Source organism: Dromaius novaehollandiae, chromosome 11 (genome assembly GCF_036370855.1).
Source record: "Dromaius novaehollandiae isolate bDroNov1 chromosome 11, bDroNov1.hap1, whole genome shotgun sequence".
In the NCBI taxonomy this organism is placed as follows: domain Eukaryota; kingdom Metazoa; phylum Chordata; class Aves; order Casuariiformes; family Dromaiidae; genus Dromaius; species Dromaius novaehollandiae.
In genome coordinates, this window is record NC_088108.1 from 7,204,318 (window position 1) to 7,348,496 (window position 144,179).

At 42.4% G+C, this 144,179-nt stretch overlaps 1 protein-coding gene across 2 annotated transcripts; it reads left to right on the forward strand.

Moving 5' to 3' along the window:
* The first annotated feature begins 3,244 nt into the window (after positions 1–3,244).
* SMARCA1 (SWI/SNF related, matrix associated, actin dependent regulator of chromatin, subfamily a, member 1) lies at positions 3,245–42,352 on the forward strand. 2 transcript variants are annotated; one of them, XM_064518174.1, is made up of 24 exons: positions 3,245–3,504; positions 7,307–7,393; positions 9,743–9,909; positions 10,871–10,971; positions 11,097–11,197; positions 11,966–12,145; positions 13,693–13,848; positions 14,125–14,256; positions 14,961–15,029; positions 15,807–15,916; positions 16,691–16,917; positions 17,477–17,598; positions 17,951–18,103; positions 19,598–19,730; positions 20,753–20,901; positions 21,589–21,708; positions 22,538–22,648; positions 22,845–22,958; positions 28,492–28,614; positions 30,144–30,276; positions 31,264–31,382; positions 31,639–31,851; positions 36,966–37,076; positions 37,766–42,352. In XM_064518174.1, the coding sequence occupies exons 1-24, from the start codon at positions 3,409–3,411 to the stop codon at positions 37,835–37,837; spliced, it is 3,099 nt and encodes a 1,032-aa protein (XP_064374244.1). In that variant the 5' UTR covers positions 3,245–3,408; the 3' UTR covers positions 37,838–42,352. The 2 variants fall into 2 exon arrangements, with proteins under 2 accessions (XP_064374244.1, XP_025965789.1); XM_026110004.2 differs by lacking the exon at positions 3,245–3,504 and adding an exon at positions 6,669–6,690.
* The last annotated feature ends 101,827 nt before the right edge of the window (positions 42,353–144,179 follow it).

Below are 144,179 nucleotides of genomic sequence, written 5' to 3' on the forward strand. Positions count from 1 at the left end.
GGGATCAAGTCAGGGAAGACACAGATCACACTGATATTGAGACATCTTTTATTTAAGCTGTTATTAATAGAATCAAGCTCTTATTCCTAACAGACAGTTATTCACACAGTGCATTCACTTATTTTCTCACATGGTTCAATTATACATATACACAATCACTAAATATGTACCTGAGTTTGAACAACAGTTAGGTGGCTGGCCCTAGATGTTTATTTGGAAGCAGAGGATCACACTGACCTGCCAGTAACTTCTAGGTAAGTGCTCGTAAAGTCCTTTAAGGCATCTTTTCTTCCATCAGATGTATTTATGATGCTGTAGGCCTTGTGCAGTTGTAGCAGCCATAGCCACCACTTTCTCAAGATGTGTGGCCTGAGTTATGCAACCTGTTGATGCTTGTGTGTGCTGGTGGCCTTCTACAGATTTGGCAAACTCTTGGTATACTGAGTGTATCACTTATTGTGGATTCAACAGGTCTACTGTTCTCCAGAGTTTCAGTTCTTGGGAGATTTTTCACACACTACCTCTCAGCATGTACTTTACCTCTCTGTCTGCTTTGTGGTAACATTTCTCCATCCATGCCCACAGGTACCTATAGAACTTATTTACACAAACTCATACAGAGAAGGCTCTAATGACAGCTTGGCTTATAATGTGATTTCACAGAATATTAAGACTTAAAAAAAAAAAAAAGTTACCCAAAGCTATCTGTGTCAGACAAACTAAAGCCACCGCAGTTATTCACTTGCTTGGGTGAGGCTGAGTATCCACAGTCTAAGATCTCAACAGAAAGGGCTTTATATAGATGAGTATGAAAATGTCTCTGGAGCCACATATCACCAACTCTTTCCATATTCCAGCAGTGTTTGAAATGTAAAAGTGGTAAAAGTTTAGGACACTATGAGCTTAAGTATATGCAATTTCTCTTCCTGTGTCTGACAAGAAAATATAATGCCCATAATACAGTATGTCAAGTGCCACCTTTTTGAGTTGGACAGAGGAGGCCTTGTTATGAAACCGAAATGTTTAGGGGGCTACATATTCAGTCCTGATAATTGTTTGGCAGGTTGTAAATGAAGGTAGGAAGAAAACTGGGAAACCAAAGAATAGCTAAATTCACAACTTTAACATGACAGCTAGTCCTGCCCCCCCCAAAAATCTTCAGAGAAATTCTGTGAAATTTTGCACATATTAGAAAAGATATAAACTATAAAAAAATATAAAGTATGTACAAAAAGCGTTACATTTTTATATTTAATTAGATTTGTGGAATATCACTTTATAATACTAGTTTATAACTAAGTGATTTTTCAACTCATGGTCTGTGGACCTGCAGGAGCACACAACATAGTCAATGGGATGTAACTAAGAACATCTATGCAAAATGCCAGATGCAAATGTTAAGCATACAAATAAAAAATATTCAAAGAGCACCTTTCATGAAAGCTTCAGCTTGATTGTTTTGTACAGCATGTAATGTTCCCATGCATTTCAAGTAAAAAGCAAGCTGTGACAAACACTTGAGTGCTTTGTACAGACAGAAGCCACAAGCAGTTGAAACTGCTGTAGGAAAGTCAAGTATTAAAAATGACTGGTGAGCTATTTTCTGTAAAGATGTAAGAACAAATGCCTCAGAGCATATTTTTCCCAACTTAGACTTTTGCATGGGTAATGCTCGTCTTTATGATAGCCTCCTTGGAAAAGCTATTTGGAGTACTCTTTTTAAAAAAAGTCATGTAACTCTTCACTTGTGCTAAGAAAAATGTACTTCCCAAAGGTTTTTAAAAATAAATTACCTGGAAGGGCTACTGAAGACTGCTGTGGGTCTTGCCTTGTTGCAAACTATGCAACAGACCCAGAAGGCAGTAGTGTGCTAAATAATTTGTAATAGCACTGCTACTATTTTACAGCTGTTTCACAAGAAAGGAAAGGGCAGTTTGGAGCTTAAAACCTTCTGTAGTAGACCATGATTTAGAAACTGAATTTCAGAACAATCAGGCAATCATGGAAACATTTCAGAAATACAGGGTTAACACTTCATAAAACAACATTTTATTGGACTATGTCTATATGGCAAAGAGGTCTTTGACGCATCTTTCTAAATGCAGTGTATGTGAACTGCATAACACATTTGCTCAGTTTAGCGGTTGATTCATGCCGAAAGATCTTGATAACAGGTACCGAACTTGTAACAATGAAAAAAAACTTTTATTGCTCATTCTGCCTACAAGGCTGGGGTTTGATCTGTTTCTCTGGACAAAGCATTGCCTTTGCAAGCAATCATCAGGTAAAATGGATGATTTGGAGCTTTTTTTTTTTTTTTTTTTTTTTTTTTTTTTTTTTAAAACTCTGCCACCTCAAGGATTGTTTTGGAATCCTTCAGCAGTACGAGCAAAGTTGTAGCTCAGCAGCTTAGCACCTGAACTCATTATAAGGGCAATCAGAAATACACGCATTGACAAAAAGCAAATTGAGTGGCTTCATTAGTGCAATCTTCAGTATGAAATATGTAAACACTGCTGAATTTGGAATGACTTAAAAATAGTTTTTCTAATGAATACCCCTTAAACTCTTGGCTTGGGAATGCCTTTGGTACTTCTTAGCCCTGCAGAAGTTAAGAAATTCTCTTCCTCCAAATACAGCTTGGGGCATCTAGGAAGACGTACTTGCAATTTGCAGCAGTGTTTGGAATCAAGGGAAATGAACTGCAAGTGCAACCATTTCCTGTCTCTTACCACCTTCTTTCACAGCCTGGCTCCCGCAGCGTCGCCTCATTTCTCAGCTCGCACCGCGCTCCTGTCAGCACGGACGCTTCCCTCTCCCACAGCAGCCTGGACGGGCCGTGTGCTCTGAGCACCGGCGCCGGGGCACGGGGTCGTGCCTGGGAGGGGGGTGCGCCCTGTCCCTCGGGGCTCTCTGGCGATTACAGACGCGGCGGGTGGGTGAGGAACCTCAGCAGTACTATAGTGGGTCACGCACCGCCGTGGCTACGGGCTCTGAGAGCACGGCGATGCCTGAGGGGACCCAAGGGCAGCGGGCGCAGCCGCCCTCCCTCCGCGCACCGCGCGTGCGGCGCTGCCGCAAGATGGCGGCAACCGCCTCGCAGCGCCGCGGCACGCGGCCCCAACGGCCGCTCCGCCCCGCCTCAGGCGCGGCCCCAACCGCCACCCCGCCCCCTTCCCCCCCACTGCGGGCGCCCCGCCCCGCCCCGCCCCGCCCCGCCCCTCGCGGTGGGGAGGGGGGAGCGCCCTTCGCGTGGCGCCGCCTCGCGGAGTCTCGCGATAGCAGCGGGCGCGGGAACGCGGGCGGGGCGGGGCCGCGCGCTGTTCGGGGGCGGTGGGGTCGCTCCCCTCCCCCCGCCCGGCGGCGCCGACACCGGCCCCGGCCCGGCCCGGCCCCGCGGCGCGCAGCATGGACGCCGGCCCCGGCAGCGTCGCCCGCTCGGATGGCGAAGTGCCGTCCACCTCCGCCGCGGCGGCCTCTGCGCAGGAGCCCGCCGCCGAGGAGGTACCGCTCCGGGGAGGGGGCTGAGCGGGCCGCAGGGCCTCGCGCCCCGCCCGGCGCGGCCCGGCCCGGCGCAGCCCGCGGCGGCCCCGGAGGGCCGGTGGCCTGTGCCGCCCGCCCCGGCCGGTGGCCGTCGCCGTGCGGCCGGGGCGGCGGGTGCGGGGCGGGGGGCGCTGGGCAGGGCGGCGGAGCGGCGGCCTTGCGCTGCGTGCGCGGCGCCGAGGCGCAGCCCCGGTCCTGGGTGGGAGCTGCGGGGCGGCGGCCTCCTCCCTTCGGGTGCGCTGGGAAGAGAGGTTGCGGCAGGGCGCTCGGGCCGAGGCGCCAGTGCTCGGGTATCCTTGGAGACGGGACGAGACTTAATCTGGAGAGTGGCTCCCGCGGGAGCGCTGATTAGTGGTGACCAGGTGCCGTGCTCCTGGGGCGCTGCGGGAACTAGCAGGAATACTGGCGTTGGTGCGGTCAGGGTTTTAACTCCAACTGACGAAAGCCTGTTTTTCCTTGAAAGTCCATTTCTCCCCGAAATGAATGCCAGTTTCTTTAGTTCATTACTCTTGTGTGAGAAAGGTGGTGGAATAGGTTAGAATATATCAACGTTGTGCTCCCGTGCCATACAGATTCCTACCTTTCTTAAGGGGGGGAAAAAAAAGAAGGTTGCTGCTGTTTGAGGTTTTCATTCAGGCTGTGGAATTTCACTTCAGGCTGAGCCACAGGTCTGTTTCATAGCTATGCAGGTAGGAATCTGCATAATAATAGGATATAATACAACCTGTTGCACTCCTTCCCCCTTTCACGGTTTTGCTTCAATATAAATAGTCTTTCTTGTTGTAGCAGCGTAATAGAGTCCTAAGTTAATGTTTGTTTGCAGTGTATTTCCACTTTGTACGTGTGAGTTCAACAGGAAAGGAAGTCCTTCTAATTAATGCGTCTATTTAAAAAAACTCAATAGGATGGCATCCAAGAGTAAAGTCAACTAAAGCAGCAGTTCTTATTCGCAGTCATTTATTTAAGCATTCATGTGGGTAATTCAATTTAGGACCAACTATTGCACTGACTAGATAGAAATCTCTCTCTCAGCCTGACCTCAGTAGCTTTTTCTGGGCTAGTTAATAGAGATTTTAAGGGAAAGTATTTTGGGTCCCTGGAATGCCTCAGGCTCTGTTGTTCTTGGACACAGTTTTTCAGTGGTCTGCGCTAGCTTTAGTTTAATCTTTAGTGGGAAACTTTTCTAGGGTAGAGGCAGCTTATAACCAGATAGTTCCCTGCACAAAGTGAGTTAAAAATGAAAGTACTTTTTTTGCTGGTATATTTGTTTGCACTGAGGCTTCTGCTGATCAGATTTCCTGTTAAATCAGTCCTCTGACTGCTGAAGATACATTGTGTATTGTTTCTAGGTACAACTCCCATAAACTCATGAATTGTTTTGTGCTTCTGTGTTGTATTAGGCATATGCTACAGTTGGTAGTAAAAGAGGAAAGTATTCTTATTCAATTCAAAATGCAATAATTGGCAAGCTCTAGATTTTTATAATGCAGAATATTACCCAGCAGCAAGTTCAGATGTGGTGCTCGTGCCTGCTTCCCCAGCACAGAGTAATGTTTTAGTGAAAACACAGCATACTCTTTCCAATGTAAGTGGTCAGGAAGAGAAAGGGTACTGGGATGTGTATGTCTTAAGTTGTTTATCTTTTACAGCAGTTTTTGATAGTCTCCTCCTGTTCATTACTTCTGATATTTTGGGACCATCAATGATCTATAGATCAGATGATGAAACACTGCAATGAGGAGCAGGGAAACAGATGTGTTTTGTTTTTGAAAGTTAGTGTAGGATGTGAATTTGCCATGCTGTAGCTGCGGTAAATTTACATACCAGTTCACTTGTTTAATTCAGAAAGTGTTATTCACAAATAAACTATTTCTGAATAAGCTTGATGGGTATGGCCAGTATGAAATTTCCTTCTGCTAGGGAAATGTGAGTAACAGGAGAGAGAGTCTGGTATTAGAGCCAACTGCCTTTGGACTTGGAAAGGTATTGTATTATGTTTTGCAAGGAAAACTCTTTTTGTAGTCAAATAGGTTTCCCATAATATTGAACCATTCTCCTCTGTCCAGGAGAAACTTCATACTCATCTGAGGTAGACAGATGATGACTTAATTTTTTGAGGCATTTTCATTTACATAATTTATTTCCAGGGGAACTGAAGGAGACGTCTGACATGGGCTACTGGCATTTTTGTTCCTCTTTAAGGAGGAGTACTTTGTCACTTGGTAACAGGGAGATTGTTTCCAGTGTTAGCACTGGCAGTCTTTCAAACAGAGGTTTATGCCATGTTACATAATAATATAATGGAGGTGTGAGTATACACATGTATGAACTGCTTTTTTGTATGTTGGAATAACAGCCCTCTTGTAGCGCTTTTTTCTGAATTGAGCTGTCAGAAGTTGTAAGTCATTTATCATAGAGAATTTCTAATGCTACTTACTTGCAACATAATTATTTGGCCTTGGAAGCTGAAGTCGGGCATTTATAAAATCATTAAATTGTCAAACAACTTTATTATATGCTTAGTACTGTTCATCTTTCCAGAGAGTTAGGTCTTTGGGCCAGAACTTAGAAAGGTGTTCTCCAGCTGCAGCTTATGTTCCTCTCATTTACATCCTTCCACGTAAAGACCAAGTTGCATGTATATTCATCAGCAACAATTCTGAAAGTAGAACAAGTGTAATGCTTCTTGAAAAACTGCTACATATTTAGGCCCATTTTGGTCTGGCTTTTCTACCTGACCCCAAATTGTTTAGATTATTATTTCATTTTAATGTATTTATGTTAGGGTAATGTTTAAATCACCTGTCAGATTAAGATCCTATTTTGTTACTTTTTATACAGACATGTACTTTGGCATTATTCAGTGTTTTTTCAAGAAGATTTTTATAATTTAATGTATCTCAAAGAATCAAGTATTTAATATTTTTTATTTGAAGGAGATACCTAGAGAAACATGCTTTGAAGATTGAATTAAAAAAAAATCTCCCATGCTTTGTCTTTTTAAAATAATATTTTGCAAGTATCATTTTTTGCCAGCTTGTCATTTTTTATACAGCAAAGTGGCAGCTGAAGTTGTGGAAACCTGCTTTGAGCTTCCCAACTGAAGACAAAAATGAACCATGTAAACTATGAAAACTAGCTGTTTTGGTTAGTCTCTTCAATTTCTTTCATTTATAGTAAATAAGGTAGTCCTTTGTTAACTAAGAGCATCCCCAGTGGTTGCTGCATGGATTGATTTGATTGTTTAATTTGTCTCACTTCCGAGGTATGTGGCCTAAGTATAGTTAAACCTGTATTTCCAAATGAACTCTGACCATTCATCTAGAAGAGCAAAAACAAGATGCAGGTGCTCAGAGTTTACAGTTAGTTTAAAAAATAGTCTGATTGCTAAATTTAAAATTCCTGTCTTTTCAAGATGTCAAGTTTAATTATTCATTTAAAGCAAGATCTTCTCTGTGGAAGAATAACTTTGCTCTCTTTAAGTACTTTCCTTCAATCCTTTCAACTTGGATCCTATTTGAAGAGATTAATCTGCAGTTTAAATTTTATCTGTTTGTATCTCCCTCTCTTTACATCATGGATTTCAAGTTCTGTTTTGGGTGGTGATGCAATTAGTGCAGTCATTTCAAACAATTCTGTTTGAAATAATTATTTTTGAGAAGAATCCAGCTATTCTTATAGCGTGCAGGTTTATTCAGTTTGATATTTTTGCTTCAATAGATAAAGATGCTGATGATTATAGTGTTTAAAATTTGAATTCCAGAAAAATGATCCTCCATTTCAACTCAAACTTCCGCCAAAGGCAGCCAGACCTGAAAAAGAAATCGACCCAGAATATGAAGAGAAGATGGTAAGTGTATTCACAGCAAAACAGATGGCGAGATTTTTATGAAAGTTTTTAGTTTTTGCTTGAATTAGATGGACACAGTTGCAGGTAGCAAGGAACTATTGCAGGCAGGATGCGTCAGAAAAGGAAAATGAATTGAGGATGATGTTATTGATAAATTATGTGTAGTCTAGTGTTGTGCAGTAGGTGTTCAGTGAAGATTATGAGAACAGAGCAAGCACATGGCCATAGTTCTGTTAAAGACTGTCCCATTCTCCAGGTATTTGTGGCTGCATGATTTCCAGAATTGGAGGCTGTGATTTTGTACACTATAATTGTCAGTGAATTTTTCTTCCATGAATTTGTCCACTTGCTTTTTTTTCCTCATGTAAATTTAGTATCCAGACCCTTCTGTGGTAAGGAGTTTCTATGCAATTGCATTTTACATTTAGAACTTTCCCCTCTCTGTTTTGGATCCGTATCTGTTGGTTTCATTTGATGATCTGAGGAGTCATGTCTGAGGCCTCCTTAAGTAACTGCTTAAATGAGAGAAATACAGAGGCTGCCAGTTTCTCATCCTATCTCTAAAATTACAAAGGTTTAAAATGTTGATATGCTCCATAGGATAATAGTGCAAAGTAGGATTTATCCATGACCCAGATTACGGGAACTTGTAGCGCTGCAGAAGAAAGTAGAGATAACAGGGTAACCTCTGTATTACAAAGAGGCAGAAAGAGGAGGAGGACATTATAAGCCTTGCTCTTGAATGTCATGTGTGGTCTGTTCTTAGTTGATGCTGGTATTCAGTTTCTTGCTGTGTTTTCTTAAAAGCTTTAACATTAAATAGATGTCTAATAATTGCAGTAGAATCTCAGAGGGTTGAATGCTGTGAAAGCCAGGAAAGAGTGTCACTGTTATGGAAATTGATGCCTACCTGAATGAATACTTAATTTTCATCCAAAAAGAAGACAAACAAGTAAATCTGTTTGCTGAGGATGAGTTGAATAAATAACTGATCTTGGTTTCAGAATAATATATGGTCAATAGTACGTCATTCGTGATCTAGAGGGTTAGAGGCCATTGTTTTAAGAGACAGTGGGAATGTGTTTCCAAAAAGCTACCTTTTATTAACTGTGCAGTTATGAATTAGAACTGTACTATTTTTCTGGGCACACAGCTTACTATTTGCTTGCAAACTTTTTGGCTGGGTGTATATTATGGCATTCAGTGTGTAACCTCACCAGCTGTGGTTAGCTTTGTTTACCAAGTCCAGTGTCTGTTTTCAGTTTTGTTTAAAATGCTCTGGATGAATTTGTTCTTGTCCTGCATGAGCATAAGCATAAATGTGTCTTAAGCCCCCCGGCCATCATTTCATATAAAAGTTTTACTTGAGATTGCCATCTTATCAAACTTTCAAAACACACAAAAAGTCCAATAATGATTTCCAGGAGAGTTTTCTAAGGACGCTTACATGCTGTTGGGATTTGCACTGTTAAAATAAATGTGTTGTAAATACATTGCCCCCATGTGGCAAGCCCATGCATTGCAGTGGTCAGTTTCATTTTGAATTGCCTTTTCCTTTAATAGACTGGTTCATGTTATTGCTGTTACTTGTGTATAAATTAGCTGATTTTTCTACAGAAAAGCTTTCTGTAGTTTATGTATTTCTTAGAAAGTTTATGGTATGGAATTACAATTTCACATTTGTAGCTTATGTATCAAGATATAAATGACATCACAGAAAAATTCTTTGTGATATAGTGTTACATGATGCTTAAATGCCGTAGAAAAACTGATAGCAATTGCGTTCTATTTTATTTTTTTCTTAAAAAATGATATGACATGTTTTTTAAATACGGTGAAGGACATACGTTTCACTGTATTTAGTGAAGTGCATATGCCTCATTATTACAGCACAACTTAAAAGATTGACATTTGTGATCTGAAAGCAAAATTCACTAGCTTCAATGAAAGGAGTATTAAGCTTGTGCATCTGTTATGTTACTCATACTTCTAAAAGCGGAACTAGCACAATATCTTCCTGGATGAAATCCTGATTACCTTCAAGCTGATAGAAGTTTTGACACTGACTTGAGCAAAACTAGTATTTCATCCCTTACTGTAAGTCAGAACCTCATCTTTTTGTTCATCTTTTGTACAGAATCCTTTAAAGTATCCTGTTACAATTACTGGTATGCCAGCTTTTGCATGATGTTTGTAGCCTCTCGTTGGCTAACAGTGGGCAGTGATCTTGTCAGTCTTCCCTCGTATAACTTGTCCTCGTGAGTCTGTTTCTTAAGAAAAATAAAATTGTCCATGAAGAGAAGTTACTGATCTTTCTTTTTTTAATTTTCTTCTCACTTTGGAAACTAGAAAGCAGATCGAGCAAAAAGATTTGAATTCCTCCTGAAACAGACAGAACTTTTCGCGCATTTTATTCAGCCTGCAGCACAAAAATCACCAACATCTCCACTGAAAGTCAAACTGGGACGGCCACGGATAAAGAAGGATGAAAAACAGAGTTTAATTTCAGCTGGGGAGTATGTTATGTTTCACTTTCTAACTTATGCTTTCAAATTAATTATGCCTTTTACTATATCTATTTAGTTAGTAATCTGAAGAGTCTGACTTAATTAAGTCCAGAGCTTTTGAAAGAAATTATGGTACACTATTAATAGGAAAATGTGTTGGCATGTGAATCGGTGTGTTCGTCCATCTGCATTCATCTGAGTTTAGATCAGGAGTGAACTTCTAAAGTAAATTCCCTCATCATTGCTACTTACCATGCTTTGGGTAATACGGTGGAGTGATTTTGGAGCACATGGATTGAATTTCTTTTGAATAACACTAAACTAGAAGATGGGCTCCAGAGATGCACGTGATGTGCTCCAACCGTTAGTGGACATGTCAGTGGGATCAGACTAGAGCTAGACTAGGTAAAACAATGCAGCATGGATGTAGTTGGATGCTGGATCCTCAGCATCAGTCGTTTCTCTGTACAATTCTGTCTGCGTTACTGGCTAACGTAGACATAGCCTGTAGGTGTTTGAAGAGTCTGTGATGTCTAACAACTGATTTCTGGTAAGTTTACAAAACAGTGTTTTCTGCTTTATCAATTAAAAAAAAAATTTTTGGAATAAAATACCTCATTCTTCTGAATGGCATAATTATCAAGTAATTGATTCTAAGGCCATCATTGATGTGTGTGTTTTAATATTGTGTTGCTCGTTACAGAGTCTCTTAGAGGACTCATGATACTTGTCGGAGTATAGTCATGGCTCTGGAGGAGAAGGCTGCATTTCAGCTATTGTAATTAAAGCTGGGGTAAACTGTGAAGGAATAACTTGTTAACAGGATATGATTTCTGCCAAAGATCAGGGTGCTAGAACATGCTCACTATAGATCAGCAATTGTTTTTATCCTAATTTGGCTTGTTTTGATTATATAGCTAGTGTTTTGAAGTTATTCCATATACACATCCATCTTGGATTTTTTCTATAGTTATCGTCACAGGCGCACAGAGCAAGAAGAAGATGAAGAATTGTTGTCTGAGAGTCGAAAAACATCTAATGTGTGTATTCGATTTGAGGAATCTCCTTCGTGTAAGTTTTCTATTGGCAGTTTTCTGTTTGTTTTGATTTAGTTAAAATCTGATGAGCAGATTGCAATTAAAATTTTCTACTTAGAAATAGTATTTTTTCCACTTAGAGGAATCTTACATTTACAGATGTGAAAGGAGGAACACTAAGAGATTATCAGGTTAGAGGGCTGAACTGGATGATCTCATTGTATGAAAATGGTGTTAACGGCATTCTGGCAGATGAAATGGTAAGCAGTAATCTTCTGGAATTTTTTGTGGAAAGTAACCATCCTTTTCTGACCTTTTTTCTTTATTTGTATATTCTCAGTTGGCCAATGCCTTTTTACATGAATATAAATTGTGTGATCTGTAGATAAATTAATCTTGTAATAGTAAACAGTACATGAAATGATTAACATTTTTCAAGCAGTTATTGCTTTGGTTAAGTAAATAGTACCTAACTGAGCATTCCCGTCTGTTTGTCATGTATAAAAATGTATAATCGTTGCGGTTTCTTTTTTGCTTGTGTGACATGTTCAAAAGTAAAAGGAAGTGTGCAAATTGTTTTCTTAAACACTGCCTGGAAGGAAGAGGGTGTGCAGCCTTGGTTAAGTCCAAGATTTTGGTGCTCTTGATAAGTATCAAAATATGTCCTCTAGAGTTCAAGTTGAATGATAGAATAATTTTGTATAATTAAACAAGATATGTATTATATGTCGCGGATAATAAAGTCTAGTGGTAGTTACTGAGAGCAAAGTTCAAACCTTAAAGTACCTATAGTATTTATTGTATATGCAGGAGTATGTATTGTTCTACAACAGTTACATTTTCACAACTGGAAGTGTAATATAATGAAAGAAACCATACTGAAAACTTTTGCTATGTGTATTTTTTGCTATAAATAAGTTAAGTGGCAGAATCTTATATGCTTGGAAAATTTTTTGAAACTACTTCTCTATGATATTTCATTTCAGAAGGTTTCTTCCCCCCCCCCCCCCCTTTCTTTGCCAATGCAGGGTCTTGGTAAGACTCTGCAAACGATAGCATTGTTAGGCTATCTGAAGCATTACAGAAACATTCCTGGGCCACACATGGTCCTGGTTCCAAAATCAACTTTGCACAATTGGATGAATGAATTTAAACGCTGGGTTCCATCGTTACGTGCCGTTTGCCTTATTGGAGATAAAGATGCCAGAGTAAGTGCTTTACTTTCAAAAGGTATTATACATTATTTGTCAGAAATGAGTGTTTTGGCAAAGAGAATTCTCTCTAAGCCACCTCCTTAATTATAGTCTTTTTTTCAGCAATCTTTAACTATACTTGCATTGCAAATGAAAAATGTAAACAGTATCTGAGTAAGGCTGTCTGTGGCTTTCCTCCTCCCCTGTTGTCTTCGTCTTTGACTTTTGCACCTATTTTTTTCATTTTGATCTCTTCTGTATTTGCATTGTGACAGTAATTATACATTTTCCTTTATTGCATTCAACTTGTTGCTTCTTTGCCCTTTTATTCTTTTCTTCCTTTTTTAGATGACTGCTGATGTTCTTTGCTTGCATCTCACATCCATTCGTGCCTTGGAACTAGGATTGTCTTGTAGTTCTTGAGGCTTTTCATCTTTCATACTGAAGGCTTTAAATTAGATATAGGGTATTTTGCGACAAGCTGGGTGTTCCTGTGAATCTTATGGTACCTGACGTGTTTTGCAAGGTTGCCTGTCACTGTGAGGAACTGTTCTGCCAGTGATTCAAATAGTTCCTTCCAGCGCTATATTCTTACATTTGATCAAAACACTCTTTCCAAATTGTTAATTATTTGAAGCTTGATAACATCTGTACCACAGTTGTTGAATCACATCTACTGTTCATGGCTAGTTACATGGGATGAAATTAAGATCGTGTTGAAGGGGGAGCATGTACCTTGTATTTTCTTTGCTTTCAGAATATTATATATGTATTGTCATAATTTTTCATTTTCTGATATTCTGCTTAATCTCTCTGTGTTCTGTAGTGGCTAAAACACCTCTGTGCTTACGTTTGTGTTAATAAATCAGTGCCTAGTGCAGTGTTGTAGAGAACCCTCCTTATTGGCTAGGTCTTTGAGGGGAAGGACTAGAACAGTTGTGTCTGTCCTTTTAGTTAGGGTGGGCCATGCAACCTACTAAGTAAGTTCTTGGAGACCTGTGTTTTATGACCTTTCCGTGGGGTGATGTTCTTTCATATGAATGGATTTGTGTATCCATAACAATAGAGATGAGACAGGAGAGAGGACTTTATGAAGGAGAGGAGGTGGGAATGGACTAGGTGAATTGTTCTGAAACACTTCTCTGGATTTTGTATCTCTGGACTGGATAGTTTAGAGGGGTTTTATATCTGTAATTTTGTACTGTATTCAGATGCTTTAAATGAGTACCTTAGATGTGTATAACTCAAGTAGCTGTTAGACAAATAGATGCAAGAAGATAAAGAACAACTCTTACTGAAAAATTATGCTGAAGAACAAATACTTGTTTTGATGAATAGGAAAAATTTGTGTTTTTTTTAACCGCAGCTGATGGTCTGCTTGTGCCTAAAGTGCAAAGGGTCGAAGACTTGTTGAATTAACTTATAGAAGAGAAGTCTGAAACATCTTTTATATGTACTGTCTTATTGCTTCAGTAATGTTTGCAGAGATCTGTTTCACAAAATTCCAAATAAATTGTTCTTTTCTGTAAATAGTCTTTAACTGATTCAGTTCTTTTCTTTAGGCAGCTTTTATCCGTGATGTTATGATGCCTGGAGAATGGGATGTTTGTGTAACATCATATGAAATGGTCATTAAGGAGAAATCTGTCTTCAAAAAATTTAACTGGAGATACCTGGTAATTGATGAAGCTCACAGAATAAAGAATGAGAAGTCCAAGGTAAACTCAAAATCTGCTAAAATCAGTTGGAATCCTTTGTGTCCAAGTATTTTCAAAATACCAAATAATTCCAAGTGTTAGTATTGTTTGTATTTCAGATAGGTCAAAATGTTCTTAAAAAAAAGCAGTAAGCTATTGAGTGGTAAGTATAGATGTCAGAGGTAGCTCACTGTCTTCAAGTTCAGCTGATCTGATTTCAGGCTTCAGAAACTGATAAAAGTTCATTATGTTTAAACTGTACCTGATGATGACGATAACTATTTATTGTATTTTTAGCTGTCAGAGATTGTGCGGGAGTTCAAGACAACGAATCGATTGCTGCTTACAGGAACTCCTTTACAGAATAACCTCCATGAGCTGTGGGCATTACTCAATTTTCTTTTACCTGATGTCTTCAATTCTGCAGATGTAAGTTGAGGTTTGAAAGTAAAATCTTGTCATTTTGATACCCAGGACACTTTCTGCAGAGGAGAAGAACGACCAGCTAGTAAGAGACGTATGATGTGGAAGACCTGGTTTCAGTAGAAGCTCTGTGGCTTACCTAACTAGACAATTTTATTGCTTTATCTAGTTAAAATAATACATTATGTTAGTGCAGATAAGGCCTTAGGCCAGTAATGACAACTGTAGTACTTTAAATAGTTCAAGAATTATGCAAAGTGGAGCAAAATTTGGGAAAACAATGAGAATGAAGAATATGCAGCATTGAAATAGGCAAAGCCTTTTTTCATTTAGAATTTCCTCCTCTTTTGAGTCATCATTCTCTTTCTGCTATTGTGTTCTCGCTGTCCTTGTATTACTCCCATTCTTTCTGCTCTGTTTTCCATCTCACTTCTTATGGATTCCGTTTTCTTTTTGTACCCTCTTGCTCCATCATCATGGGAGTGCTAAGATAAGAACTGAGATAATCCAGTGATGAACATGAAATATCATTGTAAACGGCACAGAGTAACAGTATATCTGTATTTTGTCAGTGGAGTTATTTAGTTGACTTAAATGTTCTTATGTGCTGTGCAGCTGACATAGTGAAAGAAAAATCAGGCCACAATTCTATGTCTGCTAGAAACAGAGATGATGAACTATTCATTCTAGTTGTGCTTTTTCCCCCACAGGATTTTGACTCTTGGTTTGACACTAAAAATTGTCTTGGTGATCAAAAACTTGTAGAAAGACTTCATGCTGTAAGTAATTAAAGCTATAATCATGCATCTTTGTTAGCATACCTGATGTAAAAAATAAAAACAGACTGTGTCCACCTTAATTCATGTCAGTAAGAATTGAGAAAATGAACGTGAATGTGTCGTTATAGAAATGCTTGGAAGAATTTGAGAAAAATACCAGAAATTACTCTGCAGATATGACTTTTTGTAACATTGCTGCTTGAAGTGGACAAAATCTATATATAAAATATAAAAATGAAGAATTTTGAGGGTTCTTCGAAATCATTTATTATCTTGAATAGTATATTGATATGTTAATGCTAGCCTGAATAAATAGAGACATATCTTTACCTTTGTTTTGCTGTGAGTAAAATGGAAGAGATATTTTTCATCACACAGTAATAAAACTGAAAACAGAAGGAAGTGCAACATACACTTTTAATCTTTGAAGTGTTGGTATATTTTGTATGCTCCACTAGTTGAAATGATATCAAGCTTTTATTAAAAGGGAATAAATTGATTTATAAGTTCGTGGCATTGGTCCTTGCTCAGAACTACAACTAGGAAGAATATGGCAAAAGTGTTACGCATTTCATGTGTTGACTTAGCAGCCTATTAGAAAGAATGGGAAACTTCATTTTTCAGACTGTAGCAGAATTGTTCTGAGGGGGTCACCATGAGAGCAATAGCAATTTCTTAGTTTTGCTAGAATAAGCATTGCAGAATTGAACCTGTGACTATTGTATTGAGACAATCCATATTCTAAATCTGCCTGTGGAATAACTCTAATTTGTGTAGGTTTTGAAGCCATTTCTATTGCGTCGCATAAAAGCTGAAGTAGAAAAGAGCTTGCCTCCTAAGAAGGAAGTAAAAATTTACCTTGGACTTAGCAAGATGCAGAGGGAATGGTGAGTTACTTACCTTAAAATAAGATTCTTTTCTGATAAAGAACAGAACAGTTCTTCATATTGAATTACTATTTTTTTTCTTGTTCTTGCATGTCAAGAAGACAGTCAGCTAGAAAAGCATGTTTAGAGTTGTCTTTGAGGCTGATGTTAGTTTTTCTTGTTTTTATTTTTTTTCCTTTTTTTTTCTCTTTAGATGCACTAGTTAAAGAGCTCAGGAACTGTAATGAAAAGGGTTGGGTGGAGGACGGAAAAAAGAATTTTTCTTCTTTCCCTTCCTTAAGTCTATTTGAAAGAATGTATACCTAATAAATTTCATTCCTTGGTACGAGTAGGTATGCACCAGTAGAAGTCTCAGAGTAAAAAGTAAAATAAAACCTTGAGCAGCCACGTACCCAGAAGAGAAGTGAGAAAAGAGCTTTTTCATCTATTTCTTTATGCAGATCCCAGAGTCAGGTCAGTGTAGCAGCTTTGGTAAAATCTGTGATAACTTTAATCCGCTCCATAACCCTAGAATAGAAGTGTAGGAAAACCTCGTAAATGGCAGATCAGTGTCGTTCATGGACAGATTGCCTTTCAATTTAGGTATGGATTTATAAATCCTTATTATCAGTCAATTATTTTTCCCAAGTTTTATGATAATATACCTCAGTATTCATGTAAACAAAACAATCTTCTGCTTCTAGAAGAAAGTAATTGAGACATTTCAGGGATTCTTTCATGCTTTAAATATGAAAAGAAACCTAGAGTTGTTCAAAATTTTCCATAAAACTCCAGGTATACAAGGATCCTGATGAAAGATATTGATATCCTAAATTCAGCTGGGAAAATGGATAAGATGCGTCTGCTGAATATTCTGATGCAGTTGCGAAAATGCTGTAACCATCCATACCTGTTTGATGGTGCTGAGCCTGGCCCTCCTTATACCACTGACACACATCTCATCACTAACAGTGGTAAAATGTTAGTTCTGGATAAACTGCTAGCAAAACTCAGAGAACAGGGTAAGTACCGTCTATGAACAGTAATGATCAAAATAGCCATCATAAGGAAAAATGCACTTTAAAACTTGCGTAGATTCATCCTTGTCTTTCCTCCAGTGTGTGCATTCGTTACTTTCAGTGAGGTTTTTGTTCAGAACCATTTTTCTGTAGAATCTTTTTAATGCATGGAGGAAAGGAAGTCTTACAGGAATGGTAAGGAAAACTAATCATATGGGGAAAGGAAGAGAAGAATCTCCCGGCTACCATCTTCAAGACCATTTTCGATAAGAGAAATAGTTTTCTTGTGCGCATCAGTCATCAGCTACTTGTCTCACCGTATTTTTAACTTTTCTCTTTCTTCAGTTTTGTAATTCTTCTGTAAAAATTACTGAATAACCCATCCTGAAGAGAAGTTAAATCAATGTCAGGAAAGTAGCTGCAAAAGAAAGACTTTTTTGAATAAGTTAGGCATAGTCACATAGTACAGTGTATTTCACATGAATTCTGTATTCATGCTCTCTAGTAAGATTAATGTAAAAGCATAAAAGAAGCAACAAAATATTCTGTATTGTTCTATCAGGTTCCAGAGTTCTGCTTTTTAGTCAGATGACTCGTTTATTGGATATTTTGGAAGATTATTGCATGTGGCGTGGATATGAGTACTGCCGACTGGATGGACAGACACCACATGAAGAGAGAGAGGTGAGAAGGCTGTATAAACAAATACATTTGTTTAATGTATCAGATGATTAAGAAGCTGTTGCTGTTTAGAGATATATATGAGTAGATATATAGCTTTTTAAAATAAAGCAAAAATGCTACAGTAAAAAGGACAGCAAAGGATATATATGTTTCCTAAACAAAAAGTCATAGTAAAGTAGGTTTCATTTGTTCCCTAACTGAACAACTTAATGTTTTGTCTACTTGGAATGGGTTTGTTTTGCATGTGCAAACCTACAGTTGTTTCTAGTATGAAAATTCCTTGAAAAGTCACCCATAAATTGGAAACTTGTTTGAAAACTCTGATACTTTAATGAGACTCTGTTTTTTTTAGGAAGCAATAGACACCTTTAATGCTCCCAACAGCAGTAAATTCATTTTCATGCTTAGTACCAGAGCTGGAGGCCTAGGAATTAATTTGGCAACCGCTGATGTAGTTATTCTCTACGATTCAGACTGGAACCCTCAAGTAGACCTGCAAGCCATGGTGAGCTAATACCCTTACATGTTCGTTAAAGTTACCACTACTCAATTTTGTTTGAGTATTCCCATCATTTTTGTTATTTTCCTTTACCTTTTGTATTTGATACCAACAAACCAAGGAATTGAATGAAAGAGCATAAACAAAATTATGGAAGCAACTCTATATTTCTTCCTGTAAATATTTTTTCTCTAATTTTTTTCAAAACTGAGTAAGAGTACTTCTGTCGAAATACTGTATCAATATTGCTTATCCGTAGAATTGTTCTTAATTCTGTCTTTCCAGTATATGACAGTAAATGAATGAGAGGGCTGTTCCCAAAATAATAGCAATGAATTAAAAGCATGCAGCATTATGTTCTGCTGCTTTCCTACCCTTTTGTAAAGCTTATGCTCGTGCAACCCGCATAGTTTCTACACAGTTTGTACTGGCTGGTAAAGCTAGGGAACAGAAATGCTTAACTTTGGGTTAGACTTCCTAAAGACTTCTCTTTTGGAGAACTGAATAATTTCTAAAATCAAAGTCTGTATTTGTTTCATGTGGAATAAAAATCCCATGATGCTTCTTGGATGATTGAGTTGAAGGGATTTGTTCTGTTCTTGCTGTGTGTGTTCCTGCCCCCTTCCTTCTAATGTCCTTAAATGCCTCAAGCTTTTATTGGGAATAAATCATCCTTCCTGAGATGCACACTGGCCACCAACAGTAGACTGAATTCCTGAGAACTGATGAGCTGTAAGGTCTAATAGACTTTTAAGGAAGAAAAGTGTTAAATGAATATTATGCAAGGGTAAAAGGGTTAACAACTCCTGTTCAAAGTCTAACCAGAAAATCCTGGTACCAACAGCTCAACAGCTTGCTGGCCAATTATTTTGTTTCTATTTTTGTTTGTTTCTCTTTTTTTAGAGGACAAAATATTTTTGTTCGTGTTTTCCAGAGTGAATAACCACAAGTTTTGGTACAAATAGGTATAGCATGTTAGTCATCAGACCTTACTTGCTCTGTGCTGCACCTGTAAGGTGTGAGCTGCATACTGATGTTTTAATGTAGCTATATATTGAAGCCATGGCCATGTGGACTTTCCCCATGAAATTAATATTCTGAAGTCAGAGCTGCCAAAGTTTCAATACTTTCGTCATGTGAGAGAATTAATTTGAATGCAGTGCAGGTGTGTGCGTGTATGCACGCACACACGCACTGTATGTATGTATGTTGTTACTCCACTTCCCAGTTGCAGTCTAGACAGGCCTTCAGTTATCTTCATTTGCAATACCGTAAATAAGTTTATTGCAATAATAAAATAACTCAAATTTAAAAGATGCATCTGTCCAGATATAAGTATATATTACTATACTGGTTTTACATTTATTGTGTACCGTTGAATAAGCAAGGAACCAAGAAATTTATGCTAGTTTCAGTCTGATGTTTCTGCTATATAGCAAGTTAACTGTCTATTGCCTGTGAGTTTTTATTACTGAATACTCATTAATTTATGTTTGTTAGGATCGTGCGCATCGTATTGGTCAAAAGAAACCAGTACGGGTGTTTCGACTAATCACTGATAATACTGTTGAAGAGAGGATTGTAGAAAGAGCTGAAATAAAACTGAGACTGGATTCTATAGTTATACAACAAGGTATCAACTGCTATATATGTTTGTCTGCAACAGAACTTGGTTCAGTCCCTTAGAGCATGGGTTAAATAATTACAGAAGTACAGTATGAGACAGAGCAGGCCCTATGTGTAACAGCAGTACACTAAATTTATCTAAAAAGTATCACATATAAATTATTCACTTGTTCAGATGGAATTTCATTTGAAAGAAGTGTGAGTTTTCCTAAATTAAGAATGTGGGCATAGGCTCATGTTAAGAATCTAAATGAGGAAGATAAATTTCTGTTAAATAGGTATCAACTGACTTTTTTGGTATGTTTAAAAAAAATAGTAGTATGTTCCAGGACAGTTAAAAACAATTATATAGATGTAGTTCGTATTGTATTGTAATTTAATGAACATTAAAACTGCAGCATTACTTTGTTTTGAAGCTCTTTGGAGGTAACTTATCAAAAGCCAGGATTATCAAGCTGAAGTGTGTGAAGACTGTGAGCCATATGACAGTTTGTGTTTCCAAGGGGGTGGGTTACTGAAAGGATGGTGGTCAAAATGATTCGTAAGGAGATGAGACAGGATGAGTGAAAAGTTGGGGGGGAATGACAATTTTGGGCAAAGTGAAAGTATTCAGAGATTTGGTTTGAAATCAGCACAGTAGGTGTTCATCGTCATAATGAGGAGCTTCTTACTTCTTCATGTTTATTCCAGAATACTTGGTCATTTCTCATGTCAAAACAGAATTTCTTGCTTAAAAATCAGCTAAGTTTACAAGAATAAGATCTTAAACATAAGATTTGAATTATCTGAAACAGAATCTTTTTTTGGCTTGATCCAAAGTTAATCCCCCCCCCCCCCCCGGCAAAGATCCCATATCTCCCCAATTTCTGTTTACGTTCAGCACAAGTGATATTCAGAATCTTTTCTTGTAAGGTTCTGTTTTGTTTTTTCCTTTCTTCCTCTGGCAGTGAACTGAAAAATATACACTATTTGCATGGGCCTACTGGAATTTTTATATTACAGATTTCAACATATTTCTTCTAATTTTAGGAAGGCTTATAGACCAACAATCTAACAAACTGGCGAAGGATGAAATGTTGCAAATGATCCGGCATGGAGCCACACATGTCTTTGCTTCAAAGGACAGTGAGCTGACAGAAGAAGATATAAGCACTATTTTGGAAAGAGGTGAAAAGAAGGTGAGAGAATAGTTTTGTATGGAATTTGAAATATCAGATACACGTATATATGAAATATATGTTAGAAAAGAAATAGAGGGTCAAGAATAATTAAATCTGATAATTTTGTAAATCTGTTTGCTTACCCCCAATTGTTATTTTACTGTTGGTAAATATTTTAAAGGCTATAAAAGCTTAAAGAGTAAAAGAAGTGAGTTATAATGACTTTCAGTAGTTCAGACTGTGGAAGAATGGGTGCGTTATCTTCAGCACTGTTTATTTCATGGGACAGGCTTTTAGAAAGATGTAAATTTTATGCCAGCAGTTCTACTAGACAAACAACCTTTATGGAACTTTAATAGGGAATAGGTAGCTCTGTGGAAAAATGAACTACCCTTTCAGCTCCAAAGAGCTGGACATAAATTTCAGTTAAATTTAAAAGTTAAATCATATAGGTGTACAGGGTGTATGTTAAATCATATAGGGCTACATCACAGCATAATAAACTTGGTCTAATGGAAAGTCTTAGAGTCAGGTTGTTCAGGGTTGAAAAGCACTATAGGCTTCTTTCCTGGTTAACGTGGAAAATGTATGTAGAATATTGAAGTAGAAGAAGGCAAGGAGAATGTTTTAATAATGATGAAAGCTGTTTTTGCAGGAAGTATCGAACATCTTGTGTGATTCTAAATGTAACTTTCTGTATTTTAGACAGCTGAAATGAATGAACGATTGCAAAAAATGGGGGAGAGCTCCTTAAGAAATTTCACTATGGACACAGAGATGAGCTTATATAACTTCGAAGGTGAAGATTATAGAGAAAAACAAAAGGTATTTTTTCTCATAAAGTCAAGTCTTAAAGACTTTGGTTTAGAGGCTCAAGCTCAAAGGCCATGGCAAAGATGTTACAGCTATAAAGGTTATGCTAAAGAAGTAGAAAGCCACTGGCTTTAGAAGCTCATTTGTTAACTGCAGTACATCCTCCAAAGCAATTACCTTTTATGATTAGATTGTTCTCTGTATGGCTGTCTGTTGGCCCATGTCTATTTTATCCAAGTTTCTTAGCAATTTTGAAGAAACATTTAAAGAAACAAAATATTCAATGAGAATAAAGTATGTGTGTATATATAATACCTATTTTTTTTCTCTTGCAAATAACTTATTAAAAACAAGCCAGCTAAATACAGCATGGACTTGAAAGGTGCTTTAGTAAGTTTAAGATTAATTCACTGATGTCTAATTGATTTCTTTTGTCAATGTAGTAGTGTCTGTATAAGCTATTCATTGCGATATTTGGAGAAGTAATTTTTTCACTATAGCAGCTTACAGAATTCAGAGACTGTCTCCTCTCCTTCAGTGGGATTTGGGTAGACAGAATCAACACCTCACTAAGATGTCTGAAGTCAACAGAATATGTAGGGGGGGACTACCTGTGCCACTGCAAGATCACAGCCCTCCTTTCCTGCTGTGTGATCTCTTTTATGTGTTTAAACGCATGTTATACTCTACCTTTCTAGCTTATTCTTAAGTTTTGTTGTACTGTTCATGTTGGTGAGTGGAGCAACAGGTTTGCAACAAAAATATACTTTTCTGTTCAAGTGTTGCATCAGTCAGTCGTGTGCCATTATTTTAATGTATTTTTCTTCCATTCTGTGTTTAGCTGAGCATGATGGAATGGATAGAGCCTCCAAAACGAGAACGCAAAGCTAATTATGCAGTAGATGCTTATTTTAGAGAAGCCCTGCGCGTTAGTGAACCAAAAGTTCCAAAGGTAAAAAGCTGGGGACTTTTTTTCCCCCATATTTTATTCTTTTGCTTTCTTCCTCTTCCTTGTTGCATCCTCTACTCTTACCTTACACTTATAATAAAATTAATGTGCTTTGCAGAGCAATATGTTGCCAGTACTGCTGAATTATGGCAGCTTAGCTGCACAGAAATAATTTTAATATGCCTGTGTATTTTTGAAGGCTCCACGACCTCCAAAACAACCAAATATTCAGGATTTCCAGTTTTTTCCACCACGATTATTTGAACTTCTGGAAAAAGAAATTCTGTATTATCGTAAGACTATAGGATATAAGGTAATACTATTTTTTTTTCAAATTAGTGACATATATTTGCATTCTATGTAGATTTACTTCTATCTCAACAGCAGCTAATTTAAAGAAGTAAATGGAACTATGCCTGCAAAAGATAAAACCAGAATGATATATTATTCAAAGTGTTTCCCATTTTGAAGAAAAAGACTTAAAACCTCATTCCACACTGAGGAACACAGTCATTTTGTATCTGTGTACCTTCATATGTGTTCTGTGGTGAGTATGTAACAATAAGAGTGGAAAAAGTGAAGATGGTTCCAATTCTTTGTATACTTTTCTTTCCTTTTCTTTTTTCTTCTTAAAAGTGATACGTGGGCTAAGGTGAGAAAATCAGTCTTGACTAATGTAAGATCACCTTCGAAAGTATGATCTTTTTCATGATAGCTTTCATGTTTCTTGCACAGAAATTATCTTAAGTTAATACTGAAGTTGACTTAGTGTTGGGGTGATGGTAAGCATAATAACTTCAATTTTCCTTGCATTTCTGGGGAGCGTAAAATGTTTAAAGGTGTGGAGAAGAGTCTGAATATATTATTATTAAGGAAAGAAAAACAAACAAATTTACATTTTTTTTCCCTACTATGCTTTAGCTGCCCTCCCCCTGTCCAGCATTACTGGGCAGGTGGTGAACAAATGTTTTGTTTGGATGTTGATTTTCATTACTGATGCCAGTGTTGGGACTCCTCAGATGGGACTCCTATTTCCAACATGTAACTTACTCCAAAAAAAATCCAACAGGTCTGGTGACAGATTGCAGCAAGAAGAAAATACTTTTATAAAGTAAGTTGGAGAACATGACCTGTCATGGGTGACAGATAGGAAACTGCCACTGCAAAAGAGTAGAATTAATATTAGGAGACTTCTTTTTTTTTTTCCCCCTAAGAATAAGCAGAAGGCACTTAAAATCTAGTTGGAAGCTGAAAGACTTTGAGAATGGCAGGATGGATAAGAATTGAAGTATAATTAGCTTAGGGAAAGAAATTCTTCAATTAATGCTTCAACAGTAGGGATGATGAAGGATTGCTAATCTTGGCCGTGTGTGTGTGAAATGGAAGGTGGAGGATGTGAAGTGGGGATATTAATTAAACTTAGGTAAAAGAGTATTTAGAGAATCTGAATGTATTTGAATAAAGAGGACTGAATGAAATTCATTTAAGCTCTAAACGAAGGAAAGTTACTGTCATTGCTGCTCATCATTTTTGAGAACGGAGGGAAGGTTGGGTAAGGTATTATAAAAAGACAAATGTAAAAATTCTGAACAAGTGTCTTCATTTGAGGAAAATATACAAAGTCTGCTATATGACAGAAAACAGAAGGCATAACAGAATTTAGTTAATGCAAAGTTTTTAAAGCTTGCAGTAGCTGGCCACCTAGAAGATAGTAATGTTCTTAGTGTATGATTTAGAAAGAAGAGAATAATAGAAGTTTGAAATTAAACAGAACTGAAAGAATATACATAGTTTAGATAACTAGTTTTCTGATCTTTGTGTTAGATTTTGTGGCTAACACTTGTCTGGGAATTGTAGAATAAGTAAAGATAAAAGAAATACTACTGACAAAAATGTAAACTGCAGAGTTTTAACTTAGGATGAGTTGTAACAAATTAGTGCTGTCTACTAACCTTTTCAGTATATAAGCAGCTTTCAATGTATTGTAAATAAAAATAAGTTTTATTTCTTTTCATTCTCTTTAGCTGAATGTAAGAGCATCACTAAAAGACAGGCATTGTTCCAGATTTCATAGCATTATGGTTGGGGGGGGAAAAAAAAGGCACCTTGGGTTAAATAATACAATAACTAATAAATAGCATTGTTTGCCTTGATAGAAGGAAGGTAAGTTGTCATAGTAACTTGTTATAATAGGGGATGGCCTACTGGAAGAAGACAATTAAATATCAATGAAAATAAGTAAGTTTAGGCCTTAATGCTGCTTTTGGCAGCAGGATGTGTTGAGCAGTTCCGAGAAAAAGAAAATTCCCAACGTGCAGTATGCTACTACAGCATGATATGAACTATCTTAACTGTTTTTTTCCTGTATTCATATTATTTAATCCAAAATTTTATGTTTATTAAATGAAAGATCATGGTTTCATATTGCTGACATATTTAGCACTGTACGAGGAAGTAAACTAACTAGCTAAATTTGTCTCAGTATGTGTGTCTGAAATTAAGATATCTGAAGTGCTCTTTTAGTTTCCTCTTTTTTGGATAATGAATTGATGCATGTAACTCATTGGTCATGGAGCATCAATCTCCATTTATCTTTCTGCTTGGAGTAACCACTGAAATCACACTTAAAATAAATGTACTTTGTCTTGTGTGAACATGCAGAAATTAGCAAAACAATTCCTAGGATAATTCCAGTTTCTACTTCCACACATTTTTAAGGAGATGATACAAAAGATGGGTAAATTTTGCTATACTTGCAGCCTAGCTATGGCTACAACTTGAGACATCTGAAACAGTGCATAAAAATAAAATCTCAACCTAGAACAATTTTTTGAAGCATGAGTACAAGTGGAGATGGCAATATTTCAGCTGTTTTGGTGAGAGTGGCCTTATATAGTGGTAAATGAGACCCAAATAAAAATGTATTTTGGGGATACTATATATTTGTTAAAATGGTGTGTGGTTACCCATCAAAATAGGGGGAAAAGGCTGGAGAAGGATTTAAGGAGTGAAAATTCTATGGTCAGGCCTAAAATATTGAAGATATCCCATTTTTAACTCTAAAAGAGGCATTGCTATTACCTGCCTACTAGGACATTCTCAGGTTTAGTACTGTGAAGGGCTAACATGGGAAAAAAACGCAGGTATACCAGAACAAAGAACTGTATCAGCAGAGGCCTTTTTTCAGATCTGTAAGGTAATTCCTTTAGTTTCTCTCTATAGCAGCTTTTTGGGGGATATTGGGTGTAGCTTTTTCATAGGCTTTAAAGTCTGAATTGACACAGTTTGAAGACGTTGTCTTCTCTTTGGGTTTTGAGCTGAATTGCTGTTAGATGGAAGGGAGACTTTAGAGCTACAAGACATCTTTTTAGAGCACAGGATGATTTACACTATTTTAATAATTTCAGACTTCAGAATGTATTTAGAGAAGTTGCTGACTACAAGAGTTTTTGATCACAAATACATTTGTAGACAGAAATTTCTAATCTAATAGATAAATGTTCCATAATTTAAATAAGACAAGTTTGAACCTTTAAAATGGATTGTTTTTTCTGTGAGATATAAATGTACTGTTTTGCTAAATTTCTCTGGTAGGCAGTTTGGAACCTTAAATGGCAAGTATCTGTTTTTAGCTGTGGAATATAGTGAAGAACTCCCTTTGCAATCGTTTATGGATATATTAAAAAGTAATAAAGACTTGAACTCATCTTTTTTGGCAGTGTAACATTGTAGGTGACTAATTTTGTGAGACCTGACATGGTTACTTCTTTCGTTTTGTGTGCTATCACATTTAATTTGGCACTCCATATTTCTTTGGAAAGGCTGCTAAAATTTCAACTGAATATATGGACTGAAAAGTGTTGTCTTTATACTGTGCAATAACTTTTGAAGTAATAGTATTTATAGAGGAGAAAATAGTTTCTCACATAGTTTCAGATTTTACTTTTTATTGTCTTGGAACAAAAGTTTAGAGAGTAATTTGAATAGCCTGCCTGAGTGTTGTGCTTCAGTCCTGTTAACTAAATCCATCAGATTAGATAAATCTAACATGATTCTTGTTATCTTACAAATCTAATAAGACTATTTACTGGTGGTGAACATGATAGATAAATGTGTGCTGCTTAGAAAAAGAAGTATAACTTTCCATTTGAAGAGAGTTTGTTTTTAAAACTGAGGGTCAACTTAAAAACAATATCAAAGGATTTAGAGACCAAACTGTGTATGTCATAGTATTAATGTAAACCACTGAAAACAAGAGCACTTCTTAGCTAGATCTTAATCTTAGTTCTTCCCTTCCTTGTGCCTTGTTGCTGCAGAAATATGTACTGTCTGCAGAATCTATAGCGAATGCTGTTTTTTGCGAGGGAAGTCCAGATGTGTTGCACAACTGGCACCACTTTCTCAGCCTAGGTATAGGTGAAGTAGCTGCTCGAGGGATGGGGTGCGCCTCTGCCTGAGAGACGGTGTTTGCCGCTGCTTGCAAATCTGCTTCCTGGAGTGTTGAAGAGGAGAATTTCTGTGGCCTTTTCGTCCGTTTTGAGTGTTGTCTTCAACCATGTTTGTGCGCCTTGGGGCTATTTCTGCTGGCTGCTGGGGTTCGGAGGCAGGCTCCTGTGGCTGCCAGGCGCACAGGCCTCTCGGACTTCTCCACATGTGCAGCTGTGCAGTGTGGGGGGCAATACCCCGTTAAAGGTCACAAATATTAAATTGGTGTCAGGACACACAAAATGTTGCTAGATCTGATTTCCTATATGTAATATCATAGTCTGGCCTTTAAATGGACAGTGTGCATAGCTTTATAGTAAATCTAGCAGACCTTAGTATTTCACCTCAGTTATGTACAACAGATTATAGTTTATTTTTTATAGGAGAGCAGATCCTTAGCTAGTGAAAAGTGTCACTGAAATCAGTGAGCTATGATGGCTTAAGCTAGGTGAGGATCTGCTTCTCTCACAATATCTTTGTCGTTTGGTGTAGAAGTGGGGAGTACAGGACATAAGAATGATAATGGACGTAATATTTGACAAAATCTAGCCCTGGTTTTTGGTGTGAGAATTTAAGGAATAAGATTCAGATCTCTGTAAAACATATTTGGTAATTGTTGGGAAAATTGCTCTGTTCACAGTAGAAAGAAGAAAATTGTAACGATCAGTGTTTGCTTTACTACTTAATAGTTCGAAGATGTATTTTACCAGATGTATTTTACCAGATGTATTTTACCAGATGTATTTTACCAGATGTATTTTACCAGATGTATTTTACCAGATGTATTTTACCAGATGTATTTTACCAGATGTATTTTACCAGATGTATTTTACCAGATGTATTTTACCAGATGTATTTTACCAGATGTATTTTACCAGATGTATTTTACCAGATGTATTTTACCAGATGTATTTTACCAGATGTATTTTACATATATTTCACTTAAGTTTCTTAAAGAAAAAGTGAATAGGACCCTTGTGTTACTTATGGGTGAAGCTAAATATTACACTTAGAAGTTTGTCAGACAAGAGCAAACATGCTCATCTGAATGACTTAGTATTTGATACATCGCGTTGTCTAAAAGAGTAGTTTATATTTTCAACAGTTCTGTAGATGCTGAAGAAAATGTTCTGTAATTATTTAAAATATCTTAATTAGGTTTTGTTTCTTCAGGGTAGTCAAAGGCGTGAGGTGTTTTTGTTTTGTTTTTGCTGTTTTGTAACATCACACACTTTGTGGGTGTGGACTCTGCCAGTCCTATCAGTTTTAACGTGTTTATAAATTGTAAAGCAAGATTTACGGGAGTGTGTCTCTAACGTTGTTGTGCTGCTGCTTATCCATACCCTTGCTGCTGATTTAAGGTTCCCAGGAATCCTGACCTCCCAAATGCAGCTCAGGTGCAAAAAGAAGAGCAAAAGAAGATTGATGAATCTATGCCTCTGACTCCTGAAGAAACTGAAGAGAAAGAAAAACTTCTAACACAGGTAAAATGATAAAAAGAGCTGAAGTATATCTGTGTATGTTCTTAGTAGTATGGAATATAAATCCACAGTATTAATGTTGATAACTACGTGCAGGAAATCTACACTGATGTTACAGAAGTAACAAAGCACACGCATGCAAGGTGAAATGACTTTGTCTTGTTTTTCCTTTGAGGGACCCGACCTGTCCTCAGATGAGTTTCCATTTCAGTCAGGTACCACTTCCTTGAATGTTTGCAACAATTCCAAAGCCAAGACTTGTTTAGTGGATGCACTATTCAGCAATACATTTAGAAATCCAGTCAGTGGCATGTGCCACTCAGATGTGCATCTACCTTGCAGGTTTTTTTAATCACAAGTAGTTAAAATCAGAGAGGACAAGCCTATATCAACATATTTCATACACAGCTATGGAAGGTGGCATGTCATTTTTGGACTGTTATCCTACTGATTTGGCTCATTAAAAGTTACTTAATAGGAGATTTTTTTTTTTTTTTTTTTTTGGAAAAAGGTAGCAGACTTTTTTGATTGAGAAACTTTTTCTATAAAGGAATTGGGCTTATTGCACCTTGAAGAAATTTGCAAGGCCACTGTTTGACTGTTAATCTCTCATTTATTTATAGCAGGAGAAATATTTAAGCTAGTGCCAGTATGCATGTCAGTACTGCTGTTAATGATTTAAAAGAAATATTTGTATTGTGGATGTTAGATTTCTTGTAAAGGTGCCATCTAATTGTGGACTGAGCTTATTCAGTTGGGAGAACTGACAGACTTCCCTGTAAATATATTTCTCTGATGAAAGAAACTCAGTGCATTACAAATTGCTACCCAGGCATTTGTTTATTCTTGATGTTTTCTCCTTTTCCTGTCCTTAAACTGTAATGTCTCATTCTTGGATGATGTTTTCATTCATTGCATCTCATTTAACTGTTGTTCACTTTTGGGTTCATTTCTTCAGTACATAACAAATTTTCTGTTTGACAGTGCTATGGGGTTTCCATTTGACTGCATCTTCTCAGACTAAACACTGTTTCTTGAAGTACTTGTACTTTCATCCAAATGTGTGTGTGTTGTTCAAGGTTTATAAATACTCTAAATAGCTATTGCTTTAGATACTTGCAGTGCTCTGAAAACTTGTAAAGACACCTGCATTGGTGCTTCATATACTCCTAAGACTTTATTTGCTGCTTGTGTCTGCTGAAGTGTGACTTAAATACAGTAACCTGTCATTAAGCTCATTTCTTTGGAGAAATACCACTTAAAAGTTGTTTTTTTTAAAAGATACAGTGAAAGGCTCATACTAATGCATGAGGAGTCATGCACAAGAATAACTCTTCAGCCTTTTTATGACTCAGTAATAAACCCTGGATAATAGAAATTTATGGAAATCCTGAAAGACCATTAACTACTGTAATTATGTGACACGGTGCAGAAGCATTACCAGTGGGAGGAAATGATATGTACTTAAGAAAAAATTTGACAGTTGTTTTCCTTTCTACATAGTAATGACTTTGATCTCTTGTTGCTTACAGGGTTTTACAAACTGGAACAAAAGAGATTTTAACCAGTTTATTAAAGCTAATGAGAAATATGGACGTGATGATATAGACAACATTGCCCGTGAAGTGGAGGGAAAGTCACCTGAGGAGGTCATTGAGTATTCAGGTTTGTAGATATTTTGAAGTCTGTCTCTTAAAATCATGTGGTATTGCCATCATTTTTACTATATTTTCTTTTAGAATTACAAGATGTAGAATTTGGAAGGGTATTTGAAGAATTTTTTAAAAAAAGTATCTGATGATTCCTTTTAGAAGACTTAGTTCCGTTGAAAAGGTCAAATTTGCAGCATATACATGTCTCTTTGATTGTCTTTTTCTCTTTTAGTTAAAATTTAGAACATGGTATAATTAATTTATGTTTGACATTGTGATCTTTTGGAATCATGAAGTTGCCTCAAAGCGGCAACATACTTTATGCTATAAGTACGCGCTTCTAGTTGGTATTCTCCTCCTTTGTCTTTGGTATTTCTATAATACTTATAACTTTAATTTGTTCAGAATTCTTCCTATTTCATCCTTAGATTTAATTTTACTAAACTACTTAAATTTTTACATTGCAGTGTTCTGCCTGTTGCTTAAAAAAGGAGCAGCTGCACTAGAGCTCACTGGAATGTGTTTAATTTATTTTTGGTTGGCTAAAAGATGTCACCCAAGAAGCCACAAATTATTAGTTTTTATACTTAGTGCCTATTGACCTTAAAGCTAACAAAACTGAAATACGAGTATTTTGTGAGGCATGGTTTAATGCTACTGCTGGGCTACCAGTTCTAACTTTTTTCCACCATTGTTATGACAGCTATCTATAGAAGTAATTTTTTCCAGAGTTGTATCTGACATCATTAAGTTAATTATATTGCACTTAAACTTTGTTACAGTTGTTACTAAACTTTTACTTCTAGTTAACTTTTAAAGATGTTGAAAAAAACTCCTGAGCAAGTTTGGTTTTTGGCTACTGCAGTAAACCAGAGAGTATTAGCAATTCTTTAAGATTTAATGGAACCACAAACTGCATTCCTGTTTTGATGAAGAGTGCTTTAACAGTGAAGAGTAAAGGAAAAGATCTTATTTTACAAGTTGTGTTTTGCTTTTTTAGCTGTTTTCTGGGAACGTTGTAATGAACTGCAGGACATTGAGAGGATTATGGCTCAAATTGAACGAGGAGAAGCAAGAATTCAACGGAGGATCAGTATCAAGAAAGCACTTGATGCCAAAGTAATCATTTCAGTTTTTTTGTCGGGTTTTTTTGTTTTTTCTTTTGTTTTTTGTTTTTGTTTTTTACAGCTGACTACTACTTCTGCCTGTAGTTACAGTTGGATCTATCTTTCAAATCCCTTCAGAAAGGGAATAGTTGGGTGGCAGTGTTACTGAAATATGGTAGCCATATAAAAAGGTAATCTACACTAACATGTAGTAAATCCTTGAAGTACTGTTGTATGTCTGATAGTCTGTATTCTTGTTTTGCATTCAGATTGCAAGGTATAAAGCACCTTTTCATCAGCTGCGTATTCAGTATGGAACAAACAAAGGCAAAAATTACACAGAAGAGGAAGACAGATTTTTGATATGCATGTTACACAAGATGGGCTTTGACAAAGAAAATGTGTATGAGGAGCTAAGGCAGTGTGTGCGCAATGCTCCTCAGTTCAGATTTGACTGGTTTATCAAATCTAGAACGGCAATGGTAGGTATCAGTTACATGGGGCCAAATCATTTATGATGTATTTTGTCTCATTTTTAAGCACCAGTATGTAAAATTTGGATGTGTGCCAAGTCGTGTGTGGAATCTAGCAAACATTCTGAAAAAGGAATTTTGGTCTTCATTTTCATTTGCTAATTTTTACTAGAATAAACTTTTCCCTTAGTACAGCAAACAACATAATACCGCTGAAACAGAGATTGGAAAACCTGCCAAGCAGAAGTCCCATGTTACCCAAAAGAATTAACATAGATTAATAGACTGTCCTTACAAATATGCTTGTTACTTTTATTGCAAACTAAAAATTTGACCGAAGAATGTATCTTAACATATGACTGCTTTTCAGAATTATTTGACAATTTTCAAGACTGAAGACACCTGAAATACACACTTGAAGGGAAGAACAGCTTTTCTAATGTTAGTACTTAAATTTTAAAAACATGAGGAAACCTACAGTGATTCATATAAGAGTTAACCATTGGAGCAATTGGTTTAAAATAAACTTTTTAGTTGAGAGTAAGGATGATCATATGCAAGGGCTTATTTTTTTTTTTCTGGACTGTTTGTTCACACTTAGACAATGTAATACAAATTTGATAAAGAGAAGAAGTAGATCAGTACTTTGTTTCAGCTGTATTTTTCCCTCTGTTCTGGAGAGCAGAGCCATTTTATTTGAGTTTAGACATTAAGTGAGAAGTGTCAATACTAGCAGAAACTTTGCTGGCTGCAAATAGCAAGATATGTAGGTACCAACCTGAGAATATGAGACTTTTTTTAATGACACTGTTAGCTCAGCTCTGGAACCTTTGCTCAGATCTTGGATCTCGATTCAGTTCCCTTTTTTTGTCTGAGTAAAATTTGCAAGTCTGTGCACCTTGTATTAAGGACAAACACATGTGGGCACACACAGACACATATTTATATGGGAAAAATATACTTCTAACTTTTTTAATACATGAAATAACTTCCTCTTACTCACTTGGAATCAGTGTGAGCTGGAACAACTTTTTTTTGTCTGTTTGAATACAAAATGCTCTTGAGGATAGCTGATACAAAAGAATATGGAGCACATTGTCCCTTATGCAACTGTCCTAGATTTTCCCCATTGCTTTATAAGCAAATTGCTAGTTAACTGCCACATTGTGGTCGCATCACTTAAATGCCATCTTGTATACAAACCTGAATTTTTTTAGTAAGTTAGTCCAGTAGATGCAGAACCATTGTGCATTATTCTTCATTCCCTTGTTCATTCACCAGCCTCAGGATTTGTTTATAAGATGTTCTGAGTTCTGGGTACTTGTACAAAGAATAAATAATACATAAGATAAAATATTTAGAATGTTTATTTGAACAGGTGGGAATATTTGCTTTTCCCAGTGTTACTTATGATTATGCAATATGATTTCTACTTCATATTCTAGCAATTGAAATATTTCTGGATAGTCTAGCAGTTACTCCTTAATTAATAAAAGTTACAGGTTTTACTTGCTAAAATGTCTGTTTGAAGAAATACTGGATTATTAAACTATGACCCTAAAGAGAGAGAGCTCCAATATTTAATCTATAACTAAGTTACTTTTAAGCTGTCTGTGGAGGAATTCATTTAAGTAAATCATAAAAATGGTTACTAGAAATTAAAAACATAGATCAATATTTAATATTAGATTGTATATTTAGGTCAGAAGTAGAGTTAAATCTTCTATTCTTACTATCTGGATCTTGCAAATCTTTATGTTCAGTAAAAAAGAAGCAGTATGAAAGTACAAAGAATATAGATAATGGATAAAGTAATCTTTTATTTCCAACATGCATTAAATTTTCTTAATTGTTTTAAAGTGTCATGATATGATTAGGTGGTTTATAAATGCCAATAATGGATGTATTTTATGCATACAAGTATCCTGATGTTTATGGAAGTATTAATTTCTATGTGGGTCCATTTTTGCACTATCTTTATAATATCTTTTCTGGAGAAACTTGCTGAAAAGTTGTTTGATACCAAGAATAATTGAACCAAGTATAAATGCAAATCTTTATAAAAGGGTAGATAATGTTTAGTGGAAGTGGATAAAAAATCATTCTTAGAACACTTAAATCACATGTGATCTCAAATTACTGTTTATTACATTCAAACTTGTATCAAGCAACATAGAAAGGGCAGCTTATTTCTGGAAAGGACTTGTTATCAAGCTCTCCAAGAAAACTGTGTGTTTTGCTAACCACTAGATGTCCCTTGAACTCCATATAAATAGCTAATTTATCTTCCATCTTCTTATTTTCTGTTTTTCTCCTTCTGAGGATTTCGTTTAGAAAACAAAAATAAATTAGGTTGCATTTCTTTATTCTAAAAACAGATGGTTTACCCTAAAATATAAGTTTTCAAAGAGATTGAGAGCACCTATTTTGTTTTAACTGAACACAGAGACTTAAGTGTTTAAGTTTAGCTATTATTGTTCTTTTATTTCTGTCCATGCAGGAGGAATGCATAATATCATAGCGGTATTGAATTATGTATCTGTTTTCTGAAGCCATAGCTTACACGTATTCACTTTACCTTTCTGCAAACCCTGCCCCAGTCTAAGAGAAATGACTCCTTTGTAAATACAAGAATGTGCACGCCTGTCTACCCAGCTTCAGACTGAGTATTTCTTTCACTCTCAGGTCAGCTTCTCTGCCTTCAGTCATGCAGAAGGTGATGGTTCAGTGCTCCCATCTTATTTATTGCAGTACTAGTCTTTATAGTTATGAAGTGGGGAGCAAAATACATCTTACCTCTTTTCATCCTAAAGAGAGAACTATCAGGCTACGCTGAACGAAAACTCAACTCTAAAGGTGCAAGACATTTTGAACTCTTAAGTTTGTATATTTTTATATTACTCAAATGAGATGGATTAGTCCATATTGAAGTTGCAGTAGTTCAAGACAGATTTTATCATGTAGATTCTTACTCTCTATGATAGTGGGTGTAGGAGAAACCTACATGCACATCAGGTTTTCCTGTCTGCTGTTTCTGGGATTCTCCTGAGAAAATTGTTATTATGAGTCCTCTGTCCACAGCATGTTGTGCTGGAGTAGTAGTCCATCTGCATAGTCTAGGGACGAACCTGTACATTTTATTGTAATACATATATGTATTTATGTAAATATTTTTCTCCAGGAAATAAGGCGATCTTAGTGCCTCAGGCAAATGGCTGAAGTATATTTGCTATCTCCTCTATGATAACTGTCTTGAATTTAATATAAACCAGTATTAGAAAAGATCTAGCTCGTTGTTATAGAACAGATTGTCATCAATGTTTACCTACAGCTCCTACGTCCTTGAGTGCAATGTATACAAATCTAAATGATGGGAAATGCTTTTGACATACTGGTGGTCATCTGTCTACGTGTATGTCTTTATCATCTCTGTCTCTAGAGAGTAAGCTTTTGGGATAGAGGCTGTCTGTTTTGTGTTTGTTGGGATAGCTATCACCCAAGTTTTCCCAGACATGTTGCCTTTTCATCCAAAAACTGTTGCTTGGGTGGAGTTTGAGGAGTTTTACAGGCCAAAGTGGTTGAAGTGAGAGCACTTGAACTCCAGCAAGGCTATCACATTCCGGGGCAGAAGCACGGGGCCCTAATTTATGGTTGTACTTGTGTTGGAGGGTGAGATACTGCTTTTACATGGATGTGATAAAATGAGTCATTATAGTAATCTGTTTGCAGACCTGCATGTAAGAGAATGTAACCTTTCCAGCAGAGAGTTGTGAGGAAAAACATGTCCCGAAGAATGATTTGAGTGTGGATCCCCCCCAATGCTAGAGGAAATTGCTGTGGTTGTAGGATTATCTGTGTCCATTCTGGATTGCAGAGCTGTTGTCCAAGGCTGTGAGCCCCATTTGTAGAAGAATCTGCAGGAACATGGTTAGGCTTGAGAGCATTAGCCTCTTAAAGATGAGTCATGTGCTGGACTGTTTCAGAATGCTCAGGATCAAGAAAGCACGTACGCTGCATCGTTTTCCATCATATAACATGATGGTTGAGGCAATATGCAGGTTACGGATGCTGAGAAAATGTAGACTAATTTCTGGGCAAAAAGGTCACAGATTCACTTCCCTGAAAATTTACCAGTTGTAGGCTAAGATTTATGCTACTAGGTCATTCTAGAATAGCTTGTAATTCCCAAAGTATTTCAACAACTGCGATAGATAGAATGCTCTTTTGTAGCTTTTCTTTTTTTCTTCAGAAGAAAGCTTCCTCCTCTGAGTTGGAAGGAAAAGTCCACAGAATCTCTGTTCTTAATGTTCATAAACTCACTGAATCATAATGAGTACTACTATATATCGATCAGGAACTCTTTTGAGATAGGAAAACAAGACAACCCCCAAGGAAAAGGGTTATTATTAACCAAGCAAATAGTTATTATTAACTGCAATACAAATAATGTTATGGTTGTATTGGAATTTTTTTAAATCTATAAATCACATTTTTGTAATTTAAAGCTTGATCACTTTCAGATGACTAGGAAATCTTGCTGGCCTACAGTGTTTTTGGTGTTTTTTTGACTGAGAATGCAACACTGAGTTCAAAGTTTAAGACTGGGTAGATTTTTGCCAGTTTGGAGTTCTATGGTGTCTTATGCCATCACACAATCTTGTCTGTGTGCCACAGCAAAATATGCTTAAGATAGTGTTCATTCCTTTTCTCTCTGCTTTAAAGATGTATCCAAAGGTGACTTTTCCTAAAATCTAGTATAGTATTCTGGGAGGTGGTATATTTATGTGCTTCATCTAAACATGATGAAAGATCTGATCAGTCTTCTGGGTGTCAGTTTGGCACATAAAGACAGTCCTGAAAACGCCTTGTCAGGACGTTGAAATATTTCAGTAAAGGTTGTATTTTTCTCTGGTTAGCCAAATGGTTAAACTAAGGTGTTTTTAACCATTGTAAAGAAAGATGTACAATAACTAAGTTAATCTTATTAGTACATGGATGTTGAACACTTTTTTGGGGGGAAGAAAATATTTTGAAGTCCAGGAACTTCAAATGTGTTCATGTCAATGAGAGAGTACATATGATTTATTCTTTGCTAGAGAATTTGATCTTTTCTGTTTCCTTAGGAGTTTCAGAGACGCTGCAATACTCTCATATCATTAATCGAAAAAGAAAATATGGAAATTGAGGAAAAAGAAAGAGCTGAGAAGAAGAAGAGAGGAGCAAAAGTTCCAGCAGTATGTTTAGCAGCACTTACTTTCCTTTCAGTGGGGCAGAATTTAATTATATTTTGTTTAAAAAATGAAAAAAATTTTAGCCACTGATTGTTTTAGTATAAGCCATTAGTTGAGAGATGGAACTGAAATGCTTAGATTGTAGGTAGGAATTCCTGATTTTGGAGGATTTTAGGGCCAGTTTGTTTATTTGAGAAGAGAGGTTTTTTGTAAGTAGCACTGAGAGACTCTGCTTAAGAAAACTTACTGTTCTACACTCTTTTTACCTGGATGTTTCTGTGATGCATTGGATATGTCCTTAATCTCAGATTGTTTTTCCTCTGCTACACAGTAGTCCCTGGAGAAAGAAATAAGTGCTGCTTTTCTTATTTTAAAGAGTTATCATCTTTAGAACAACAGTACACAAAACAAGGTCCCGATCTTTTCATCCAATCAATGGTGTATGGTACTGTGCTATTAAGACCACGCAATGCAGGACTTGAAGAAAACAAAGGGTAGCAGAATTGAGTGTTTCAGTGTAGGATTTTTGTTTGCCCTTCCTTTTGTGTAGTACAAAGCTGGTTTGAGATATATAATACATTACAGTCACTTATCTTCATTTTGCATGGTTAGTCATGTACTTCAAAACTTGAATATGTTGTATAATGCCACCATTTGCTTGAATTTTTAAGAAAAGTTTTTCTTCTTTTTAGTCACAGAAGAGAAAAGCAGATTTGGCCACTGAGAACTCTGGGAAAAAGGATGCTAAGAAAGTGAAGTCGTGAGCCTGAAAACTGAATGCTAGATATAAAAACTGCCACTTTCTTCTCTCCATCTACAAGTATTAATTGCCAACTTCTTTGTATTCATGGTACTCTCCCCCAAATCCTATGGTTTCATTTTGCAAATTTTGTATATTTTACAATGCCTTTCTTTACCTAAAATGTGTAGCTTTATATTTTATGCATTCCAGTATTTTTGTGTACTGTATTTTGTGAATTTCATGTCTTCAGCAAAATTCACTCAGTCCTTGTTTTTTTGAAGCTTGTGCTGAGGTTTTAGCTTTTATATGTTTTATATGCTGCTGCTTTGAAAGAAAACCTAGATTCTATAGCTGTATTATTGTTGTTTCATATTTTAAATTTATATGGCTGTGGGAAAATAAATTGAATTAAAATTATTTGAAGAGAAAAATACTTCACCTTTGTTTTCCCTCCCCTCTCTCCATTTTCTGCACAGCTTTGCTTTAGAGTGTGTGTTAAGGTTTGTATAATTGTGCCTTCACCATCGATCATATTTCTTTTCAGAAGAGTACATAGATAGGATCAGGAGCATGACAAAACGAAAAATCTGATTAGACTGACATTCTTGTTTGCTGTCAGATGTCAATTGACATTTTTTTTTCAAAACTATTCAGAAGGAAAGCCAGCAAATACTTATACATACTTTTTCTTTATTGACATTGGTTTCTGCTGGGCTGCATATATGCTTAAACACAGAGTGTGGTGTTTTTCTGAATGACCTCTAGAAGAAACCTTTTTTGTTTTATTTTTATTATTATTTTTTTAATATGAAAAGGCATAATGAACTGAGGTTTAATAAACCTAATAAGCTGAAGTACTTCCCTTGCAGCTTTTTTTTTAAGTAACAAAGTAATTCATCTGCTGGTTAGTAGGTTGCTCAGCTATGCTGCCTTGTGCTAAAAGATCTTGGTTGCTTAAATTACCTCTGCTTTTACCTTTGATTCAACACGTCAGTCAGAAGCAATGGGGATATGTTATGGAGTGCTCCTTTTCAGTATTTCCATTTTAAGGAATGGATGAAAGTGCTGGATGTACCTTATTTTGACTTTGCAGGAGTGGCCTTTTATTAGGTGGTTCATAGTTTCTGGTCACCTTGGAGTCTCTGCCTTTCTCAGATCAGTGGAACAGTGACTGTGGCATCTAATGTTTTACTTTAATCTTCTGTCTCTGATCTGGTGTTTAGTATGGACCTTGCTGCAGTGAGACATGCCCTCGTAATGTCAAGTCTAGATTAATGCAGCGTGCTTTTACATGGTACTCGCCTTGAAGAAGACTTGTGCATTTCTCCTAGCGCAGGCTGCTTCCTTCTTGAGTGCTTTGGGATGATAAAGCACTCCATATTTCATGCTTTGCATTGCCTACCTGCTTCTTTATTTGTAAAATTTGTAAAAAGAGCCTTGGAAAGCTCTTGAGTTTTAGGATACAGTTCTCTCCATATGCTTTTGTGGCAATTGAAATCTATTGGAATGTCTTTTACGTTTTGTGGGATTAATCTCTTTAAGCTTAATGATGAGTAATTTCCAGCCTTTCTTTGGTGGTCTGAGTTTAAGGTTTGGGGCAAAATGGGTGTGATTATTTGTTTAAGCTTTTTGCAAGATAACTAATTTGACTTTTGTATTTTGGACTGAAGCTTTCATTTGGGGACCAAGTTACTAATTATTTGTACTGGGCTTTTTATTTGCTTGTAGTTATATACTTTATTTGCTTGTAGTTATAAATTATATACTTGTAGTTTAAAAAAGGATTTTCATCCAGAGAGCTGAGACTATTACACGTAATGATTGGGGACAACTTTCAGATGAAGGTTACTGATGGGTGTTGATATATACTTTTAAATGACTATGTAACCCAGAGGGATACGTATGCTCAAAAAAGGAGGATGTCTTTTCAAATAATATTTTTGATATTAGAGTGGTTGACATCCTCTTTTATCCTTGGGGGAAGGAGATCTAGTGTAATTATGCAGGCTGGAAAAAGGCTACATAGCTACGTACAGATAATCACAAATCCTGGAGCATTGCTTTTAACAGAGAGAGAAAGATGCCTTATTTACATTTGCTTTTCAGCTCCCATGTCATTCAGTAACTTTATAACCTGAACTTACAAAAGCAAGTAAAAAGAGGGAAATGAAGGCTTGAAGAGCCAACTGAATTTTTGTTGAAATGCATCGCTACATTTAGGTCTTATTCTATTGCTCCTGTTTAGCATAATTGGGTGAATATTTTAATGCTTTCAGTCTCAAAATAAGTGTATTCTGTTTTTTCTGTTTATTGCAAATTTGCTTTGTTTCACTTGCATGTTCTTGTGTATCTAGTTTCTCTGTGTATTATTATTTGCAAAGTATATGGGAGATGTTAGAATGATGATATCTCAACTTGTCCTTTTATGCAGATTTCCTGGTTTCACTTACCGTTTGAGATACTGTTCATTTTTCTTCTCCTTTGGTGACATGATATACTAGCTATATAGCAGAAGATCATGCAATTGTTCTTTGAGATATTATCCTCTTGATCAGACAGCTTCTCTGAAGAATGATAGATGCTCCCAGGAACTATTTGTTATCTCTTATAGTCTGTAGTTTCTAGTTAAACTAAATGTGCTGTTGAACAACAGTCCTTCAGAGCACTTGTGTACTATGTACTAGTTCCTCAGCATAGTGAATCTTTCCATCCATCACGTCTCACAGTGATAAGTAAAGAAAATTGCAACAGCTGCTGGTCAGGATTAAAGTAAAATGGATCTTTCCTTTCCTTTTTCTTTCTTGTAGTTGAAGAAGTACACAGAGCATGTGCCTAGCAGTATCTAAATGATATGCTGCTGTGACTCGGAGTTAGACTGAAATAAAGAAATCTTCCTGCTTTTAACTACTGTTTTCTTAGATAAGCAATACTGTTTGTAAGAGATTTGTAAGCATTGAATGTAATGTGATACAAAGAACTTCGGAAAATTCTGGGCCTTTAGACAACTCGGTGAGCGCCAAACAAATTATGTGAGCTGGTGTCACAAAAAGTTTGGAAATAATGTCAGGTCGCCTTTTGAGTAGACAGCTGAAATTTAATTGTGTTAGTTTAGCATCAGGGTTGAAGAAAGAAAAAGTGCAGCAACCATTCAGCACCATTCACCAATCAGGCAGTGCACGTAGCAAATACAGGGAGAGGTCACACAGCTCTTGTGTTCTTTTTCCTTTCGCAGTCACTGGTTTCAAATTACGAGTCCTTTATTTCTGAGCTAGACATGACATTAGCGATGATGGTAGTCATACAGCTGACCATCTTCATTATTTTGTTTAATTTCAGTTTATTATAATGAGATAGAGAAGAAACGAAGCTCTCTGCTGATGATAACCCATCTTTAGACGCTACTTGCAAAAGTAGCGTTACTATACTAAAGTATCAATTAAGAATTTTTCTTGTAAATTAGCATTGCTTGTTTGATTTAGTGATAATGCTGGTTATGGATTTTAAAAAATCATTTTTTTCTCTGAGATCAGAAGTGAGGGGTACAGTATATGGAAATCTATACGAATCTTTCTAAATATCTGAGGGAAGTAACTTGTGTTACACAGTTCCTGCAGCTCCTTCAGGTCCTGCTCTGCACTGCCAGGACCCGCAGTCTATCTGCGGGGTGCACAGGTACTCTCTCTGCGCGCCTCCTGCCCAAGTTCAGTGGGAAGATTAAGGATGTTCAGTGATCACAAAATAATTCCCAAACTAAAAAATAGGTAGGCCTTACAGATTGGAAAAGCGTATGGAATTTGCAGCCAGAAGTGTTTACGAAAATACAGAATGACAGATGCTTGGTGCAGACACGGAAGGAACTGATTGCTGGAGTCTGATCTGGGTAAGATACTGGAGCTAGGCAGTAGTTACATTTCACCTAAGTTTATCTACTCCATGTACTTAGCTTCAAGCATGTATGTAAATACTTTGGTTGGTCAAAGTTACAATGTTTGATATACTCCTTTCTGCAAAAAAGTTTAATTTTAACTTGGTTTGCATATTTTGAAGTGTAATGTATTATCTTTTAATTGCATTTGCATGATGTCCTTCATTTCATACTGGCCTTAATAGGAGTAATATTTGCTGCCTCAAAGATATATCTACATAGTGTTGTCGAAGGATAACTTCTGAACTTTTTCGAATTCAGAGTTGTTTGTTTAGTTGTACATATATGAAAATAAAAATTAATATGAACCTTTAATCTTTTGGTAACCACACTTCTGGTACAGATGGGCCCATGCGCTTGAAATCAAATGATCTTTTGAACAGTTTTGTTTTGGTTGCTCCTGTTAACTTTCAGGCTATTGTAGCTGGACTTTATTGGGGGGAGTGGCTGCCCCGCATCTGCTTTCAATCTTTCTTATTTCCTTTCATCTAAAATAAAATGCTAGTAGTGCCTGTATTTTTGTGACAGCCTTACTTGTGTTGTTTCTTTGTATGATATATTAATACAGTGTATGTTGATGATATATTAAAGTATATTACTGTTTTTCTGTTATTCCATACCTCTGGTGTGTTACTGAAATAAAGGAGATGGACTGGTAGGGACCAGGAATTTTCCCTTGCAACCGACCCTGTTGATCACTAGCAGGCATGGTAAGTATTTATTCTGCTTGGAGAGGTGCATGTCCTAAAGGAGTGCTTCAGCTCACCACTTTTTTCCTGGGATGACCCATTAGAAAAAGGAGAGACAGGTGGAGAAATCCATGCTTGGATTCTTCCATGCAGGAAGACCAGTTCATCCTGACACTAGTTGGTAGCAATTCTGTCTCCTTCACAGTGACTTTGGCAGACTTCACTCTCTTCCAGATGAGGCACCTAGAGCTGGGAGTACAGATATGGCATCACCTTACTTTGTCCCCAATTATAGGACAAAGCCGTTTTTAGGTTCAGTACAAGAATGAAACTAAACTAAAATATCTTCCAGATAGCCTGATACTGAATGGACAGCTGAAACGGGTAAGTCTTCCTGCGTAACCTTTCTAGAGGATGATCCCATAGCTAGTTTCTATTTCTTACAGATTCTCTGTGGCTGTCTCGTGGCACCAAGGCCTACTGTTTCCAAAATCTTTGTGGAAGCAGTACCTGTCAAGTCTTCTGGAGAAGCTGCTCTGTCCAAACATCTCAGTTTTTACTCAGATCAGCCATCCTGTCTGAGATCTACACAGCAGTTTCTCCCTTTGGAGAGTCTGAGACACTTAGGGTAGATCTACACCATGTAGTGGAATGACATCCAGTGATAGATCATAAACTGACTTAATAAATAGGTTTTTTTAATGTTAACAAACATTAAATCATAAACTGGTATTTTCCAAGTCAGTCTTTTTAAAGGGAGGATTTTACTAGGATCTTAGGTAATAGTATAGAAATTTTACTTTCACTCTCTCTGCTAAGGCAGTTTTGTTCGTTTTGTGACCCATGTTGGTATGAGCACTGTGCATGTGTTTTTGTCTGGGCACAGGGAATGTCTTTACGGGGCTCTCCCTGTATGCAGAGGAGCCGGAGAAACTGAATGTTTCATATTCATATGAATATTCATATGCTTTAGATGTGGATGGACAATCGCAGAGCATTTCTCTCTAAATATGCATCTTATGAGGCTGTAAGTTCACTATCCAAGACCAAATATCTGGAGGAAAGTGTGGGCGACTGAGACTCATGGCGAGGGGACAAGCCTGGCTGCAAGCTTAGAGGCAGTGAGAAGTGCAGTGGAACTTGGTCTCGTCACCTGACGATGATCATAGCTGTAAGCACTCAATGTTTTGAGGCAGGCTAGGCACTATAGAAACCATTTTATTTCTGCGTGGCAGTTTCTTGCCTTAAGAAAACAGGGTGGCAAGTCATCTTCATTTGTCTTCTCCATTGTTAATTAGGTGGATGCTGCTGGAGACCACAAAATTTTAAATTCTGCTCCAGACTGTCATAAATTGTGTCCATGATGTGTCATCTTTCTCCAGTGAGGCCACTTCTCAGGGAGGGTGGAGAGTGCAGTACGGCTGCTGTTACATCTCTTTCCCCAGAACTGTAGCATTCGCATTTTCTTAAAGGCCATTCTGGCGCCCTTCTGAATTTTTAGATACTTCTATTCTCATGTCTTTGTTCTTTCAGGAATAAAATAATCATGAAGACAACAGTGCTTTAACAAAACTGTAGTTGATTCTGATGCACACAGTCCAAACTGTGTTGTGCATGGATTGGTTTTGAATTTCATGAAGCTTTTACAAGCTTCGAGAGTATGTCCATGCCATAAATGATCAGCCCTCACTTCTAAATAAGTAGAGGTTAGCAACCTGTCCAGGCAACGACTCCATTATAATTTGGGATCCTTGAAGATAAATTGGTTCTTGTAAGCTTTTAATTGTCATTTGCCTTGAGGAATTGGTTACAAAACATTATTGTCTTGTAGTAAATTCAACAATATAGTAAATAGCTATATTAGTAAGCCATAAACTTTATATTTATTATCTGTGTGTCAATAGTTGTTTGTTATATGTACATATGGATAAAACTTGACAACTTTGCTTGTTACTCTACTTTTTTGGCCTAAAATAACTTTTCTTTACCTAACACATTGTTAGATGAATTCACATACCATGGGAGTAGGCATGGGAAGAACATAGAAAATTCAAGTTTGTTTTCCAGCTCTTCACTGATAGTGTCTTATTTTTCCTTTAGTGAAAATATCTGAATAGATATTGCATGGGAAGTGCTCTTGTCCTCTTTTGAAGAAAGTAGTTTCTCAGAGATTTGGAGACACCTTTCATAGACCAACATTTTCTTAGTTGAATACCTTAATATAGTTCAGTTAATTGGGGGCATGACTCAACAGCCTGGTACCTGTAATTTCTTTGTCACAGTGGTATCCAATGAGACCTCGTATTAGGTACCTGGTTTAGGTGATGCCACGGAGCAGTTAGGTGTTTCCCAGCTTAATTTCCAGGTGTTTGCGTTTCACTTTAAAGATAGCGTTTCAGCTGGGTGTTTTGTGCTGCTCCATCCCGGGGTTTTGTGCAATGTCCTCTCTCCCTACGGTCTCTTAGGAAGGGTCGTTGCTAGATCTGAAAGGAGGAAACACGAAGATGGACACCAGTGCGGTCGCAGGGGTCTCCCTGCCTGTTGTGCACAGGGTGTACCCATAGTAAATAAAACAGATAGATGTTGTGTTTAATAAAAACAGAGCTATTGGTTGAGAGGAAGCCTCCGCTTCTGAGCCTCATGTTACGTCTTGCTGGGTCAGTTGTTATCGTGGATATTTTCATGAGAAGGCTTCTTGGAAGTCCATCCAAATTCATAGGTAGCTTGTTTTGGTGCAATTCCTCATCATTGTGCAAACACCACTATCGTAGCTGGCTCCTCTTTTGACACTTGAGAGATAGAGATAAAAGACTGAAACTTTGAGAGACTTGTCCATGCCGGCCTGGGGTGAGAGCTGTGCTGGGAAACGCACGGTGCAATTATCTAGAGATTGACTGTATTTTTATCCACAGTAACTGAAACCTAAATTAAAGGCTCTCTGATTTGCTGTCCAGGAAGTGGAGTTACCCCTTAAGGCTTTAGAAGCTGTGTGTTCATTTTCAGGACATAATCTAGCTTTTAAACTTAAAGACAGCGTTAGACTTTTCCCCTGTTTTGCTGTTCCTGGTTGCTGCTCCAGCAGCGTTGTGCGTTCAGGCGGCAGGCGATGTTGCTAGATTTGGAAGGAGGAGCTGCGGAGACGGAGCCGCTCGGTTTCCAGCAGAACGAGGCCGCCGTCGTGGCCGTGCTGGCACGCTGTGCGTGTTTGCTTGGATTTTTTTCTTGGCAGGGCTGTAGTACAACTGTTGCCTCTGAATTTGCCCGTCCTCACCCAAGGTACGTGCAAAGTGCTCGGAGAGACAGAGGCACGTCACATGAGGGGTGATTTGCCTAGGCCTTCCTGCCAAAAACTTGCATTACATTTAAGATAAAAAGTCTCCGTCGGAGTTTCAGCTGTAAGTTGTTGGCTGATGGGCACTTGGTGAAATGCTTGGAGCTGCTTCGGAGCTGGCACCGGGCCCGCTCTACGTTCCCGGGCGTCCTCGTGCTGCACGGACCGGGATCGGCACCATAGCAGCACTTTGTTAGCCAGAGAATTTTGCTTTAGTGACTTAGTGTTTCAATTATATTGCTGGAATTCCAAAAAATGTGAGTAAATAACAAGACTGCCCTTTCAAAACAAATTATTTCAGCATTTTTTTTATAGCTTCCATAGTTAGATGTCTCTGATATAATTTGTCTGTATTTAGCTTACAAGGTGATTTTATTAGGCTCTGAAATTCACCTTACCATCAGTAAAATTGTTTGAATGCACATGTGGAAAAGGTACAAGAAATTCCTTTAGTTTAAATATCAACCTGCAGACTCAACAATTTCTTTTCATATTCAAAAGAAATTTAATTTTAGCTTTTTGTGATATTTGTTGCTAATTAACCGCTATGTGCACTGTATCTTATTATTCTACAGGCCTGAAGATTTTCTGCTGGAAACAAAAGGAAAATCAATTTCAGCAAATTCAGTTGTTGCCTTCTGATTAGGTTACGGCACTCAGTGTAAATTCTGTTTTGAATTTATGTTGCCGATCAATAGGCGCAATTATTGATTTAGGACATACGAGGTAAAAAGTGAGCAAGTTTTTGACTTTGTTTTGATAACATGACAGACATCATAAATTTTATTGAGCTGCAAGTTACTTTGCAGTGAACCTGAGGCGGAACCAGGAACTCGAGGACGACGTCAGGCTGCCCGGCTCGCGGGTGGCCATCGGGTTTCCTGGGAGTGCTGCCCGGCGGGTGGCCGTTTCGAGCCCCGGGGGTGAGGGTTGGCTGCGGGGCCTGGGTCCCTGCTGGTCTCCTGTGGAAGCTGGTGGGAGACGGGAAGTCGTCCTGGCTACGATGCTCTCGTCTCTTCTGTGCGTTTTGTGCAACTTTGCTCAAAGCGCTGCGTTTCCAGGCGCCGGCAGAGCCACGGCTGCGCCACGTCCTGCGCGAGGGGCTGGACGTGTGCCGAATGTCGGCTGTTTGCATGTGGTCAGAAGGTCTTGCTCAGTGGAGGAAACTAGAAGTGACGTGGAACTGGTAACACCTTTTCTTAACACACTGGAAATTACTGTTTTTTTCCCTCTGGGTTGGAAGTAAAACACTACCCCCTGAATTCCTCCAGGATCTTTAAGTGGGCACGTGATCCCTCATCACAGCCAGGTGACCGTGTTGTCGCCGATCGCAGCCCCCCGTGTGCCACCGAAGCGTGGCTGCTTTGGGTGAGAGCTCGACTGCGGCGTGCCTCATCAGCAAGGCCGTGAAGTGCCGCTGGTGACTGCCACGGGGCAGCGGCCGTCACGGGAGCAAGCTTGAACCTGCTGGGCGGCCCGGGCCCACCGAGCCGCCTTCGGGAGGGCACCGAAGCTGCCGAGTCCGGCCCCCCAAAGCGGCGGAGAGCCCGGGAGAGCCTGCCCTGCCGTTAGCGCGGTGGGGTGAGCGTCCTGCACCGCGGCCTGGCCGAGGCCGCGCTGGTGGAGCACGTGCCTGGTCTCCGCTGCACTGCTTCTGGATGCAGGGAGGTGCCTGGGACCCGCGATCGGCCCCGCTGCCAGGCCGTCTACGTGCTAAATTTGTTCTTGATTTAACAAGCTTTGAGACCTTTGGCGAGGGTGGCTATAGAAATTATAGTTCTCATTAGGAATTAGTTATAGTAATAAAAGTTGAGAAATTACAGAATTTTTACTGCTTTCATGGATTTGGGTCACTGCTTTTAAAAATAGAGCAAAAAGCAAGGAGAAGAGTTGATTGAGGACACAGTACCCTTGATCAAATGGAGGCAGAGCCCAGCTGGCAGGAAACCTATTAAAATGAGAGACAAAATAAGACAGTCAGCTTTGTGGGATGGGGACCACGTTCCTGCTGGAGATCAGAGGATTTGCATCAATCACAGCAGCAGCCACCGCAGGCTGTGAATAGGAGGTCCTGGGCAAAGACGTAGTTTGTGTCTGTATCTCAGCTAGATAGAAATAAATACAGGTACCTCATCAAAGAGCCAATGATAACAAAAGTTAAAGTGTATGTGAACTGACCTATCAAAATATTGAGCTCGGGAAATGTTTCACCTGTTTAAGCCGAGCTGAGGAGGTATCTCTAAGGGTGGCTATATCTTCAAAATGGAAAAATGAAGGCAGCCTGCTATTCCAGTTAACTGTTCCCCTAATGGCCATCTAGGAGAAAAGAGCCCATTTAATTCTTTTGTATGAATTTTTGCTGCCAGTTTCTGACTGCAGCAAAATGATGACATTTATCTAGGAAGTCAGAGTCCTTTCCCGCTCTGTGCCGGCGGACGGGACAAGCGCTTCCCTCGGGGCCTTCGGCGATGCTCGAGGTCCGGGCTGTCCTCGGCTGCGCTGCTCTGTGGCTGCGACCGCCTCTTGCCCCAGCTGAGCTGCGTCTGCAGCACCCGCGGCCACGCTCTGGGCTGCTGCCTTGGCCACGGGGCAACGAGAACCCCAAAAGCGAATCAATTCCTCCTTACTGCAAGCACTGCTCATTTGGTGGATGCGCTCTGCCCATCATTTGTGTTTGTTAAAGACAGAACTTGCTCCTCTGGGTACCAAGGCACTTAAACTTTTTTTTTTTTTGGCTGTCAAAAGTGAAAACATTGATGAAATTAAGTAGAGTTTGTCAAGTGGCCCGAAAGGTGCTCCTGCAGTAAGGCCTCGCAGAAGAAGCCATGTTCTGCCTTTACTGTTGGGCTGTACAGTCGCTTGGTTTCCTAACTGTCTGGATATCTGGATGATGACTCCCATGATGGCTTTATTTTGCATATTCATACAACTCAGACCATGCAAAGAAGCTAATTTTTATGCCTGCATTTCTTTTTGGTCAGCAGGCATTGCAAAGTCTCCTCTGCCAGCCTGCAGAGATGATGGGCTATTGTAGCCCAAGCTGCAAAGCTGTCGCTTGCTTCATTCAGGCCCGAGCCGCTGGTGGGCCTGGGGCCGGGCACCCGGGCTTCTGGTTGACTCCTCGGTGCTGCTCGGGAGCACGTGCAGCATCTGCTCCTCGGGAGAAGAGCCTGGCAACGGTTTCCTGATGGTTTCATCAGAATGAAATGAAATCAATGTTTCAGAATTAAAATGATTCTTAAAATTCTTCCTCGTGCTGTGGAAGGGGCAGGTATGTTTATTTTTAAGTTGATAACTTCTATAACTTCAGTGAGTGCTGGGGGCTCGGAATAACCTAGGCAAGGGCAAGGGTGAGGATCGAGCTGGAAAAGCATCTTTTGACTCCATCCGTATGGACAAGGCATGGAGCTGCGTGCCAGCCCAGGCCCCGTGCCCTTTCAGGCCGTGCTGGGCTGTGCCGGGTGGCAGCGGTGGCAAGAGACCGCAGAAACGCCCGGGAGGGCAGAGGCGCCCGGGGACACCGCGGCTGGCACAGGCAGAGCTCGGCGCTGGCAGCGGACGGGGTTTTCCGCTCTGCGGGGAATGACGCGCGGGTAAGAAATCACGACTGGCATTGGCACATAAATGCGAACTGTCATTCCCATAACGTATTTTCCCCAGCTGGGTTTAACTTTCCAATGGGAATTACAGTTTCACCAATTTAACAAAACCTGCGTAAATAACTCATCTTTTTTTTTTATAAATGTCTGTTAAAGAAATCTGTAATGAAGTACTGGTAAATGACATTTGTAGAGGAAACACTGTTGCAAATAATGGGAAAATTGCAGATGTATTTTATACCTCTTCCAAAAATCAAAAGGTCTCATAAATACAGCCTGTAAAAATGTCTGTGGAAGAGTTAACATAACTGTACAAGCAATAAGCCTGACCTTTCAGTGTAATTTATTTTAGATTTGCTCAATCCTTTTTTATTAAAACTAGCACATCTGAAGCAGAATTAAATCCTATTATAGCAGCTCTGTGATTGTATCAATTTTTCTCTGCCATGGCACACTTTATTAAAAGTTACTTTGTTTCATATTGGCTAACACAATCAGGGGAGTAAATGAGGTTTTGCGGTCTTTGGTGAAGAAAGCAGCCCGTGGGTGCTCTCCTTGACAGCGGTGCAGATGGCCATGAGGCACGGCTGAGTTTCAGCCCCAAAGCAAGCAGCTCGGGTATTTCTTCTGTGCACGTCTGCAGGGAGGTAGGGAGACGCAGGTCCCAGTTTTGCGCCGGTGCCCAGGGACTGCGTTATGCAGCGGCAGGTGCGCTTTCCCGTTAGCAAAAATGTTCCCACGATACCAAACCCTGAGAGCAGCTATTTATATGAGATGGGCCCCCTTAAAATGAAAAATTTTCTTCTCAGTTCCATGTGGTGAACTTAATGTACATCTCAAACTAGCAAAAAAAAAAAGTACGTTGAAGTCCATCTGGAATAGCGTAGAGACGGTTATATCTTGGTTAAGCAGCTTGAGGTCGTTCTCATAGGCTGGAACCTGAGCTGCTTACTCAACTTAAAATCCAATAAGCTCATTTTTCACTGGTTATGCAGCAGCCAAGAACAGCACGTACTTCTGTAGAATCTTAGTAGTGTCCCTATTAATGCAATCGGAGATTCTTGAGAAAAGCCTTTTTGTTCTGGTACCTCTGAGACTTGCCCCAGGACCCCTATGGCCGTGCAGACTGCCCGTGGCTGCGGCACAGGCTGCGCTGGTGAAGCTCAGCCCACCCCGCGCCCGCGGCCCCCATCGCCGCCCGCACCGGCCCCGCAGCCCAGGCAGCTCTCGCGCTGCCCGCGGGCGTTCGCTCTGGGAGCACGTAGCTGCTGAAGTGCTCGCAGGGCTGCTGCCCTCGCGTGGGTCCTGCCGGGCTCTTTGCCCCCTCAGTGCCCTGCAGCGCAGAGCCAGGATGGATTGCAAGGAGGGGGTTTAGACGGAGCCAAGCATTTGCCAGGTTTAAAGCCTGCCTGGCACTTTATAACTGCCCGGGATCTAGTGCGTTTTGGAGTATTTACTGCTTCTGTTTATCGGGCCGTTTACTACTCCGGTGTCAGTCTGAGCAGCCTTGCTGGGCGTATTTCCACGCAGATGACATGTTTACAGCCAAGAGTAAGAACCGACATATTTTGTGTGTGCAGGTTAATGCCCCCGAATCAGCTGCTATAAATCATTACAGGCGGGTAGCTGGGAGGAGAACCTTTTCCCCGCCTGCGATTTGTTTTGTAGAGCATCAGGGCATGATCGGGCCACACGGCCGAGGTCACCGGTTGCCTCCTCTGCTCAGCAAGGGCGAGGGCCAAGCTGCCTTCCTGCCCTCTCCCGGGCCCGTGGCGTGCCCGTGCCCGTGCCCGTGCCCGGCTGCGCGGAGCCTCGAGGTGCTCTGCCGAGCCCTGACGTGCCGCTCGGTGTTCCCACCAGCGCCCTGATTTTGCTCAGGCCGCAGGGCAGCTTTCACGACAGTGCTAGTTTTCTCCCTCAGTAAAACAAAGTAGCTCAAGTTCTGGCCCTAAATTCAGTTTTCCAATTTGGAAAAAATCTCTAATAGCCTTCTTCCTTTAAAATACCATAAATGTGTTATTTCACAGGAGTAAAAGTGACTTTACATGCATATCAGGCACCGAACGAGGCCCCTGGGCAGTATTATTGGTGGTGTGGGACTACATAGAGAAAAAATGGCTTATTGCTTATTGCCACCTGCCCACAGCTGACCTTTCCAGGTGGAATTTGTTTCATCTGGTGCATCTGGAAACTGTCCAAAACCGGCTGCAGTCTGCTAGGTTTCAGGACTGTACATATTTCTTTAGAGAAACCCAAATATTTGTAAGCGGAGGAAAAGGAGAAATTTTTAGAGCAATATAGCCTATTCGTCACTGAACCAGATCCTGTTTCTAGCAGGTAGCGTTGGGTTATAAAGGCTGTCTTGAACATTCACTTAGAACAAACTTAATTCTGGTGACAAATAACGCGCTGACAAAGCCCGATGCCTTGAAATCCTCTGCTCCGTTATTGAACAACCCTGTTACAGCCTCACGGGAGCAGACTGTCCTTAGCGGAGAGGAAACTCTTTGGAAGCGTGAGGGTTTGTTGCTCACCACAAGCAACCTTGGCCTTGCCACTAAGACACTCCGTAATGTTACTTGTACTGGAGGCACAACCACAAAACTCATTTCACATGGACCATTGAACACCATTAGACTAGAAATTTTCCATCCCTGCCCCTGGACTGAATTTGAACCGGTGGCCAGGCCGCGAAGTGCACTGTTGCAATCCTCTGGAGCCGGCAGAAGGTTTGTTTCCATCCTGCAGAGCGCTTTCCCTATGCCAAAAAGCAAATTAATCTGTCAGTGGGACTAACCCTGTGTGTCTCAGAAGTAAATGCAATTTTCAAATACAGAAGGGCTATTGGACAATGTTCTTGCATCCTGAGTTTCGAATGTCAGAAAATTATTTTCACATCTGAATGGTTATGCTTTTCTGTATGAAAAGAGTCAAGCAGGTACTTTCAGTACTTTCAACCTAAATGACTTTTACTTGACAGTAAAAAGATGGGCAACAGTAATTCTCTCTCTTAATGTAGGAGTCTCCTCCTTCCACCAGGCAAGTTTTTTTTTTTTTTTTTTTAATTTAAAGGCAGAGTAGACAGAAAAGTTATGGCTATAAACGCCACACACATCCCTTCACATTTTTGAAATTTTGTGTTGATGTGTCAGGAGCTGAATCTGATTACTTCTGTCATCCTGATCGTTGTGGGTTTTGCTTCTCTTTCTGAATCTTGTACTCGGTCCAGGGAAGAGTCAGGGAGGCAGATGATTTGATTGGAGAGGCAGCTGCAAAACTGCCAAAGTCTTTTATTATGCCAAAAGGCCCAACAGTTTTCAGCTGTCTTGAACTGCTGGAGCGCCAGTGAAGTCAGGGAAGCCACATCAATTTCTTGCATCAGTAGAAGATTTGCTCTTCTGAGGCTAAGACTCCACAAAACATCTGCTTGGACCTCTTGCTCAGTACAGGGTCTGTGGCCGAGGGACTTGACCTTATAAACACAGCCCAGTTCCAGTGAACATTTCTGAGTGGAATACTAGATGGTGGCTCACTGCTAAGAAAGTTTATTTTCTGATGTCTCAAGGCAATATAGGTTAGAGAAGCTGTTTATAATGCTGTGCTTTATATTAAATGCCCATGATGACAGGTCCACAAAAATAATTAGTTAAATAAATACTCAGATGTCGATGCTCTGGCAGGAGATAATCAAAGGAATTATCTGTATGCAAAAGGACAATTTAAGCTGAGAGCTTTCACAAGGATAATCAATGTCAAATCTACCATTACCATTGATTTAGGCATAATTAGTTTGGATGAAGACAAAAGACTGTCATCAGAAATAATAAATTGAAGCATAACATCTAATTCAACAGTCAGTAGATTCCATCAGAGATGTTTGAAGAAGGTGTTTTGATCTCCTGTGCTGATTGCGTGACTCGATGTGTTAGCTGTGGCTGCATTTGCTGGCTGGTTTGATCCTCGGATGGCCCAGACCTGGGGCTACCGCAAATCTCTTGTTTCTGCCTTTCCATGACAGCATTAAGCCACCAGCTTGTTTCTGTTCTTGTATTTGGAGAGCTCTGCGCTGAAACAACCTTTCTTTCCTGTTACTATGTTTGGGATTTAATGTGCCTCCTTCCCCATCTGGTGTAAGACTGGCTTTGCTTTTTGGATCTGCTACTAGCTTTTAAAATCTCACATAGCCACTCGCTGGCTGCTTGTGAGCTCTTCTGCTGCCTCAGATTCTTGGTGTCACCTTTTTGCTCCTACATGGTTTGAAGCTCTTTCCCCTTACCCAGTGGACCAAGCTTTCTTTGAACTCTGTTCCCCATGTGCCCTGCATCTTGTCATCTGTAAAGCAAAGACCAGTATGGTCAGGTGGTCCCCTAATCCACCAGAAAATGTGTATGACAGGTCCAGATTCACAGATCATATACGTTATTGACCCATCTGCAGATATGTCCCAGACTTGATTCCTTCTCGTGCTAGAGCAGCTTATGTACTTAGTAATGGAGACCTCCAGTTCATAACTTCCACATTAGCCGAGGTGCTGGTTGTTCCTCTAACGTTTTGCCCTGTCTGTTAGGCATCCAGTGTATGCGCCCTGCTGTAGCCGGCTCCGTGAAGCGCAAAGCAACCTAGCATCTCACGGCGAGCAAATCAGAACCTGCTCTCTTACTAGAAAACAGGAGGAAACAACCAGCAATGTGCAAGAAAAGGGAACAGACTGGGACAAAGAGGAGTTTGAGGATCAGAGGGAAGAAGCAGTTCAAAACAAACCCCTTCTAAGGTGAATGTAACCTTCCGTTGCAACCACCTTCGTTCTAACGGAGACCTTGGTTTTACCTGCATTTACCAGCACTTTCCATATTTTTCTACACTGAGTTCTGACCCTGCACTCAATAGAAAACATACTGAGCACAGGGTCCACTGACTTCAGCTGAGCCATATGAGCTTCTCCCAGTCAGATGTGTGCCCCTGTGTTTTGTTTTTTTTGGTTCCGGGGACATGTCAACTACCTTGAGGCTGTCTGTCTCAGGATGGCCAGGAGCCCCCCTCCAGGGCGGGTAGAAGCAGGTCCTGTGTTCAGGCAACAGCAAGGGAATGAGATGCACTGTGTGGATGGTCCACACTTTCACCATCTGCTTATAAATTTGTGTCAGTTGAGTAACAGCATGTGGAAAAAATGTCCTTGAAGGTACTGGCTGAGTGACTTTCTGCTGGAGTCCTCAGGGATCAGCATAGCAGACTGCCAAAACACCAACACAGGCACTGTGAAAAATGTTAAATGTGGATGGAAAGTGGCCAGAGGTGTGAAAGCACTATCCAACTGGACAGCCTAAGCTCTCCAGGCAATCCAGCTCTGTAAATAAATGGAAGTAAATAGTTTCCACCCTTTCTACTGAGATATTTCTTCACATAATAGAAGGTCACCAATTGATTTCTGGCTGATCAGCAGAACCGCTTCCAAGCTGCATAAATTTCACGTGGCCTTTTATTGCTCTTTGTGGCTACTTCTTCCGATGGGCACCTCTTTATCGCTAGAGAAAGCCGTGGAGACAGCACTGCTTGAAGCCAAGGGGAGCGGAGTGCCAACACAGACAATCTGCCCAGGGTTTAGGTAGCAAGAGACCAGAGAAGGTTCTTTAAATTTATTTACTAAGCCAGACTCTAATGTCTTTGAAGTCTTGATCAGGAGCTGGTTCCTCAGATACCTTATGTCAATGTAATCCACTGATACCAGGATGGATTTATGTTGATAGAGGCGCTGGCCTATATATATTTCCTATTTAATTTTCATTTTGCCTTACTGTTTTCCATTTTGGGGAAATGAATTAAGCAGAACTAAGGCTGCTTAGGGGAAGTGTCTCTATGGGATTGAAGGAGAATGTGGCTGAACAAATTTGCTAGTTCAAATTCACAACTGTATTGAATTTGAATCAAGCCTTTCAAATTTCTCCGTGTAAACAAGCTATGGGGGCAGACGGGAGGACTGGGGCAGAGGAAGACCGACTTTATCCTCCCTGCTGTCACCCCCTTTCTTATTGTGCACGTGGCCACTAGCAGGTGCTGGATTGTAGTGCTGGATTTCTTGGGAAACCATCTACCCCTGGATCAAAAAGAAGTTAGGGGTTAATGCTGTCCTCACACACAGCTCAACATTTTCTAGACAGGGAGGACAGGGAAGAGAAAATGCAGGAGCATGAATAACTTCCCGAGGCCTTGATGGTGTCCTGGTTCTCGTCCAGACTGCAGTGGGCTGCCGAGGAAGACTGCACAGCGCTGCTGCTCTGCCTCCCTCCCTTTCCTCCCTTTCTCTACAAAGAGTTAAAAACTGCAAAGATTCTAGGAAACGCAAACAATATGGTTGATAATAAGAAAGTATAAATTAACTAAGGAGAAGGAAATAGCATGTTGAAAACAGATTAGTAAAAAACACAGCCGTGGATGCCTGGATAGCTTTACCAACTAGTCAATTAGAGTCAATTATCACCCTAAAACTCCTCGCACCATGTTTAGTATGCTTGCAGTGTGCCCAATTTAGCCTGCACTGTTTCATAGGTTTACAATTTTCTCTCTGTGTCTGAAATGATCTAGCTGGAGACACCATGAAAGTGCCAAGCATTAAGTATATAACAATTGCAATTCTTTTGACTGAAACCTGATTTGATTCAGTTGAAAATGACTTTAGCGTATTGGATTTACGGTTCATTTAACAAGCGCTGTAGATGTCAATACATTAGTGTAAACCTGATGCAGGTAGTAATTTGGTTTCTAATGAGGTTCCCCAGCAGTATCCAAGTGTGAAAAATGGGACACTCTTCAGCGGAGCACAACGTACACCTGTCTGCGCGCAGATGTTACCGAGGCCGTGCCGCTCCGCTTCCCGGGAGCAGAGCTGCGCCGCGCCTTGCGACGGGCTTCAGAAATGCCCCAGACCGGTGGAAAACTGGAAGCACAGATTGGGAAGAATAAAAGATCGCTGCTTGGAAGTTTTGTTTTAATTATAGATTTAAATTACAACTTTATCTCCCGAAGTCTCGGCTGTGCAGTTGTTGCAGATGCAAAACTCCAGCCAAATGTAATCGAATCGCAGCATCGGCGACCAAGAGAAAACGTTGATTTTAGGGGGTCGCGTGGTGAGACCTCCTCCGTGCATCCAGGCGAGGCCCCGAGCCTAAACGCCCTGGATTTCACACATTTTTTACACCCGGCTTGGGGCAGGGAGTAGAGAGGACACCCCCAGTCCTCATCTCCTCATGCTCCCTGGGTGCCTTGGGCCTTCCCTGGGAATGCAGTGGCAGTCGTTCGGCCCAGGCAAGGCAGCGCCTCGGCCGGGGGAGGCCGGGTCGGAGGAACAGGCCCGCGGTGTCCCGCGCGCTTCGCTCCCGCCGAGCAGGAGGCCCAGCCCCAGATGGCTCCGCCGCGCCCTCCCGGCGCTTCCTCCTGCCTTTCGGGCGACGCGAGAGGCGTGTGGAGGCCGCGGGCCGAAGCCGAACGCCGCTGCCGAAGGGCAATCCCCGTGTAAACGGCTGAATTTCCTCATTTCTGGCAGGATTACATGTCTGTGAGAGGATTAAAGAAAAAAGGGACGAAGTGTGGAGGGATGGCACCAGCGAGGCTGGCCGGGCCTGTCCCCCACCCCTTCTGGCCCTGCAGCAGCTTTTGGGGCTTTTTTCCTGTTTTCCCCCGTGCGGGTGTCCGGGCGGCCGCGGGGCCGTGCGCACGGGGCAGCCGGGAAGAGGGCGACGGCCACATCGGAGCGGAGGGCTGGTGCGCGGCTGCAGGCAGGGAGGAGGTGTCCGGTCCTGCAGAGAACAGCCCTTCTCTGCCTCTCGACTCGCTCCACGTCTCAGCTGGAAAGCCAACTGCTTTCCTTCCTCTGTGCTTCTTAATTTCCTCCCGTTGCTGTTGTTCAGCTGCTAAGCGCTCCGTGCCGCCGTGGGTAACGAGAGGAGCTGCTGCGGAGGAAATGGCGCAGCGTTTTATGCCCTTTTGTAAGCCACGTAAAATAAAGACGAGCTCCTCCAGCCGTGCCAGTGCCAGGACCAGCCTCGTGTGGCATTTTGGCTCCACCGCGTCTCCGGCCCTTGCTGCCGTGTCCCTGCTGGCACCAGCTGCCCGTGAGCGCGGAGAGCTGTTGGCAGCCGTGCTGCTTGCCCACCCCGCTGCCTGCCAGGGAGCCCTTAAAAAACCCTCTTTGGGGGTGGTCATGGAGCACAACACCATCAACAGCAGGGCCTTGCTGTGCTGAGAGGACCGCGGCGGTGACGGGCCCGCGCGGCGCTGTGGGCTGGCGGCGCTTGCGGGGCTGCGTGCGCTGCCGTTTCCGAGCGCTGCCCTGGGTGGGAGCCCGCACGGAAAGTATTCCAAAGCAGCTTTTAAGCTAGATGATCAAATTCTGGGCAGATTTGTTTCTTCAGAATTTAAGTGGCTAAAATGTCGCTAAGTACCGTTTTCCCTGGAAATGAATTAACCTAAATTAAATTAAGGTTACTCTAATTCTGAGCGAGCCTGTCCACACCAGGGCTTAATGCAGTTCAGCTGATCCCTTCAATTTCTGTTTTCAGACTGGATTAGCTCCCCTGAGAGCGCCCTGCCGCAGGCAAGCCCCCGGTTTTGTGTCCCCCTCTTTCAGAGAGAATTTGTGCTCTCGGCTGCAGCACCAGCTCAGAGGAGGGCGGGCGAAGGCTGAGCCACGCTTCTTCACAAGAGACTGTTTAGTGCTCGACCTTCACTTTAGCTTTACCTTTAGGTTTGCTGGGTAGATGAAGATGTTGGATGGTATGTTTTAAGAAATTATTCAGTCCTAGCTGTAGAGCACACAAAAGTACATAACTGCTTTGACTTTGAGAGTATATTAAATATTAAGCCTAAAATATCAGAAGTACTTAAAGTACTTTAACATGCCATGAAATGCTGTATGTATTTATAGCTCTCCTAAGTCAGCTGAAGCCAACAGAATCACAGGCTGTTTTTATTCTGGTGTCTCAGCTGCACAACTGCATTATCTGTAGCTACTTCCAAAGGAATCAATGGAAGTCGCTGGGAGATCAGCATCGTTGCTGGGAAGGGATACACCATATAATGGTTTCTGTGAAAATTTCTGTTGCTGTACCTAATGTCATTAACAGCTACTAATGACATTTAATGCTGGACTGTGATTCTGTCCAGTTAAGCAGGAAACTCCGCCTACGTCAGCAGTGATATGGGATTTATTGTTCTAGCTGGTGGAAACCACTGCAAGCTGGTAGAAGAGACTTCTCGTTCTCTTGTCTACATCTTGAGCTGGGAGACGGTACGGGCCGGTCTGACCTGGAGCGTGCTGGAGTGAATACTGATCATTTGTCAGTCATGCTGCTTCAGAAGATGAGAATCTAGCTGTTGGCGGGCATGGTTTTGCGAGGGTGTTTTGCAAGTTCTTGGATGCTCGCTTTGGAATAGCTGCTCTTCCTAATGACTGCTTTGTTGCCTTTCCTTCCAAAGGTGGCTTAAACTTCAGCTTATGTATCTTCACATTTTTTCCCCCAACCTTTAGAAAAACCAGTCGGATCTCAGTGGCTGTGTTGATTCCCTTTCCTATGGCAGCCTGGTGGGAGGACTCACGTGATTCCGTGTGTTCTCTTTCCTCAAAGAATAAATTCTTCCCAAAATTTACGAGCAAGTGACGTATGTTAGCTTAATTATCTTATTTTGTATTTCCATGTTTAATGAATTCAGGTGTAGTTAATAGTATGGGCATAAGCAACTGCTAAACTAAAATAAGAAAAACTTACTGTTGAAGGTTCACAATACAGAGTTCTCTTCACATCTTTGCCCATCTCTTCAGGCGATCGCTCCTCCTGGGGATGGAAAGAACTGAAACAGTAGGAGACTGCTCTGCCTGCTTGATTAATGGCCTCTTTCAGTATTTGTAGCAAAACAGCGCTTTCTACCACTGCTGTGCGGTATTGGTGTGGGCACCAGTAACCCCTCCACGGCGTTTTGCAGCAGCCAGGACCTCTGCCTTCAGTGCTTTTGTATCCTCACCCTTTTTACTAGGCCAAGGTTGCAGAACTGTGAAGATAATATGACAAAAAAGAAATACCAGCATGATCATCTCCTAATGCTCCAAAATCAAGAGGGAGGTCAAAGCAACCACAGGATTAAAATTAAAAAATGCAGGTGGAGTTATTCTTCTTGTTATCACCTTTGCGCTCTTTTCAAGTCCTTTAGGAAACCATGAAGAAGTTGAATCTTTTAGTCAGTCTGTTTTAATGACAGCGAAGGTTTGATACCACCCCAGGGTTCCCAGCACTGGAGCTTTAGAATAAAGAGCCTTGCTCCATATGTCTGAGAGCTGGCAATCCTGCTCCCTTTCATCATGCAGCTTGATACAAATATTTTGTTTGTCATTTAAGCAAATGTATTTGTTAAAAGTTAATATTTTTTCTTGTAAAGGCTCATCCATCCTGGTATTATATTAGCAATTCTACTTTGTTCTCTGTGAAGCAAGTTTCAGTTTACAGGTACATCTGCTTTCCATTCCACAGCTTAAAGAAAGTCGTCAGGAAAATCTTAAAACCTACTTAATGAAGCCTTTTAAATGCTCATCCTGCACTTTTGAGTGAAGTGCAATTTATATTTCATAAAAGTAGAAGCTGAGCTGCAAGCTGTAAGTAATTATCATATAATTAAATGTCTACTATGAAAGAAATGAAAACTCAGGCTTCTTGGGAGGCTTCCGTGACTGGTTTATGCAATCTCAAATTAAATTACATTTCTTTACCTTATGAATGTTCTAGAGGTACATTAACCCAGTTTGGAGAGACACCGCTGAGACTGCTCAGTCACTTTGGAAGGGAAAGGGAGTTGATCATACCAGCAAATTGCACGGTCCAAGGAGAAGAACACGTGAATATCTGTGACATGTTCTGAAAATACGAATGTGCTTGCCATCTTCTTCTGCAACTCTTGCAGCTAATAACGAGCAAATCATATCATATGGGATTAGTAGCTTAACTGAGCTTCTGTGGTATTAGATTACTGATATATTGCTGGGTTTCAGTGGACGTGATTTTTCTGCCCAGGAGAGAAAAAGATTGTTGATTTACTGGGGTTTTTGGACGTCAGGAAATCTGGACGGGGGGTAACTCTTCACGTATTCAGACTTTCTGTGTACTTACCTAGGCACCCTCTTCCACCTGCCTTAGCAGACGGCAAGTTCGGGGCAGCGCGTCTGCCGGCGCTGGCGAGGGGGAACCTCGGCTCTGGAGCGTGAACTCTTCCACTCGCTTCCCGGGGGACTAACTCTGCTCCTGTTAATAGTTATTCCAGCATATCGACATGTACACTTTGTATTCTTACTACTCATACTGGTGGCATTTTAGGGCTGGAGGGTCATAACTGGTTTAGTTTTACCTGAATGCGGGAAAAGCTGAATTATTGAGACAGGGAGCCCTGACCTAGAGCTGTCCCAGTTTAAGGAGCTGCTCCACTAATAGTCTGTGATGGCTTTATGCAAATGATGAATGAAATATTTTTGTGCACTGACTGAACTGAAGAGCAGTTTCCGTATGACTTAGCTTAAAGCACAGGAAGTGTAAATGTTTCAGCATATTTTTGCAGCATGTTGAGCTTACATGAAACTCCCTCCTTTCCGTCGAGGAAGGGCAGATTTCACCAAGGCTCTCTGAGAAGCTCTGATACTACTCTACTAAAGGGGATTCTTTCAGGTCAAGTGTTTCTTGAATATAAGAACGTAATTTTTATCTGCTCATATGAGGCTGTAACTGCTGATGCCTCCAGTGTACAGTGTAGCAATAGTTAAAAATGTCAGTTCACAGTTGTATACAGGGAGGTGATGACAATGTAATGGTATCCTTTATGGCATGTCAAGGGGGCATATGACTGGTGTTGGCTTTTCTTTTCCCCCTCACTTTTTTCCTAAGGTTAATTACTTAACCTTGACTTCAGGCTGTATTTTTTTCTCATTACATTTCTCCATTATACATTATTTGGTTTGGTTACAGTCACTAGACTTTAACTGCTCTGACATATTAATTTTTAAGGGCATAAGTGACTTCATTAAAATAATGTCCTTCAGATAAGTGTACTTGGCACTGTGATTGGAAGTAGACAAAAAGAAATATGAAGCATCTCTACATTAATAATATATTATGGAAACAAAAAACAGTAGGGTATATATGTAAAAAGCTTCTTAGTTAACTTTTAGAAGTTCAGTCTGTAGCTTGCATCCTTGAATTGGTTATGTTCAATCATTTGTACAGCTGTCAGGATTTTCTTTTGTAATGAGCTTTTAGTCAAAGCTTTGTTTTATGTTTGGAATTTTCCTTCATTTATATGCGGTGCTGGTTTCTTAGTATCCTTGCTTATTGTGTGTTATTTCTTTGCAATAAATGCCAGCTTGTTAAGAGTCTGCAATGAAGAGGACTGCTGTCTGATGGATCTTGATATAAGATGTTTAGTGGAAATAGATTATAGTTCAAATAGGTGACTGGGAGCCACAGCTGCTGTCTTCTTCTCACCTCCTGACTCCTTTCTTCTCTCTGTCTTAAGTGCAGAGCAAGTCATGTTAAATATACGCCGTAATCTGCAGCTGGTGTATCATGGAAAAAGAAGAGGGAGAAGCAGGTAGCTACTCCAGAACAAGCATTATTCTTTCTGTAAAGGTCTTGTTATTCCTGCTGCCAAGAAGCACATTATAATCATGAATGCCTCTTACAGTAAACCTTTAAAGTAAGGTAATGGGATGAGATATACAGTAGGTATAGTGACCTGAAATCTGTGTCCAGATCTTTTAAGTTGCAGGCTAGGCTCCTTTCTGCCAGGCCTGTTTGCTTCCCCTCGTGCTGCTGGGTCTCCCCGGAGCTGCACCGCCGCCCGTCCCGCAGCCACGGGGGCTTGCGTGAAGCCGCACGGCCGGCTTCTCCCGGCCCGAGGGTCCCACAGCATCTCATCAGCTTGGTTTTAGGTGGCCTATGGAAACCTGCATGTTCTTGCAGCTATTTCAGCTCTGTACTAGTGTAACTTAAAGATTTTAGCTGACTGGAGATTTCTGCTTACCCTTCTCCAAGGCTGTCCTTAGCTCTTGAAAGGGCTTTCAGCTTTCTTCATTAATCAGCAACTTTATATATGTAAAATGCTTTGCGATAATAACTGATCCAATGGGCCTATGGATGTGCATGCATTGGAGAGCATGTCATAAAATCCCAGCGTTAGCAAGCAATATTTTTGCCTTGTGCTGGAGACTGAAGTGAACCTGAGCTGAAACTCCACCACCATTGCCCTGTCTGCCCTGGGGCCTCCCAGTGTACCCAGTTAACACCCCTTTCTTCTCTGGGTGACGTGGCCTCGGCTGCTTCCTTCATTTCTTCAGAAGTAGAACTGTAAAATGAAGGGTATAAATGCTCGGCTGCTGCAGATTAAAAACATTTCCTGCAAAATAAAGTTAAAATTGAAGCCGACCCAAGCTAAAAAGTAATTTTCTGAGAATGTAAAGGCATAAAAGAAAGTGCCTGAACATGATTTTAAGTGGGCCTGTGAATGTGGAAGACGGGCAATGTTAATAACACGACGCACGCTTTGGTGGGGTGCTGCAAATGCAGAGAGTGACAGAATCACATGCTAGGAGCAAATTTCAATTAAATAAGCATACTTCATGTAACTATTGAATTCTGTCTGGATAAATGGATTTTAGAAGAATATATGTATTTTTTGAAACCATGAAGTCACTTGATAAGGTAGTAATAAATCTGTCAGAATTTCTGCTTTGACCAAGCTGAGCTGTAGTATGGGATTCATTTCAATACCTAAAGCCATTTTTGGTTGGGAAGAGACTTTCCCAGCTCTGGAATTAGATTTCTCTGCAACGGGTATTATGTTTTTGACCCCATATCACTGCCTTTGAGGAGCAGCAGTATTTAAAATCCACTGTAATGCAATAAGCCTGGGCTCCAGCTAAGCGCGTGCTGTGCCTGGTAGCCTTTATAATGCAGCGCTGGCGGTGGCCGTTGTTGTGGGACTGAACATGTGTGAGGTAAACACAGTGCTTGCTTTGGGACTAATTAATAATTTAATCTCTGAAGTAGAGGTTGCACTTCATATGTCCCAACTATCCTATGATTTTTATCTCCTGCCCGTTTTAGCTGCCCTCTCTCCCTTTCTGCCCTCCTCATCCACACAATTTGCCTTTATAACAAGCTCTTTCAGCAAAGACCAGCTTTATTTCTTTCAGATTGCACTAAGCTTTTATATCTTGTAAAAATAATTGCACCTTATTGTAAAAGACACCCTCTAGTCCAACAGGGCGGCTTTAAGAAACAGACGTGATGGAGAGGTGCCCAACTCGAGCCACTGCTGTGGCTGATGCAAACTGGTACCCCCCTCTGCTAAACGGCGCTGCCGGGCTGGACACGGAGGCTAGGAGGGGGGTGTTGGTACATCTGTGCATGCGTGTGAAGCTAAAGAGAATTAACAGTGAATTAATTTACTGTTTGCTCTTCCTCACTGTTTTCAGGTCTGCTGCAGAGCCTTGGCACTGGCTGTCATTAGAAAACATTTGACTATATACCTCTATACGTTGAAAAATGGCAATACACTGATGTAATGTTTTTATGCTGGCCAACATATTTTTGGTGGCGTAGCTTTTCTTGCCTGTTCCAAAACATGATAAATCAAATCAGCAAAGTATTTTGAGATTTATTAACTGAATTGAAAATGGGGCTTTTACCAGTAGAACAAATATTTCCCATAAATTACAGAATTCATGAAGCTTTTCTTTCTCTGAATTTGTATTTCCTGCTTGGATTTTCCTTCTGTATAGGTAACTTTGATTGAAGGCTTTCTTGCAGTTTAGGTACTTGTAACATCTTCCCTGTGTAGATTTTCTGGTACCTATGAGATGCTAAGTTCATGGTACCCCCTTTCCCTCAGTGAAGCCATCAGAGTCTCTCTGTTTGCAGCCACTTGGATTCTTGTGGGAATATATCGGTGTTGGCATCACTAACTCGAGCTGTTTGACTGAAGTTGGACAACGAGGGTCAAAGTTATTAGTGGAGAATGAAACAGGAAGACATACAGAATGATTAAGTAGGACTAATTATTCAGAATATCTAATATGATAATAGAATAATCATGGAGAAATCTCATCCCAAAGTGATCCTGCTGTACAGAAAAATACATGTAGAAAGGACATGGCTTCTTCCCTTCCGGACACATTGTGTAATAGGAGCAATCATGGACAATGGATCATTAATCATAGATAATCCTCTTGCTGGATTTCCAGAGCTGCTTGTTTTGCCAATAGGAGATGAGGTTTATCAAAACCTCCATATCAAAAGTACAACTCTACTTTCTTACCCTTTCAGCATTAGACAGCAAGAGAGACATGCTGGCTGAAGTGCGACGACTCTGAAATTCCACCCACGGCTGGTCCAAGGGTGAAACCTGGGTGAAGTCTGCAGATTTTACAGCTGACAAAGCCAAAGGCTTGCAGAAGTGAGGGGCCAAGAGAAGAAAACAACCTGGAGTATATTATTTGGCAGTGAGCTGCTACCCTTTTTCATGCGAGCAGCTCAAATTTGGAGTCCTCTGGGCTGTTTCCATTAGCAGAGTTTGATGAAAGGGCTCATTTATTTTTGATGTACATTTTTATTTAAAAAGAACGTATAAGGTTCCGTTTGATTAAGGTCGCAGGAGCTGAACAGAAGGAGACACACCCTTTCTCCCTTGCCCTTGCATCCTTTAAATCCTTGCCAGCCAGTCCAAAAGAGCCTCTGAGAAGCGGCTTGTGCTCATGCAGTACTTCCTTGTGCTTTCTGCCCACTGCTCTGATCTCTGCTGCCTCTCTTTCTTGGGCACGCAAGCCGTAATTAAGCAGTAGCTAGCAAAAATCTCTCCACTTACAAGAGCTTGTGTGTGACTTTCTTTGGTGAGTGATGTGTTCCTCTCTTTGGAGTGTTACCACTGTTTCAGATCCCAAGATCTGTACAAAGCTCATAATAATTTTCAAAGAATGATGTGGGTTCCCAAAGTGAAGAAACATTCTTAGTCACAGTACTCCGGTATATATCCAGTAAGTGTTTTAATATATTTATTTACAAACTAATATGGCGCTAATGGTTATTTAACATTTTTTTAGCATTTTCTGTGAGGTTTTCTCCTCAGTAACTAAGAAATCTATTTTCAGTCCGAAGTGCTGCTGACATTTCAAAGGCTCTGAGTGCTGTTTTGCTGATGGCTCGCTGTGTGGGCTGCGTGTCCTTTAGACGCGCTTGCTGCAATAGGCGTGCGAAAGAGAGGCCTGCTGGGTCGGTGGTTCCTCCGGAGTTCCTCTTCAGTGCCAGACGTGTTTATATCTGGGGGAACGGAGCTGGCTGGCCTTATCTCTTACAGGGAGAAGTTGCGATGGTTCTTTGACCCGAATAATAGGGCTAAGATGTGCCAGCCCGGTGTCAGGGGAGACCGCAGCACGGCGAGCGCCGTCGGCCTTTCCCGGGGCTGCTGCGAGGGCTGGCGGCTGCCGGAGCAAGGGGCCACGTCCGCGGTGCTCCGGGAAGCGCCCTCTCCTTAGGCTTACACAGCTGGAAACTGTATCGCTGCCTTGTTTTGGCTGCTGTGAACCAGCAGCTGTGAGAGCGCCCGAGACTGGGCTCTGAGGCTGATCGGAAAGGTGGGGGTGAGGCCAGCCTGGGCTTTGGGTTAGGACCAGCGAAGGGGAAGCCAGCTGCTGCTGGCGCGAGCCGTGGCCTGGGGACGGTGGGCTCCGTGCTCTGCTGCGGGCGTCCCGGTGACTCTGGCATGGCAGGTTCCCCACCGGTGCCTGAATAAACTGGAGATTTCAGGGCCTTACCGGTATATTGTGAGGGTAAACGAAGCAAAGAGCGTGAAGCCTTCCAGGGAACGTGCAGGGGAAGCGATGCTGAAGCTGTGAACGAGAATACCATGAACTGGGTTGCCCAGGGTGGTTGTGGAGTCTCCTTGGAGATATTCCACAGCCGTCTGGACACGATCCTGGGCAGCCTGCTCTAGGTGACCCTGCCTGAGCAGGGGGGTCGGACCAGATGAGCTCCAGAGGTCCCTTCCACCCTCAACCAGCCTGTGATTCTGTGAATTACCAACCTCAGAAACAGTATTTGTAAAGGTGATGCTAGAACCCTCCGTTTTCCCAAACTCCCCCTGCCCCAACCCCTTATCCTAAGTGTGTTTTGTATCAGTCCTTACATAAAAGTCAACAGCCCTCCTGTAACTCGGTCTTTCAGGATGAAGACATTGACAAGTAAAGGAAAGAAAAAAGGGTGCAACAAGTGGCCTGGGAAGCAAACAGCAGGTGCCGAATGGATCAGCAGTGGAGAAGGGAGAAGGAAGCGGGGAATCGCCTGAGCATCATGTCGGAGGTAAGAGTGACGATCGGTGAGATGAAATGTAGGGAGAGGCTGAGCTCGTCTCCTCTCTTTACTCGTGACCACGTGCAGGGACGTGGGGGAGATCTCCGTTTCCCACCGCTGCTTTTGGGTGCTTGTGGTGTGTGTTAGTTCCCCGCCAAAGCCCGGGCGCAGGGCAGTGCCCTAAAAGTGGCCGGGGCAGCACCAGAAGTGCAAACGCCGCCGCAGCCCGCCGTGCCCGCCCGAGCGCAGCGGGGCCCCGCCAGGCCCTTCCGCCCGGGCGTCACGCTGCCGCCTGACGTCATGATACCCGCGTGCCGGGGCCGGCGGTTGCACCGAGCCCTGGGGGTGCAGCCTGCACCCGGGCGAACTCTGGGGCAATCGCTGAAAGCGACCCAGAGTAACCCCGGCGAGGCAAGGTGCGGAGAGATGCCCGTAGTTTATTTTTATACCATAACGTGCAACCCTGTAAATTAACAGTTCTAGCAAATTCTAATTTCAGAGCAATTGCAAATTATTTTCAATATATATTTTCAACTGTTTGCAAAATATTTTCTTCCCCAAATTAAATTTCAGCAAACAATTCTTTAAGCACTCCAAACTAAATCTGTTGTGACACTGACAGGTTGGTTTTGAGTATTGCCCTTCCCATTCCTGCTGGCTAGAACAGTTATGTTTTTGTTTTACAATTAATATTTTGATGAAAACTTGTAAGGTACTGTAGGCATAAATTTTTAATGTCTTCCCTCCATGTTTCTTTATTGCTGAGCTTGGTGTTAAGTTAGTAATTCAGACTCAAATGCAGATAAAACGGTAATCTGAGCAGTTTAAATCTGCATTTTTCCAAAGCTCCTGTGGTCAAGATGACTGCGTTCCAAGCAAGAGTATTGCTATTTAAAATTGTTTACCTCTACACTTCAGCTGAATGCTGCTGTACATGATAAATGAGGTAAATAAAGGTGCCTTTCGGGTCCCAATAACTGCATAAGAAACCTAATCATTCTCACTAACATAAAATAATTTAACAAATGGAACAGTGCCATAGCAGCCTAATAAGAAATTTCTGAGTACTACACCACATATGGCCAAAGCCTCTTCAGACATAATTCAACCTTTTTTTCCACTTTATGGTAGGTTTGTATTTCACGTTTAATGTGGAATGAAACTGCACACAGCATCCACGTTACTCACACACTTTGCTTATTCAGAGTGTATTTAGTTTTTTTATCTGGACATGAAACAGAATTATTTATCTTTCTCCTATAATAACTGATACCACTTCTCCTTATGGATAAAAAGTGCTGGAATTCATGGTACTGTTCCTCAGGTAAAGGTAGATGTAAACCGTTAGGCCCAGGTTTTCATATCTTTAGAGACATAACAACATCATTTAAGCCAAATAGAACAATGTCTTTAAAGGTAGACATCTAAGCCTCTGTCCTTCTCCCTCTTCCTCCTCCTCCTTTCCTTCATTCTCAGTCTCCCCCAGAAGAAAGTAATTTCTGAGCAGACGGAGCTATTACTATTTAATAAGAGTAATCTTTGCAGAACAGCGATGGGCTTTTGCTAGCCAAGACAGTGTCATTTAGCTTTGTTTGTATTTTTTAAATGCTGCTATTCTTAATGGCATTACCATTTGAAGAAAATGATGTCAATCCACTGCCTTGTTAGCTTAATCTAGGTTGTCTCCTGCGGAAATGTGCTTGCAAGACTCTTTTGGTGAATGTCCTCAGAGAATTTGTCTGGAATTTAACTACCTCTACTGCTTACTTAAGCAGGATAAAAATCTTGGGCTTCTCTCCGGAGCACACAGAGACAGGGAGCACCAAGCAGAGATTCAATAAAATTTGGAATTCTTCTCCAAAGCACAGTTTAATTGCAGGGTTTGTATGTTTATCTAAAGAGTCAGCTTGTGCCTAATCTTATGCTTTCGTTCACTTTGTAAGCCTTTCTGCCTTGTCTTGCAGATGCTAAGGTATCTCATATAGCAATGCAAATAAAAATAGAGCCAAGGAAAAATGCAACTTCATTAGAGTCTTGGGATCTTAACGAGATGTTTATCCCAATCTCTGCCGGTTAAAACAAACATAAGAACCATCTGTGAGAGAGTGTCGCAATTCCAGCTGTTTGAATCCAGCCATTACTCGAAACCGATGGTTACTAAAATCTCCTTGGCCTCATTGCACCGTAATTGTAAAGGAGTGGAGCGTTGCTGGTGCATTTTGCACGAGCTCCCTGGCTGCCGGCAGCCTTGCCGACGGGCTCTCGCGGACGGAGGGGCTGCGGTCGGAAGGACCGTCACCTCTCCCAGCTTTAGCCGCCCGCAGCCAGAGCAGCGCCTGGAGCTGCCGCGTTCAGCCTTGCAGCTGAGGGTGCGTGTGAAATCAGTTTTGAGCCCTAAAAAAACCCCAAAACCAGTGCTTCATTAACACCAGCCTGAGTATCATGGTGGAAGCACAGATGGTGCATTTTAAAAGCAAAGTAGCAACAACCAGGAAACACTTTAAAATAAATGAGGAGCTGTTATTCGCTCCTTTGGTGCCTATTGTAGCTGAGTGTTAATGGGGTTAGGCAGAGGCTGTGTTTTCTGTTTCCTTTTTTTTGTTGGTTTTTTTGGTCTTTGGTGTGAATAGGGGCAAATGAAGACTATGTGGGCCTTAACATACCTATCCATCCCAAATACAACTATTTGCACCTGCTGGAGGGGAAATCGCAGCAATAAACCTTTGCAGAGGGTGCCTCTGGGGTTCCCTGGTCAGCAGCCCTGCTGAGGGGCAGGATGGGGCCGGACGCTGTGAACAGTAACTGTTGGCACTGCGGATGGACTGGCTGTGCGTGGGAAGGGGTACCCGGGAGTCCTGGGGAGGTAGGTGTTGCAGAGATGCTTTGAGAGGGCTAAACTGTGAGTATCCTGTCATTAGGGGGCCCCACGGTTCAAAATGGAGCTGATATTTGTGCAGATATTTTTTTGTCAAAAAAATTTCTGCCTGTTTGTGGGAAAATGGTTAGTTCAGTGAATGTCTTGTTTTGGAAAAAAAAGTTAAAAAGATGTTTTCAGTGTGACTTTATATCTTGACTTTTGAGCTGATTTATAGTAAAACAAAACAAACCTCCAGATCTAACTAAAAATGCAAAGGGCAAAGGTGTTGGACCATCACTAAATCTAAAACGAATCAGGTAGTTTAAAAATGGTTGAAACAAACTTTTCCAACAAGATCATTGATATTCATCCTTGATTTTTTTTTTCTCAGTAGCATTTTTTTTTTTAGCCTTTGGACTTCCTGTCCAGTTGATGAGTAGAGTTTTCTTTTATTTTTCCTTCCTTTGGTTTCTCAAAGGTTCTGGTAGCGCGGCAAACCTGCGTGTCTCGGCGTAGCTCCCTCGTCGTGCTGGGGTAAGGCGGCGGCGCGCCAGCCCCGCTGGCACTGCTGGGTCCCGTTCGCGGCCGGGCCGGATGCTCCGAGCACTCTGCTGCTGATATCAGTTCTGGAGCCGTGAGACTGTGCAGGATGGTGACAGCGCTGAAATGTTGCCTGGTCGCTCTGCTCTTCAGAAATAGCTTAAGGGCAGGAGCGCTTCCTGGGCAGCCAGTCACAGGTAAGCTTACCTGGGCTGAAAAAACAGCCAGTTGTTGAGGTCATTTTGCCACTAACACAGGATGCATGTTGTTGTTTTTCTGGGCAATTATAGCACAAAAAACCAAGCGTACTTGTATAAAGTTTTGGTTTTGAAGGGTTTTTCTCTTCGAGTGTGGTTTTTTTTTTTTGGGGGGGGGGTGGCATGGGTTGAAATTCCCAGATAAAATGCTGGTTGGAAGTAGTGCAAGCCTGATTCTGGTTCGATGTGCAATTTAAAATCATGTGGCTCCAAATGAGATTACTGTTGATTTCTGTCCATGCAAATGAGAGCAGGTCAAGGCTGATTTGCGTAGTGGCTCATCCTGCAAGTGCCGCCTCGTAGGTGAACGTCCAGGGTGACCTTTATGCCCTTCAAGAGATTCTGGAAACAAGTCTGAGCTCGGCGCTTAGATGCCAATGGGAGGGGGAAGGTGAGGAGCTCAGCCTGGGTGGTTCTCCAGGAGCTGTTAGCACTAGTTGTATAAAAGTGTATTTTTGTAATTAGGGTCAACATCTGAGTACCCTAACAAATGTGGGAGCAGGTATGTTAACAAGAAAACACTTTTCTATGCCTACTTTTGTTACTGTACTGTGTTTCCATACCCTTTCCGTACCCTCCTATGCTGAATCTTCACCAGAAGGTATTTGCTTTTCGTGCGGCTCTCTCGCTGTTTGCGCGACTCCTCCATGCATTCTTCTCATGCCTTCAGCATGCTCCTTTCCCCACAATGTTCTGTATAACCTAGTAAAGTTGAACTGATGGGGCTTTCCCCAGACTGTAAACAGTTTCTTTTACTCCTATTAGTTTGTTTGGAAAGTTGCAGAGCTGGAGTAATCAAAAATAATCCTTGGTGTCAAAACTATTATGAATTATTAAAAGTAGCACAGCAATGGGAGCTACAGATAATTTCTCATTCTGAAAATGAGCACGTCTTATGTTATTGCTGCAGTAATTACCTAAAAATACCTAATACTTAATTGCTTCCAAAGTGTCAATCTTCATAACAGTTTATTAGAAAATTCTAATGGATGAAGCAGCTGCTTCCACAAGCAAATCTATTTGTGGCTGAACCTGACATTCTGCTCTAAATATTATTCCACCTTGATCAACATGATTTCTCCATGTATATCTTGTTACAGCTGTAACAGATTGGGAAGGGCGGATTTATCCAGCTGCAGTGGGAATTGCTCTGCTCACTCATGACTTCCAATTTCATACTGCTAGAGCAAGTAAAAATGTTTGCAATGAATTTATGACGAGGAGGAAGTTAGAATGGTCAGCTTGTGACCCTTATCTGGGCTTCTCGGCATTATTTTGGCTGTACAAATGCCTGGTTGAGAATGCTCCTTTGTGGTGTTGTCAGTTGTGTAAGGCTGCTAGTGTGACGGGACCCCGTTCGCCCACCCTGGTGCAGAGTGAGCCTTTGGGGAAGGGTGATGGTCCGGGCTGCTCTGTTGTGGCTCTTCCTGGCTGCAGCACAGGTCCTTAGGGGGCCAGGGTAGGAGGGTGTAGATTAGAAATACACGGTGTCTTTCATTTGCAAATACAGAGTCCCTATTTGCTCATTATCGCTGGTGCTGACTGCCAAAAGCATACTTGGCATTTGAGACAGACAGCCTCAGTCCCTTTCTGGAGGGCGCACAAGTTTATCCTATGCGCAGCTTGGTGGAAATTGCAAGTAAAAAAGAACAGAACTATAAAATCCATCTTTTTTGTATAAAACATGTTTTAAAAGCCCAAATTAATAAATACACCAGTAGAAGCAACTAGGAAGCAATAGTTTCTAATAGAAAGTTCTATCACAACTTGGATTAATATTGAATTCTATACAGCAGTGGCTTCAAACCCAATTCTGTGATACATGTGCTTTTCTGTTTTTTGTCCTTTTCTGTCTTCTGAAAAAGTTGCTAGACTGTGTGTGACTAAGAGCTCAAGGACTGTCCCTTCCCCACTGAAGTGGTAGGAGTGTCGTGCCCTTGAAGCACAAGGGCTAGAGTTTTATCCTTCCACTTCTGTACCTCCTTTGGAGACCAAGACTGTGTTACAATTTACGTCTTCAGACCTCGCCTGTCCTTCTTAGTGTCACATCAATGACTGAGCCACTAAATGCACTTTCTCCTGTTCTGTGCTGCCCTTCAAACATCCCTATTCCTTGGGCACGTTAAGATTGGATCCATATTTTACAGTGCTGCCTGGTTTCTCCCTTCTGTATGTCTTTGGGATAGCAAGAGTCTGAGGACAACCAGAGAGCTCTGCCTTGCTGAAGGCTGCAAAGCAGTGCAGTAAGTTTAAAAAAAAATCTGATGAGAATACCTACACTTATTTTTGGTAGTTTGCCATTAATTTCAAGAGTAAATAACAGGTGTCTTAAGATGTAAGGTTTGTATTGTGAAAACCTGTATTTTTCATTTAATGCTATGGATCATTAAACTGCTTATCTGTAGAGTCTTATTAAATCTTCAGAGCTGTTACACTGTATTATGCATGTGTTGCATTGTTGTTAGCAGATATTAATTCAACCAAGTGTTCCTCTAAAAAATGCATTGCAAAGCTTGCTATAGCAGCTACCTTGCAAGAACAAATTCTATGAGCAGTGTCAGCAAACTGAGCTGACTTTGTTCAAGCTTTCCTGTGTTATCTAGCCCTTGTATTTGCAGAAAATAACTAAACCAGCACAGTAGTAGTTTGCTGGAGGGAAAATGAGTTTTAGTTAAATACGTGTAAAGTTCGAACTGGGTCACCCTGAGAAAGAAGCTGATACCTAATGGTGGTAAGCAGTCCGCCGTAATTCAGCAGTACCTGCTGAGCACAGGAGCAGTCCCGCTGACTTGCATGAGGTGGGTTGAGCCAGTCGCATATGCAGACACTCAGGCTGCGGATATGTGCGGAAGGACCAAGGTCTCCGGCATTAGTTTTCCTTTAGCTTTTTAAAAGAAATTGCATGTTTCTGTGAATTATTATTTCTGCTTTATTTGTGCCTGTCTGTAGCATTGTGCTTAGGAGATAAGTTCTTCCACGTCCGTTGGTTTTATCAATACCTACTGCTGTGGTACAAACTATGGATAAGAGCTATCATCAACACTGACAGCAGTTAAATTAGTAACGACAACATCGGCACAGCTAAAGTTCTCCTTGGCTTTTGACTGCTAGGTAGCTTTTTCCCTTTAATGGCTTCCGTGACCGAATTAGGCTTTAAGATTGGTGTCAAAATTACTTTTATGACCTTATAGTGCAATTTTCAGCAGTTTTGAGCTTAATAATATAAACTGACTCTTTTGAGGAGTTCAGGCAACAGGAAAAATGTTTTGCCAAACAATAGTGCTTTTTATTCTCATAAAAAAAAGATTAAGATGGAGCTATGCCATTTTTAATTGGCTCCTGTTCTCATGGATAAGTCTTTTATTAAATTACTTCTTAGCATTCTGATCTGTACCAAAAAGGTTTGACTTGGGTGTTTTTTGAATTTAGAAAATATTTTAATAAGAAAGAAAACAAATTCAAAGCAAAAGCATATAAACACAGAAGCTTACAGATTAGTTCTGGCTTTCTAGAAATTAAATAAAGAAAATGTATTGTGATGGTTCATTGGCTTGTATCTTATCTTTGAAAAGGGTAGCTACCGAAAGCAGGGTAGTATATTTTGCAGAAGATCCAGTTTATTCTCTCTGTTACCCTGGATAATGAATATTTTTCAGAACAGAATGCAAATGTTTTTTCTTATTTCCTCTCTCTAAAACTGGGACAAGGAGTTTGTTTAAAAGGTAACAAAAGGATTAAAATGAGATGGAAAGCCTGCAATTATCTGTGATAAACAGTGTATTATTATGTTTTGGTTTGCAGGCTGTGAGTTTGTCACTGAAAAGTTCCTCATCTCATGTAATATTTTGTGCTGCTGCATTGCTTTTCAATTATACATCTCAAAGGAAAGTTTCCACCAACAAAAGCAGTGAAAGCACATTGCTTTTACCATTGGTTTTTGTTTTTTTTGTTTTTTCTTTGCTTTATAGGTCTCAAGTGTCTCTTCAAATAGAAGTCCAAATGACAGGAGTCCAGGAGTTTGAAAGTTATTAGAGATATGGATATATGCAGCTAATGAAATATGTTTGCTTACAATATATCAAAACATGCAGCACATCGAGAAAAACTCAGCAATTTCAATATTTAATATAGGCTGGAGTTAAAGTATTTTTTTTGCAAATGCAGCATATGTTAATCTATTGCTGAGCATTCATCTAGCAGATTCAATTTCCACTCATAATTTTTCATTTATTAGTTTCTCTTTCACATAAACACAGCTGCGTATTCTGATCCACGCCGCTGACATCTGACGCGGTGCAGTGCATGGGGAACCCGAGTGACTTATGGTGGAGAGGGAGGGAGCAGAATAGGGGGGCTGCTGAACAATCTCCGAATAAATATCAGTTCTGATTTAAAATCTCTTTGGAAAGTTTTTACCTAGAGCTTAGCACCAGTAACTCGTATTGAAAGTGGACTAACAAAGGTTGGATAGAGGGCCATTTTGGACCAGGTTGCAGCTCAGGGATAACTAGCAGCTTTCTACGCTGTATTTGGCCCCGCAAATCAATAGTATGCAAATAATTTAATTCATAGTCCTGATAATGTTGATGAGGATCATATGACGCTGGTTACAATCCATCTGCTACTCTGCTCTGGCTGACAGCAACACCTGTCAATTGGAGGCTTTCTGAGACTGAGGGTTTGTATCTTTTAATCGCAAAGCTTGTAATTATGAAGGCACAACAAAAACAAATAATCTTTTTATTTAAAATGTGATACTGAGGCTGCTGCTTGACTTGTGGCAGCTTGTTTTTGAGTGATTCTTCTTGTAAAATCATTAAAAAGCAAACAATAAAAAAGACTCTCCAACAGTTTCTTTGCTGGGAAATGTATGGCTGTAAATCAATATGTATTTTATTTAAAATTTCATGCTAGGCTGGCTTCTTGAGGTTCAACAGCTGGTTTGCAAGTGGCTACTGTATGTAGAGTATCAAAACACACTTCTGCGCAACTAAGTAGGAAGGGCTTTGGCTTTTGGTGTTTGAGCCAAAACCTGTCTGAAGCTATTCAATAACTTTGACTTGAATGCACTGCAGTTCAACCCCCTGCGAATAGCTGTGTATCTGTGCTTTTATATGTGCTGCACAGAATGAAAATCTGCTGTAGGTGTGAGGGAAACGAGTTCAGTCTTATCCCCTTGGGTGTTTTACCTATTTCCCTGCAGAGTATCTGTGCTCAATTCTCATCTCACAGATGATTCCACCTATTCTGTTGTTTCTCTTCCAGTGCCTGAAATAGGGTAAGACATATAGACTCATTTAATAGGTTGTAAGGCTATTTGACCCTTCCCCTTCCTGCCAAGGGAGTACTTTTCCTATTGCTGGTAACGCACACTCAGCCTGGGCGTTGCTCGGTACGTGTGCTCTGTCCCCTTTGCTCAGCAGCAAGGGCAGACGGCGACAGGAGAGGCCTTCTGGGACACGCTCAGCCGATCTCTCTTCTCCCTCCGTGCACTGCTCGCTGAAGGAAACGTCTCTAGGAAGATATGATATGGTTTTATAGAACAGCTGATAAACCTGGAAAGAAACTGATAGAGGACTTGTGTGCTGAGAAGCTTGTCTCTTTTTCTAAGTCTGTGTTGGCTGGTTTAATAAAATCCAGGCTTATCTACAAGCCTTCTCTTGATTGCATCCTTTGGCCATCATGGCTATGGCAGTACCTCTTAAAGCTATGGAAAATCTTTAGGGTATGGTATGTTTATTACTTTGTTATTCTGAAAGCTGTCTTTCTTGTGAGCCCTTCTTTTCTTTTTCCTGGAAAACTATCCAAATGCAGCTCTTGCCTAATGGGGTGCTCCAGCCCTGCCACTGTTTTGAGGTCATGCAGTGGCACTGAGAAAAGGATTATATCTCAAATAAAAATTAGAGTTGTATGCAGTAATTCTGCATATCCTCTGGGGCTCAACCTTCTGAGGCTCGGCCAGTGATGTTCAGCTGAACAGAGTCTGCAGACGCTGGTCTGCTGGACGGGTAGGGAGCTGAGCCTGCAGCCAGGCTAAGCCTGACCTGGCAGGACCTGCGTGGCGAGGTCCTTCCTCGCACAGCACAACACTGCGCTGCCTTGCTAGGAGTCTAAGTTAATGCAAATTCAGAGGGAAACTAGACGGTAAGTGTTTGGAAGAGAAATCCATTTAGGGTTATAAAATACATGGAAACTGTGTCTGGCTTTGGCTGGAAGACTGTCCAGGCAAGCTATCATTTTATGTCTGCCTTGCTCCTGTGTACATTTTTCTGGACGGTTTTTGCTGACAATTATTGGAAACAGGACAGTGGGCTGGCTAAATCTTTGGGCTGACCCAGTACGTCATTTCTGTGTTCATAAATAATTGGCATGCTGAACAGCATTGCTGTTAATTGCACTGGAACTTACAATGATTAATTCTAATTACTATTCATTATTTCTGTAGCATATCAAATGCACTAGAAACAATATCTGATAGGTACTAAGGATTAAGATATGGTTACAGTAAGAGAGCTGCTGACTCTTGTCTCCTCCATGCAGTGTTGGGTATCTGTGACATGATGTAATGGCTGCTGGATGTTGGGGTCAGGTCTTCAACTGCTGTAAATCACCATATTTCATAACTGGTGGAGCTTCACTGGTTTACTCCCAGTTTGAATCTGGCCTCTTGGTTTTGAACGATTTCTCATATTACTCCTATTACCAGTGTTGGCGACAAGAGTGGCCTTTGCTTTGGAGCTGCAGGCTGGGAAGTTGGGATGCCCTCTCCTTGCAGAGGAGCCTGGGCAGCAGAAGGAAGTTCCTGCTAGTTACTTCAGTAGGTCAGATGTGTGCGTTTGGGTAGATAGATAAACCACGCTTCATTCCTGTTCACGTACCACGTACCGAATCGTTTGCTTGGGAAATACAGGCGTCAGTCTCAAAATGGGGATTCCTCATTGAGATGCTTGGTAATTTTTACCTCTTCCAGTCTGTTACACTTAGTATACATTTTTTTGTTATCTGAGAGTGCTGAAAAGATGAGGTGTAGGTTTTTGAGCAAGCAATGACAGGGTAAGCATGGCTCTATCAGCTGCATACAGTAAATAGCAGGTAACTTACTACTTCACTGCTTTGAATTACTTCCCATTTACTCCAGGATGAGCATATGCACGACAATTCCTGCAGAGAAGCTGATGTGCTGCAAGTATGCACTTTGCAGTAGCTAACAGTGACTTTCTTTTGTATCTATACTTGATTATTTCTAAAGATTGTTTTTAATGAGCCTCTGACACCCTATGTGGGGGAGTGGGAGCAAAAAAAAAAAAAAAAACAAAAAAAACCAAACCACTTAATCCTTATTTCCTGATTTGAGCAGGAGAGTTTCCTAGGGTGTTGTATGTGGTTTCTGTGGCAGTGCCTGCATTTCAGCTGAGCACTGACCTACTGAAGATGGTGCTTCACAGCACAACGGTGTAAACAGAGGAGGGAGTGGATTAGGCAGATACAGCTTTTAGTCAGCCTATTTCAGCTGATAATTTTAAGAACCTTAACAGGCAATGAATAAGAAAAATTTTAGTCCTCATGTAGATGTTTTATTTCTCCTTTTACTTCCTCTGGCAATCTTGCTGAATTAATGTAGAGCTGGATAGCTACTGATTGTAGCCTCATAGATATTACTTACATTATAAAACTTAGCCTTTGGGTAGACCTCCAGCAATTCTTAAACATTAAATTGGAGACAGGATACTGATACACATAGTTATAATTCTCACTTACAGGGAAGATCTGATTTAAGCAGAATGAAAGGGGTGGATGGGGTAAGGAGTGTTTTCCAAGTCCAGTCTCGCTGAACAGAGAATTAGCAAGATCATTAAACTCCCTCATTATTACCATGATAATTACAGGATTAACACACTTCAATATCTCTAATTTGTTTTGTAGTATAAGCAAGATGGGGAGATGATTTCAGCATATCTGAGACTTCTGGACAGCAAGCATCAGATACAAGGGTTTCTTGGTAGTTAAAGAACAGCACAGGGGAGATGGCTGGGGAGGGGGACAGCCAGTGCTGCTGGCTCCTGAGGAATGCCAAAGGGAATTGGCTGTCCTGAGGTTTACAGTTTTGTCTAGTTAGTTTGCCTGGCACTGTTTTGGGCCTGGGAGGAGGTTTCAGATCAGTTTCCGGTGAGCAAATCATTGCATCAAGGGAAAACATCATTGTAGCTGGTGCGTTTTGATATCTCCAGTGACAAAGCTAAGGAAATGCATAGCGTGGAGTAACTTTGTGAAACTTTGTCAAAGTCATTTCACTGAACTTGCCAGAAAATCGGAAACTATAGCTCATACAGCATTTATGTGGAAGAGGCATCTCTTCCTCTGCTGGATAGAGTGCCAGATTTGTTGAAGCTAGAGCTGACTGCTGCTAGCTAGATTTTGTTTGGAAAGGCGTTTTGCAAATGCTTGAGCTGTGCCTGCCCTGTAGAGGGATGGAGGGCTGCAGGCTGTAGGGTTGATGCTTTCCGAGACTGCTGAATGTACTCACCAAAAAAAAGGCCTAGTTCCACCTTCCCCTACATCTGGAGCAAAAATAATGGGAGACTGATAACTTCTATGCCCTCCGCAATAGCAGAAGTCTGTTTACAAACTGCAGTGCGATGCACGGTAACATGTCAGGATGAGTTAAGGCATCCTAGCACGGGAAGAAAGCTGTTATACTCCGGGCTAGTGGCACCTGCTAGAAATGCTAACATCAGTATGTCAGTACTTTCATTGAAGAACTCTCTTCTCGCATTCAGTCAGAAACATGCTGCAGGCTGGTGCAGATACATTTCTCGCCAGTCATTAAATAGATGTACTTCAGGCCACAGTGTTGCAGTCGGTCAATAAACCAGGTGTAATTTAGAATTATCAGGCAGAGATTGTGGGGCCAGACAGAAATGACTTCAAACTACAGGAAAGGTAATGTGGCTCCTAGGGAGTTTGGGATAAAAATCTTGAAGTAAGAGGCATGCTGTTACCAGAGAGGCGGCAAATGTTTTGGGAGCCCAGTATTTCTCATGCTGCACTGGAGATCTGTGCTGTGTACATAACATTGGGAGTTGTGTTTAGGATTGGACTGTGCATCATAACCCTTTCAGTACCCAAATGGGAACCGAATTTTGAAAAGATAGAAGGTTTGAGGATCATGAGAGAAATAAATCCAAATGTAAGACATCTATCATGGCATGGTAACATTCTACCAATGAATTTAAGGAAAAACTTCCATGTTTTATATGTTTGTTAATTAATCCATCAGAAAAGAAAAGAAAACTGGCCAGTCTGTGTAACTGGTGCAGAAAACTATAGGAGTGCTCGTGAGGCAAACCTAATAGCATTTTGCCCATTAATCCCCTCAGATATCAAAATAGGCTGAGGGAATACAGTTTGTGAGTATCTATATACAACTAAACAGAATAATACATATCAAATAGGTATCAAAAAGCTACATATGCTAATGTGTGATATATATTTGAGCTCCAAAGATATTTACTCCAGAGATAAAGTAGTAGGTGACAAGTTTGATCAGAATATCAAAGGCATTCTAGGACCTGTCAAGTGTGACTCTGCCACGTTCTCCTGAAAATTTTAACATGAAAAGACAAGGCAGAAATGGGTCTGACATTATTAACAATGACAAGAGCCAAAGATCCTGCCTCAGCACTCCTTGCTTATTTTTCCTTAATGAGCTTTGGTGGGACAGAGCCTCTGAAGAGGCACTGTGCACTGTTGCAGTGAGTCGTGATGCTTTAGACACCAGGATGATTCTTGCCTATTTAATGTACACACAGACTAATTAATGGTGGGACAGAACTTCGACAGCTGTTTGCCAGAGGGCAGGAAATCCAAGTGCGAGCTCTAGTTTGTTAGCAAACAAACATAACGCAAACGCGTTGCCAGTCAGAATGGAAAGAAATTGAGGCTGATTAATGTGAGTACAAATTGTCTGACAGAATCAGAAGCATTGAGAGAGAGAGCACAGGGAAGCAGGTGAAAACTGAAGTGGTCTCTCTTTAAATGAGGTTATTCATGAAAATAATTGCTCGGCAAGAAAATGATCCTATCCGGACATAACCCTGAATTTATCTGGGCAGAACTGAAGCCATGTGAAGGTCCATTTTTTTGCCACATGCTGACTAGTATATTGTAGCTCTCATGTATTTTGACCCTGATGGTCAAAGCTGGATCACAGCAGGAGGAGGTGAGAAACCTTTGACAACAGACCTGGTCAGAACAGAGCAAAACGTACAGCAGCGTGTTTATGGGGAGGTGCCTGCCACAGGCTGACTGCGGCAGGGAAAGCCAAACTGGGATAAACCTGGTATGGTCTCAGCTTGGGTAGGAAAAATACTGTTATCGGACATGGATCTGAAGGTTGTTTTTATTGTATCTGCAGAATAAAAAGGAGATTGTTCAGAAAGGGACTGGTGTTTCTCAGGGTAGTTTTCTAGGATCAGTGCTCATTGGGGGGGGGGCAGAAATCTCTTGCAAAAAACATTATTACTCTTACTAGGCAGATCAGGTTGTGACTGCACCATACTGTCATTCCCCCTCTCTGATGCTGTTTGGTTTGACTGCAGGCTGTACTAGCTGTAATGCTATAATTATAACTCAAACTTGACAACAGTGACAGTGACTAATGTGTCATTTGACTGGGAAAAGGGGCATTTCACTACTTTTAGTCAAGGCAGGACTGAAGTTCAGTTCCTTGATGGCACAGTGGAGTGCTCTTTGTCCTAGGAGAGCTGTGTCAGTATGAAGCTGTGCTGTGTCAGTATGAAGCTGTGCTGCATTTACTGAACACTGAATAAAACATTTTTCCCTCGCCTTCCCTTGTGTTGCGTGCTATGGAATGCAAAGCTATCAAAATTGGCAATTAGTAGGGAGATAGACTGATAGCAAAGCCATGTTTTTTTCCTTCCTGCTTATTCTGACATAGTTTCAGTTATGTATTCATTATTTTCTAAATCATTGTGTCCCTTTGACAGTACTGCCAAATGAAGGAGGAGGCAAAGCCCTACTGCATCAACTTCTATCTTTTATTTGTATTGGAACTTTGGTGTTTTGCTGTTTTGTTGTTCCCTTTGTGCTTACAGCTAAGTATTCGTGCATTGCTATCTAGCAGGAGCTGCAATTGCAAAGTTCATCTGCAAATGGAACAAAGTCAATCATATTCATTTGTTTCTGCACAGCTGCTAGATCTTTTACCTCTATAGTGTATAAATTTGGATCTTGACTTCAATCCTCATTTTCTTCTCTTGCTGTTATTAATTAGTGATTTATTGTTTGGTATCCATTTATGTCTGGTTTCACAGAAGAGCTCTGTTATTTTTAGTCTGGGTGGAACAGAATCATTGTGTGCATGTTTAAAAATGCATCCAGCTTTGTGGAGAGAGATCCCCTGATCTCAGTGGAGGATGGATCAGGCCAGTGTTGTGTGAGGCTGTGACTAAATATCTGTAGCCTTTGTGCAGGACAAATGTCTGTGTCTGAAAATGGGGCTGAAATACCTGTGTGCTGTATGCATCTGTAAACAGAGAAGCAGTTAGTGTGCAGGGCTGCTGCTTATCTTCAGACCAGAACGTGTCCAAGGCTTTTTATAGCAGGAGGAAGGCTGGTTTGCACAGCCACTCCAAGCCGAAAACCTGGGCGTGCTGTGGCCACGGTCTAGAAAGGAAAAGGCAAATCTCTTCTTTCCTGCTCTTTTCCCTTGTTTCCTTTCCTGGATTAAGAAGGAAAAAAAAAATAATTAGTATGTTCAAACTTCAAAAAAAAAAAAAAAAAGACTCTAAAGTATAATAAGCCCTAGAATAAAGAAGTCTGGAAAACTTGGGCTGGGAAACGATAGAAGGAAATATTTAGAGGTTTTAATTTGTTGATCCGACCTCAAATATTTCCCTTTACGCAAACTGCGTTTCTGTTAGCTGGCCTGCTGCGGCGTGGGCGTCGTGCCTTGGATGCCTGCCTCCTTCCTTGCCCACGGGCTGCGGCTCCGTGCGTGCCCCAAGGTGACGGTGACGGTCCTGCCGTGCCGCAGCGCCTCCACGACAGCGGGAGCTTGGGTTTTAGTGCTGAACCTGTTCGAGGCAAAACACTGTCAGCCATTTCAGAAAGCAGATGTATTTCTGTTCGGGTTGAACACATGTGAAACAAAATACTGAAGCTGGTTTCCCTGACAGGAAATGGAATATTAGTGAAATATCAGTACTGCGGAAAATGTGCTTTTCGTGAAACACAGCTCTAAGCAGTGGTCCTTGGCCACTGGTCTGGCGCAGGACGGGGACGGTGACCACCGCGGCGCCCGCTTCCGGGGGCAAACGCCGAACAGGAGTCCACTCCGGGATGTTGCCTCCCGGGGGGAGGCTGCGGGCTTTCCCGTGAAGCCTTGGGAGGAGGAAGAGGAGGCGGAGAGCAGTCCCTGTGTGGCTGCCTCCTCTCTCCCGCCTCTCCCCCAGTGTGAGCCGGGCTCGTGGGCGCCTGCGCGTGGTGCTGACCCCCAGGGACGGGGCCAGTCGCACTGGTGTGGCCACTTGCAAAAAAACAAACCCAAAAAACAGCAGAAAAGCAAATATCCTGTCAGGTTTGTGCCAGGGCGGCCTGCGTGGGTCAGGCGCAGGCGGACCCGGACACCTGCCGGCCTGTCGCCATGGCAGTGGGGTGCGGAGCTGGCCCCATGGCGGTGGTGCTGCTGCCTGACGAGGAGGCCCCACAGCGCGGTGGGCAGCCCCGAGGGCAGCTGGCTCGTGTGACACCCCGTCCTTTCACCCGTTGGTGTGGTAGAAGCAGTGAAAACTCAGTAGAAAGGGCTCGGTCAAGGTTTTGAAATCGCGGCGCGGCCACATTTTGTGCGCGGACGGGCTCCGCAGGGCCCGAGTGTCGACGGCGGCAGCCGCCTCCGCAGCGCCTCGTGCGCCCCGCGTCTGGTGCGGGCAAGTGAGTCACGCCGCGAACGCCTCGTAGCCAAACCTGCTTTTCGCTGGTTTGAAATTTATGGCAACCAGACTGTTTGGGGAGGGCTGGGTGGCGGGGCGAGGGCAGACGCTGGCTTGGGGCCCTGTCACCAGCTGCCTTGCGGGGAGCCGAAGTCGAAGGAGTCGGTGAGTGGGGAAGGTCCTGCTTTCAGAAGGAGCCTGAGCGTCCCCGCTGCTTTGGTCCGAGCAGAAACGTGTGTTACTGAACTTTGAAATCCTCTCTGAAACGTCTCGTTTTTCTCCGGATTGGAAACTCGGGTTAAGGCTGCCGGAGCAGCACGCCCTACGCAGCGTTTTCACTTGAGCCCGGGGGCTCCAGCGCTTTCCGTGTTTAATATTTGGGCAGTAGATGGAGCAAAGGACCTGATAAATGCCGGCTGGGTGCACGTGCTCGGAGGAGGTGGGAAAGAGGAGAGTAAAACTGCCGAATCCAAAACTCGGAGCTCTCTGCTCCTTCATCTATGTGTTGTCTTCAAGGGGGAATTTTTGATCTTTAGCGCTGCAGACTGTAAAGAACCATGTGTGGTGTGTATATATCTTTTTCTTTATTATTTTTTAATCTATGGTCAACTTCTGAAGTCAGTGCTCTCACTTACTGTGTGAATTGCCCCCTGAGCTGAATTCTCATTTGATCAGACATCCACATTAGAAGAAAATGAGCAAAAATAGGCACAGGGCACTTGTCTCATGCACGAACCGCCAGCGGAGCAGGACGGAGAATGAGCAGGACGTGTGTTAGCTCACGTAGGTGGGGTGGTCAAAGGGGGAGAGACTTCTTCACTCCACCGCAGCTGTAAGAGAGCTGGAAGAAATGAACAGTGCCAATGCTTGGGGAAAATATAAATTTTCTGGCATCTGGAGTCGGATGATTATGAAAACCTCTCAATTTCTGTTGAAATTTACTGCATTTCAGAAAGGCTTAGAAATATAAACTTTCAGGGTTCAAAAAATAAAGGGGAAAGAACACAAAAGGATTTTTTAAAGCAACTTATGCTTTTTAAATTTTAACAACTTTAAGCTAGGGATTTTGAAGCCTCTGACACATAACTTATTTAAAAGTTTGGATTTGGCAAGCTGAAATGGAGTCACCGCCAAAGCACTGGGGTAGGTGACTCAGGTAGGGCAGGGAGTCTGCGTGCTGCTTGCTTGTTTTCCTTCCCGACTCAGGAAAAGTATCAATCAGGAGTGTTTGAGAAACAGTTGGTTCCGTGTTAAGGACAGGGATAGACAAGACTGACTTGTGTTTTCTTCCAGCCTTATTGCCTCTTGTGTCCCATTTGCTTTGAAGCAGCTGGTTTGTACCAAGGTCTTCTGTAGAAGGAAAAACTATTGCTTTGATTTTTTTCAGGAACATTTCAAATATGATTTACATAATTTGAATGAGAGAGGAAACAATTGTTGGCGTGCTGGAGGGCCAGTTTAGTCTTGTATTTTATATGGACATTCTTGCTTGTTAGATAACTAAGCATCACGAAAGTTTATGATTTATTTAGGTTAATGAGTCTGAAATAAATGTGAAATTTTTCTGAGCCTATGTGACATACTGAGTGTCAGATATATTAAAACAATCCATTACATACTTTGAAACAACTGCAAAGCTATATATTTTAGAATTATCTCCCAAACAGTGACTTCTTTGACTTATTGGTTCATATTGTGATAATGCAGTAAGTATGATAAGTCATTTTTTTTCTAAGCAGCTAGATGTTTCAGTTGTAGACCTGATTGCAATCATCTTTCTACCCATTTATATTCCTATTAAGTGTGGCTGAAAGGTGTCAAATCTTTTGCTTTGCTTGAATTCATTACTGACAGTTACACCAGTGAATTGAAGCAGCTATTCTATCTGCAGTCACACACCCATGATATCATTCCCTGCTAGTCAATAAATTAAAAACGCTAAAATCTCTGCTCTTCTTTTGCCTGACGCCTGCATTTGGAGATGTTTATTGCCATCTCCTGCCTGAAGATTTCATAGCATTTTGCATTTGACAGTTCTCCTAATACGCTGGAAAGGTAGGTAAATAATTGTTCCCTTAGTATTGCAGATGTAGAAAACATATCAAAAAGACTGACTACAATAGAAATGCAGGTATAGAGGGTCCTTGGAGATCCTCCTGCTTGAGAAGCAAGTGTGTCATACTCATGTCTGTGCTAAGTTCTTGTCTTCAGGCTCTTATATATTGATTAAAAAGGCCAGCCTAGCCCTTACTCCACATATTCCTAGATGCTCATCTTTCATATATGACACTTTTCTCTTAAATCTTATGCTGAATTGTATGACAATTAAGGAACTCTTAACCTTTTCATAGCTGTTTTAATCATGTCATTGTTCCCATTCATGGACGTGATTTGATCTGGTTATCAAATCATCATGTTAATCATAAAACGGGGACGATTTCTCAACTTTCACTCCTTTACCAGGTCTTCTGCTTCTCCATTCACTTCATTCAGTTTTAGTGTGGCCAGTTTGCTTGTTGAATTGCATCAAGTGCTATCGAACCCATGCAATCCTCTAATTGTTCATAATCCTATGAATTTAACCTTTTTATTTTTGAGTTATATCATCGTCACAAATTATTAGTCAATGAGATTATTTGTAGGAACATAATTACAGCTGTGGATTGATTAATGAAGCATTTCCTTAGGCTATTCATCACAGGTTAGTACTGATACTGCAGTCCTGCCAGCAGACCGCTAGACTGATCCCCCAGGTAACATCGGATTTGCTGCTTCAACAAGATTGGAATTTTTTTTAAAAAAACAAGACTTAAAAACAAACAAGAAGTGAATTTTAGTATGGCTCCATGCCATGATGCTTATGAAACAGCTGGTCTTCTGTGAGAGCTGTCTGTTGCTGCGTACATAATGGCCACATTTACTTTGTGCCCCCTCTATCAGCCCCGTTGAATCTTGCCTATATTTAGTGTGTAGCGTTGTGCACAGGGCCGTTCCCGTCATGGATGCCCGGCCCCGATACATCGGGACCTGGATCTCGACAGGGGCTCGGGAGGAGCTGTGTCTGTGAGCCTCTCTCGTCTGTCTGCGTTTTCACACTTAGGCATAATAGGTGCTGATGAGCTGCCGAGGCTCTGATCTGTGCATAATGTTGCCTTGTTTTCATTCAAAAGTGTCTGAAGAACAACTGTTCCCCAGACGTCTATGTGCATACAAATCTGTTTGTGAAAATGTTTGCAGGTTGCAGATAAAACGAGGAGATAACACAGTCAAGCCGAACAGTCTGAATTCAAATGAACGTGAAGATATGGTATATTTAAGGGTTTTGCCTCCGTCTGGTCATCTTTCCACTGCTTGCTGTGGGAAGAGATGGACTAGGAAGAAACTGCCCAGCTGCTGTTAAGCTCTGTGAAATGTGAGCCCTGCTCAGCAGAGTAACCTTATCTTTGAAAAAAGCCTATTCAAGAAGGAGCCTGTTGTGTCTTATAAACAGAGACCTTGGTGTCCCGCCTAGGCTGGCTTGCAGGGTCAGGTAATTAGGAGCACTTGGGGACTGAAAGAAGCAGATAGGAATTTAGTGAATTTGAGGCCACTAAGAGTTAAATTACGGTTCTGCCCGTGAACTGTAAGTTTGTTCTTGTATCTACCTCAGGAAGAAAAGCCATTCCTGCCCACACACGGCTTTGAAAAGGAAATAGTGTAGAAGAGTAAATATGACACACCTGAAGAATAACAATTTCTCAGCCTTTCTGGTGGCAGATCTCGTTACCTTTCCAAAGCGCACTGCGGATGCTCTTGCCTGAAGCTACGGGTCATATCAAGAGAAGTCTTGCATGGGTCAGAAAATAATGTATCTAGCCATTCTGCTAGTGGATGTGGACAAATGGGGGAAGGACGAATGAAGGTTGGCATTTTGTTCCTACTAGGAGTCAGGTAGACCTTCCAAACACCTCCAGACTGCTTGTAGTTTGGGGTGAAAGTTCTTTGGAAAGGGGTTTTACTTCCTCTCCTTAAGCCCCTCAGATAAGCCATGATGGAGCTGGCTTTCTCTCTAGCTGCACTGGCTAACGAAGCTTCCTGGGAGGGCGGGAGCTCCCTTGCTGGTTTGACAAGGGCACTGGAGAGCAACGTCTGTGTGAGGGTGCCCTCTTCCCACGTGTAGGTATTCATACAAATATTTTTCTCGCTGTGTCACTGCGTGCCCTGGTTTGATTATTCAGAATCCTGGCTGCAGTAATACAAATATGCACCTTTTATTTCTGTTACTTGGCACATTTTCCTCAAAGAAGATTTGGAATTAATTTCTCAATGACATTGGGGGCCATAAATTATATGGAAAGTGACAGAAATAATTAAGAGAAATGATGGTGAGTACTGCAGCCTCAGAAATAGACATTATTTGCAAATAACTTTCAGCTAAATTTGTCAATATCTACATCAGCAGCAAGAGTTTGTTACAAGTGGATGAGCTGTCACTTAGTTTTCTCAACAGTGCTTATTCCCTTGTCTTTAGTGTTGTGTGGATTTGAGAGCAATTTCAGGCGATCCTTTTAGAAAGAATGAACGGACTCTCCAGAAGTTTTGTTTTCCAAGAAGAATCTACTGCACTTCTCCAGCTAACGATTGCCAAAGGTCAGTACATGGCCAGAACACTCGAGAATATTAAGTTTTGATCGTACTCTGATAAATCCATTTTCCTGTGTAGTAAACTACACAACTTTCTTGTAGGTCTTTGTGCAAAGTCTTGTCTGAAGTCAGAAATGCAGTGCTAGTGTGACTGGAGGGCGCTGCCGTTGCAGTCTCGGCAGGGAAACGGTCCCGGGTGCTCCGCTCCTCTGTGCAGACCTCTGCTGAAACGAGTTGTTCTGCAGTGTGTGCCGAGGTCTCGGCACAGCCGGGGCGAAACTGGGGGTTCCTGCAGCTCATTCTAAGTCCTGGTTCTCGAACTCTGGACAGTTTTTCCTTTTTCTTTTCTTTAATGCAAAATTGACACAATGGGCTTCGTATTGCAAAATCATCACCTCAGGCTGATTATTGCAGTTTGAATTTCATGCTACTTTATCTTAGAGGTTAAATACATAGTTTGCAGCACAGGTCTGAAAGATAAAAGATGCGTGAAGCAACCCCCCCCTTCCCTACTCTCCTCTCCCCCACTTCCCCCAGCTTTGAGCACTGGCAAATTCAACCTCTCCATGTACTGATATTCCTATTGCTAGTCCTGCCACAGCTAGGGGTGAGGGCTTCACCTGTCTGCTAAAGCCTGCAACTGGGATTCGGGACTCCTGGAGTCACTTTCCAGCACTGCCACATTGTGAAGCTTGGCAAGTCATTTGCTGCTGACACTTTCCAATCACAAAGCCTATATTTAGGTTACCAAATAAGAATAGCATTAGCTATGTTTTCACTATTGAAAAAGGTGTTTGCATGGCTTGTACTTGCTTTTAGTGGTGTCAGCACAGCTCTGTCACCGCTTCCTGGCCACAGGGACAAATTCTGCAGAGGCAATAGACTGTTCCTTATGAGAACAGGGTGCTGTGGGGGATTGGGTTTTTGGAGGGCTTGGGTGTGTGTGTGGGGGGTCTCTCTTCCCTTCTTCCTCTTTTTCTTCCCCACTGGGCCTCTCCTTCCTTTCCCCATCTCACTCTGCAGAAACCCGGCTTTGCATTTGCCCATCGCCAGCTCTGACTCCAGCAGAGGTGGTGTTCCTCCCTATTCCCCTCTGCGTTCCCAGCTTTCTGGGGGAGGGCCCATGGCATCGAAATGATAAAAAGGAGGAGGAGGGAAAGAGGAGGTGGTGTGTAGAGCTAGCAAGAAAAAGAAGAGCCAAGCCCTCGCAAGGAGGTTCCCAGGGCCTGGGGTGGGAGGCAGTGGCTGTGGCAGGGAAGAGCTGTCCTCTGTGCCAGCTCTCTGCATCTCTGCCTCTGCTCAGAAAGCAGCAGGCTGTGCAGGTTTGAAATAGTCTGTCTGTGTCCTCTGGGAAAAGCAAAACAAGCAGGCTGTCCTTTCCTATGGGCAGCACCCTTGGCAACTGCTTCCTTACCTGTGCTGCGAGCAGCCTCTGAAGATAAGTCGTGTGTCGGCTGCTCTGCTGTAAAATCCTAATAGAGACAGCGCATGGCTAGTCTCCCCTGGGAGAGGTCAGGGCTGTAGTCGCCTCCCTGCAGTTCTCTTCATGATAAAAAGGCAGTGCCTTGTCTCCACCAGAAAGTAATCATGCTGCATTAAAGCAGCACTGGGTTTTGGCAGTGAAGGTGAAGCCCCGATTGGCGCAGAGACCTGCAGCTCTTGGTGACTTTGCAGAGTGCGCATAGTGCAAGACAGAGCATCTGCTGCTATGTAGGAACCAGCTCTGTGTGAGGAAGAGTCTGCCTTTTATCCCGGAGGAAAAATGAAAGCTGTCGTAATAACAGATGACATCAAAGAAACTTGGGGTGGCAAGGCAGAGCGTTTAAAACAGAAAGCTGCTGTTGAGACTACACAGTCTTGGTCTATGTCTGTGTATTCCAAAGTCATATACTCCATCTTCTGCTACCTTGCTTTAGAGGAGCTGGTCTGGGCAGTCAATGTTACTCACTGATTGTGGACAGCATATAGTGCATGAGATGGGGAGCACACAGAGGTAATCGTGGTGAACTGACAGGTTGCCCCCTTCACTTGCCTGAGCTCAGGGAAAGGTGGACCTTCCAGAAACGTTGTGTGACGAGGATGTGATCAGAGGCACCCTGAAGTAGCTTGGTTACGTGACTGTTTTCAGCTGGACACTTCTGAACCTGAGAGCTGCTCCCAGCAGGCTTACGGTGCTTCAGTTCTGGTTATCTGTGTAGGACTTGCCTCCGGAGGATCTGGAGAGCTGCTTTTTATGTTTAGCATTGATAATCACTGGATGATAATAGGACAGGTGTGCAGAACAAAGCTAAGCAAAAAGAAGTAGAATTTGTTGAAAAATTTTGAAAAAAATGAATTGTTAATTTTTCCTACAATTTCTTCACTGAAATTCATTATTTTTCATTGAGATACAGAGAATCAGGAAATACCATCTAGAGGGTAGCAGAACAGTTTTGTGCAGGAAGCACTAAATGATATTTACTTTATAAGAGGGTGAGAGACTTGGCATATCTGCCTGCAAAGCACAAGGGAGTTCTTGGTAAGGTGGAGGTTTAAAAAGAAGGTTTATAAGCATGATTAGAGTCTGTTTCATATCTGTTTTCTGAAAGCCAGACATTCAGAAGAGCCTGAAAATTATTTGCAAGGGAATAAAGAGGAGATTTCTCTCAGATAGTTGGAGGAACAGGATGCAACTTTTTTGCATTCTTCCCAAATCCCGTCTTTCTAGCTCAGCCCTCTTGGCACTTATAGACTTGCATGCCCTCTCTTGTCCAGCTGTTAACAGAAAAACATCTCTGGCCTTTCTTAGTTTCAGAGCTGAATTTTCTGCCTGACCAGCAAGACAGCTTAATCCAGAGATATGTGGTGAGTTCTTACTAATAACATTGGGAGTCTACAATGGTTGGAAATCAGAGGGACTCAGATTTCACATCATTGTGCAGAACAAAACAGAGCTTAGCCACTGGATTTCAATAGACATCCACAAATCTAGTCCCAAATTTTCTTGCAGTATTTTAGACCTTCAGAGATCGAGTCAAAGCCTATCCTACAGACTTTTGCTATGCATTTAATATGAAATACTAAGCATTTCTGGATGGGTTGTGAAATATGGGTAGGGAATTGGGACTAAAGTTCTTCTTGATTTAATTAGAATCTTTCTGATTCAGAATCTGGTTCAGAATCTTTCTGTTGAAAGGTTGAAATGTGTTAAATGTCCACTGCTTAAAAGTCCTATTTTTAAACTGGATATTAAGGTGTTAAGAGGTACTGTAACATCTTGGATTCATTGCTCTTTGGCAGAGTGGCTGTGAATCATATAAACATTGTATTTGCCTTATTTGATGCATTTTTCTGACGGATCACAGAGGACTTTTAAACAAGGGCATAGTAATGCTAGGAACAAACTAATTTTCCATGGTCTCTTGTTGAAGTTTCTTAGAGCTGCTGAAAGGTGCTGTGTTTACACTGGCTCAAATACAAATTCAGCAGGGAGAGGGGAATGAAAAGGATTTATTGTATAATAGTTTATCAAAGGTCAAGTATATAAAATAAATTCCTTTTTATTTCAAGTAGACAGAGATGATCTGAGTAGCAGTCTGAACTTTCTTGTAGCAAAAGACACTTTTTCTTCTTGTAAAAGAAATAAAAATGTCAACTGGAAGCAGGTGAAGAGATTTCTTTACTGAAAAAAATGTACACTCACCTAGTAGCCAAACAAGTTTGATCATTAGCTTTGTAGAGGTTTTCTTGAATATGGTCTTATTACTTCCATCTTATTCTGCAAACCATAGAAAAGAATAAAAAGTGCTACTCTTGTATTGATGCTGCAGAGGAACATTGCATTGACACACAGCAGTTGTGCTACATTTCCTTCCTCTCTTGGCAGTTCAGAGGAGGAGTAAATATTTCTTTTGCAAGAGAAAATGAAACAGAGGAAGAACCACTGGCTAATGGTTAAAGCAACCACTGGCTTTCCAGACTAGCTTTGGCCATGTTGCCTGTGTCCTGAGATCGACTAATTAACTGCTTATGCCTTGGGCTTCAGTGTGCAGCACAGTCTGCCACAGCGGGTTGTAGTGAAGCTAATACTGATAGTGATTGAGATCCTAAAGCTGTGAAAGTGCAAGTTCTTGTCACTGGCACTTGTGCACAAATGTTGCAACTCTGGGATAGTGCTAGGGTTTCTTTCTAAACACTGCCTAATATTACGATAATTAGTACTGTCGGTAACAATGTGTGCTTGAGCTATCAGGACTCAAATCTAACACTTTAAAGTGCAAGCTAGTCTCATATAGACAAAGAATTATTCTGCCCAAAGTGCAGCACTGCAGCATTTTGTTATTACCTGGGGATATATGCAAACACCATAGAGCTTCAAATTTGCCTACAAATCCATTGAAAATGCATTAAGATAATGATCAAGTTTTATTTGACACTTATTCATGTAAATAAACACACTACCCATATGCACAGCTGGCATGTAGGTCACCCAGTAAATGCGCGTGGAAACGTGGCCGCTTTCCTCGTGTGTCAAGGTGAAGGTGACGGTTCCTGCCGGAAGGTATCGGCTGTGCACCGCAGCCGCTCTGTAATCCTTCATCGCGCATGGCGAGCACCTGGGCCTGAATGTGTGTCATTCCTTCCCCTTCAGCCCTTAAGGCTACCCAGATAGGCAGGAGCATCGTTAGCATAAACGCATCCAAACCCTCGGCCTGACCTTCCCTCTCTCACAGCAGGGGCAAGTTTGGGAACTTGTGGTCCTCTAAGAGCTACTGGAGCTGAAAGTCTCTGAAAAATATAAGGAGGGAGAGCAGTCTAGATGTGAGAAGTCTCCTTCCCACAGAAGGCTATTGCTGGGTTTTGGCCTTGGTGAAACTTTAAAATTCATTCTGCTTTCATTGCTCATGTAGGTTTCTCTTCCTGTAACATGTATGATGTTCGGTGCCGTCATAGAAAAACCTCAAAAGAGAAGTTGACTGGGGAAACTAGGGAGCTTGAATGAAATAACAGTCCCCAAGTCTTTCCACAGGTAGTAGTTTGAGGGGGAGAAGTGCGTAATGGCTATTGAAGCCGATGTGACTTTCTGTTGCCTGATTACTTTTCGTTTTGGCGTGCGTGTGTTATAAGCGCCCAGGGTCAGTATTCGGTGTGGCTTGGATCGTCATCCTGCTAGGACAGCAATTAGGCCTTTCACGTCGTGTGGGCTCTCGCTGCTGGTGTCAGGGAGCAAAGTTCAGGCCAGCCCTGCTGCAAGGCTGCCGAAAGGGCGCAGGCCCCAGCTGAAAGCCCCTGACCGGCGCGGGCTGGGGGCACCGGCCGTGGGCAGCCGCGTCCCCTCGCGGAGCCGGGCAGCAGGGCCCGCTTGGTCGGGCGCCTGCCCTGAGCCGCGGGTGGCAGGAAGCCATCCGCCCGCAGGTGAGGAGTGCCCCGCGCACCTTCACGGCAACGGCTTTTCAAATGGCCTCCGTAAAGTGAAAGCACATCTTGCAGTTCAGTGTTTTCTGCAAGAAATGAGGGTGAACAGTTCCTCCCGTGCACAGTGCTAGTGCTTACGCGAGCTGCTGCGGGGGAGTATGCAAAAGCACAGCATGGGCGGATTGACAGCTATTTGTTCCAGGAGCTAAAATATGAATCTCAAATGTTTGTCTCATGTTTTGCCCTATTCTTGGTAAAGATGTACTGTTTAATCAATAAAAATGAATAATTTAAATTCAATATCTTCCTGTCACTATCAATAATACTTTTGTGAGTGATGTATTACTATGGTAATTCAATTTGTCAGACACCACCAGTTTTCACATGACGGTTTGTTAAAATTTTAAACTTAATTTACTATAGGCAGTTGACTCAGGCTGTTTGAATTACCTCGATGTTTTATCTCAAAAGCATTGATTTTCCTTAAAGTATTTTTTCTACCTTTGTGTTTATTGCATTAATAACTAGCGAGAGGGAAACTTGAGTGGGAGGGCATGGGCAGAGCTCTCCTCACGGCTGGAGTCTGCTGTCCCACCGCCCGGGCTGGTTTCACTGGAGCAAGTGGAGCTGTAGGCATTTCCAGTGTGCGGCTGGGAGCAGGATCCGGCTCCGCACCGTGAGGAGCAGGTGGGCGCTGGGGAGCTCAAAGCGGAGCGCCGGGGTCTGCGCGGCACGCGGAGGCCTGCTTGCAGTACGCTCTGCATGCTTCTGCCCCGGGAGTCACCCGAACGGAGAGGACGCTCCCACCGACCCTGCCCCAGGAGCGCTGTGCTGTCAGCGTGTGTGCTGCCTCTCGGTCCCGCTGTACCAACACCCAGACTGCTCAGGGTCTGCATCCGGGATGACAGCCTCAACCCTCCCCGCTGCCCGATGGTCGCATGGAGCCTAGCGAACGGCCTAGCCTGGCTGGGCTGCCGTGGGGAAGAAGGCACTCGCATCTGCAAATTTGCTGTCAACTGTAATTTTATGGCTGCAAAAATTATGCCTCAGCTTAAAAGACAAAGACGTTGATCTTTCGGGCACGTGATTGCAACGTTGCTGCGTGCATTCACAGGGCCAACGGCGTCAGAGGTGCTCAGACCTATGGCTTTCCCCCCATTTCTTCTCTCTCCTTTTTCAGTATTTTAATCCTGGAATACGTTTTTCCAGTGGCTGAATTTCAGCAGCTGCTCTCCTCTCCCCTAAACCTTCGTTCACACATTACTGGAAGCGAGGGGACTGCCTTTTCTCAGTTAATCAGGTTTGTTGTATATGGATCCGTCATATTTTACAGAGCTGCTTGGATGAATACAGCCCACCATGTATATAAAAAATAAAATGGGTGAACACCGAAGATGAAAGAGCTCTCAACTTGTGTTCGGGTGTTTGGGGAAACCAGATTCTGTTTAAAGCTGTTATGAATAATAACATATTTCATGGAAATAGCCACCTTTTGAAAGCTAAACTTTACTTCCTAAAACATTTAGTTAAAATGATTGATGTTTTTGTCCACTGCATAGAAAGGAATAATCAAACGATTATAGTAATTCTGATAAGGAGGTGGGAGGGACAGCAAACATGGTATTCAGCAGCTAGCTCCTCCTAAGAAAGAGAGGCACAGCTGACTGACAAGGGCGTCCTCTGAGGATTTACAGCATGCGGTAGCTTCTGTTGACTTTTTTTCCCCCCACTTTGTTCTGGAGCCATAATGCAATCTGAGTAATTGCATCCTGGAAAAAGAAAGTAGAGAATAGCAATTTGATGGCTGCAGTGATGCTCTGGGGCAGGTGCTTTGATAGCAACCTGCTTTGTATCTTTGCGTGGGAATGGGCATGCTGGGAGAAATTCAGCCCCTGCTGCGGGCCAGCACCAGTTCTGCGCACCACTTTTATTGCTCTAGGCTTTTTTCCCCCCATGTGTAGGTGGTTCTCGCTCCCACTGTACTGGGGTAGATTTGCTCTGCTGTGTTCTTGCAGAAATAACATTCTCCCTGGGAAGCTGAATGCTCCAGCTCTACGCTAAAACTAAACCAAGTAAAAATGACCGGATGGAGTCCCTTAGATCTTACTTTACCATAAACATAATTTCATTGTTTGGCTGGACGTTTAGGGATCAAAGGCCAGCAGAAACGGTGGGAGATGAGTTAAATGAGCATATGCCTGTGCTTTTCAGGTTTCACCCCTGCTTAGTACTTATGTGCCTTGCTTCTGTTGCCAGAGGATTTTTTGTGCATCAAACACAAAAAGGTGGTGCCTGCCCCAAAACCCCACGGTCTCGGGCAGGAAGTGACCGGCGGATGCAGTCATGACAGTACTGGGGAAATGCCAGACGTTAGCTGGCGTGGGTGGCAGTGACGTGTGTGTCACAAGGCCCTTTGCTGTCACTGAGGGATCGAAGAGGGGTTGGGAAGAGGGGACGAGGCTTGGAGGTGGTTTTATAGGTGGTGCCTTTGGAGGGTGAGGGTCAGCATAGGAGAAAGGGGCTTGTTTGAACATGTAAGAGGTAGCCCATGGCGCAGAGGGGTAAGGGGCGAAAATCCAGAATCAGCCACTTCTACAGAATAAAATATTGTAAAGGGAAGATGATATTCTAGTGGCCAGATCTCTGCACGTGTCCTTCCTGCCTCAGCCTTTACTGTTCAGCTAGAGCAGATGATTGCACAGCTCCGCTGCCTGGGAGGGGTCTTGAAACTCAAAGTAGCTTATGTTTGGTGGTAGAGAAGGCGAGAACTTGAAGGAATGAAAAGTGAGGATGGATGTGGCCAGACACCGGGTTAGAAGAACGATGAGCAACCAGCAGCAACCTCCCGCATGGCTCCGAGCACAGCAGGGACGCCAGAGCGCAGCCGTTGCGGTGGCAGGGGTGCTGGTGGCCTCGATGGTGGCTGCAGGGCCGTGCCGAGCTGGGGCACAGCCCTGTGCTGCGGTAGCGCTGGCACAGGACCACCCGCACCTCGGCCTGCGTGCAAGCTCCACCGCACTTTTTAAAATGGGGCTTGCGCTTGACCCTGTGGAGCTGGATGCACTGCACAGCTGCAGACATCCCAGCCTGACTTACAGCGTTTAGCTCTGACGGTCAGAACTGCTACGGAGGGTGGCAAAATTTTAGATGTTGTCAGCTGCCCGCTCGGTTTCTGCACCGATCACCAGGGGCAGCACTGGCACCCAGCCCTCCTCCAGACAACTCGGCAGCAGCTGCATTTTCTTCCCTTTGCCACTGCCACAGTCATTTTCAGCATCCTGTTGTACGGACACAAAGAGAGGATTATGAGTTCAAGCACAAAGAAAAAGAAATAGCAGCAGCAGGAGTGGATGAACTTTTTGAAGCCTGAAGATGCTATTTTTCATGCAAATTTTATTAGTAATGAAGAGCGAGGGGAGAGGAAAAACAGAACATACATCATGCAGAGGCAAAATTGTTTAAAAACAGGACATTTTTCATAGGTTGCCAGGAGGTGTTGGCCGCTCTTCGGAAGTGTCTTAGTGATGTACTGGAAGTCACTGCACTGAGTGCAAGCACAGGTTTGAGCAATATGATTGTCTAACATAAAATGTCTAATTGCTGCACCTGAGTTTCTGAGGAGGACACACAACTGCTGCCAGGTGACTGACCTGAAAAGCAATGGAATAATAAAATCTACCATATGTGTAATGAAAGTTTGAGTTTAATTTTGTATATCAGTGGTACTGGATGCTTTACTCCGGATGCATTCCTGAAATAGGGTGAAAGCTATTCACTAGCTGTAGTAAGAGTATATTTGGACAAGGATGACTAAAGGCTTGACTTGCCCTGTAAGTCGGGGATAATAACGAGAAGTACCTTTCATTATTGTCTTGCAGGGTTTTGTAGGAGCGTGTTCATTTTCTTGTTTGCTGATTCAGCACTAATGAAAGATTCTGGACAAGAAGATTGGGGGGAATTGAGATTTTCTATTTGCTGAGGGTCTCTCAGCCCCCCCCCCCAACAAAGTGGAAGTAAAAAATTGGTACCATGCAGGCCCTTGAACAGAACACGTACAGTAATACCTGTGGCTACACCTATTTTTCCTTCTGTTGCTGCATTGGATTGACTCTGGATGGAAATGGGACTGAGAGATGAAAAATTTTATGTTGCCAATAAGCAGTTTAAACAGTATTGTTAGATGCTCTACAAAAATTTCACTAGACGATGTCCATTTTGGTAGGTTTCAGTAGAGTGGACATTGAGTGTATTATTGCTTCATCAATAGAGATCTGTAGAAGTTGTATCTTCCCAGGTTAGGAACTTTTCTAAAGCTTTAGGAAGTGTCTGCTGCACATTTAAATACCTAAATAGCTTTGTATGCCTGACCTTGCTAGAAATAGCAGGGCTTCATGTTAGGAATAGTTATAGAAACACTTCAGAGGCTGCTGTGGATGCACTGGCAATAAGAATATTTTTTTCTGACATTGCTAGTGAATTTTAAATGTAAATACAGTACCAGTTTTAATTACTTCATAATTTAATATGGGCTGGTTTTATTGCTGTGTTTCGTGACCTGTGATTTATTTGGTTTATTGCAGCATGCCTAATAGAAGATCTCATGGTAGTGCAAGAAAGAACACATGTTGCTATAGTAATTATATGCCCAAATCTCTAAATCTCCCTGTCCTATTCATTAACTTCTAAGGCTTCTACTCCACGTCTTACTGGTACATATATGGAAGGCACTGAGTCAAATTCATTGCAAAATTAAAGCTGCTGAACCCCTATGGCATTCTCATCTCTAGAGCTCTGATAGTGTGCCAGAAATGCCGACATCTAAAAGATTTCTTGCTAAGGGCTCATACTAGTATTTGGAATAAGCCCTTCAAGCACCTCTTTAGATCAACAACCCTCTCTGGCAAATGTTGCTTCTCAAGAGTCTTAACAGCAGTTTAGCTTCTGCCCAAGGAGAGCAAGATTTGGTCTTTACGCATGACTGCAGCCAGGTTCCACCGGAGCAGAGGTATTAATATCCAAAGCAGCTGCACTGCGAGATCTACAACAAGGATTTTGTTTTTCCGTTGCTGCTTCATGCACCATCATGAATGTGGTGAAGTTCTACAAAACCTGGGAGTGATGCTGTGATGTTATAGCAACATATTGGCTCCATTTGTATGCTCAGGGTTATGCTTATGAGTGGTTTTAAAGGGTCAGTAAAGGATTAGTGGATGTTCTAAGTATTTTGAAGGAAGACAGAAGCAAAGAGATCTTTTCTTGGTATGATCGATACCGGCTGCTGTGCGTGCCCTTCCTAGGAGCTGACTGCCCTCTTTCATTCCCAAGCTCTGGGTGTCCTACCAAGCAGTGCGTCTTGCTCTCCTCCCTCCATTTTTGACTTCATTCCCCATATCGCAGTAGCCATGTTCAGGCTGGAGTGATATATGCTCTGTGCTGTTATTAGGACATCTGTAGGAGGGAATACTGGGTTGTAATTTTGGTCAGAAGTAGCCTGTTGACTCACTGGACTCTACAAGAGTTTATGACCGTTGACTGTAATTACCTGTCCATGGAAACAGCTGTTAAGCAGGTGTTAATCATGCTTTTAAATGTCACAGGGAGAACCTTAGTATTAAGTGAGGATGAGGAGGGAATATCTGAGTTCTTAAATGGTTAGTGATCAAAGAAGCTAATTTAATTGGTCTTGAGCTCAAAAAGAAAAGGACTTGCAATCTTGGAGGTACAAAAATCCTGCTGAATTCATGAACTTGAGCCCTGTGGTTTGAATTGCTGATTTTTAGGTTCTTGCTGTAGAAGCGGAAACCATTCCAGCAAAGGCCTGTTTGACCGATGGCTGAATATGTGCAGCTGAATACGCTGGTATACATGCAAGTGCTCAATATCCATGAGTTACAGGCCTTGTGTTTTCTTTTAGCTTTTTACGATAATAATACAAACTGATTGCCTTTCCCCCAAGTACTTTCTATAAATGCAAGGAATTCTCCTCCCAGCTAGTAATGTCTTACCAAATGACAAAGAGAGCAGTAAATGTGGGATGTATTAACCACATCGCATGCTTTATAGAGTAGCAGTATCCAGGCAGGAAACAGAATCCAACCTCTGAGAAGACGATCGATACCAACTCTGGGTGTTTTGTGTTCTGGTTACTCTCCAAAACTCTCAGTCATATGAACACAAAAAAGAGAACTTCTGTGAGTGAGCCTGATTTTTGCACTGTTCTGTTTTTCTTTTTAAAGACATTTTTGGGTGGCCATGATCTCTTTCCTTTTCTCTTTTGCATCTCTCTTTCCCCGTTCGGAGAGCAGGAGAGGAGGCCGTTGCGGCGCTGCTTTACGGCCCGCCTTGGGCAGCGTGACCCCCGAGCCCTCGCCAGGTGCTTGCGCAGATGCTGTGTGGATGGGCGGTGCCCAGGGCGTCACGGTGCCGGGTGGGAGAGGACGTGGAGCCTTGCTGACTGAGTAAGCGAGGTGATCGAAAATAAGTTGCTTCCATTTCCTTACCTTTAAGGCTGTCTTGGTGTGCCCCCCTCTGACTCCAGGACATCCCAGGCCTTGTAAAGCCTGAGCCTGTGGCCCCCGAGGAGGCCAGGTTTTGAGCACGTCATAATTCAAAATTCCCTTCATAGCTGCCTAACATAGATCCAACTGCTAATCAAGGAGCTGGATTTCATTTTGTCCCAGCTTCTTTCATCACGTCTAGGATGCATAGCAGAAAGTCCTTCACCGTTACAAAGGTCTCCTGTAATGAAACGAATGCTTTTCACGTGTGTTACCTTTGATTTAATGACTGTGGACTCAGAATAAATATACTGATCTGCCTTGTCCCATGTATATGCACAGTGCTTTGTAGAGGAGATAAGGCAACGAGCCTCTAAGAGCCACTAGCCTAAAAACGGCCTCTGGTTTATTGTGCTCCTTGTACTTTTATGTAGCCAATTTAAAAAAATTTTACAGCCTTTGTCTGTGAAGTGATACAGTAAAAGAGTGTGGTTTGGGGGCTCCAGATGGGAGTTTATTTGTCGGGTTGCAAAGGCCAAAGAGAATTAGGAATCAGATGCACTATTGTTTTTCCCCTTCACTGGAATTTGTAGAGGATGTAAACCGACAGGCACATCCAGCGCGCGAGACAACGATGCGAGGAAAAGGCTTCTCCGCTACCTTTTCCTTGGCTCCCGTCGTGCCACTCTCATTATTTGGAAGGAACAATGCCAGCTGATAATGAACTATTTTCTATTCAAGGCTGCAAGTCAAATATTCGTTTCTCATTAATAATTCAATGTGACAAATTTATTACCTTGAAGGTGCTGTGAGGCAATTAGACAATGGGAAATTGTGTCTTCCTTTCAGCCCCCTTAATTGGCTTTCAAGTGTGACATTCATCAAAACCTTGACTTTTCATGTAAACTTCCCATTATGCAAGGCATACTTCTGACACCAGAGCCACGAGCACTTGGCAAAATTCGCCGGCGGGGGTAACTTCACTTTTTAATAACAAAAAAAGCAGAAGGGAGAGTGTGTGAGAGAGTCTACAAGGAGCTTAATTAAAGTCAGTGGAGAAATTATCATCACTTGGTCCTTCTCACGTGATAAAATGGCCTGTGGTTACAATGTAATTTTGGAGTTATGGCTGTTCATGCTCTCTCAAGGAGTGTTACAAAATTGTCAGTAAAATTAACATCTTTATCCTGTTCTTCCCAGTTTTTTATGTATTGTTTGGGATAGAGTGGAATGAATTGGGTTTAAATATCATCTCTTGTACTCCAGGTATTTTAAAGCACTTTACAAAGTAATGATATGTTATTAAGTAGTGATAGAAAAGAGATTACCATTCTAATAAGCACTCCAGGGCAAATAAATCACTTGAACACTGGATTTCATATTCTTGGACTTCTTTGCCAATGTGACTGACTTCAGTGTTGACCTTTAAAGACTGTCCTATGAGCTCTTGAGTCTGAGGAGCAGCTCTGACTACAGTAATTTATTTTGCAGCTGTTGCATGTATGTTTTCAATTGCTGACATTCACCCTGGCTTTTTTGCTATTTACATGGCTTTCTTTTGTGTCGTGTAACTTGCTTGTATATGGCTGCAGTCTTTCAAGGACACCCTTGAAAACGAAATTGTTAGTTTCAAAGGTCTGATTTGTCCTTGTAAACTTAAGCACAGCTGAAAACAGCGTGACAAGTAGCTCCGAGGATGTGCAAGGTTCAACAGTTTTTTTTGATTCTCTTACTTGATTATAACGAATTTTGTTTATTGAAAACACTTGTGACTAGTATTTTCTCATGCCTACAATGTACCTTTAAAAATAATTTGAAAACTTTATTGTAATATATTCTTTCTTTCTTTGTGTCTGTTCATCCTTTAGTGTGCTATGCTTTCTCCAGTGAAAACACCGGAGCACTACAGCATAGTTTTCAGAGTAGGAGTTGGATGCTGTTCCTGCATTCACTTTCCTAGCGTTTCACGTGCAGTGGCACAGTGTAATATGTCGGGGTACACAGTGGGATTCAATTCATACAGCAGTTATTCAAGGGGATCACATTAAAAATATGCTTATGTACAATGCACAGCCCAATTTGTGAACGTTAGGTAGTGGAGAAGTTAGTTATGCACATGCTCAGGTCTTGTATTGGCTTAGTAAGTTCATGGCCTGTACTGGAGATTTATTGATTTTATACAAATTGGGACTTTGATCCGGTTTTATATAATATCTTTAATGCTGTGAAGTTTTATCCTTCATCTGATAAATTCAAGAAATACCACATATATGATTATTGCCTAAGTAAGAAAGTTTGGTCTTAGGTGAGCTTAGAAACTAAGCAGGTCAGGTCCACTAGCCAGATCATCTGAAAATTCCAGATACTGCAGGCTTAAGCCAAGGATCATGACTGAATGCCTGAAAAACTTTTGGCCAGAGAAGAAGAGCAAGTTGGAGGAGGAGGAGGAAGGGGAGGAGGAGAACTTAACTCATGAACAGAGGCTGCGTTCATGTTGCTGTTGCCCTGGGCCTTGCCTTGTGGATGGTCCTTCTCACCCTCCACATTCCCATCAACGGGTTTATTTTTCAAGTATTTATTTTTTAGCATGTTAAACAAGAGAATGGAGTGTGTATGTGCATTTGAATGTTCCTGCTTATGCTTGCTGACCTGCAAGGTATTAACAGCCTGGTTGAAGAACTGGTTAAGTGAAGCCATTGTTTATCTTTGGACAATGGCAAGCTCTTCCTCTCAGGTAAAGTGGAGACATCAAAAGAACTGTTAGCTGCTGTGAGGTTTGGTCCAGCATGGAACAGCATAATGAGAATCTTTCTGTTAATCTCAAGTCATGGAGAGCAAAAGTAAACACTTACCTAAGCCATTACGAAGTTGACCCTCTTATATGAAGACATTTCCTGAAGAAGTCAAGTCCACTGAGATATCCTGATCACATCCTTGGACTTGCAGTTACTTGGCTATGCATAACATTTCATTAAATTGAGGTGCATTTCCTTGTACAGACTTTCAGAATACCTAAGTTCTTTAGGTTTCATGTTCTCTTTGCATGTAAACTGTCCAAATTCAGTATAGTGTGTTATTGTTTAGTCTCCTTGATCTTTATCTAGAGTTCACCGAATGTGCAAATTGTGTTTGTGAGCAACAAATATCACTGAAAGAAGTGGTCCTAGAACACACTTGTGCTTACTGTGCAAAAATAACATTAGTCATGCAAGGAAAGTTATTAGTCTCAGTAACATCTGGTTAAAATGGAGATAATAGGAGTTGATAATTGAATGACACAGGACTTGCTCATTTTTCAGGGCATTTTTCTTGTTGGATCATAAGTAGGTGATGACTAGAATAAAGATTGTGCTGTGTTAAAATTCTGTTTTAAGTCAAAAAACAACTGCCCACAACAAAGTGATTCAAAAGGACAGTGTTGACTTTTGGATGAAGTTTGACATTTAAAATGTATGTTGTTCTATTTAGAAGCCTAATTTAGGCTCCAGTCCAGAAAACAGTTAAGGAGATCTCTAACTTTCACTACATATTTAGTAATATTGAATATTTGGTGGATCAGGACCTTACTGAGATAGTGGCCTGATTGAATTCGTATTCTAAGAGCATATGAAAATGATCCTTAGCATATGGAGCTAGTGCACATGTGTAGCTGGCAGGTGTATAATAACATGTGAATTAATGGACCCCTGAGTACTTGCTGATATTATATTCCATTGAAGTGAAAATGAGGTAGTACATTCCCAAGGGAAAAGCTGAATATTTATTACTGGCTTGGCATAGTGTTTTTCTGATATGGAGCCAAATTTTTCTATTAGTGATGCCAGTGAAAATCTGGAGTACCTGCACTGTTTTTAACAGAGATGCTGCATATCCAGAACCATTAGACAATCATCAGGGCAGAAGAGATGGTAAAAACACTGCCACAGTTCCTGGTAATTGTCCCAGCCCAGCATCACTCGTACAATACTGTACAGTACTTTTCTGTTTGCGGGGTATAGGGTTAGAACTGAGAGCGTTAATATTGATAATAAGAACAACTTATTTGACCTGGCAAAGTTGAAGTTGAGTTTAAAGCAAGAACTGTTTGAAAAAGTCAGAATGTCCTAATTGAGATGTACTGGACAGAAACTCCTAGATAATGCAGGCGCTTGGCAAGCAGGCTGAGAAGAGCATTTTCCCGAAGCATTGCTTTGTATGGTGTGCAGAAATGTTGTGGGTTTTGGTGACTTTAATATTCATGCCTCCCCATGAGGCTTGGTAATCAACCTTGTACCTCCTACAGTGGAAGCAGGTGAAAAGTTCCACCCTAAATACTTGTTTGCTTGACATTTGGCCAGATATAACTCTATATAATTGATCTCCCAATGATTTGAGCTATGTGCGCTAGACAGTGCTGTCACGGATGACTTCCAGTATCTCGAAGGTTATCTTAATAATATGTTGTCCTTCCACTGTACTTCCGCCCTGGAGATCTCAAAACTCTTGTTGATTAGGCAAGTATTATTAAGCTTACTTTAAGCTTGATGGAAACACTAAGCCTCAGAGAGATAATACAGCATCTGTTACTGACTCAGGTTATTGAATTATAGTATTGGTTAATGTTTATACCATAGATGGGGTCTTGTATTGCTTTGGAAATAGGTTTAAGACATCCCTGGACTGGATTGCATTGGAGCTCAGTCACTGACCCGGTTGTGGTTGCCAGGGGCCGAAGTCACTTACCCACGGTGATACAACAGGTCTGTACGAGTTGGAGACTCTTCACCTCCCAGAGCCCCTATTTCAAACAACCCTTCCTACATTTGTCAGAGCTTTTCCATTCATCCATGTGCTTTTGCTTAGTAAACTTGTTATGAGAAGAATGAAGAAGAATTCAGGTGGTGAGAACAATTGTGAATCAAAAATGAATGTGACTCTATTTTTAAGTAGGAGCATGAAATTCTGCCTGTTAGGGAATGAAAATGACAAGAAAAATATTTATAATAATTCTCATACTTACAACAGCTTATTTTTCTTTTGTTAAAAACATGTCTTACTAAACACTCATTTTCTAAAGCTTTCGTTGCATTAAACCATCATTAACACGTCAAAATCAATCTTCTTTTTTTTCTTTCGAGTCAGTCAAAAATGTTCTATTGTCAACAAGAGAAGGGGGAAAAATGGAGGTCAACATTGCATCAGTCTTTCCGAAAAGCTCTGCATTGTAAATTATTTAGGTGCTCAAATCAATCCATTTTTTCTTTTCAGTGGCTGGACAATAAAAGCAAGATTTACTGCAGCAAGTGAATAATAAAAAAAGAATTAGCAGAAAACAAACAAAAAGCTGCTCGCTTGGCAACCTTCTGCGTTAATCAAAACCTGAAGACTAGACTGAAAGATCAATATTTGGCTTCAAGATGAAACATAGCAAAGTTTCCATTAAAAAAAAAAATTCTGAATAAAAAGGAACATAGGCTCTGTTAATCAAAAAGAGGCAAATACAAAAATCCATATAGTCTTTTGGTTATCTGTGATAAAACGGCCCCATTGGAGCTTGACAAATTACAGTATTTTTATGCACATATCAAAGTTCAACTTGATTGTCTCATATGGGGGAAAAGACCATCTGTCTGTATTCGAGAAATAATCTGCATAATTGACTTTCAAACAAGCCTCAAAGAAACAGGCATTTATCACCTTAATTGTGACAGGCAGAATGTGTGTCCCTGCTCTTTCATCAAGATAATAGTAATAGCACTGTGGATACCTGGTATCTTCTCTTGCCCTAAGTTTTTTTCAATTTGTGTGGGTGGGAACTGGCTCCTCTGGATTGCAGCTGCTTTGACAAATCGCCTAGGAAGGAGAACGGCCCGGGGCGAAAGCCGGAGAGCGGGACCCAGCCAAGGGCCGGCCGGGCCGGCTGACCACGGCGCTGCGCTGGAAGGGGCACGGCGGTGCGCCGGCTGCGGGAGGCAGTTTGTAAGTGGGTGGCTTGGACATTGCATGGACTGTGCTTCTCCAGCAAAATAAGTTTTACTCTCTCCTTGCAACAACTTGTTGCAGTTGTTCAGCGTTGAAATGAGCTGAGGCAAACCTGTATGGACCTTCTCAGTTCAGTTTAAGTTGTACTCAAGTGATTTAAGTTATACTGAAAAAAAGTGGTCTTAATCTGAAATAGGGAAATAGTCTGAAATAGTCTTTGCAAGTGCTTACACGAATTCAGCTAGGATTCATTTAACTTACGTACTTTGTGCTTTGTTGTTGCCTTGACATTTTGGTTGCTGAACAGTGGTAAAAGCATGGGCACCTGTGTCTTGGTGACCGTTAATTTTAAGTCGAGGTATTCCATAAAGTGTAAGGTACAAAAGTAAAGATACAATGCCTGTTTCCAGCTGGAGTCTACACTTATCTCACTTTTTTTTTGAACTATTGTATTTTGTTGTTGCTGCAGACTTTTATTTTAGGGCTAGTTTAGGGACTATACAATCTGATCTCCTGCCCAGAGCACAGTTCACTGCAGTTTCGTTCTCACTCCACTCGAAGCTCTCCCCTCCTCTCCCCCAAACACGGAGGCAGCGTCGGATCCCCTGCCGTGGCGTGGCAGCAGCCAGCTCTGCCTCCGAGACGAAACAGCTGGGCAGGGCCCGTTTGGACCTCTGGCTGCTGAACTGCTCTTCTATAAATCAGCAGCAGATGTAACTTCAGAATTTGAAACCAGTGGGTCCAGACTTTCTAAACCTATTTAAAACTGGCCGGGGGTAGGAACCTTGCGTCCGGTACCCGGGCACGTGAGGACGGAGTGGGCTGTTTGAACACCTCTCCCTCACCAGCACCTCAGCTCCCGACTCTATAAAATTTTGCAATAACAGCCCCTTTACGACTTACACCTGGTCATAACATAAAGGATTGATTAGGTCTCGAATCTTACAAGGAGGTTAGACAGCATTTAAAATATACAGCCTGACGATATATTTTCACAAGATGAGCCAACACATTCTCCTGTAAAGTCAAGCCGGCAAACGTGGCTGTGACTCCAGGCAGTAAATAAGGGGGCCGCGCGCCACGGCTGCGCGCGCTCCTCTTCTCCGGGCCCGCGTGTCCTCGTCGGAGCCGGAGGTGAATTACAAGAGCTAATAGCGACTCTTCCCACCACGCTTCCTTTTATTTATTCTTTAGTCTCCTGTCAAAGCCTCGCAAGGAAAATAGCCCGTCTCCCCCCTCCGCTTGGCAAGTTTATGTTAATGTGGCCTGGTATTTACAAGAGGGGCATAAACGACTGACAGGTTTATGCTGCTAATAAACAAGCTTTTTTATAAGCAAAATGCTCTCACATTGTATTCAGAAATCCAGTTCAGGGAAATACACTTGCACGTAGGATATGTCAAAGATGTTGTGTAAATCTGAGTTGAAGGACTGGCTCCCATACGTGCATATAACATCTCAAAACTACCGAAAGAAGTAAAATTGGCACACGTTAACGTGGCTGGAGGTGATGTTTGCGGCAGCACAGACTCGTTAGTGCAGGCAGCTGAGGGGAGGATTGTAACTAGGTGGACAAAAGTATGATCATATAAAAATTAGTTAGAAGCTCTGAAGGCTGGTCTTCTCCATATCAATAAGCTTAGTGCAAGGGGACTTTTCCCTGCGCAAAATGCGGAGTTTAATTGTGTACATCACATTTATTTGGAAAGATTTAATGTTTTAATTATTTTTTATGTATTGCACTTCTGTAAATGCAAATTATTTCTTTGTGTATTGTCTTGTAATACTAACAAGTTGGTAGAGAAAATAGGTACCTGAGATGAGCTCCTCTGGTGGCATAAATCAGCGGAGCATGGGCATTAGGGCAGCATCAGCCCAAGGAGTTGGTGGTGCTGAGGCTGCCCAGCTGAAGGAAAAATCGTCATTCGTGTCAGCTCCCATAGCTGTGGACCCAGGTAAAAATTGGCATGGTGGCTGCTGCTGCTGATAGAAGGGGTCTTTCAGTGCTGCTAAAGTAGCTTTTTATATATATAAAACCCCCTGGGGAAGGTAAACTTCAGCCTGAACAAGTCACAGTCACTGCAGGAGAAAGAGGAGGGTTTGTTTTGGCCAGTTACTTGCCAAAATTATGGGCAAATTTTGGGCTGATGGTCCAATTTCTACTAGCTGTATATGCTGCTCGTTGGTGCACTCTTCCACCTTCCCTTACCTGTGGCGGTGAGCTTTACTGCACCTTCTCCATGGGCCTGCTTGTGCCTTTGTCCTTTGCAATCAAACCGTCTGCACAAGATAACCTGAGGCAAATTCCTTCCTTGGTGCGTTCAACTCTAGCAGAGACAGTGAAAGAGAAAAATGAGTTTTCTGAATCATACTGAGAATACCTCATAACAAATCTTTGCAAAAAGAGAGATATTTTGATTCAGCACAGCAACATAATATTGGATTCTTGTGTTTAGCTGTTTTGTGGCTATTTCTGTGAACTATGATGCTCAATTAAATGCTGTCACTATAGCTGTATCCATTTTCTACGTCATCAGAAAAAGCATTAACTGCCATTGCTATATACTATTTAGTTTATTTGCTTCTTTGTTCTTGTACATTTGATGATTAGAACATCTTTCACCTAAAAGCTACTGTCAGAGCTTCCAGTTGGACAAATATTGAAAAAAGGATATATGAGAAGAATGTTTTAGTGTGCTATTTTCCATATTTACATACTTGTGTGTGTGCATATATGTACTCATACACACACGTTACACATGTATACATTTATATATATATACACATGCCATGTTTCTAATTCCACCACAATTTCTCCCTAACAGCCCATCTCACTTGTTATTTACAGTAAAACTGTAATGCTTCTGTCTTTTCTGGTTTTCCTTTACATTTTGGTCTTCTCCTGGGAATCAGAAGTTAATTTTCATATATTTGGTAGGTGGTCAGATGTTTCCCATGATAGATGGAGATTCTGGCTTTTTATATCTTCTTTTAAACTTATTTAATCCTTTTGTTTATTTATTTATTTTTAGATTTTGTGATTCATCAGGGCTTTGTCATCCACTTACAACCCAGACAGGTGAATCACCAGCTTGGTTTTATTTGCCTCATGCTCATACAGTGAAGACTTATCTGCTATTTGAGTAATTAATTGTCTTGCTCATGCTCTTCAAGTTTTCTTGTGGTCACAGAAAGGACTTCCAATACCGTTTCTCTCGTCTGATGTGCAGCCCGTCAGTGTGAATGCACTGCTGTCCTTTGCCTGCATCCTTGCGTTGGTGGTTTCTGGTTTCCCTGGGCCGTGGTACCCTCCTCCGGCGGCGGGGACCCCCGGGTGCCGGCCCCACCCCTTGCCGAAATTGCCGGGCAGTGCCAGCGGAGGCAGCCCTGCCGTGGAGCCAGCCGTGCCCCGAGGCAGACCCAGGCAGGATCTGGCACTTCTTGTAGCAGTGACTGACCTGCTGATCATAAAACGCTCCGTGCGAGTTTTAACAATGCGGGATCATCCACGACTTGCCTCGTCTTCGGACCTCTGGCTCGCTCTGCGCGCGCTCCTCAGGAAGACGTAGTGCGCTGTCGGCACCTGACAGGTGAGACCTGAGGTTTCCTTGCTTTCTGGGGAGCTGTTTGCTCTGCGGGATTGGAGATATTCCAGATTGTAGCTTTGGCGGTGATGGTGGAGGAGCCCACTTGAACCTGGAGTGCTTTACTTCATAGCCCAAAACTTTGAAACTCTTTTTTTGTTGTTGTGACATTCCAGCACCCCCTGCAAAGACGTAACGGTATTAGCCGTTGATTCTCATAGTTCGTATTATACTTTTTTTCAGGGCAGGGACCTGCCAGTTTTTTAATTGGTTTGGAGAATACTGTCTACACCTTAAGTCTTGTTTAAATAATACTACTAATAAATAGAAATATGCCATTTGACCCAGATGACTCTTCTTTATTGCTATTGCTACCTAAAGGGCTGTATATCCATTTTGCACATTGAGCATATGGGAAATGATGTTTTTTTTTCTCATTGTTTTCTGGTTTAATGTTGTTTTTGTTTTGCAATAAATCTTTAGAACCCCTGTAGGCTTTTTTCTTTTTTTTTCAGATTGCTTTAAAATAATTTCCAAGTATGTAGTCATTTGTTACAGAATGTTTGCTTAATTTGTAAATGTGGGTGCCTGAGGATTCCCATTTCCTCATATCAGTGGGAAAATGAGACTGTGAGGCACAAATATCCACTTCAATGCCACTTGAGTGTTCATATGGGGACAGAATATCATAATTCATGTACTCACATTTGGAAGACAACTTGCGCGGGGCTAGATCTGTCCCAGCTCTTGTTTTGCAATGCCACTGTAATGAATGGCATGACAAGCAATGTAGGTCATGACAAAGTTTTGTCTCCTTTGTATCATGTACCTCATATATAAAGGCCTACGTTCCTAGCTTCACGCTGCGCTTTCAGGCTTCCATTTGCTTTTCCAGCCCATTTCAATCTGTTCAGGTGATGTCAGTGCATCAGTGATGCAGTACTTTGCCTCTCTCTCTCTCTCTTTCTTTCTCTCTCTCCCTCTCAATTTTGCTTTACCTTCCCAGCCCAGCTGGAGTTATCTCCCTTGTTTCTTCAGGACATGTACATCCTCAGCTGGCCTCAGAGTTACAATGTATGTAGGTAAGATGCAGGCTTATTCTTCTCTGTAGTGAATCATATTTAATGAAGTTTATGGTTAAGATTCAGCAAGCCATACAAGCAGCACATAACAGGCAACTGCAGTGCTAAGTGCTACAGGTCTCTTTTTAAAAGGCTATTTCAAAGCTCATTTTGTCAAGTTGTCTTAATCCTGTCAAGTTGTTTTTTTCCCCCTAAGCTTCTGTGCATCTCCAGTTCTCCCGGATGTTAATGAAAGATGGTGATACACTGCAGTAGTAAAAAATGGCCCATAAAGGCCAGAGATACTGTGAATCAGCTACAAAGAAATGAGAACAAAAACACAGAAGCTAAGGAGAAACCTCTCTATTAAGCCCCATGTTGTCTTCAGGGATCTCTGTGAAGCACGTGAAACACAGAATATGAGTTCTTCCAACTTGCGTAAGACTTGGGCTCCATTAAGGCAGCTGTTCATCAGCAGTCCTTTGAATCAAGTTGATCCCCTCCATGCAAGTGCTGGAGTTCCCAACGACAGGCAGTCTATTCCACTTTATTTTCATCTGAAGTGTAATCTTCACAGGGTCTCTGCACAGTTCACCCCCTGACATCATGGTAATTTACTACTGAGTCCAGAATATATTATTGAGACCCGCAGGATGTAGGTTAGAGACAATGTGTTTATTTGATTCCATGTGTCAAATTATATGATAGGATCATATGACTAGAAATTATTAGCCCTGTCTGAATTCAGTGGAGGGCTCCTGCTCTCATTTTATCCAGTAACAAAAACTTAAAGGGAATAGGATTAACCTGTTTGTGTGGCCCTGGTAGCATTTCTTGCATGTGTGATGACACATGGCTCCATGCATCTGTCCACCGCAGAGTATGTAGGTTGCTTCTTCCACCTGCAGCAGTTGTATCGTTGCCTTGTGGCCAGTGTTTTCACTCCTGGCTGTCCAACTGTCACGCCTCTCTTACAAGCCCTGTTACCACCATTTTCCGCTGTTGACAGTAGAATTAACTGTATTAGCTTCCATATCTGTATTATAAGAGTTACTTCTCTTTCCCTTGTTTCTCTGACTTTGCTAGCAGACATTACTATGTTTTTGAAAGGGTATCCTGACTAACATGGAAAATTTCTGATGTCTAAAGGCTTTCCATACTGTAGTAATTATGCAATTGAAATGGCAGGCAATGAGTTCAGAGCACTGTTACTTCAAGTTTGTATGCAATCGTACATGCTTTTCATGTTTGAAAAGCTGTAGGATCTTGGAAATAAAATGCACAAAATAATTCACAATGCTTCGTTGGAGGTGTTCACAAAATGTCAAAGCCACCTTACAAATCCCTCCCAAACTGCAGGAAGTACGTTTTCAAAGGTACAGGCCTGGAGACATAAGTTCTTCCTTAACCTGCATTTTCAACAATGAAGTTTTCCAATTTCTTTGCTGTGATAGGTCAGTTGTGTTGCGTTCTTATACTTCAGTAACATAAAACAAGGCAATATGGCTCTGGGAACAAGACGTAATGCCTAACCATTGCCATGTGCCAGCATGGGTATTTGGAGACTAAGTTCTGACAAGCACTGTTACTGCCTCTCCAGTTAAAAATGACTAAAATTTGTCTTATAAAACAAGGTTTTGTAAACAATCACAGAAAATAGGACTGAGACTGAATTATTCAGTAGAGTGCAGCTCACCGAAGTCCCTGGATCTGGGGGAGGTCTTTGCAGAGATTTCCATAAGAGGTTTCACCTACTGCAGTGGGAAGTGGCAGCTGGAATCCATGGGGCCAGATGTTAGACTAGTTCTGTTCCTCCTAAACAATGCTCCAGTGATAACAAAAAATGCATTAAAACAGAATGCAAGTCTCAATGTAAAACAGTAATGGCTGCTTGTCAGCCTGTCTTCTAAGAAGCACTTTGAGATTGGTTTTCTACTTTGAAATGCAGTAAGACTTTCCCTCTGTTGACTAAATGTTATGTGACATACTAGAAAGCTCTAAAAGTGGGGGAGACCTAGAGGGCCAACTCCTTAGATGGTTATACTCGGGTTTAACTATATATAGGTGCAGCTGGAGCTGGTTACGGCATCCATCACATTGCCACAGTGCTCTTCCTCCTCTCCCAAACTCTGTATCTCACAGCTGCAGCTGGGCTTCTCAGTATTTTGTTTTTACATGGCGCCTGTGCCCTGAGAACAGGTAGAGCTGACTGTCAAATTATAGCCCTGCCTATGTCTTTAGTCACAGTCTTCACTCAAACTCTCATTATGCTCAGCAGGAGATTTTTCCTGGGTGCGGGCCGCTGACTCCGACATGGCTAAATATTCACAGCATGTATTTTGGACAGAGGGCAGTTCTGGTCGCTGTACGTGGCTGCGGGAAGGCAGTAAGGAGAAAGCTGCTCCGCAGAAGTCCTTTGCTGCAGGTGATTGCTGCATCCCTCCTCATGTATATGAGATGGCTCATTTGATGAACTGCCCTCACCTGAATTCATCATTAATTAGTATTGTGGGACAAATCATGATTGAATTTATGCAGGGGTTAAAGAGAGACTCTTCCCTGCCCTCTGCTCCTTGCATATGACCCAGGCAAATCGCTTTCCATTTCTCAAAGGGAGCCTCGCGGGTTTTTCTTGCGTACCCTGCTATGGATGGGGGTGAGGAAGGGCTGGTGAGAGCGATGGAGCTCTCTTCTCCCGTGCACCGTCTCACCTACGTGTGCTGGAGGGAAACAGGCTGTTTCACCAGCTCTGCCCACCTGCCCCTTTCCCAAGACATACCTACGGGGGTTTTGTTCCCTGATATCCCAACCCCAGCTGAAGCAGAGGACTTCCAAAACGGCTTTGCAATGCTGCATGTCAGTCTTGTTACTAATTCCCCTTCCTTCTGCAAAAATTAGGCCTCAGTTGGAGGTGAAGCTTGTGGATGCCTAGCTAAATAATCCCCCAATCGCAGATGAAGATACAAGATGACCTTCTGCAAACACAAGACAGCATGAGTAGCGTCTTGCAGTTGTAGTTTATGCTGTCAAGGCCAGCATATTCTACTCAGTTGATATTGCTGTTGACTGTTTATATTATTGCATATAAAATGCAGATGCTGCAGCCTTATTAAATGGCAGATCTGATAGAATAGTTTTTGCTTGGGTGCTTGGCAAGGCTTAATGACATAGGTAATGTCAGGTAATGTTTTCTGAATGAAAAATATATTTGATCTGATTCCATATACTTCCCTGTACCAGTTTATATAAAATTTATATAGAGACTTTTCAGAATGGTAATTGCAGAACAGGTTTTTTGGTCCACCTGAGAAACAGTTTGTGGAAATGATAATAAATTATTGCAGGATGCTTAGAAGGCATAGGCACAGATCAAGCATTTCAAAGAGTTCCCTTGTTTAAACAGCTTATTAAATTGTTAATGACTTTGCAAGTTTTGCATATTATTATTTAAAAAGAAAAACCTGTATGTGTACAGTGTACTTAATGATGAATTAAAACTTTAAATCACTTACTGCATGCAACTGCTATAATATGGCATGGGATTAAGGGAACATATTTGTTTTGTCCTAGATTGAAACTTGGATGAAATTGTTAAACACATTATGTTAGCTACATACCATAAATTTTACACACATTGAGCAAGTGGTATATTTTCCTTTGTCTGTTCACATCAGTTAAGTAAATATGATCCCGGTTAGCTGAGGAGAATTACTCAATTCATGAGCCTATTTGCATGACACATGGGATGGGAGAGCTGCATTTTGTGGAATACCAAAAGCATTTGATCTTGAAAAAGTCTTGCCTATGGGCTTTGAATATCAATGTATTTAAAAATGTATCCAAGACTAGAGTAATTCCAGGAGCCTTAGAATCGGGATCTGTGGGAGATGCCAGAGAGGAGAGGGCAAAAGTCTGTGCCCTGATTTTGGGCACGTACATAGGCGTACGCAGAGTTCCCATTGCTGTCAAGCAGGCATGAGCATATGCTTAAATTTCAGCCTGTACTTTGCTGTCTGCTGGAAAAGAACATTTAAAGCGGAGGGACTGCTGCAGTACGTGCTCCGAGCTGCTCTGCTGCCACCCGCCACCAAAGGGACCTCGCTGTGCCAGAAGCTCTTCTCTGCCTCGTTAGGACAGCCACGAGGAGGGCCAGGGATCGGGCTTGACAAATACATTCAAATTAATTTTGGGAAACAGGGATGTGGGAAAGATCCTAGCATAGTGAATAATTACTTGGTCAAAGGTAATTTTACCAGCTAGATTAAAAATAATGTCCTTCAGGTCACTGCGGAACGGGTCTTATTTTCACTTACATCATCATTAAATGGTTTTCTTAATTTCAAGGAGATTATTTTGCAGTCATTAGAGTAGACTACCTGGCGCTCTCCTACTGTCGCTCCACCCACACGTACGAGGTATGTGCACACCAAATGAAGGCTGAATGGCAATGAGGGGTATTTTAGAGCTGTGGTATTAATATTTCAAATGTTTTTGTTTTGTTGTCTTACTTAATATTTTATTATCAGATTTCTGCTCATTATGCGTATGGCCCTATTCCCTATGTGCATTGATGAAGTTATGTTGCAGTAAATTGAAAAAGAGAACTCTACATACAGGATGATTTATTGTTAATGTGAAAGTCAGCATAAACCTGCAAACGCACTAGCAGAAATCCCTAGCTATTTCAAAATGCGTATTACGAGACAGACAATCAGATGCCCAACAAACAGAACATCGCGTACTCTATTAATCCTGCGGTGACAGATCCCCCTGCATGCATTTAGTTTTTCAAATAATACAAACATATGTCACCATTTTGTTTTTATTGATTTTGGACTTTCGAAGTACAGCTACAGCGTAAGGCATTATGAAGACGTTTATTGCAAAGTTTGCTTTGATTTGTTGTAGTCGATTGAAATTGTGTCAAAGTCTTTAATATTAAATATGATTAATTCCCTCAGGCCCACATCCTGCACCGTCATCTGGCCCAAGTGACCCTTGCTGTCGGGGCGCTGGGCTAGGGGCCACTTCCCCGAACACTGCCCAGTTTGCTGCCCTTGCAGGAAATTATAATTCAGTTCATGCCTGCTAAAGTATTCCTATTCATAAATGTATTAAACTGAGTCTTAAGCTATTTCTTTTTTTTGCTTTTGCCATTATTTGAAGGCTGTTCTAGAGTCATCTTTTCCTTTGTTGGGATTTGTTTCCTAGTTTTTATCTTTAACCAATTTTTGGTCACTATATACCCATTTATTTTGTGCCAGAATTAGTGTGTAGCTTCAAGAGATTTTCTTTAATGACAAATTCAAAGAAAATAATCACAGTCTTTCTCAGACTTAAATTTTCTCCAGTGCTTGGAGAGTTATACCAGTATGTTCGTGTCCGTGCTGGGTTGATGCATACTAGAATTGTGTTTGCCTTTTCCACAGCCACACACCCAAGTGTTTCTCCTCCTCAGCGCTCTCTAGCTGAGCAAAATCCTTGTAGCCCTTAAATGCTTGATGTTCAGCTTTGATCTTGTAGCTCTTCCTGTGTGATACTCCATTCCTCCTTCGTATTGATTAGGTCTCCTAACCCCATAGCATCAGCTAATGATTTTTCATTAGCACACTCTTACTGTTAGCCTGACTCGTGAATAAATATTAAATAAGAAAAAGCACTGAGTGCTGTTTGTGCAAAACTGCCCTAGTTCCTTCTCTTCACCTTGACTGTCCTATCCTCTCTTCTCTAAAGAGTTTCTTACTCTTTACTAACATTTTCCATATAGCATCATGTTGACAGAGGTGCAAACGGCGTTTCTCTATACTAGCACAGACCCCTGGTCCCGAGGGGGAAGAGAGTAGTTACATTTTTCTGTTGTGGAGGTTTCAGTAGGAGGGATGGATCATCTGCATCGGTCAAGTTGGAAAGGTGCTGCTTTTTCTTAATGGCCTCATCATGGGATGAGGGAAAGGCAAATATTTTCAAAATGTAACTGGTTCTTTTAATTTTAAGCTTGTCATTCAACTTGGCGAGTGAAACGAGATAAATCAGTTTTGGTTTGCTTCCCAGTGGTCTCATGTACTAGCCCAACTGTTTGATCACGAATGTTAAAGCAGAATATTGCAATCTTTAAGAAGTTCTTTTTTAGCTTAGAAGGTTTCATGTAAAATTGCTCCATCAAAAGCATTTTATTAGGTCTAGAAAATATTTGGTGTTGTTTCCTTAGAGCGGATTCAGCGTTTGGAAGCTGTGGCCCGGGTGCCAGGCCGGGGCACGTCTCAGTGCTGCTGTGCTCTCTGCAGTCGCATTCGTGCAGCGGCGGCTTGCGGGGCTGCGCGTGGGGAAGGGGCCGCGCAGCACCGGCCCCGGCAGACCGCCGCTTATCTGCCCTGCTTTGCACATGGCTGATAAAGGATGTATTCTGCAGACTAGTTCTGTAGCTTTGGTTTTATGTGACCTGTAATGTAGCTAGGGAGCAGCAAGGGGAAAAAGGAGCCGGACGTCTTGGCAGGGGAAAAAACAGACATTAGAATGAGTTAAAATAACATTTTATCAGCCAAAAATTAATGGAGTTTATCCCTTTAGCTCACAAAACCTAGTCAATGTTAAGCTAAATTTCAGTGTAGCATTTGTTAGTGAATAAGGAGGTATAAAATGCAGGTTTACACTTTCAGCACTCGTTCCAAGAGCGATGTTAAACAGCAATCATTTACCTATTGCGCTGGGCTGTGGGAATATTCATTACGGTTTAGTCGTGTCCTCCCAGTGACTACAGTGAGAGCAAACCCTTGCTGCGCCCATAAACGCGTACATCAGTGGGGTAAGACCAGACTGACATCGGATTTGGATTCTGATCGCAGCCTCCTTGCTCTGGCAGTCCGGTGGCCGATAGCTGTGGGAATGTCCTCCGAGAGGGATGCGCCACTGAGCCCTTCGTTTCCAGATAATAAAAGCCAGTTTGATCCATATGGTGCCATCCCATTTATGTATAACTTCCTGCTCACCGTCACAGTGCCAGTGTGCCCCGAGCAGCTTACCCCGGAGCACCAAACGACAGGGGATACCATCCGTCGGGGCATCCTTGCTCTTTCCCTTTGAGCAGGCAGGAGCGGGAGCAGCATCCTGCCCTGGCAGCCAGCGTGCTCGCGCGCCTGTCCACGCCGGTGGGTGTGAGCCCTGGGCGCCTAGTTCTGGCGTTTGGTTTTGCTTCCTCACGCTGCCCCCAGTTCCTGATGTGTGCGAACTAACGAGTTTGAGACTGCACTGCGTTTGGTTCCTAGGGGTATTCGCAAAAGGGAAGCTCATCTGAGCTAGCCAAAGAGCACAGATCCATGAATGGAGCTAAAAACTACACAATATATCTTTTTTTTAGCTGCTTACTGTCACTTCCAAGCCATAAGCACAAGCAGTATTTTGATGATTGTAGGGTGGCTTTGGGAATTTCCTGGGATCCTGAAGCGAGGTTCTTTCTGGAAGAGGATCCTCGTTTCTGCTTCCACAAACGCTTCCTCTCTGGTACCTTCCTACCTCTGGTGAGTCGCGGCTCTGCCAGGTAAAAGAGCCGCCTGGTCCCGGGTGCACCAACGTCCATCTCATCCATCCGAACACGAGGGGCCCTGCAGGGCAGAGCGCAGGGGCTTTTCCAAGAGCCGCCAGTGCTTCTGTCCGACCACGAGGTAAAAGGAACAAAAAGTGGGAAAAAACCTTTATCCGTTATTTTTTAAAAAGCATATTTCCAGGTCAGTTGAAAATAAATAAGATTTTTGTAACTCCTAATCTCTTTTCCCATCCTGTTGGGATTGCACAAGGAAGATGATTGCAGAGTGCTCCTCCGTGTTATCCGAGCAGATTAGGTTAAGAACAACTGAGCGAGCTTTTTTTATGACAGATTTCAGGGCGGAGTAATGTGGCCAAAAAAAGCCTTGTCATTCACCTGGGACAGCTGATTTCTTTTATCTCAGTGTTTGTTGATCTGACATTTAATCTAGCCATCCTCAAGCTTGCCACAGCTCCCAAGAGAAAAGTAGTTAATGCCTGGCGATACTCTGATGGAAGATATTTAGAAAATTCTGCTGTCAGTGAACCGTCACTTTGTCAGAAGAATAAGGGTGACATTATTTGTAATCTGTAATTATCTGCCTTACCTCAACAGTGGCTGCAAGTTAATCCACTTTTTCTACTGTGCACTGAGATCCTACAGTATAAATATTAATTGAGGGTCTTTCTGAATTGGCCTATTGGGACGCTTAATCTGTCATCATTTGAAGAGGGTTTCAAAAGCTGTCTGTAAACAGCTGGATTTCTGACTTTGATTTCCACTTTGATGTTGTTCTCAATAATCAGAAAGTAAACTGAAAATAGAGAGGAAAATTTGTGATGGATCACTTGAAAAGGCCAACACGGCTTCCACCTCCCCAGCTGGAGAGACAAGACTGTAAGATGCTCAGCGGGTATAAAATACCCGGGTTGGTTCAGTGTAAGCGTTAGAAATATTTCTTCTGTCTAAAGTGTCAGCAATCACAGAGAAAACCAATTGGCAGTTCAGGACTGGCTGATGTATGAAGAGGACAGTAGCATTTTTTAAAAATCCATCTTCTAATTTATTAGCAGTGGTAAGAACAGTAAAGAGAGTGAATCCATTTGAGCAAGTAGAGCCAGAGGAATATCAATTAAATTTAAGTAATCAGATAGGCAGAGGCTGTTGTAGAGTATCGGATAATAGCAATTGCAACATAGAATAGTGGAAAACAGACAGTTTTTCAGGCTGTGAGATAGCTACCCCTGACTTACCTGAACAGTGAAGCTCGGTGCCGTCCCCAGATGTTACCTCAGCGAGACCCAGACTTCCCAGCTACTTCCCATTTTGTCACACCGTACCTATAGCTGTAATCATTCTGTCTATAGCATGTTCGCACCTGTTTTGTGTGTTCAGCTCCATAGGTAGGCAGTACACGTAAGATGATGCTTAAAATCTGGCTGTATCTCCTCTTCAGTGTTGAGTAAGGTACAGCATGATGAGAACAAGGTTAAAAAAAAAAAATCAGGACCGCAGTAGTCCTGGGATTCCTTTTATCTACCTTGTTTAATATACAGATGAAGTCTTCCAAGCTCTCTGAATTCAGTGGCGAGGCACTTGTGGAGTACAATTTCTCTGACCAGTTTTAGATGTCTGCTTTAAGATAAAATGAATCCCATGCTCGGTGCTTTAATTGCTGTGAGGGCAATCTGTGATAGACTGATCAGCTTCTTTTTTATGGAAAGCAGTTTTCAGAAAGATGTCTCTCTTTTCAGAGAAAGGGCATCAACATTGTCTGATTTCTTACATCTTTTAGAGAAACATAACATTTTCAGAATTCATTAAAACAAGTATATTTCCTTATTGAACATCAGATTTTTATTAAGCAAAATGTCATTACTGATTTTAGTGATACTTAGAGAAAAATATTGAAAAAACAGGAAAATCTCACAAAAACAAAAATGGATTACTTCTGAATGGCCAGAAAGGGAAACAACTTTGAAAAGTCAAACTTCTTACGAAACTTTTCTTTCACCCCAGTTCTAGCGACATGAATTATGACATGATAACATTTTGGAGGGAGGTGTCAGTGCATGCTGAGGATGGTTACGTGGGTAAAATGGAGTGCAGCAGAAAACTGTTGGAAACTCTTGGTAAGCACAGTGGGCAGATTCCTTTGACTGTTGCTTTTCTTTCAACAAGCTGTCCCTTTCCTCATTTGACATGCACTTTATACTTGTCTGCTAACGCAGATCTTACACCACCGGTTTGTTCCTTCTGAACCAGCGAGGCATGGAAAGTGCCGACAAGCCTTGCTCAGTGCGTAATGTTTATTATCTTCAAAGCGGAGCTTGATTGTGATAGAATTAGAACACAAAAGCCAGTTAGAAATGTCTAAAAACCAAACTACTTCGATTTTCTGTAAACGAGCCAAATACAGCAGTGACTCAGACTCGTTGGAAGCGTGTGCTAGAAGAGCCACGCGGTGACCGAGCCACGCGGCTCTGTGCTCAGGTCGGGCAGCCGAAGCCCGAGGACTCCTTTGTACTGGTTAGGATAGGAATATCTGTGCAGACTATACGTATGGGTTTGTTGCCCTTTAGATCTTCTGGTCATTGCATTGCATCATCCAGACTTTTTTTTAGGGTTCTTCATCTTTTAAAGATGTTTCCTTTGTTCATGCCTGTGTCACAACTACAGGTACGAACCTGCTTTTTTACCAGCCCTCAGACTTGCACCTTGAGTCCAGGTGTTTGACTGCACAGATAAGACTCAGAAGGGTGAGCGCACCTCTGGTCATGTAAAACTCTCGGTATTAAAGGGTGTCTCTTGCTTTCAATGGGAGTAGCATGATTTACTTCTACCATTTGAGAGCTGGGTGCTTCATTTTTTGTATTTTGAATCTAAACTGCCTCTATCTGAAAGATGCAAGTGCTTTTCCACTAGACGCATGTAGAAGGGCAGTGGAAGATAGCCTGTCACGGCGTATATTTTTCCTCTTTGACGCTGCAAGCTCTCAGAGTATTTATGCCTGGTGTTCCAATCCCCCGGGGAAGCATTCAGATTTACGATTTTGAACCACCACTCATCCAAATTTTGGCATTCAGTCAAACAGAAATTTGTCATAGTTTATAATGCTTGTTAACGAGGAACATCAAAAATTAATGCTCATTAGGGTGCTCATTAATATGCATGCTAGTCTCAGTTTTGACTTAATTAAGTGAAGCACCACTTCATACTGGCATTGTGTCACTGCAGCAAAGAGAGTTCAAAACCATGCTGCAGTGACAGGATGGAGCAACACTCCCTTCGGACGGCAGTACCCCAGGTTTTGTTGTGGGGCACCACTCATCTGCCACTCTCTAGCTTCCCAACAGCTTAACAAGAAAAGCTGCTGCAATATTATTGTTGATATTCATGATTCAGTGTTGTGCTACTTGCATTCCTCAAGTGTAAGAATACAGTTCACGGGGCAGTAGCTATCGGATAGCTTTTTCGGCATATGTGCATGCTCTGAAATTGCTTTGCTATTTCTCGGGAGGCCACCGGGGCTTCTTTTCTTTACAAGGGTCTTACAGATCCCGGAAACCCATAACATAGGTTGAAATCAGCATTGCCAAAAGAATAGTTCTGCATATTGATCCGACTGGCACGTGTAAGGTGGTGTGCAGGATCCAGCTGCTGCTCTCTGAGCTCGATGGGGTGTATCAGTTTGAACCACTCTGCGTGAAGCCCAGCATCTTCTTGCTCAGTCCTGCTGCCTCAGCGGGGCAGGACCAACACATCTAAAAGCTGTTCAGCGCATGGCAGTGCTTCTGCTTCCTTGGAGTATTAATTAATTAAACAACTGTCATTAACTCCTTACCACTCAAGCTATGGGAAAACTAAGAGCGATTAACCAAAGCAAATGTCTGCTCGGGGCTGTGGACTTGCCTGGGAGGTTTGGCACTGGTTCGGCACCCCAGTCCTGCGTCTCCTGGCTCCATCTCCGCTCCCCAAGGGCCTGCCTGTCCCTCGGCCCAGCTGGCCGGGAAGCGGCCACGGCTCTCCGCTGGTGCTCCTGCGGCCAATGCTGCTGCCCAGAGCAGGGTCAACGGTCCAAAGGTCCAGAGTTAACGGGGGACGGGGTGGGCAGACTTGTGGGGTGGCAGAGAAAGCCCCTCCGAGCCAAGTGCTGAGCAGGTTCCCTGCTGCCCTAGGAAACACCAAATCCGGTCAGGTGCCCACCGTTGGGTAGACAACAAGCTCTGATCTTTCTTCGTCCCCTTATTCGCTTTTGTTCTCTCCCATCCCTTAATATGAATTTAATGAAAGTACAGTACAACATAGCTAATGCAAATAACAAAACTCATTTAACCCTTCAGTCACTTCATCTGCTTGTATGCCATAGCCTCTATCTCTTCTTTTCATGTGCTTCAGAGTTCAGACCGCTAGCGAGGCAGAGCAGGGATGTCTCACAAACAGGGCACCAGTTCCGACAGAAGGCTTTGGGTACTCCTTATCGATACAGGTCTCACTGCTTTCAATGGGACCTGGCAGAGATGTCCGTCCAAATCAAACTTCGTGGTCTCCGTGTGTAGGGGATCAACGGCTTCAATATTCCTATTGTTGCTGTAGCATTTAACTGCCAGAGACTAACCAAGTATAGAACAGATGTGCAAACATATCTTTGATCAAGGTACCATGTTTTAAAATGATCATGAGATTCTGCTTGTGAATGCAGCTAATTCTCTTCCCTCTTGCGAATGAAATCTGTAGATGGTTTTCTTTGATCATTTAATCATTTTTGTGAATATGCAAAACCTCTTATTGTCTCGAGCTGTTAAATGCAGAAATTTTAATGCCAAACGAACAGCCCAGTATTAACTTATTCTTGGTTTGGCACCTGATTCTCTACAGCTCTATGCACAAGGCAGTTCTGAGTGAGCGTGAAGTACCATTTTGCTCCGTTTTTTCCTAGAAGTGTTTCCTACTTGGTTTGCACACGTGGTGTTTGTTATATAACATACAGGGTGACAGGGAATTACTGCTGACATCCATGCTCATGTTAAATTAGATCAAGAAGAAGAGGAGAGCTTTCCCAACCCCAAGTAGCAGGGACACAGAGTCCCAGGGACATACTGCTGGGGAAAGAGTAAGACAGGATAGTGGGCATTTAGATGGGCTAGATTCAAATCCCAGCTTCCCTCTGATGACTTCTCAGAGTCTTGAGTCTATCTGGGGGCCAAAAGGCCCCACACCGAGACAGCTGGCTTATTCAGAGCATAACATCAGAGCTCCCAAATGTTTTCTGCCAAACAGGAAAAAACCCCAAGCAAACCAGATATGCCTCAAACCTGAATGCCAGTGGTCAGTTAGTGAGCATGGATGAACACCGCCTTAATTGCTTTCCCATAAAGCTCTGGGTTCTCCTTGAACGTTGCAATTTGATTCAAGGGCAAGAGGCCCTTTCCATACCAACCTACTTTAGCTGATAAACCAGAGGAGTGAGGAGCAGAGACGGTCTCTGCATTTTCAGAGCACATCAGCACAAAGTTATTTAGCATGGGGATTGTGTCATTTTGATTCACTGAGACAGCTCATGAGGTCCCAGGCTCTGGGTTCCCCCGGCGTGGTGAACTGGTCTGTTATTAATAGTCAGGACTGAAATAAAACAACACGCATGCAAGCACACTGACCAATTCAAGCTTTGACACTGGGATATTCTGCTTCTTTATTCATCTAGATGCTTTCACTTGCTTCTAAATTCCTTTTCATTGCATTTCAGGAAAGGATTAAACAGCACTGGCATTAAAGGTGCTGGTGGAAATTACATGCCGCTGCCGGAGCCGTGGAAAGGCTGGCTAGAAAATATAGCTTAAACTGGCCCTGCAGCCCCCGGGGGACAAAAGTTGGAAGTCTGTCTTTCACAGGGAGGTGATGAAATACCACCTACTATCCGGCCAACTGCAAAGCTAACAAATGGCACAGCTGAGGTGAAAACGTTACAGAGGATAGACTGCCATTTCTACGTAGAGCGCACATGTCCTATGAAGCTTTTCAATACCTGGGATCTGTAGAGCTCAGAACTTTTAAATTTTTACTGTCTTTCTTTCCTCTAAAGTAAAATCAGTTGGTTTCAAAGGAGGAGCGTAGTGGGATGGGAGAGGAGTGTGTGTCCATCTCGACCTGGACGCTTCCAAGCGGGAATAATGTTCCTGCAAAAAAGAGCCGCTAGGTTTGGGCTGGATGAAGAGTAGGTGCCTTTGCATGGCTGAACTTGATGAAGATGGCCCTTCTAGGCCAGGATGCTTTCACCCTCGGTCAGTTATCAAGAGGTAAAGAGTCAGTTTTTTCTGCAGACACTGCAATCCTGCTTCTTGAAAATTTGGTCATCGTGTTAGAGCGGAGGCAGAACAAGCCTCTCCCGAGATTCTCTAGGCGATACAATTTTTATATGTGTGTTTCCCTTTTGAAGTGATTAATAAGGAAAGAGGGACACAAAGCAGTCTGTTCAGGACTGCAGATCAAATCCTGCCCACTTCAACCACACCGCCTGCAGCCCTGTGGCCTTTCCCCTCTGCCGGGCTCTGCTTTCCTGGCGCGGCTGTGGAGCAGGTTTGAGATCCACGCTGTGAGCGGCTTTCCCTGGGGGGATCCCAGGGAGAAGAGAGGCCACGGTGCTGCGCAGCAGCTCAGGAGCCGGGATTTGCAGCCGGTACCTCACGCTCAGCAGAGCCCCGCTTTAAGCCTGGTGCAGCAGCGTGGGAGCCGGCTCTTGCAGGGGCTGCGGTGCGGACGCGTGCTCCGGCGTGCCGCGGGGCTCGCTGCCTGCGGGCGCATGGGTTAGCGGGAAAAAGCTGAGAGGTCTGTCTAAGAAGTAAGAACCGCAAACGTGTATTTTTGCAGTTCTCAGATAAGTACCCCATCCTCAAACCAATATAACCTTAACGGTATAGGGTCGAGTAAATTACTATACTTTCTGACCAGTTTTTCCAAATTCATGCAGTCTGATCAGTTCAGAGAAGCATTAAAATTTTCATCTCTTTGTTTCAATCAGATCAAATTTTGTCAGAAGAACCTGTCTTTAAATAGGTACGTGTGATAATTTCTATTTTGACCTCGTTCTGACACCCCAGCATGTCCCCAAAGCTATCCGGGCACCGCCTGTCGGGACCTGCATATCCTGGGCAGGTGCATAAGGAATTGCACGGGACTACAGCATCACAGGTGGGCACCATTTATGCAGACAGTTGCGATCTAGAGATTTGCAGCTTACTGAAGAGATTGAAAGTGCTGTTTTGCATGACTTTCACAGCTCTCCAGGTTCAGCTGCAAGGTACATGGCCATTACCTCTTCCTCCCAATCCACCCCTGCACAGAAGTGCTAAGAGCAGACATCTGACTTCTTTGTTTTTCTGCCAATATAAGGAAACTCTTATTAGTTTTTCTCCCAGTGAAGGCATATGCAGCAGCTTTGCATGCAAACAGCAATTACTGGCAGGATAAAGGACTTTAGTTTGGTATTGATTTTAAGTCAGGGAATTTTCTCTGGCTCAGTACTTGTAGGGTTTTCTGAATACAATAATATATAAGGAATGGCATCAACTTCTGACATCTGGTGTTGTCACTATTCCCTTTCAGCCCCTTTTCATTAAATGTGATCCCTGTAACAGGGTTTTTCTTCCACTAAGAAAGCAAAGGCATAATGTGAAAGAGTGTGGAGAAGGCAGAAGAAGAGAGACTTGCATTTTCTTGAAACCACATCCCCTGCTCGCAGTATCAAATTGAAGAAGTCTGTCTTTTTAAAGTCCTGAACCATGAAAATAATGCTCAAAATACTCCTGAATACGGGTCTGTAAATACTTGGATCTATATGTATGTGTTTCCCTGTTTGCTTTTGGTCTTTTAAAAATACTTTCTTATATTAGTCCTCTCTCTGCCTTTAGGGATCTTTACTCAGCTGAGCTTGTCAAAATGTTACTTACAGGTTTTCCAGTTTCTGTCTCCGCTTCCATTAGCACTTTTAGATGAGCGTCACCTGGAGTTGGTGCCTTGTCAATCGGAAGGGTCTCTGACCTTTTAATAACCATTTTGAACTGTTGTCTTCACTGGAGATGTGCTGAACAGGGGAGTCAGTTGATACCCACTTTACATCCGCCTGCCACTTTTATTTAGGGAAGCAGGTATTGATACAGCCCCTGGGAAATTCAGGGAAAGGAAATACTTCTGATGAAGTTAACAGACAATTTGATGTCAGTACTGATGTATACAGATGTAACCGAAAGAGGAGATGTGCGGATTAATTAATTAGAAAATGTTTGCTGCTTGTGACTACCCAAGGGTATCCCTATGTGCTCAGCATATAGAAATATCAATTTGGAGAAGCCATGTTTCCCTATTAGTAAACCAATACTTTTGGCACTAAAATTCTGTCACTAAAGAAACCTGTCTGAAGAGATCAGCAAGTTGAATGATGTGATACTGTATCTCTCCTGAGAATGAGCAGCAGCGACAGATAAGCAATTTATTCTCTGCTCAGCACCTGCAGGCTGATGGGTTGCTGCCCAATTTCTAAAGCCATTGCTGTTAAAAAGCCAGCACTTGCCAGCAATTATTACAGAATGCCCTCTAAACCAGCTCCTGTCTCTGTCTTTCTGTGTGTCTTCTTACATTAGCACATGGATGCATTCCTCTCCTACTGATGTGCTGCCTAAATGCAAAGTGCAGCCTCATTTGCTCGGTTTTTGGAGTATCGATGGAGTATGCCAGGTGGCGATTACCATTTTTAAGATAAAGCCTAGTAGTAGGGAGAACTGTTTTGTAATTCTTAGCAAATGCTGACTTTAAAAGCTCTTTGCATGTATAAACCGTTACCGCTCTTGACCTATTTCACCGCTGATGCTCCATAGTTGTTACCTAGTGAGGGCAAGGCAATTCTTAGAGTTAGCAAACTCAGCCAAGGCCACTGAGTCTAACTGTTAACATGCGTTTATTAAAAAAAAAAGCAAAGGCTTGTGTAAAAATTCATCTCCACTAGTATTTTACTTTGAGACATTTAGCTTAAGTTAGCTAACCTGCATTATCACACTTTTCTAATACAGATGAATCAAGGAAAGCTAAAAAGCTGGCAGATGACATCTGATGTTTCAAAATTGCAAATTACCCATGGTTTTAGAAGTTGGTAGAGAACCAGACTCCAGGCTGAGTTCTTCAACCAAATTCCACCCTAGCTTTGTGCAGCTCCTTCAGACCCAAGTAGCCCTTACTGCTATGAAATCCCACCGAAGCTAATGAACTACTCAGAGGTAACAGAGTGGGTTGGGTTAATCTCACATTCTTTTCAATATATATGCTTTTATGCATCTGTTTGAGCTTTGTGATAGTATGAAATGAGGCCAATTATTAGAGTCTCCTTCTGCTTCCTTGCAGGAAAGCTCATCCTTTGTGTTTTGTCTCCGTTTTCCCATTAGAGTATTAAGCTTTGTGTTTTAGCCTTGCACAAAGAGAGCCACTTCCCTTTGAGGTTTCCTCGGTCTCCTCTGTCTCCTTTGTTAAGGAAAGAGATGTACCACAACACAAGATTGATGAGAGCCATTATCACTTGTCATATTTTGAGATGCACTAAAAGGTTTAGGAAAACATGGATTTCTTGGTGTTGGAAGAAGTCACCAGGCAGTCACCTAGGGGAAAGGCTGCTTATATGCACAACCTGCCTGAAATGCATCACGTTAAAAAGCCTTTAGGGCTCCTGGTGCAAACTACGCTTATGGATAGTCCCTTGGATGCATTTCTTGTTGGATTTTTCAGTTGAAAGGGGATTGGAAGAAGCATATGAGAGCAGAAGACCTTAGCAAGAAGCTTCTGTTTTCATTAACAGAAAAATGTATACTTTCAAAATACATCATTTTAAGCCTCTTTATTTCTACAAGGTCTTATCCAATGTCAATGCAGCTTCCAGTTCACACGCGTAAGAGGCAGATCTGCCAGCTGCAGAAGGGGATGCGTGACTGGGACTTAGGGCTGGGGCTCTGCAGCCCTGGCTGCATGCCACTTCGTTAGCAAAAACGTTCCCATGGGCCCTTGCTAACCACGGCCAGCACTTGGTGTGGTGGGGCTCTGCTTTTCACTTGGGCAAGCAGGTCGTTACTGAGGGAAGCAGGTTATTCCTGTGCTCCTGTGTAGGGAGCGTGTGCGTCGTGGGGAGTGCAGTGGGCTGCATCCCTGCTTCTGCAGGTGATGTCCCTAGAGATGCTGTTCTAACCTCACCCTTGAGAGGATAGATATAGCGGCAGATGTTTGCCTTCGATGGAGCAGCAGATTCAGGACTCGGTGAGAAATCATAGGTCAGACATTCCCTTCCAGGCTTTTTGAACCGTTTCTCTTTGCACTTGAACTGGGTTTACTCCACACGGTTTCCTTGACTTCAAAAAGGTTCAAGCAAAGAGAGCCTGGTTTGTATTACGTATGTGGGGCAGGAGCTGTGGACCGGTCATTGGTAGTTTGGAGTTATTTATAGCTTTGACTTTAGCCCCATGTTGGTTCTGTTTGTATTTTACGGAGCTAATACATGTAGCCACAGAGTCTGCTACCTTATGGCAGCTCTGCATGAAAGAACAGCTAAGATATTATTGAGCAGACCAACAACGGGATCTTTTATCACTGAATTGAAGTTCAGAACAGTAATTGAGATTTTCAAGGCACACAGGGGGTTTACCTTTCATTCATTTTAATGGAACATGTATCTAAATCCCCTCTGAGAATCTCAGGCTAATTTCTGCAGCCCATGTGCTCCCACAGCTCCCGCCGACTTCAAAGAAAGATTGCCGGTGCGAGAAAGACGGGGTTGGTTCTAGGTTAGTCTCAAAGAAACAGGGAAACTGTACCATAGAGCACAGAAAATATTTTAATTCACAGTAAATAATAGTTGATTTTGTGATGGATGGTCATATAGGCATAGATAAAAGAAAGCTTAGTGTCTTTTTTGAACAAAATGAAATTGTGTTCCGCTTCCTTCTTCCCCTGCCCCCCTTGCTCCCCCCACGTTTTATGGTGCTCAGATTCTAAAGAAACAGTCTTAAAGCGATGCTCTTATTGTCCCAGACTGATCATTCACTCTGAGTCTCCAACAGCATTCAATATTGCTCATGCATATTAACAAGGTTTTAAAATGTCTTTATTCGGGTAATAAATGTGTGTTAATTATGGACTCTGGGAGTACGTTCTGATTTTGTAATGTGTACTGATTATTGATGTGAGGAACCCTATCTTAAAAGGATGCCACCACTGTTTGGCCTGCACAACCTTTAGTTTTAGACAACCTGTTGTAATGTTCATAACTGAAAACGGACAAACATCATCCGTATTAAAACCAAGAGCTAGCCCAGTTGAAGCATATGTGTCTAATTAAACAGCAAAGTGAGCTTTGGCATGTGTCTGCAGCTTAAGCTCTTGGAGAGACTCAAACTCTGAATTTATCTTTATTAAGGCCTTGTCCAAATGATAAATATATGCTGCCTGCTTGGTATCTGCCGCTTGGAAATAAATCACTTTAGGATTGATTTGCTAACAGCTTTCCTCACTCGGCGTGTCCTCCCGCCCAGGAGGACCTGCTGCAGCTCTTGGCAGAGGCTGGCGAGGAGGCTGAGGCGCTGGGGAAAGACGGCCAGCAGCAGCCTGGCAGAGCGCTGCCCATGCACTGGCGCAGAAGTCCTCATCGCTGGCATGATTTAAAGATCATGTAAGTGCACTGATTGCTAGGAGTTTGCATAGGGCCTCCCAGCAGCCTTGGCTCGAGCTTGTTCTGTGTTGTGAGCGGTGTCGGGATGTACGTTTGTGTCTCTGCTACCTCCCTTCCCCTTTCCCAAATTTTAAAGTGGCATATGGAGAGGAACCCAGCTCTGAAATCCCATTTGAAATGAGCCCTTGTGCCATAAAACAGGCAAATCTGGAACCTGGGTTGCTTTAGGCAGTTTAAATAAAAGGTTTTGCAACATGAAGCTGTTCCTGGCAGGGACTGCAAGTGTGAAGGGACAAGCAGGATCTCAGACATTAACGCTTCCAGTTCTTAGGAGTTTTGTTCTTAGGTGTTTTGTCCTGAACCCGGGTGCATTTTTATTTCTGCGGCTCATCTCTTCTACAGGCAGAAGGGCAGACACGGAAAGGTACAGCTCAAGTGGGAGTAGTTCAGTTGTGGCAGTGGCCGTGCAACAGCAGCGAGGCTTACTGCGACGGCGCAGCGGCGGCAGAGGGGAACAGCCGCTCCTGGCCACGTCCAGCGTAAATCCACCAGCGCTGGTGATTCAGGCGAGGGGGCTGAGCTGTGGCCTGGAGCAGCCGTTGCTGGTCTGCAAAGAGCCGTGAACATCTTCATTTTCGGGCAAGGGAGTTGCAGAGCGGGGAAGCAATCGCATTTTAAACCTCTGCAGCAAGAGTCACCCCGACCTGTCTGCCAGAGCTCTGCCACGTGCTCCAGGTGGCAGGAAGATTTCAGAAGTCGCTGTATGACTGCGCTGTGATGTCAATATAACCCTTTTCTCAGTGCGTGGTGAAGAAAAGAAGAACCTCTCGCCAAACAGCTCACAACCACAGCTCCACTGGCATCGGCACAAGTGAGGCTTAAGCATCTGCTTAAAATTAACACGAGCTGAAGTGCTCCACAAAATTGAGATGAGACAATTTATATGTTTAAACTTGGATACTGTAGTAAGTTTTTGGCCGACTCTGGGTCTAAGAAGAGTTTTATGGAGGTGATTATGAAAGCTAATAGAATTTAATAGAGATTGAGATTGCTTTGAAATTTTTAAACCATATAGTACTGGTTAATAGAAAAATGTTCTTGCTCTGAAAGATTGGTTTTAAAAAGCCTATTATGTTTTGTAAAATTCCTTAGAGGTTTTCCATAGTGGTGTTTAAAATGGCGTATATGGTAGAGCTTGATGGGCTTGCACTACAGCCTGACTTTCATGTTAGTACCAGTTCTGCTTTAGTGATATTGGATTGTAGAGGAGCAAGAATTATATTAAAGTGCAGCAATTTTCTATTATATACAAACAGAACTTCAGAAATCACCTCTTTACCCTGAAAAGCCCCAGGAGGCTGATCTTGGAGTAAATCAAATAAAATGCTTTTGCATTTTGGTCTTCTGTCTGGAGCACAGAGCTGATCTAAACAAGCTCTCTGGTGTTTTTGAGGGCAGTTATATAGTTTAACTGTGTAGTAACTGAAGCTGGAAATTTTGTTTCATCCAAAGTGTGTAACACACTTTGAGTGAGATGTAGCTAAAAGCTTTGTAAGAGAGACCAGGTTGCACACATTAGGTGATATTAAGAACTCCTCTCTGAGCCAGAGTCACGGTAGGTGATTTCTAGGCTTAGGAGTCCAGTAATGAGCTCCACTAACATTACCTGGAAAGGAACAACTGCTGCCCATGTTTCATATTGATCCAAAAACAACAGGCAAAAATGCAAGTTTGTAAAATATTTTTCTTTACAGCCGCTTTTGCAACACTGGGAAAACCATTTAAAATATCGTTTTTCAGAAAAAAGCTTTTAAGGTCTGTATAATAAATTCTGTGGTTTGCATATCTTGTACTTGAATATATAGAGCAACTTCCAGCTAAAGCAGGCTGATGAAGAGAACCGTAATTTTCAGACGGAGAGCCATTTGGCCATTTAAGCGCTTTATGCATTAGCAGCGTACGAGCAAGGGTGTGACTGGTGAGCACGAAGACTGAAGAGTCCCCTCCCTACGGCAGGGTACCTGTCTCTCCGCTGGCGTGCTGACTGCGTCATATCGTAGCCGAAGCCACTCGTGCTCCTAGCTGGGAGCAGACTGTTTCCCCCCAGCGCTGCTGGTGAGAACTGGTGCCATTTGCTCAGGAACAGAATTAGCAGAATTCACCTAGTCCTCTTCTTCTTTTTTTTCCCTGGTATTACTTAAGAGCAATGTGGACATTGAAACGGTGTTTCCAGACTGTGGCTGTATTTAGAGAGTTATAACAAATGAACGGTGACGGGCAATTGTCTCCAGGTTGTTTATGGGAAAGCATATGTGTTTCTTGGTGATTTCCTTAAGTATTGGTTCTTGTAACAGATGCCTCCTTTAAAGACAACAGAGAAATCGATAATAATGACTGTTAGGAGATAGTGCGGATGTGTTTCCCAAGTTTTCCCTCCCTTCCTTGTTTTCCTTTGCTCGTTTACATACACCTGGGGCATCTCTGTGGCCAGGCCACTAGCTCCAGGGAGAGTCCTGGGGTATTTCCAGCCTGGCACGGGTTTCCCTCGGTTTGTCCCTGTTTTCCATCGCTGTGCCGGAGCCGCGAGCCGTCTCTGCGGCTGGGGCTTTCCTTGGGGCTGCCTCCCTCCAAGGCCGTTTGCGAAGAACAGCCGACGTTTCACGCAGCGGTCTGGGAGGGGTGCTGCCAAGTGGCACTTCTACCCAATAACTCGATAGCTTTTCTTCCGGTTAATTCTGTTCTAATTGCTCCTAATTACACAGAAGACAGAGAGAAGGAGAAGGGGGGAGTGGGAAAGTGCAGCCGTCCTGAAAAACCTGTGCAGGCAAGCCGCAGCTGGCATTTCGCTCAGGCTTTTGGGGTCCCCGAAGTGCCGAGCTGCTGGTCACCCTGCCTACGCTTGCTCGGTTTTCAGCCGAAGCGCTGAACCAAATGGGCCATGCGTTGTGGGGCAGTCGAGGCGTACGTGCAGGGGCCCCCGGCGAGGAGATGGTGGGACCGGTCCTGCCGGCAGCAACGCCGCCGGGTTGGCCTGAGGCTCCCGAGCCCCTCGCCGCAGGGGTGGCCTCTGGGGCGCTGCCGGCTGGCCCCGCGGCTCGCCCGGCCTGCCTGGTGCGCAGGGGCAGCTCTCTGGCTTCTTCCTCCTGCCTGAATTGATGATCATTAGGTCTCGGCATATATATTGCGCCATACTGCACTGCGCGGGTAATTCCCATATGGATTTAATTAATTAAGCCAAGTGCAAACGTGTAAATTCTGTATTTGTAAAAGTAAAGTGCTGGATTCCATTTTCAGGAAGGCTCCATGCTCGGGAAGCTGCTAATGCACTTGCCCTGCTATCACACGTCCAACGAACCCCGGAGTTAAGAACAGCGACAGAGAATAAATTATCATACAGCTGGTAGGAGCAAGATAAATAAAAGGATATACATGAAAAATAAATGGGTTCTGTCCCTGTGTGTGGAGAAGAACCAGCCCTTGATGAGGAAAGGCTATTAACTGGCTTAGTGTAATTAACCGTTTCAGTGCTGCTTCAGGAGGGGTTTGCAGCTCGCTCTCCGGAGTCAAGTGTCGCCAGCACGTGCAGAGCGCGGCAGCAGCTGCTCCGAACGGTGAAACGCCGCTCAGGAGAGGAACAGGGGAAGTAGGTGGGGAAAGCGGGACAGAAAGGTCGTTCTGCTTGGGGAAAAAAAAGGGGAGAAAAATTAGAAAACAAGTTTGCAGCTGGCTGAAAGAGATTGCCAGAGAAGCAGACGGAGAAGCTGAAAGCGAGTTTGGGGCTCTGAACATCGTCTTGCAGCGATCTCCAGGCGAGTGGGAAGGTCCCTGCGTGGTTCATTCGAGGGCCAGTCAGTAAATACCCCGTATCAGCAGTGCGTTTCATCCCGAGGGGAAGGCAGAAGACGGACAAGGCTAGCTGTGGGTCTCGGCCACGCGCATCGTGGCGTGTCGCTCAGCTCCTTTCCCTTTGCTCCCCGTCCTGCTGGGCACGAGCCAAGACTGCGGAGGAGAGAGATGGGATGGGAGCACTATGGCCAGGGCATCTCACCTAGGGACATCCCGGGCCCTTTTTGCTCTTCTGGCAACATGAACTGGCTGAAAAAGGTGCAAGAAGGCCCTGTCTCACTCCAGAGGTTGGTTGTATCTGCACCTCGTGGTAATGAGCTTTACACTTTAAGAAAACAGCTGTTTTTACTGGTGAATCAACACCGTTTTTCACCTAAGAAAATGAAGCATATGGGGTGATAGCGTTTGCCTGCATGTCTGCATGTTACTTGTCACCCAAGAACAGTCAGACCCGTAAGGGTGTGCATCCAGATGTGGCAGAGGGGCAGGACTGCAGAGGCGACTTAGCTCCTACGAGTGCCATGGGGACTGGTGGCTGAACAGGGCAGAAGGACACAGATCGGTGGCCCAGCTGGGGGAAGCCCTTCTGCTGGCCCAGCTCCTAGGTGGCTGGTTCTGGGGCTCTGGCTTGGCCAGTTTAGCACCCAGGCAGCTCAGAAGCAGCCAATGCATCGCTAAAATTTAGGGAGAATGGTTGGGAATGGGGCTATTGGTGCAGTGATGGGTTAGGAGATGCCTGTGGGGAGCTGGAAGTGCCATAATAAAGAGTGTGGATTGTTATGCTGGGCTTGCAGGACAGAAATCCATTCAGGAACCAGACCTTGTTTTTCTTGTTCTCAGAATAGCTGTTCATCAAAGGAATAACTAGGGGAAAAGAGAAGATCCTGAAAAACACAGAGCCATTTTGGTGCTATAGTTGGCTGATACTTGTTTACCTCTTTGCTCTTGCTGAGCGGTACCACCACCCCAGAAATGCTGGTAATGTGCCGTGGGGAAGGTTACCCAAAGAGGCAGATGATCCGACTGAAAGCAGGCAACACGCCTGAACAAAATCTTTGCATCCATCCTCTCTCTGTATTTAGCTCCGAAATTGCGTTACGCTCGGGAAGCAGGAGAGTGCTGTGACTTGGCTCAGTAAAACTCCTCCTTTTCTCTCTTGGCTCACGTCAGCGGACAGCCAGTCCCTCGCACCGTACCCCGCGGCGTGGCTGGGGCGGAGGGCGGGGGTCCTGCACACCACGGTTCACCAGCAGCTGTGGGTGGGCTTTCCGGCTGCGCCATGCAGGCCCGTGCTGCCGCCGCGAGGGCAGCCCTGCCCTCCGCTGCCTCCTGCCTCCTGCCTGGCGCCGGGACCAGCATCCCTGCGGCGGCACACGCAGCCCCGCCAGCGTCCGGCTGAAACACGGCCCTGTACAAACAAGCAAACAGGAGAGAGGGCTGAAGTTCAGCCCAATCACCCTGCGATGCGGCCTGGGACACAGCCGGGAGAGCGAGACTGGCCTTCGCAGCAGTGTCACTGGCTTAGTCCAAGTCTCCTGTGAAACTGCACCTTCAAATTGGTTGTTCTAGAGGCTAAGATAACACATTGAGTCCCAGGAGAAAATGTGTTGTTCCAAGTCCTTTTCTGGAGGGTCCACACATGTTTCCTTCAGTGGCAAAGGCCATAAGAGCTTCCCTCCATCTGTTGGTAGCTCATTCCTCTCCCTGTGCTGCTGTTCACTATTTCCTTTATTTTGTTGAGGCAACTGATTTTGGGACTGCAATGGCTCAGGCTAAAATGAACCTTCTAAAGATTATTATTATTTTACAACCTGAGTGATTTCCGTGCTCTGGTTTCAGCAAAGCCTCCCAAAGGGTTGTCTCAGGGTCCCAGCAGCCCTTTGCTGTGTCTCAACACAGAAAAGTAGCAGAAAACCTTTCAGGTTTCCCTGGTTTTCAGTTTGCTGGGCTCACGGAGGCGTTTGACGAACGTGGGTGCGTTGCGACGCGGGTGCGAAAGCGGGCAGAGGAGGACATCGGCGCGCTGCAGCACCCACGGGGCACAGGCTCGCTGCGCCCTGCCTGCGCGGGTCTCCTGCACCACCGGGCTTTCGCCTGCCTTTTAAAAGGGCATCGCACAACCCAGCTCGTCTGGGCTGCTCTGGGATAACTGCTCCTCAGGGAAAACCTGAGCTTTAGATATCTGCCGGGTGCAGGAGGCAGGGGCCAAGCCTGCTTCTCGCCTGGGAAATCAGGGTGCAAATCCACGCAGTTAAAGCAGTGGTGCAATAGGGATGGGAACGTAAGATGCAGGCACTGGAACAAGAGAAGTGAAGAGGAGTATGAATAGTCCTGGGAGAAAGACCCCAAGCTACTGTGTTATTCCACCTTTTTCCCCCAGAAAGGATCTAGCCCATGATCTTTATGTGCCTTATTATTATTTTGTTTAATCCAGACAATGTGCCCATTCACATTGTTATATTAGTGATGTTTAATAACTGGGTACTTGGAAGTATTTGGAGATTCTCTGGTGAAAGCCCCTGCAGAAATGAAAAGTGTTATTATTTGGAGTCATTGTCGGTGTGGACTCATAAGCCTGGCATTGTGCTGGGAATTTTCCACTGAACAAAGCATTGATCTTATCCTTCTTTCTGCTTGCTTTCCTGCCATGGAAATTCCTCTCTATGGAAGGGATGGAGTCAGGATTTAATGGGATCAATAGGCATTTAAATGTAGCTTGAGAGTTATCTCATATATCCAAATCTGTTTCTTGTGTTTAATTTACAGATTAAAACGTTTTCCTGAACATACATTTCTTGTATCACTTGAATTTCCTCTTATTCTACATCTTGAACTTCTTAAAAGCAAATGATTTATTTCATTGATGTTTAGTTCTGTCATTTTTCTTCCCAAGACTATCAAGAAAGGGCTGTGTAAAAAGGCACAAAATCCATACGTAGAGAAGTGCTGGTCTTTGCCTAGGAGGGGATGCTGTTGTCAGTGGATGTGAATAATCCTTTTTTTGTTTCTATAAAGGTCTGATCTTTCTTCCCCCATCCAAGATAAAACAGTTTGTGTGTCCTACAAATGCACAGTGAAATGTAATTTCACATCAAATCTTTGTCCCAGGATCTGGCAATGTGATGTTCACCTAAAGGATAAGGGAGCCTGACAAGCCTCAGTTCACCAAAATGGTAATGTTCACCACTGCCTGAATCTAATTTAAGTTTCCTTTCCAGTTCACTTTCCATGGGAAGAGACCTGAAGGACTGAATATGTAAAGGCCTGGCTGTCGAGGGACTTTGTTACAGAGCATTAGAGAAAGAGATCTGCCCTCCAAAAGATGGGACATTTTTAGTCTTTCTCTTTGTTTCTTAAGAGAAAATCAGAAGACATCAAAAGAGCTTTGGGACTGTACAATAATGGCTCGAACAATCTCATTCTTGGGATTTCCTTTTGAGCTGAAAGACCCTTGCCAATATATGTATTTTCTGTGTCCTGTGGCCCTCTGGAGAACCACGGAGTTGTTTATTGATTGTTTCTTCTGTGCTAGCAGGTTAGTTAGTATAGTCTGCTAGTAGTAGTCTACTACACTTTTTATGCTTGATTTTCTAATGTATAGATCAAGCACCTCTTGTTTTTTATTTTCACTCTGAAAATGTGCATGGATCAATATTATTGACCTCCTTACCCTTCAACAAACTTTAATTAAGTCTCCTACACAAAATCTCGTGTAAAAGGAGAAAAAGCTCAATACCATGGGTGTTCTTGTCTATAGTGCTCCAGGCCAAGTGCACCCAAATGTTGCCAAGACCTCACTGATCATTTATGAGTCATTTGTGCAAAGGTCATATCTACCATGGATTGCGGATAGCTTTTCCTGAGGCCTGCAGAGACAGCAAGTTCCCATTTTCTGCTGAGGCCAAGATGTGACAGGGAATTCTGACAACAGCAGTGGGGCATGATCTACTTGTTATCAAGATGAAACCAGACTGAGGGAGCCAGCGGGGCTCTGCTCGTGATGCTTTCTGAAGGTAATGGGCTGAATCTTCCATGCATTGGCAAAGCTTTATTAGCTTCAGTGGAGCTACTTGTGTGGGCTGGCATCTGATATTTACCCTCTCCCTCATTTGGGGATGTGAAAAAAAATCTCCCCTCAAAAAGCAAGTAGAAGAAAAAAATCAGAGAGAAAAATACTCAGTAGACAGCACATTTGAAAGCTGTTTCATCAGGCAGCTGTGCATTTCAGGTGTAAAACTTACGGTGAGTATGTTATCTCCAAATACTTTCCATTCAACAAACTTCTGTCACACACAGAGATTTGCTTGCTAGTTCTCCTTCCAGAGGAAAAAGCAGAGTTTGACTCATTGCTTAGAGTTCCTTAAAGCCCATGGAGGCTTGTGAGCCCAACCCTTTCTGCAAATTAAACAATAATACTAATTCGTGTGGAGCGTGGCAGTCAGGCTGTGATTGAAAGATGCTGTCTGATGTGCTCTCGAGGTGTGAACCTTTGGCCCTTGCCAGTCAGATCCAGAGCAGCCTTTCGAACAGTCGCACAGCGGGCTTGCCACCAAGGTTTGTTATAATGATCAGGGAGCGCATAATTAAAGCCACTCCCAAACTGGAAAAGCATTCTCAGCAGACTTCAGAAACTCTAAAATGCTTTTTATTCAATAATTATGGAGCATAATTATGGTAATGAGGTTAGTTCAGATTTACATATTAGCAATGCATTTTAACGATCTGATTATACAAAAGTGAGATACAATAGATTAAATTTTATATGGAAAATTTGTTGCCAGACTGGAATCATAAGACAAAAAACCCAAACCCAAACACCAAATAGATTTATAAGAGCTCAGGGAATTACCATGTAATAAATCCTATGGCTGTAATGAAATAACTAGAGCAGAAAAAAATTCAGACTGTTATATGAACAGAAATCCCCAGCTGCAGGACAACTGCTGAGTGACATTAAAGTATACACGATTTTTTTCAATTTTTTTTTCAGAATATCACCAAATGGGCTACAGAGTCCTTGGAGACAATTTTGTGAAGAACAGCCACTGCCTTTGTTTCTGAACAGTGAAGTTAGCAAGTCGAGACAAAGGAAATGACCCTCCTGTTTTCTCACCCGGCTCTCATCTTCTCTTTCATCTGTCTCATTCTTTCTTCCTTTCATCCAGTTTTTGCTTCTGTTGCTTTCATTCAGTGCTTTCAGTTCTCTCAAAAAGCCCTGCTGTATTTTCTACCAATAGGATTTGTATTCCTCTGGCTGGAGTAATTATATTTCCTTCATATATGGCTCTTTTGCTTTCTTGGGCTCTGTGTTTTAGGCCTTTCGAATTTTGTTTTAAAGGAAGAATTCAGTTCCTTTAATCTTTGCTTTGGTAATACAATATTGTCTTTGACTCATTAAATGTCCTCCTTTTGTTGTTTTAAGAGGTTAGCGATTTATTTTGTGCAGCATTGCAGCAAATTGGATGATCCTTAAGTCAGGGAAATCAAAGCAGGGCTGCGGGTGTGATGCACTAACTGGCAAAGGGAGATAGCGTGCTGAAATATGCTGTTTGTATTTGAGGGGCTTGATGTGGTTTTCTGCAGTAAATAATTAGAAGAAGATTAGGTGGAATAGTGTGAATAATAGCAGAACGGAAAAGTGAGAATTAAACAGTCCCAAGAGAAGCTGTAAGGATGCCGAGCCTGAGATATTGATGCTCTCTCTCCGCACGGCAGAGCGATACTCACTGTTTTAGTTAGCGCGATCCGGCCCGCGCACCGGTTGGGCTCTGCTGGAGGTCCCCCCGCTGCAGCCCGTAGCTCTGGGTTCAAGGACCACCTGACCACGGGGGCTGCCGCCGCCGACAGAAACCGCCGAGCAGGCAGCGAAGGGAAGACGCGGCACCATAAGGCACGGCCTCCTCTGGGAGCGTGGCACCGGTTTGGATGGTGCCGGGGCAGCCCGGGGGCGCAGAGCCCTGGCACAGCTCGTCACAGCAGCCGTTAGGCGCTCCTGGGTACGTGACAGGCCAGCAAATGCCGAGCTCAACCTTTGCATCGCTCTGATGTTGGGTGCCCAAGTTGGAAAGTGAGAATATTTGTGTTAAGTAAAAGTCTGTGTTTTTGTTTACGAGAAGATCACGGGGTGATCCAGGATGCCTGCAGTGATGGTGTGCATGCTGACAGGCACTCGGCTCCCGGGATGGAGACAGGAACCGGCAGACGCCTCGGAAGAGCTGAGAGATGAGGAATTTTGCCCGGGTTTGGAATAACCTTATTTTCAAGCATCCAGTCATTCTTGCTCTCATTTCTTTACTACATCTAGCAGTAAATGAATAACAAGCAAGTGCTTTATATTGGTGTTTGGGCTCACTTGATACTTCACATACAAACTAAACCTGCATTTTAAAATAATCTTTAAAATTTCTTTAAAATTTCATGAAAAAGCAGATGCCCCTGAGGCTGCATTTCCAAGCCCTCCTTACATTGTTTTTAAAACAAGCTTAAAACTTTTTCAGGCTGAATTGGTGATATCATTATTTGTTCTTTCAGACGCCAGCCTTTCAGAGTGTGGTCTGTGAGGTCTCAGAGAGGGAGATACACACGCGCACCCTCTTTGCCCATATTCACGTACGGGTGTTCTGACGCAAACCTAATCACTCTGCTCTCTGGGATTATTTGCCCTTGTTTTAGGGTTTGCTTGCTGTTTGCCGTGTGCTGAGGAATGAGGAGACTGAACTGTGCTGTTTACACTTCTCTGGCTGTGCTGGACGAGGGCATCCCTGATGCAGGGCACAGTGCTTTGAATGGCATATTGCTGCAGGGGACTCTCTTAAACAAGGAAGCATCTACTATAGCTTGTAGCAGCAGCAGCAGCACTCCACCGTGCTAAACTGGCCCAGCTCGAAAGGCTTGTTTTCTTTCCTAGGTTATAATATTTCATTCACATGACAATAATCCCATAAGTTTCTACATGCACACGTCCTCCTTTCCTCAGTATTGTTAATTTTAAGAGAATTGTCTGACTTTGGATTTAGCATCGGTTGTTTCCCATGATAAAACTTGGTGAGAAGTACTGTTTACATTAAAGGTTTCTGCTTTCTGCTGAAATCAGTAGGAGATGAGTCACAAAAGTGCAAAGATGGCAAAAAGCCAGTGTTTGTGAAGAGTGAGCTCTTTATCTTCCTTCTACAGAGCTCCTTGCAGGACCAGCTCTAGTGGTTGTCCTGGAAGCAGTTTCATTGTCACGCATTCAATACAACCTTCCCTTTTAACAAAAGAAGATATGTCTCTTTATCTCTCTAATTAAGGCTTAGACTTCAAAACATTATATATTGTATGTGGTTCCAACCATCTTCTAAAAGAAGATGAATAACCCTTTCTTTGGGGGAGAAAGGTCTGGATGCCATCTGTACTTCATGGATTTTGAAGTCAGCACATGAGCCTTCGACCTGCATAAATCCAATGGATGTTCAGTGCTTCAGCATAGAAACACCTCACCCAGGACTTTATTGCCTGGTGACTGGAATGGAGAAGCTGCAAGTCTCTGCCAGACACACTACAGGCATACCGATATTTCTCTGCAATGTATTTTTACTATCCAAATAATAGTTTGATAAGTTCGTGTAAAAGTCAAGCAACAGAAATATCTCCACACCAGGCTGGAGACAGTCATATCCTTTCTTTTCTAAGTCAAATACAAATGATCCTCCTTGTTTAAAAAACTCCCTGCTGTGTTGCCCCAGCCTATTGCTCTTATCCTCTAATTAACTGTGCTCATTGTTCTGTTCCCTATTTGCCATTTTGAGGATTCGGAGGGAAGAGGAGAACTTTCTGCTTTCCTGCCTGTGTGCCCTGCTGCCGAGAAGGCTCTGTTACCTGCTTCTCCTGTGCCAGCTCCGTTGCCAGCTTTCTTCTCAAGCCATCTTTGCTGGGCTCTTCAGCTTTCAGCCCCCCGCCGCTGGGAAGGATTTGCTTAGAAGGAAAATGGTGGGACTTTTGGACATGAAAAGTAATTGGGTTTTGAGATCTTTCATCTGCCCATGAACTTCTGAGCTTGTTGCAAGTACAGCATTAGTTCTGCTGCCTTTGCGTGAGGCCGGTTGATGCCAGCTGGTTAACTGTAATTGGCAGTGAGACATTTCTGTAATCTTTTTGGTACAAAAGATGCTAGAGAAGCAATAAATTACACCATGTTCTGCTTTATGAAACACACAAAAAACTTAGTGAAAATAAAACAACTCTATAAATCCAACTCCTTAATATCCAAAGCATGTGATTTCTTGCAAGGTGACTGCTGAGCCCCCCGTGGCTCTCAGGGTGATTCATAGGGGAAGAGGCTCGCAGTAACTCAGATACGTATTCTACTTCTCTGCACTTCCAGAAAACGTTACCCCTTTCTCCTCACTCCACCCTGTGATCTTAGGAACGGCTCCGAGGGCACGCCAGGCAGGAGGAAGGTTTCCCAAGGTGGAAACATGTTAGGGAGCTCAGAGGGGCCTCTGCATCAATAGCAAGGACAAATGCAAGGCCATTTTGGGGGCTGGAAGCTCTGTCTCTGGTGGATGGTGCCCCTCACCGTGGGCTCCGACCCGGGCACTGTCCTTGGGGTAGCTGCTCCAGCAGGTCTCTGCTCATGGCCACCTGGGCGATTCTCTCCGTGTAACCCGGGACTGAACATCTTTCTTCTGTACAATCAACCCTGAGAGTTAGCCAAATAAAATAGTAGTGAACATAATCTAGAACGACGGCTTCCTGACAGCTGGGAGGGGGGGCTGTGGTTACGGAGAGCAGCTCTCAGATCCGCTCTGGCTGCTCGGGTTTGGGGCTGTGTGTCCTCGCTCCCACTTGGGCACTGCTGCTGCCGGGTGGTGCCGCGCGCGACAGGATGATGCTGAAAAGTGAACTCAGTTAAACAGCTAAGTTACAGATTTATATGAATTTGTTGTGTAAAAAAAAAGTGCAGTCATGTCAGGGACACGGGGACTTTCTAGACAGAGAGGCCTCAAAGGTGGAGAGTCAGCTTTCCAGCTAAAGCCTGGGAGGCAAAAAGGCCTTAGGGGCAGGTGATGTTGAAAACCAGGGCCATGCTGTTTGCTGAGTTCAAATGAATGGTAAGAAAAAATCCAGTAAGGATACATGTATGTGAATTTTTTAATTGATTTTTGTTACTTGATATACACATCTCTCTAACCCCAGAGCACCAGCAAAGGGGAAGATTTCAGTCAGCCTATGTTGGAGATGCTTTGGTTGTCCATTATAATTCCAGCTTTTATTTTTTCCTCTTATAATTTGCCTTTTCCAGGTGTTTTTTAGTTCCATTTCAGGTGCGTAATTTAACCCTCAAAATGCTCCTTCTTTCAGTAAGCGGCACCAAGTGACTGGTGACAGCTTTGGCAATGCCAGCTCCTTGCCTCAGCAATGGTGGGAACTGGGTCCAGTCTGTTGATTTTGCTGGGAAGCAAGCAGACTGGACACTTCCATGCCGAAAGCGAGTAAAACTGAAAAATGAGCTTGTAGCCCTTCCTGTCCTGAGATCTCGCATAGCTCAGATTGCACATTGATCCTGTTTTTGGTGGGATATCACACTGCATATCGGGATCTCGGTTTTCTGCAGAGGACAGCCGAGGCACAGAGGAGACAGACCAGTTGCCGAAGGTCAGGCACAAGTCTTGCGATGGGTCTGGGGAGGAAATCCAGCTCCACTGTAATGTCTAAGCCATTTCACTATCAAATCCTGCCTTTTGTCTCACTTGCTGCGGGAAAGGTAGAGAGTGGTAAACAACTGCTGGGAATAAATGAGCTTGTCACGCTAAGTGTATTTCTAGAGGGGTGCTGTGTTTCCTCTTTTTTCTTTATAAAAAACAGCTGGCCCACCGTGGCTGCAGGATCTAATCCTATGATAAAAGCAAGACTTGAGCCCCCTTGTCCTAACCGAGCATTTCTCGTTGCCTGCTGTGCGTTGAGAGAACCTGGGGCTCGTTGCAAACAGCACATGAGTTGCTCATTGAGCTCGTTTTCATTAGCAGGTTTTTGCTACATAGGTAGGAGGTGTCTTATCAATCAGCCTCTGTGAGTGTGACTTTACCTTCTCTCGTGTTGTTGGCTCAGGTATGTCACAGGCAAAATAATGCCACAAGCATCAACCAGGAAAGCCAGGCGTGGCCAGCTCATTGGGGTAGGAACAGGGTGATGCTTAGGGAGGAAGCTCAGAGAAGGGCAGTTTAATGCTGGCTATCTCACTGTCCCCTCCACCCTACAGAAGATATCTGCGAAGAAAGAGGTGGTAGCAGTAGACAACCATGCAAGGGGAGAAATAAAAATAGCTGTTGCCAACAGCAAATGAGTTTTTGTTTGCTGAGGGCATTTGTTGTGGCTTGCTTGTTGAATACTGTTGCAGTAATAACGGGTAATTGGAGTAATAGTAGTTGTATTGCATCTTGAAGCAAACAGTCATTAAAAATAATTAGTTCTTATATTTATACACTGCTACATAGAGAGATTTTTAACATATTGTAAAACAGAAGTAGTTTTAACCAGTGGGATATTCTCTATCTAAGCCAGCACAACCTGTTCTACGCTAATATTCCATTTGTTGGATTCTAGGTTTTCTTAGGTACTTGTGACTGGTATTTCAGTGTTGTAGCTGTCCTTCGTCTGTAATCCTTACAGCCTCCTACAAAGCA

Bases quoted from the DNA above. Each gene is read 5' to 3' on its own strand.
- SMARCA1 (XM_064518174.1), top strand. From the start codon at position 3,409: ATGGACGCCGGCCCCGGCAGCGTCGCCCGCTCGGATGGCGAAGTGCCG. The intron at 17,599-17,950 runs GTGAGAAGGCTG...TGTTTTTTTTAG, and splicing joins CACCACATGAAGAGAGAGAG to GAAGCAATAGACACCTTTAA. The intron at 22,959-28,491 runs GTAATACTATTT...TGCTGATTTAAG, and splicing joins GTAAGACTATAGGATATAAG to GTTCCCAGGAATCCTGACCT.